This window comes from Abramis brama (assembly GCF_963993115.1).
Source record: "Abramis brama genome assembly, chromosome: 6".
Taxonomy (NCBI): Eukaryota; Metazoa; Chordata; class Actinopteri; order Cypriniformes; family Leuciscidae; genus Abramis; species Abramis brama.
This window is the reverse complement of record NC_139968.1, coordinates 18,484,123-18,628,301: the sequence shown is the minus strand read 5'-3', so window position 1 is coordinate 18,628,301 and position 144,179 is coordinate 18,484,123. Positions and strand designations below refer to the sequence as shown.

Here is a 144,179-nt window from a genome sequence, read left to right as displayed (position 1 = left end):
AAATAACTGGCTCAGTCAAAAATATTATTTTATGTGAAAAAATGAACCACTGAAGGGTCAGATCAAGCCTAACGAGCCTAACGATTACATATTTGCAGTTATTACAATGCAATTTAGATTATTAGCAAGATCTTATGAACAAAAAGAACATTTCAGGCTCAAGAGAAATACAAAAATATGTATTACATTTGTAATTTTGCCAAGTTTCTTACTTCATTGTGGATAGCAAATGTGTTAATATTAGATTATAAAACCACCAGTGAGTTGACGAGAGCTTGATTCATAATATTTATGCTAATTATTCAAAGAAACCATGTTTATTCACATGCTGCTGATGAATTTAGAAATATATTTTTCCATCTCTTTGCATGTTACATTACAAAACCCCTTGCTCACTGTACGTACACAAACACTTCAGATAAATCATTTTTTACTGCCTTGTTTCTGCCTGCAGCATTACAGTTTTTACTATGCATCATGACGCCTGCAAAGACGCGCACTGACTTAGCTTACAATTAGCTCCATTTAAGCTTCCAAAATGGGGCTCATCTCAAAACAGAGGGGGTAGTGCTATCCCCAGCAGCAATAATAGAAATGACTAAAGCAGCATGCAGTATCGAAGTGCAGCTGTCCCGTCTAATGAGATTTTAAAGTGCTCCCATAATGCCTCATAAATGGCCCCTACATGGGGAATTATATGCTGGAAAGGTGGAATCTGATTGGTGTTCCAGGGGGTGGGGGCGTCTGTTATTCCGGCGCTGTGTTATCGCGCAACAATGAGCCATGCAATAGAGCGTCACAGTTATTTGGGACAGTGGCCCTGCCAGGCACACCCATTCACTACACATACAATCATGAATTAGTCCAGCACATGTATCATTTACTGCCGTGATGTCCTGTGAGCCATGCTCAATTGAAAAGGTCTTGTATACAGGCTGTAAGGGCCACAACATAACACAAATGATCTCACTATGGCAAAACACACATCTTTACATCATGCTTGGCCATCTTATGCAATATAATAATTATAATTATTATTATTAATATTTAGTATTATTATTTATAATGAATAACCTTTGAATTGTAACTGATTTATCACATATGATCAGAAAAATGTCCTGAAATATTCCAAAAAAAAAAAAAAAAAAAAATCCAAACATGCGAGAAAATGATGAAAAAGTACACATATGTCCAAAAAATAATGGTATGCCATGTTACCGTGAAAACCAAAACAGATCAGAACAGAACAAATGTGAAATTGATGTTTACATGGCGCTTCACAGTACCACAAAACAAAATATGTCCAAAGAATAATGGTATTTTCATGTTACCATATCAAAAAAAAAAAAAAAAATAAACAATTTGATGGAAATTGATGTTTACATGGCACTCCACAGTACCACAAAACAAAACATGTCCAAAAAATAATGGTATTTACAGGTTACCGTATCCAACTAAACAAAACAAAACAAAATGGCTGTCATTTATGGTAATTTATGTTTACATGGCACTCCACAGTACCACAAAACAAAACATGTACAAAAAATAATGGTATTTACAGGTTACCGTATCCAACTAAACAAAACAAAACAAAATGGCTGTCATTTATGGTAATTTATGTTTACATGGAACTCCACAGTACCAAAAAAACAAAACATGTCCAAAAAAGAATGGTATTTGCATGTTACCATATCAAACAAAACAAAATAAAATAATAATGGAAATTGATGTTTACATGGAACTCCATAGTACCAAAAACTAAAAATAATGGTATTTGCATGTTACCGTATCAAAGAAAACAAAATGGCTGTCATTTTTGGTAATTGATGTTTTCATGGAACTCCACAGTTCCACAAAACAAAACTTCCAAATAATAATGGTATTTGCATGTTACCGTCTCCAACGAAACGAAACAAAACGAAACAAAACAAAACAAAACAAAACAAAACAAAACAAAACAAAACAAAACAAAACGACTATCATTAAGTGATGTTTATATGGTACTCTACAGTACCACAAAACAAACATGTTAAAAAAATAATGGTATTTGCATGTTACCGTTTCCAACAAAACAAAACAAATTTTATGTAAATTAATGTTTACATGGTACCCCACAGTACCACAAAACAAAACATGTCCCAAAAAATGGTATTTGCTTGTTACTGTATCCAACAAAACAAAACGGCTGTCATTTATGGTACGTGATGTTTACATGGCATGTCCAAAATACAATGGTATTTGCATGTTATAGTCCAAAAAACAAAATGGCTGTCATTTATGGTAATTGTTGTGTACATGGTACTCCATATTACCACCAAACAAACTGTCCAAAAATGGCATTTGTGTTACCGTATCCAACAAAACAAAATGGCTTTCATTTATGGTAAATGGTGTTTACGTGGCACACCACAGTACCACAAAACAAACGTCCCCAAAAAAATAAATATAATTTATATGTTACAGTGTCCAACAAAACAAAATGGCAGTCATTTATGGCAATCGATGTGTACATGGTACTCCACAGTACCACAAAACAAAACATTGTCCAAAGAAATGGTATTTGCATGTTACCGTATCCACCCAAACAAAACAAAATGGATGTCATTTATGGTATTTGGTGTTTATAGCACATGACACTCCACAGTACTACAAAACAAACATGCCCCCCAAAAAATTGTATTTGCATTTTACCATGTCCAGCAATTCAAATAAAGTTGCTGTCATTCATAGTAAATGGTGTTCCACAGTACTTCACAGAATACCATAAAGCATGTCCATAAAATTATGCTTTTGCATACATTTCAGTACTATTGTTTACATCAAATTACCATGGTATCACCATCTGATACATCACGGTACCATTTTTATATGTGTTATGTACTATAAAACATAATACTTTTGTACTTTTAACTGAATGTTTGTCATATTCAAGTACCATTGTATTTGTACAGTACTCCATGCTACTTCCCTGCATACCATGGTTTTACCATGATACAAATGTACATTTAAAAAAAAAAAAAATAATGGTACTTTTATACATAGCACTGAATGTCCAAAAACCATGTGAAAACATAGTAATGTTAAATGAATGGAAAATGTTGCATATATGCCTCACTAATAATATTATAACTGTTTGATTTTGGCTTTCAATAAATTCTGTTACTGTGGGATGCATTTACAGGTACGTAAATAATTAATATGATATAAAATTGCTCAAAAATGGACACGACTAAAACGTTGAAAACTTCATCTTGGATTCACACATCATACCATACGTGATCCGAAGAGACTAAAACACCAAGTGTGTTTAAGTGTGTGTTTGTGTGTGAATTCCTCATTGTTCCAGGCCTGTACCACTCAAGACTCACACAGAACGAGAGAGAGAGAGACAAAACATGACTGTATGAGGACATTGGACACTGTGTGGGTTGTGTCCGGGCTCAACACATCTTTTGTATGAGATATGTAGCCTCTTTGTGTGCTGAGAGACCTTGTTTGCATTAGAATACTCAGTCTGGGGCTGGGCCGTCTCAGACGGTCACGTGTACACCTCGCTCAAAAACCTTGAAACACACTCGCTGCAAGCTCCATCATGCCGTCTCTCAATGGAAGCAGAGTTACTGCGTCTTCTCGGGTCACTTCATCCATCTGAATGTAAAATGGGGTATAAGTGCACACCCTCAAAGCCAGACCTGCTCATCATCTCCACAGTAAGATGCTGTTACTGATGTTATGGATCTCCAGCTGTGGAGCAGAGCGTCACCTGAGGCCTGGCCATCTGAATCTGTCTCGGGACGTCTCTGTAGGAGCCACATGTGTGTCAAGACATTTATAGTCATTGATCCATCAATGAATGAATCTTTGATATGTCCAAGGAGTATAATGCAGGCGTGTCTTAAGGCCCATTCACACCAAGGACGATAGCGATAAATATACAGTTCTAAAAATCATTCAGTGGCAGAGTCCACACCACAACTAATGACACAGAGGAACGATAATGTTGAAATCAATTTCAGAACTATTTTTTTTCCAGCTGATTAAGGATGAAAATATTGACAGCCAATCAGGATCCCTCCTGCTCGAGCATTTAAAGCGGCAGACGACAAACCTGCAGCGCTGGTGTGGACGCTATATGTAGTTATATTTATGCTATAGTTATCGTTCTTAGTGTGAACGGGCCTTTAGGTTGGTTTAAATTATTATTATTTTTAGAATAAAGACCTGTTAACACCAATAATGATAATCACACCTTTATTATATAAGTGCCGCCCCAGTCGTCGTCTGTCACTTTAAATGCTCGAGCTATAAAAGCAGAATAGATTCTGATTAGCTATCAACAAAGAGTGTTATTCTATAGTCTTTGCTATCAATGTTTAACCATTCATCATCAGTTGAAAAAAATGTTATGAAAGTGATTCGAACGATATTGTTTCTCTGTGCGTTATCTTTATTGTTGCGGTGTGGACTCTGGTATTCTTTTATATTTAGAACAATTTTTAGATACCTTTATCGTTAAAGTTATCGTCCTTGCTGTGAACGGACCCACATAAAATGTGCGAACATACATAAAATGTCTGACTATTTGACAGATATTAAGAAATACATGCTCTAAGAAACAAACAAACAAATCGCCACGATCGCAGCTCTCTGCCAATAGTGTGAGTTTTGGGCGGGACTACCAGATTTTTCGACCAATAACAGATGGGGGAGTGTTTGCAAAACATGTTTAAATGCAAACATCTTTGAAATTCGGTTTGTTGACACTAGGCTATAGACCTTATATGCGCCAGAGAAACGAGGGCGCCGACATCTTTAGAATATTGTCTTTTAACTTCCGTTTTTGCGGTCACTCTGTATATTTCTATGGCATTTCTGTCCAGGAGTAATTAACTTTTGAAGAGGATTTACTTAATGTAAAGTTAACAAAAGTTATCATGAGGACTGTAATGTTTAAAGCAGATGACTTAACAAATGTAAGTCGACCGGGAAGATTTGAAAACGAGCCGTTCATTAATAAACACGCAGAATCGCTGTGAAAATACAGACCGGAAGCACGAGCGCAGCGCTGAAAAGAGGCGGAGCTACATAAGGTCTATACCATAAAAAAAAAGGTAGTTTATCATTACACTTTATGTTTTTAATTACAATCTAAAGGTGATCTGTTTGTGTTTCTTCCAAGAAGTCTAACAAAAAGAACAAACAAACAAAGACAAATAAATGGCTTACTTGAAAATAAACAAGACATAGCCTAAATATTGTAATAATTTCAGATTAGCCTGTATAACAAATATTGATTGTAGCCCCACATTTAAACCAAAATTTACATTTTATTATTAAAAACAAAAAAAAAACGTTTTTTTTTGTTTTTAAATTTTTGTTTCTAAGTGAATGTGATGAGCTCCAACTAAAGATTTAAAGAAAACTAACAAATATAAAACATCCCACTCCATGTAAACATAAATAGGCCTATTAGGCTAATAATCTCAGATTTTTAGATCATAATTTTGCGTGCATTTAAAACAAAGTTATTTCAAATGCAGTGTTTGTGCCTTAAAGTCCTAAAGGGAAAGAACTTGTAAAGTGGCTGTGAATAAAGCATTAAATATAAAGCCCTGCGCTCATTTTCTGCCCGTTACAAAACATCCAGCGTGGCCAATAGCATGTTAACATGCATAACGAGGAACCGCAGAGAACATTTGAGCATCTCTGAACTTATCTGCTATATTTAGTGTGAGCTGGAAGTGTTCAATTAGAGGCGAAACAGAGAAACACACTAATTACAGAGAGAATAAGGCCAGCTTCACATATATAACCTATAGGCTACTGGAGATACACGAGAGGCTGATTCTGATACTTTTACAGAAATAAACAAACCTACAATAGGCCTATATGTTCAAAGAGGGAAACATCCGTCACAAATGTTGCACGGAAGATGGTATGATAATTGCACGGCTGGGTGGAGTTACACGTGACAGCTGAATGCAAATGTTGCTCCGCAGATTCACTGATGATTTATTTAAAGGGAATTTCCCTCTGTGACCCGTACAGACAGCGAAACCCGCTCGTCTTCACCTCGTGCTGCCCTTTATAATCTTCACAAGCGTTAGCACTTATTTACAGTTAAAGGTCAAAATTAAACCCCATAATTAGATAATATCAAGGAGTGAAAAATGATATTTTGATACGCTATATCAAATAGCATTTTTAATTTTCATCTTTAAAGTGTAAAAGCAAAATTATATATATATATATATATATATATATATATATATATATATATATAATGTGTGTGTGTGTGTGTATATAATCTTTAAATTCTCCTTTCATATAACAATTCACCTACAATTGGCCTCTGGATTTGGGCCTATACTAAAATGATTTTAAGAATGTATATAGGCATGTTTTTTTTGTTTTTTTTATTCCAGTGTGTTATGAGAAGACAATCGTTTCTATCTCCTGAATCACTGCAGGGCCATTGATGCCCTATTTTTATTTTACCGAGTTAAAGGGGAAAATGAAATGAAGAGAGACAAATAGTTTTTCAGAGACCTCAGTCAACAAAACCATACTTTCAGTTAAAAAAAAAAAAAAAAAAAAAAAAAAATTCTCCCCCCTTACACTATATTTTGAGGTTTTTTTTAAACAAGTAAAACTATTTTCTTTATACTCTCATTCACATTTATATTAAAATATTATTAAATGCATACATGTAAATGCATTCACAAATCATATTAAAATATTATGTGACAATAACTCACATATTTACCAGTCTATCATCACAAAGTAATTTGTATTTAAAATGTATAGCCATTATTCATACTAGAAAAAGCGTGATGGAAGTCTGTTGTAGTCGCTTCTTTGTTGGCAAGCGCCATCTTGTGGCTCATGTTTGTATTACAAAGGTTTGTTTTAAGGCATATTACGCTGGTTTTACATTAGCCTATGATTTTTCTAGGCCAATTTTGACAGAAACGGGTGAAATAAACCATAAAGAGGGTGCATCAGCACTGGTGTTGCTCGTGTTATCCCCCCACCTGGCTTATAATGAATTAAAACACAACAGTCGTATTGTTCAAGCTATCTTTTATTGTTTTTGTTAAGTTACATCTGCTTAAAATGAAACGAGTATTGAGCGATTGGGGAAAAAACAGTGAAATGAAAGATAGTTTGATGACAGCCATGTAGTGCAAAGTCATAATTCTTTGCCTTTTTTTTCAACGCTCTCGAACATAATTTAGATGCAATAAGATTGTGCTTTGATATAATTTCCATACTAGAACACTAACATAAAAAATATCGTTTGTAAGGTCTTATTTTACATTACATTCAAAAACGCAATTTGATAGCCTAAAAATCAATTCATAAAGCAAAACTTTTACACGTGAATAAACATTATCGATATGCACACATTTCACACAAAACACCATCATTATACAGAAAGTTTCTAAAATAAAAACAACGAAACTTGAGGCAGAAACGTAAGTTGTAATGGATCCGTCTGATCCGACCTGAATTCTCAATGTACAGTCAAACTTTAATGTAAAACAAGAAATCAAAAGCATAACAACACTAGTTAAAAAATGATCTTTCCGAGACACTTGGTGTCAAATGCAGAGCAAACGTTTGAGCCTCTAAACCTCTGCAGTGGCCGCAGGGCCGTTGGTGGTGCCCTCGGTTGTTGTGGTTTTCTCGCTGTCTCCCTCTGCTGGTGAAGCCGCTGCAGTGCTGCTCTCCGAGGCTTGCTGTTCACTGCTCTCCGGGGCTTTGCTCTCCGGGGCTTTGCTTTCCGGGGCTTTGCTCTCCTCGGCTTTGCTCTCCGGGGCTTTGCTCTCCTCCTCCGCCTTCTTCTGCTCAGCAACATCTTTGCTGTTGGGCTCGGTGAGGAGCGCCGTCGTTTCGTTGATGATCTGCGCGGTGTCGTTTGCAGTTGGTGTCTTTACGGTGCCGTTCTGCACCGGGAAAGCGCCCTCTATAGCCGTGTAGAGGAACTGATACTGCTCCTGTGGAGAGAGAGGTGACAAATACTTGAGCATTTTGAACGAGCAGCAAAAGATACAGTCTGTTCATTGATCGTTGAAGAACTTTTGTGAGATATACGTTTGTAAACTACACTTGAAACCTCTTTAAAGCACTCTTTTAACATTTAGCAACGGTTAGCAAAGATATACAGTTTGAATTAGCCCAGGCTAAAATATGAACGTGATACATAGAACAAGATTACATATGGTAATGAAAGACACCATTATAACAATTTTCAGTGTGAAAACTAAACTTTTATAGTAATTTCTGAAACATATCTGTATTTTAAGGAAGTCCATTCCGGTTGCAGAGTAAAAATAAAAAGGTAGCCTAATTGTGAGATGAATATTAAAATTGAAACAAATTGGACTTCGGTAAAATTCCATTGAGGAAAAATTGCAATTGGTGCAATTGTGAGATAAAGTCATTCTTCTATTGTTTTTATTTACGAAGCAAGAACTTACGAATGTTTCCACCATTCCCTGCCTCTCCTTGCGCAAGTTTTTGATCTCTTGGAAGACGTCCACCAACTTTTCTGTCAATGCGTTGTCCATGAGATTCCATAAGGCACAGAAGATTCCAGTGCGCGACGATCCATTGCTGGGAAAAAAAAAGAGGAAATTTTAAAATGCATTCATCCATCCATCTGGGAAAGAAAAGTCTCTGGGATTGGGACTTACTTGCAGTGCACCACTATAGGGATATTCCGGTTCTTTCTGCTGTTGTCATAATTGCCGTTCTCTCTGATGTTCTTCATCATCTCTATTAACTCCTGAGCGTTCTCTGGAAGTTCACTTCTCCATTTCAGGAACTGGTACTGATCCACCTTCAAGACCTCGTTCTTCTGTTATAGGATCCAAGATGGATCAGTTACTTCATACGTATCAGAAAACATGTCTGCAGTTAATGACGACAGATATTCATGCCGAGGACGAGGACTTTGGTTACCTTTGAGGACTGTATTTCCAGGTGCCGTCTGACGTAGGTTGGGAAGCTTTCTGTCTTTTTCACCTCAATTTCCATCTCTCCGAACACTTTCTTTTCATCCCCCCAGTACTGACTGCAAAAATCCTGGAAAAAATACAGATATGGCCTGAAAAACTGGGCAGATATCTATCTATCTATCTATCTATCTATCTATCTATCTATCTATCTATCTATCTATCTATCTATCTATCTATCTATCTATCTATCTATCTATCTATCATCTATCTATCTATCTATCTATCTATCTATCCATCCATCCATCCATCCATCCATCCATCCTATCTATCATCTATCTATCTGCCTGTCTGTCTGTCTGTCTCTGTGTGTGTGTGTGTGTGTGTGTTTGTCTTTCTGGTATTGTGGGAGGTCGTACCTTGCCGTCCTCTTGGCAGTCGGTGAGCATGACCAGTGTTTTAGCCTGTTGCTGATACAGCATGAGCAGGAACTCTTCTGTTGTGTTCGGTAAAGGCCCCTGTGCAGCGATCAGACTCTTATGACACCAGTAGCCCTGTTGGAAAGCAATAACAAGCATATTTGGTTAAGTTTAACATTATTATCACTTCCTTCGATGTCAACTATTAGGTATTAGGCTGGCATTTCCTTTTCTCATAATTGTATATAACTAAGTCACAAATATAAAATAATGAAATAAAGCTTTTTATTTAAAAAAAAAAAAAAAAATTCATTACAGTTAAGCACATTTTATCTTCCATTCTAATTACTATAATTACAAAAAATGATATATTAGATAATATAAAGTCAAGGGAATCAAGTTTTGTACACTAATGAATGAAGCGTTGATGTATTCATTAGATTCTTCCTCCTCATCTGATGAATACTCATCCTCATCCTCAGGGTCACTGGTCTGGTTGCCATCAATGTCCAGTCTAAACAGGACTCGATTAAAGTCATCTGCAACAGAAATGTTTGCTGGTTACTCAGATTGTTGTTCATTTATAATGAATAAATAATGTGGGTGTATCTGCACTGTAAATGTGATGTATAATGCTGTAACTAGGATCTGCACATCAATAAAGTTGGTGTTGATCACTCACATGGGATAACAGACGAGTAGCGGTTTTTCTTCTTGTTGTCCTCGCTGCTTCCTGTGTTGAATGTTCTCCAGTTTTTAAATTTGGGGAGTCCCTTTAGAAAAACAACAAGAACACATGCTGCGTTAATAATCTAATACACACACAGAACACTTCAGTGTCCATAACCAGGTGACAATCATAGGAGGACAAACCTGGAACTCCATTTCAAGCAAAGTGGGTTCACTTCCATCTTTCTTTCTGAGGGTGCTGAGCTCTGAGTGGAATTCAGACAATGAGAGCTCTGTGTCTCCAAACTGGTTGTGTTCTATCAGAGCGGTGTGGATCAGTATGTACTGGGCCTGAAACAATCAACAACACACACACTTAAATATCAATTAACCAAATGTAAAGCAAAGTGTGCTACAAAAGATTTTTTTTTTGTCAGGTTTTGTCACCAAAACAATCCAATTTTGCCAGACTTAACTGATATGTATGGTTTAATACATATTTTTTTTGAAGTGTAAAATAAATCATGTTTAAAAATACAATTATTAAACATTTGGCCAGACTTAGATTTCTTTATAGATAAAGAAAATTAAATAAGCAAACATGTATGTTATGGCGTAATTAATATTTTTTGTAAAGCAAAAATTTGAAATGCTTAAGGGTTAGTTCACCCAAAAATTTGGGTTATAGTTATAGAAGATCTTTTTGATGAAATCTGAGAGCTTTCTGTCCCCTCATTGACAGCCTACGCATCTACCGCTTTGATGCTTCAAAAAGTTCATAAAGAGATTGTAAAACTAATTCATATGAATTGAGTGGTTTAGTCCAAATTTTCTGAAGAGACTCGATCACTTTTGTATGATTAACAGATTGAATTTTGGCTTTTATTCACATATTAACATTCATCAACTCACAGTTATAGTAAACGGAAGCTCAAGCATGTTCACTTGATGTGTGAGAACCAATGAGGTTCATTCTCGTGTTACGCAGCACGTTTGAGCTTCTGCAAGAACCAATGAGGTTCATTCTCGTGTTACGCAGCACGTTTGAGCTTCAGCAAGAACCAGTGAGGTTCATTCTCATGTTACGCATCACGTTTGAGCTTCTGCAAGAACCAATGAGGTTAATTCTCGTGTTACGCATCACGTTTGAGCTTCTGCAAGAACCAATGAGGTTCATTCTCGTGTTACGCAGCACGTTTGAGCTTCAGCAAGAACCAATGAGGTTCATTCTCGTGTTATGCAGCACGTTTGAGCTTCTGCAAGAACCAATGAGGTTAATTCTCGTGTTACGCATCACGTTTGAGCTTCTGCAAGAACCAATGAGGTTCATTCTCGTGTTACGCAGCACGTTTGAGCTTCAGCAAGAACCAGTGAGGTTCATTCTCATGTTACGCATCACGTTTGAGCTTCTGCAAGAACCAATGAGGTTAATTCTCGTGTTACGCAGCACATTTGAGCTTCTGCAAGAACCAATGAGGTTCATTCTCGTGTTACGCAGCACGTTTGAGCTTCAGCAAGAACCAATGAGGTTCATTCTCGTGTTACGCAGCACGTTTGAGCTTCAGCAAGAACCAATGAGGTTCATTCTCGTGTTACGCAGCACGTTTGAGCTTCTGCGAGAACCAATGAGGTTCATTCTCGTGTTACGCATCACGTTTGAGCTTCTGCAAGAACCAATGAGGTTCATTCTCGTGTTACGCAGCACATTTGAGCTTCTGCAAGAACCAATGAGGTTCATTCTCGTGTTACGCAGCACGTTTGAGCTTCAGCAAGAACCAATGAGGTTCATTCTCGTGTTACGCAGCACGTTTGAGCTTCAGCAAGAACCAATGAGGTTCATTCTCGTGTTACGCAGCACGTTTGAGCTTCTGCGAGAACCAATGAGGTTCATTCTCGTGTTACGCATCACGTTTGAGCTTCTGCAAGAACCAATGAGGTTCATTCTCATGTTACGCAGCACGTTTGAGCTTCTGCAAGAACCAGTGAGGTTCATTCTCATGTTACGCATCACGTTTGAGCTTCTGCAAGAACCAATGAGGTTAATTCTCGTGTTACGCAGCACGTTTGAGCTTCTGCAAGAACCAGTGAGGTTCATTCTCATGTTACGCATCACATTTGAGCTTCTGCAAGAACCAATGAGGTTCATTCTCGTGTTACGCAGCACGTTTGAGCTTCAGCAAGAACCAATGAGGTTCATTCTCGTGTTACGCAGCACGTTTGAGCTTCAGCAAGAACCAATGAGGTTCATTCTCGTGTTACGCAGCACGTTTGAGCTTCTGCGAGAACCAATGAGGTTCATTCTCGTGTTACGCATCACGTTTGAGCTTCTGCAAGAACCAATGAGGTTCATTCTCGTGTTACGCAGCACGTTTGAGCTTCAGCAAGAACCAGTGAGGTTCATTCTCATGTTACGCATCACGTTTGAGCTTCTGCAAGAACCAATGAGGTTAATTCTCGTGTTACGCAGCACATTTGAGCTTCTGCAAGAACCAATGAGGTTCATTCTCGTGTTACGCAGCACGTTTGAGCTTCAGCAAGAACCAATGAGGTTCATTCTCGTGTTACGCAGCACGTTTGAGCTTCAGCAAGAACCAATGAGGTTCATTCTCGTGTTACGCAGCACGTTTGAGCTTCTGCGAGAACCAATGAGGTTCATTCTCGTGTTACGCATCACGTTTGAGCTTCTGCAAGAACCAATGAGGTTCATTCTCGTGTTACGCAGCACGTTTGAGCTTCTGCAAGAACCAATGAGGTTCATTCTTGTGTTACGCAGCACGTTTGAGCTTCTACAAGAACCAATGAGGTTCATTCTTGTGTTACGCAGCACATTTGAGCTTCTGCAAGAACCAGTGAGGTTCATTCTCGTGTTACGCAGCAAGTTCGAGCTTCTGCAAGAACATGAGGTTCATTCTCGTGTTACGTAGCTCATTTAAACTTCTGCAAGAACCAATGAGGTTCATTCTGTTAAACTTCTGCAAGAACCAATCGGCAAAGTGGTAGTTGCGCAGACTGTCAATAAAGGAACAGAAATGACTCAGGTTTGGAACAACATGAGGATGAGTAAATTATGACATTTGTTTTCATTTTTAGTTGAACTAACCCAAATTAATGAATTTAAAATATAAAACTTAGATACTGTATACTGTATATCACTGTAAATCAAAATGCAATTTTTGCATGTTCTCTAAAAATTAAGCCCAAGTTAGGTTTATCATTTAGTTTTAAAGTTAATATGACCAAATTGAGCTTTTTGTTTTTAATATCACTTCCCCCCCCCTGCAGTCTCACTCACCTCCACTTGAACCATGAGGCAACGCTGGCGACGTAGTTTCGCTACATATCCGTAGATGTCCACTCTTCCCTCCGCCTCGAGACTTTCAATCATTGCGTCAATGCCAATATACGTTCCTGTGCGGCCAACACCTGCACTATAGATGATACGCCAACATTCGTCAACTCCAACTGACCCTTTAGACAAATACCTTTTTAATAGGTAGTAATGTCTACGGTCCCGTCTTACCTGCAGTGGACCACGATAGGCCCGCTGAAGAAGTTCTTGAAGGAGTTGACTCTTCTCCTGAGCTTCAGAAGCAGGCTGGGGTCTTGGGGCACTCCGTGGTCAGGCCAGCTGATGAACTGGATATGAGTGACCTCTCTTTCTGGGGCTTTCTCTCGCTTCTGTACACACACACACACACACTTTATTAAATTTAAAACCGTCTGAATAAAGCATGTAAGAATGACCAGACCACACACACTTACATTGGCCAGGACCAGATTGCGAATGATATAATCAGGGCAGTGTTCCTCAGATCGGATTTTCACGACAAAATCTTCGAAAATCTCAGTCTCTCTGTCCAGAGATGGCCAGTACTGAGCGCATTTGATCTGAGAGGACAAACAAGCAGCAGTCAGTGGAAATAATTCACTTTCAGGGTCTCTATGATGAAGATTGATGCTAAAAAACAATGTCAATCAGAAATAAACTGAGACTGAAGCAAAAGCTGAAATAAAATATAAATATTAGATTATTAGAAATGTTGTCTTGGTAACTGAATGAATGAATAAATAAATAAATATTCACTTTAAGTACTAAAATTAAACTAAAACTAAAGTAAAATACGTAAAGTAAAAAAATTTTTTTAAACTAAAATTAAAATAAAAATATTAATAAATACTTTAATAGTAATTAAAAAACACTAGACCAAACGCAAGCACTTACCTTGTTTCCTTCCTCACAACGGGTGACCATGACAATAATGGATGACTTTTGCTCCCAAACCATTCGCCAGAAATCATCAATAGTCTCATCCTTGGGTCCTGGAAAATACGTCCAACAAAAATTAAATGTAGCCATTATTTAAACTTCATATGGCAGTCAATTGTTACATTTAATAATCTAATTTGTGGGCTTAAACAATTTCGCTGCATTTTATGTTTGCCAAGCAAAAGTGATATTGAATGTTGGGTCAAAGTGAGCGTTCATAGGCCGCTTTGAATGGGCCTCAGCAAATCACAATCTAGAATCACTATTTACAATTTTTTTAATAAGAGGATTTATACCTTGGGCTGCAATGTATTTCTTTGGCTCTCGATATCCCTGTATGGGAAGAAGAAAGAATTTTATAAATTATAAACTCAGAAATTGTGAAAGTGATTCTTGAAATATGTGTGTTTATATGACATCACCTCGATAAAGCTGGCATTGATGTAGTCACGTTCACCTCCAGTTACGAGAGGAACGCGATTATAGTCATCTGCAAACCCATGCATAAAACAATAAATTCTCAGACTGAAAACTACTCAAGGAATTGTGGGTAATAGATGTTTTTATGAATATGTGAGTGATATTTACATGGCAGAATGTCAACGTAGCGGTTCTTGGAGTGGTTTTCCTGTTTCTTTGCCTCTTTGATGGTGTAATTGGAGAAAATTCGGGGAATGCTCTGAGGAGAAGCAGAATCTGAATGCATTTCTCATTATATTTAAACAGAAGTAGCAGATACTATAGATTTATCATATAAAGAATCACCTGAAACTCATCCATAAACAGACGACTCTCATCTGCGATCTTGGTCTTGTAAGCCTCGATTAAATGGTCTCTGTAGATGGGCTCAACTGGACGCAGGGGTTCTATGAGAGCAGACGGAAAACCAAAAAGTTATTCTCAAATCAATTCACTTTCAAAATACACTGAATTGACTTTGATAGGAGCTAATAACATACGTGTGAGAAGAATCTCTTCATCTTCAGGACTCCTGTAGTGAGAAATTCCATCGGAAACAGATTCATATTTATGCTAAGGTTGATACTATAATGATTTTATATCAATCAAAAATAATACATTTGATAACTGACCGTTTTCTTTTGAGCAGGAAAATTTTGTACAACACAAAAAGGAGGGCAAGTGACGTCACAACGATGAGGAACGTCAAGAATCCGATGACAGCCTTATCGTCATCTGAGAGGGGAACACACCACTTCAGTTATTCTGCCCATATAACTATATTTATAACATTTTGTTATTGTAAACAAATGAATACTTTTTATGTTTTTTATCAAATTTTATTTGATAACATATCTAAAAAAGCAAATAATATTATAGATATGTAAGAGTAAGAAAAGGTTGTACTTACAGCTAGTGGATTCTTTAATTGTAACAGTGGTCGTGTTATCGTTACCATTTTTGGCTGTAATCTGAATTTAATTGAATGAATAAATGAATTAATAAATGTGAAACACAAATTAAAACATTGTAAATGTCATTCAGGCTGCAGCAAATAATAAATAAATAAATACCTCAAAAGTATATTCTGTGAGGTAGTGAAGTTTGTCAAAATTAAATGAACAGCTGTTTTGGTCTTCTATTTTTCCTTCAGATTTGCCGTTATTCTTAATTTCAGCTGTATATGTTCCTTTAGGTCCATTCCACCAGCCTTTTAGCCAGTTCGTGCAGTCCAGAGTAAAAGAATTGTGAGAAACTTTCTTAAGGTTATGCTTTGGATTTTTCGTTTCAAAAATGGGATCTATTAAAATACAGAAAAAGAACAGTGTATATGTGATGGGAAATTGATAATTTGATAAGATGTCTTTATTTCCGATTAGATTATATTCTCTATGACATTTCTCCAGTTATGGATTTAAAAAATTGCCCGTTATTGGTACTTCCAGGAAATCCAATAATCTGTTGAACTATAAGATAAAAACCCAAAGCAGTCATAAAACCACAAAATAAACAATAATTGGATTCGTAAATATGATTTAAGCATTAATAGCAAAAATACATAGTATGATCTATTTTCTGAAACAACACATAACATTTCTTTCAATCAGGGCAAAATATATCAAGAAAGCACTGTTAGTGACGACTATCACTGGATAATCAAATAAAATATTAATAATTGGGAAAAAAAGGGGTCGCTCACATAACAGGCAGTAATCTGTCATATTTTGTGACGTTTTGGTCTTCTTTTTTGGCATCACACTTTCTAATATAGTTTACATTATGTAGGACATAAACCTGCATATAAACTGTATGTTTCTTTACATATAAATATCCAGAAGTTCAAATTATGAAATAAATATTTAAAAATGTTACACTTACTGTCTGAAAGTGTTGTTATGTGATGAGAGATGTTATATGTCACCAAGTGACCTTGGTACGGTGTTTCGATACTGGGTTTGGCCATAATATTGCATGTGTAGTTATTATATGGATGTAATTCTTTAGTTTTGTAGATTATGAGATTGGATGAATCACGTGTAATGGGCCGTTGGCCTGAAAAGGTAAAAGGAAGACATGTGCACTGTCAACTGATTGATAAATGCATTGAAGTCCTCAGAATATTTAAATGGATAGTGTTCCACAAACAAAACTGCAGCATTCATTTATTTGGATTAACATGAGTGTGAGTAAACAATTATAGGATTTTTATTTGTGAGTGACTATTTCGTTAAACATCATTTCAAAATCTAATTTCAGTGATACTGAATTGGTACTATAGGGGAAAAAAAGGTTTATAACTACCGTTTTTACAAGAGCCTGAAAATTTTAATTTAATGCCAGAGCAATTTTCTCCAAGGGAAAATTCCCAACTGATCTCAGTTGACTTGCTGGTCACTGAAAGTACTTTAGTTTTGTTTGTAACATCTGTAAAAGAGAAAACAGAATTCAGGATCAAAGCAAAACATGAAGCATGAGACCGTGACATATGTAGCTGGATATTTCTTCAACTAAGGGCACTTTATGACCCAGATGTTTACAGATTTTTTTTTTTTTTTTTTAAGTTTATTTGTAAATCACCCAAAAAAATTGACTATTGTTTTTTCATGCCTTCAACATTTATTTTCAAATGTGGTAGAAAATGTATAGATTTTGTTATAAACTTGTGCATTGTTTACCAACTAGACAACAGTTTCAGAGAAGAGCTTAATATGTGATATTATTTAAAAAAATAATAATATCTCTCTTGCAAAGAATATATTTTTATTGTGCATCATTTCCAGTCAAGCTATAATTTCGCCAAATTATGCAAAATAATATTAAATTATTATTTTATTGTGTGTATTTTGGATGCATAAAATGATAGCTGTGAAATTATCCTTTGCAAGACAGTCGGACATTTTATACCAAAAATGTTTAAAACGCCTAAAATGTCACTTCCACCACAGAATGCTATTAAACACACAATTTGACGTGGTGGAAATGATCTTGACTTTAAGAAAACTATACACTGTTTGGAATTGTTAGTGTACACATAAAATAAACTAGTAAACTATTGTTTTATAAATCCACAGGGACCATAGTTGAAGAAACAGCAACATAAATAAAATTAATAAAGCAAATACAGTATGTTTTGTAAGTCATAGCATTATTGTGAAATATTTGCAGGTGTGGGGAGCCATAGTCAGCAACTCACCACAACTGATGTTAATTAGGATTTGATTGCTTTCAATGGGCCTATTGTAATATTTGTATTTTCCAGTGCAGTTGTACATTTTGGAAGGTTCCAAAAACACACTGGTCTTCAAACTATAATTCTTAAGAATCTTAGATTTGCCTGAAAAAGTAGGAAGAGAAAACTCAATCTTTAGTGTTTATGCATCAATGTGAATTTGATTTTCTTTTAAATACATTATTCATTAGCAGCATACATTTTTTATTTTTTTTAAAACACTGTCATTACTTACCAATGCACTGAACCTGCAATCCACTATCTTGACATTTTTCAGGTTTATTACTCCACATAAACTCAGTGGGAATCGTTTTATTGAAGGTTATTTCAGGTTTGACTAAAACAACAACACCACATATTAAGTGAATTAAAATAAGTATCTTGTCCCCCATTCACTAGTGTAAATCATGTAGCCACAAACTTGTATCTTTCTATCTATATCATAATGCATTTTTTTCCATGGAAGAGTTATTATAATGTAAATACATAATGTAAATGTTAAGTAATCATAATTATCAAATACACAAACAAAAATAATACATTTGTATATAAATGTACTCTAACACATACTCTTGAAATCCAAATCAAAATTTATAGTTTGTTTATTTTCTGTTTAATTGATCAAATTCTCACCTGGGGGCATCTGGACGTTCATTGTGTAGCTGCATGTGTCAAGTTCAAAGGAAATGTTCTTATTTTTGCAGGAGTTTTCATTTGTTATATTAAAACATTTTGTCAGATTCCATTTGCCATCCTCAAAACACACTTCCACTTCACCCACAAGTTTTGCAGAATGGTTTCTACTTTCATTGACTAAAAAGAAAAAGAATTTACAAGGAATCAGAGACATTAAAATATATTTTTTGAGGTCAGTGTACAATATGTCCCATCTGAGCTTGCTGTTTGAGTATGTTTTAACTGCCAGTGTAAAACACTTACCACTGGAAGTAAAAGTCAGGTCTCCATTGGGTTTGCAGTCATTTACACTGACAGTGTACTTAGTGCATGGTTTTAACCATCCAAACGGTATTTCAACAGTAGAAATGTTGGATGCTTTTCCGATCTCCCTTGTACTGTTCTTATACATCAAGGTGACTGTGTACGTTTGGTTAGGGGAGCCAAAGATATTCACCACGTGATATCTTTCTCCAGCTCCACTCTTCGTAAGGCTGTATTCACCTGTATGAAAGTGTGTAGGAACATTCACAAATTGATAACTATATGTCCTGAACAACACAATCACAGCTGATTTCATACAACAGGTGCCATAAACAAACACTCACATTTCTTTGGGTCTTCTGTGATACCTGATAAAAGCACATATTTACAAGTTAATCATGGAATTTGATCACAATAAGCAGTAATGATTTGTACAGAGCGCACAGATAGCGTGGTGTTACCCATGGTGGTACGGCTGGTGAGTGGGGGTGAGGTTGAGCTGGATTGAGTGGAGGTGAGAGGTATGGTGCTGTTTGCAGGTGAGGAGGTCACGTTCCCTGAATCTTGTTGAGGTGGTAAGTGACAATAAAAGAGTTAAAACTCGCTGACCAGGATACTGAAGTACTGCAAACTCATTTAGCTCACTCTATTGCTTCACACAAATAAATGCATTAATATACAGCATTGCTAAATTATAGTGAATAAGCACTGATTCTGAATTGTTACCTTGTTGTTTTTGTAATATGATTTGTGTATTACTTTATGTACTTCTCAAACACATGGATATTACATTGACACAGATTCAATAAAATGTTTATCTTATAAATACTCCAGTATGGAATATATGGACGTTGGACATTAGTGGCGACCCAATCTATTTTTTATTTTTTATTATTACTACAAAATGCACAAACTCAACTCAACAATATGGCATTATATTTAAGCATAATAACCTGAAGAAAAACTGATAAATTGGTGAAAAAAGAAATTAAATGTAATGTTAAATACAGTGTTACCTGCAGTGGAACTGGTGTTTTGTTGATGTGTGGAGGTGAGTGAGGGTGAGATTGATGTGCTTTTCTGTTTTTCATCTTTAACAGTAGCCTCTAAATGATTGATAATGGTTATTAGATCAAATATTTATCATATAAATACTTTTACACAGTCCTGTATGAGATGCAAGAATGTTGCACATCATGTGGTGACCCAACATACTCTGCATAAGTTCAACAATATGCTAACTGATTTACATGATATAGACTGAAGAAAAACAGATTCAATGAAATGTTTATCTTATAAATACTCCAGTATGGAATATATGGACGTTGGACATTAGTGGCGACCCAATCTAGTACCAGATTCTTTTATATAATTTTTTATTTATTTTTTATTACTACAAAATGCACAAACTCAACTCAACAATATGGCATAATATTTAAGCATAATAACCTGAAGAAAAACTGATAAATTGGTGAAAAAAGAAAATATAAATGTAATGTTAAATACAGTGTTACCTGCAGTGGAACTGGTGTTTTGTTGTTGCGTGGAGGTGAGTGAGGGTGAGATTGATGTGCTTTTCTGTTTTTCATCTTTAACAGTAGCCTCTAAATTATTGATAATGGATATTACATCAAATGTTTATCATTTAAATACTTTTACAGTCTAGTATGGAATATAAGGAAGGTGGACATCATGCGGTGACCCAACATAGTACCCGATTCTTTTATTTTTAAATGTCTTTAAAGGGACTATGTGTAGCTTTTTAGGTATTTTATTATCTAAAATCAATATTTTTATTAATAAATATGCCCTCAATGGTGTACAAATACTTATGCCAATGATCAGACTAATCCTCGTAAACAAAGAATTTATTATCTTTATATATATGGGACGGGTAAGTCCACGGAGGCTTCCATGTAGTTCCGCCATCTTGAAAAACTATAATAGCAGAGAGGGACAAAAAGTACTAGGCCAACGCGTTTCCACAGCGCGTTTTCGTTCAGAACCAGCGTCACGTGACTGAAGCCAGCAGAAGCGGAGGAGCAGAGCAGTGAGAGGCGCTTGTCACTGCCGCGGCAAGTTTAAAAGGCTGCACTGCACGGTTATTTATACACCGTTCATTCATACATATGCTGAGTCACAGGATGAGTCCTCGTCGTCGAAAAAGTCCAAAATCGACCGTAAAAGGAAACGTCACTGGAGATTACAAAAACAAGAGTTAATGTCGGGACAGCCAATGCAGGAGAAAGCTTTCAAAAGAGACGCTGAAGTTGCCTGCTTTCTTCTCGACAGGTAAGTCAATGTTACGGTCTTAATTACAAGCTTTTTTTTCATTGCTTGGTTGTGTACTTTATTATATAGACAGTAGAACATTTATAGTTAAAAGTTAAACAGGCTCTTTGATGAATAGCAGCTATTGAGTAAAGTAACGTTAGAGAAGGCTCTGATGATGATGATGATGATATCTAACAATGCACGTACTTCAAAAAATATAACGAGTAAAGATGGCATTACTACTAATTACCATAGTTAATGTTTTTCACAGTCAGTAATTCATACTGTAGCATTCTTTTTTTCGTCGTTTCAAGTTTCAGTTTGTTTTAAATAACAAACCTGTTCACCCGAAGAAAAACTGGAAGTGCTATTATAAGACATCCTGTCATAGCTTTTTAGTACATAACGGCTACCGTAGATGCAACGCGCATTTGAAAAAGTGAGGCGCTGGAGAGCATTATTCGTTTGAATGCAAAATACAATTTCACCACTAGATGGGAGAAATTCCTACACACAGTCCCTTTAAATCAAAATGTGAAATGCATGAACTTGGCAATATATTTAAGCAAAATAAGCTGGAGAAAAACTGATTCACTTTGTGAAGAAAAAATAATACTAAAAAAACATGAATTGTAACGTTAAATACAGTGTTACCTGCAGTGGAACTGGTGTTTTGTTGTTGCGTGGAGGTGAGTGAGGGTGAGATTGATGTGCTTTTCTGTTTTTCATCTTTAACAGTAGCCTCTAAATGATTGATAATGGTTATTAGATCAAATATTTATCATTTAAATACTTTTACACAGTCCTGTATGAGATGCAAGAATGTTGCACATCATGTGGTGACCCAACATACTCTGCATAAGTTCAACAATATGCTAACTGATTTACATGATATAGACTGAAGAAAAACAGATTCAATAAAATGTTTATCTTATAAATACTCCAGTATGGAATATATGGACGTTGGACATTAGTGGCGACCCAATCTAGTACCAGATTATTATATATATATATATATATATATATATATATATATATATATATATATATATATATATATATATATTTTTTTTTTTTTACTACAAAATGCACAAACTCAACTCAACAATATGGCATAATATTTAAGCATAATAACCTGAAGAAAAACTGATAAATTGGTGAAAAAAGAAATATAGAAAATAAGAAAATCTAAATGTTATATAAGAAAATATAAATGTAATATTAAATACAGTGTTACCTGCAGTGGAACTGGTGTTTTGTTGATGTGTGGAGGTGAGTGAGGGTGAGATTGATGTGCTTTTCTGTTTTTCATCTTTAACAGTAGCCTCTAAATGATTGATAATGGTTATTAGATCAAATATTTATCATATAAATACTTTTACACAGTCCTGTATGAGATGCAAGAATGTTGCACATCATGTGGTGACCCAACATACTCTGCATAAGTTCAACAATATGCTAACTGATTTACATGATATAGACTGAAGAAAAACAGATTCAATAAAATGTTTATCTTATAAATACTCCAGTATGGAATATATGGACGTTGGACATTAGTGGCGACCCAATCTAGTACCAGATTCTTTTATATATATATATTTTTTTTTTACTACAAAATGCACAAACTCAACTCAACAATATGGCATAATATTTAAGCATAATAACCTGAAGAAAAACTGATAAATTGGTGAAAAAAGAAATATAGAAAATAAGAAAATCTAAATGTTATATAATAAAATATAAATGTAATGTTAAATACAGTGTTACCTGCAGTGGAACTGGTGTTTTGTTGATGTGTGGAGGTGAGTGAGGGTGAGATTGATGTGCTTTTCTGTTTTTCATCTTTAACAGTAGCCTCTAAATTATTGATAATGGATATTACATCAAATGTTTATCATTTAAATACTTTTACAGTCTAGTATGGAATATAAGGAAGGTGGACATCATGCGGTGACCCAACATACAGTGGTGGTCAAAATTGATGGCACCCCTGATAAATATGATAAAAAATGGCTGTAAAAAGTAAATCTGCATTGTTTATCCTTTTGATCTTTCATTCAAAAAATTCACAAAAATCTAACCTTTCATTGAAGTAAAAGAATTGAAAGTGGGGGTAAATCACATTATGAAATAAATGTTTTTCTCCAAAACACGCTGGCCATAATTGTTGGCACCCTGTTATTAAATACTTTTTGCAAATACTCCTTTTGCCAAGATAACTGATCTGAGTTTTCTTCTATAATGCCTCATGAGTTTGGAGAACACCTGACAAGAGATCAGAGAGCATTCCTCCATACAGAATCTCTCCAGATCCTTCAGATTCACAAGTTCATGTTGGTGCTTCTTCTCTTCAGTTCACTCCACTCATCAGGTCAGGGAACTGGGACGCTCATGGCAGAAGCTTCATTTTGTGCTCAGTTACCCATTTTTGTGTTGATTTTGATGTTTGTTTTGGACCGTTGTCCTGATGGAAGATCCAACCACGGCCCATTATAAGATTTCTAGCAGAGGCAGTCAGGTTTTGATTTTTTATCTGTTGGTATTTGCTAGAATCCATAATACCATGTATCTGAACAAGATGTCCAGGACCTCCAGCAAATAAATAGGCCCACAACATATAAGATCCAGCAGTATATTTAACCGTAGGCATGGGGTACTCTTTATCCCTGTTTGCACCGAACACATCTGCTGGGTTTGCTGCCAAAAAGCCCTTTTTTTAGTTTCATCTGACCACAGAATCTGGTCCCTTTTGAAGATCCAGTCATGTCTGACAACTGAATATGCTGGAGTTTATTTTTGGAGGAGCGAGGAGGATTTTTCTTGAAACCCTCCCAAACAACATGTGGTGATGTAGGGGTTGTTTGATTTTTTTTAAGTCTTTTTGACCCAAAGACTCAACTAATCTCTGCAATTCTCCATCTTTGATCCTTGAAGAGTCTTTGGCCACTCAAACTCTCCTCCTCACCGTACATTAAGACAATATAGACACACGTCCTCTTCCTGGCAGATTTGTAACATCTTTAGTTGATTATAACTTCTTAATTATTGCCCTGATGGTCAAAATGGGGATTTTCAATTATTTAGCTATTTTCTTACAGCCACTTTCTATTTTGTGAAGCTCAACAATCTTTTGCTGCACATCAGAACTACATTCTTTGGTTTTACTCATTGTGATGGATGATTAAGGGAATTTGGCCTTTGTGTTTCCTCATATTTAAACTCCTGTGAAACAAGAAGTCATAGCTGGACAATTTCATGTTCCTAGTCCCCCTGGTGTGCTAAAAAAGGTAAATATTAATGGGAATATACTTCAGAGATATTTTTCTCATAAAAAATTCTAGGGGTGCTAACAATTATGGCCAGCGTGTTTTGGAGAAAAACATTTATTTCATAATGTGATTTACCCCCCAATTTCAATTCTTTTACTTCAATGAAAGGTTAGATTTTTGTGAATTTTTTTAAGGAAAGATCAAAAGGATAAACAATGCAGATTTACTTTTTACAGCCATTTTTTATCATATTTATCAGGGGTGCCATCAATTTTGACCACCAGAACCCGATTCTTTTATTTTTAAATGTCCTTAAATCAAAATGTAAAATGCATGAAGTTGGCAATATATTTAAGCAAAATAAGCTGGAGGAAAACTGATTCACTTTGTGAAGAAAAAAAAAGAAAAAAAAGAAAGAAAAGAAATTAAATGTAATGTTAAATACAGTGTTACCTGCAGTGGAACTGGTGTTTTGTTGATGTGTGGAGGTGAGTGAGGGTGAGATTGATGTGCTTTTCTGTTTTTCATCTTTAACAGTAGCCTCTAAATGATTGATAATGGTTATTAGATCAAATATTTATCATATAAATACTTTTACACAGTCCTGTATGAGATGCAAGAATGTTGCACATCATGTGGTGACCCAACATACTCTGCATAAGCTCAACAATATGCTAACTGATTTACATGATATAGACTGAAGAAAAACAGATTCAATAAAATGTTTATCTTATAAATACTCCAGTATGGAATATATGGACGTTGGACATTAGTGGCGACCCAATCTAGTACCAGATTCTTTTATATAATTTCTTTTTTTTTTTTTTTTACTACAAAATGCACAAACTCAACTCAACAATATGGCATAATATTTAAGCATAATAACCTGAAGAAAAACTGATAAATTGGTGAAAAAAGAAATTAAATGTAATGTTAAATACAGTGTTACCTGCAGTGGAACTGGTGTTTTGTTGTTGCGTGGAGGTGAGTGAGGGTGAGATTGATGTGCTTTTCTGTTTTTCATCTTTAACAGTAGCCTCTAAATTATTGATAATGGATATTACATCAAATGTTTATCATTTAAATACTTTTACAGTCTAGTATGGAATATAAGGAAGGTGGACATCATGCGGTGACCCAACATAGTACCAGATTCTTTTATTTTTAAATGTCTTTAAAGGGACTATGTGTAGCTTTTTAGGTATTTTATTATCTAAAATCAATATTTTTATTAATAAATATGCCCTCAATGGTGTACAAATACTTATGCCAATGATCAGACTAATCCTCGTAAACGAAGAATTTATTATCTTTATATATATGGGACGGGTAAGTCCACGGAGGCTTCCATGTAGTTCCGCCATCTTGAAAAACTATAATAGCAGAGAGGGACAAAAAGTACTAGGCCAACGCGTTTTCGTTCAGAACCAGCGTCACGTGACTGAAGCCAGCAGAAGCGGAGGAGCAGAGCAGTGAGAGGCGCTTGTCACTGCCGCGGCAAGTTTAAAAGGCTGCACTGCACGGTTATTTATACACCGTTCATTCATACATATGCTGAGTCACAGGATGAGTCCTCGTCGTCGAAAAAGTCCAAAATAGACCGTAAAAGGAAACGTCACTGGAGATTACAAAAACAAGAGTTAATGTCGGGATAGCTAATGCAGGAGAAAGCTTTCAAAAGAGACGCTGAAGTTGCCTGCTTTCTTCTCGACAGGTAAGTCAATGTTACGGTCTTAATTACAAGCTTTTTTTTCATTGCTTGGTTGTGTACTTTATTATATAGACAGTAGAACATTTATAGTTAAAAGTTAAACAGGCTCTTTGATGAATAGCTGCTATTGAGTAAAGTAACGTTAGAGAAGGCTCTGATGATGATGATGATGATGATATCTAACAATGCACGTACTTCAAAAAATATAACGAGTAAAGATGGCATTACTACTAATTACCATAGTTAATGTTTTTCACAGTCAGTAATTCATACTGTAGCATTCTTTTTTTCGTCGTTTCAAGTTTCAGTTTGTTTTAAATAACAAACCTGTTCACCCGAAGAAAAACTGGAAGTGCTATTATAAGACATCCTGTCATAGCTTTTTAGTACATAACGGCTACCGTAGATGCAACGCGCATTTGAAAAAGTGAGGCGCTGGAGAGCATTATTCGTTTGAATGCAAAATACAATTTCACCACTAGATGGGAAAAATTCCTACACACAGTCCCTTTAAATCAAAATGTGAAATGCATGAACTTGGCAATATATTTAAGCAAAATAAGCTGGAGAAAAACTGATTCACTTTGTGAAGAAAAAATAATACTAAAAAAACATGAAATGTAATGTTAAATACAGTGTTACCTGCAGTGGAACTGGTGTTTTGTTGATGTGTGGAGGTGAGTGAGGGTGAGATTGATGTGCTTTTCTGTTTTTCATCTTTAACAGTAGCCTCTAAATGATTGATAATGGTTATTAGATCAAATATTTATCATATAAATACTTTTACACAGTCCTGTATGAGATGCAAGAATGTTGCACATCATGTGGTGACCCAACATACTCTGCATAAGCTCAACAATATGCTAACTGATTTACATGATATAGACTGAAGAAAAACAGATTCAAAAATAATGTTTATCTTATAAATACTCCACTGCATATATATATATATATATATATATATATATATATAATTTTTTTTTTTTACTACAAAATGCACAAACTCAACTCAACAATATGGCATAATATTTAAGCATAATAACCTGAAGAAAAACTGATAAATTGGTGAAAAAAGAAATATAGAAAATAAGAAAATCTAAATGTTACATAAGAAAATATAAATGTAATGTTAAATACAGTGTTACCTGCAGTGGAACTGGTGTTTTGTTGTTGCGTGGAGGTGAGTGAGGGTGAGATTGATGTGCTTTTCTGTTTTTCATCTTTAACAGTAGCCTCTAAATTAGTGATAATGGATATTACATCAAATGTTTATCATTTAAATACTTTTACAGTCTAGTATGGAATATAAGGAAGGTGGACATCATGCGGTGACCCAACATAGTACCCGATTCTTTCATTTTTAAATGTCTTTAAAGGGACTATGTGTAGCTTTTTAGGTATTTTATTATCTAAAATCAATATTTTTATTAATAAATATGCCCTCAATGGTGTACAAATACTTATGCCATTGATCAGACTAATCCTCATAAACGAAGAATTTATTATCTTTATATATATGGGACGGGTAAGTCCACGGAGGCTTCCATGTAGTTCCGCCATCTTGAAAAACTATAATAGCAGAGAGGGACAAAAAGTACTAGGCCAACGCGTTTTCGTTCAGAACCAGCGTCACGTGACTGAAGCCAGCAGAAGCGGAGGAGCAGAGCAGTGAGAGGCGCTTGTCACTGCCGCGGCAAGTTTAAAAGGCTGCACTGCACGGTTATTTATACACCGTTCATTCATACATATGCTGAGTCACAGGATGAGTCCTCGTCGTCGAAAAAGTCCAAAATCGACCGTAAAAGGAAACGTCACTGGAGATTACAAAAACAAGAGTTAATGTCGGGACAGCTAATGCAGGAGAAAGCTTTCAAAAGAGACGCTGAAGTTGCCTGCTTTCTTCTCGACAGGTAAGTCAATGTTACGGTCTTAATTACAAGCTTTTTTTTCATTGCTTGGTTGTGTACTTTATTATATAGACAGTAGAACATTTATAGTTAAAAGTTAAACAGGCTCTTTGATGAATAGCAGCTATTGAGTAAAGTAACGTTAGAGAAGGCTCTGATGATGATGATGATGATGATGATGATATCTAACAATGCACGTACTTCAAAAAATATAACGAGTAAAGATGGCATTACTACTAATTACCATAGTTAATGTTTTTCACAGTCAGTAATTCATACTGTAGCATTCTTTTTGTCGTCGTTTCAAGTTTCAGTTTGTTTTAAATAACAAACCTGTTCACCCGAAGAAAAACTGGAAGTGCTATTATAAGACATCCTGTCATAGCTTTTTAGTACATAACGGCTACCGTAGATGCAACGCGCATTTGAAAAAGTGAGGCGCTGGATAGCATTATTCGTTTGAATGCAAAATACAATTTCACCACTAGATGGGAGAAATTCCTACACACAGTCCCTTTAAATCAAAATGTGAAATGCATGAACTTGGCAATATATTTAAGCAAAATAAGCTGGAGAAAAACTGATTCACTTTGTGAAGAAAAAATAATACTAAAAAAACATGAAATGTAATGTTAAATACAGTGTTACCTGCAGTGGAACTGGTGTTTTGTTGTTGTGTGGAGGTGAGTGAGGGTGAGATTGATGTGCTTTTCTGTTTTTCATCTTTAACAGTAGCCTCTAAATGATTGATAATGGTTATTAGATCAAATATTTATCATATAAATACTTTTACACAGTCCTGTATGAGATGCAAGAATGTTGCACATCATGTGGTGACCCAACATACTCTGCATAAGCTCAACAATATGCTAACTGATTTACATGATATAGACTGAAGAAAAACAGATTCAATAAAATGTTTATCTTATAAATACTCCAGTATGGAATATATGGACGTTGGACATTAGTGGCGACCCAATCTAGTACCAGATTCTTTTATATATATATATATTTTTTTTACTACAAAATGCACAAACTCAACTCAACAATATGGCATAATATTTAAGCATAATAACCTGAAGAAAAACTGATAAATTGGTGAAAAAAGAAATTAAATGTAATGTTAAATACAGTGTTACCTGCAGTGGAACTGGTGTTTTGTTGTTGCGTGGAGGTGAGTGAGGGTGAGATTGATGTGCTTTTCTGTTTTTCATCTTTAACAGTAGCCTCTAAATTAGTGATAATGGATATTACATCAAATGTTTATCATTTAAATACTTTTACAGTCTAGTATGGAATATAAGGAAGGTGGACATCATGCGGTGACCCAACATAGTACCAGATTCTTTTATTTTTAAATGTCTTTAAAGGGACTATGTGTAGCTTTTTAGGTATTTTATTATCTAAAATCAATATTTTTATTAATAAATATGCCCTCAATGGTGTACAAATACCTATGCCAATGATCAGACTAATCCTCGTAAACGAAGAATTTATTATCTTTATATATATGGGACGGGTAAGTCCACGGAGGCTTCCATGTAGTTCCGCCATCTTGAAAAACTATAATAGCAGAGAGGGACAAAAAGTACTAGGCCAACGCGTTTTCGTTCAGAACCAGCGTCACGTGACTGAAGCCAGCAGAAGCGGAGGAGCAGAGCAGTGAGAGGCGCTTGTCACTGCCGCGGCAAGTTTAAAAGGCTGCACTGCACGGTTATTTATACACCGTTCATTCATACATATGCTGAGTCACAGGATGAGTCCTCGTCGTCGAAAAAGTCCAAAATAGACCGTAAAAGGAAACGTCACTGGAGATTACAAAAACAAGAGTTAATGTCGGGACAGCTAATGCAGGAGAAAGCTTTCAAAAGAGACGCTGAAGTTGCCTGCTTTCTTCTCGACAGGTAAGTCAATGTTACGGTCTTAATTACAAGCTTTTTTTTCATTGCTTGGTTGTGTACTTTATTATATAGACAGTAGAACATTTATAGTTAAAAGTTAAACAGGCTCTTTGATGAATAGCAGCTATTGAGTAAAGTAACGTTAGAGAAGGCTCTGATGATGATGATGATGATGATATCTAACAATGCACGTACTTCAAAAAATATAACGAGTAAAGATGGCATTACTACTAATTACCATAGTTAATGTTTTTCACAGTCAGTAATTCATACTGTAGCATTCTTTTTGTCGTCGTTTCAAGTTTCAGTTTGTTTTAAATAACAAACCTGTTCACCCGAAGAAAAACTGGAAGTGCTATTATAAGACATCCTGTCATAGCTTTTTAGTACATAACGGCTACCGTAGATGCAACGCGCATTTGAAAAAGTGAGGCGCTGGAGAGCATTATTCGTTTGAATGCAAAATACAATTTCACCACTAGATGGGAGAAATTCCTACACACAGTCCCTTTAAATCAAAATGTGAAATGCATGAACTTGGCAATATATTTAAGCAAAATAATCTGGAGAAAAACTGATTCACTTTGTGAAGAAAAAATAATACTAAAAAAACATGAAATGTAATGTTAAATACAGTGTTACCTGCAGTGGAACTGGTGTTTTGTTGTTGCGTGGAGGTGAGTGAGGGTGAGATTGATGTGCTTTTCTGTTTTTCATCTTTAACAGTAGCCTCTAAATGATTGATAATGGTTATTAGATCAAATATTTATCATATAAATACTTTTACACAGTCCTGTATGAGATGCAAGAATGTTGCACATCATGTGGTGACCCAACATACTCTGCATAAGCTCAACAATATGCTAACTGATTTACATGATATAGACTGAAGAAAAACAGATTCAATAAAATGTTTATCTTATAAATACTCCAGTATGGAATATATGGACGTTGGACATTAGTGGCGACCCAATCTAGTACCAGATTCTTTTATATATATTTATTTTTTTTTTTTTTTTACTACAAAATGCACAAACTCAACTCAACAATATGGCATAATATTTAAGCATAATAACCTGAAGAAAAACTGATAAATTGGTGAAAAAAGAAATATAGAAAATAAGAAAATCTAAATGTTACATAAGAAAATATAAATGTAATGTTAAATACAGTGTTACCTGCAGTGGAACTGGTGTTTTGTTGATGTGTGGAGGTGAGTGAGGGTGAGATTGATGTGCTTTTCTCTTTTTCATCTTTAACAGTAGCCTCTAAATTATTGATAATGGATATTAGATCAAATGTTTATCATTTAAATACTTTTACAGTCTAGTATGGAATATAAGGAAGGTGGACATCATGCGGTGACCCAACATACAGTGGTGGTCAAAATTGATGGCACCCCTGATAAATATGATAAAAAATGGCTGTAAAAAATAAATCTGCATTGTTTATCCTTTTGATCTTTCATTCAAAAAATTCACAAAAATCTAACCTTTCATTGAAGTAAAAGAATTGAAAGTGGGGGGTAAATCACATTATGAAATAAATGTTTTTCTCCAAAACACGCTGGCCATAATTGTTGGCACCCTGTTATTAAATACTTTTTGCAAATACTCCTTTTGCCAAGATAACTGATCTGAGTTTTCTTCTATAATGCCTCATGAGTTTGGAGAACACCTGACAAGAGATCAGAGAGCATTCCTCCATACAGAATCTCTCCAGATCCTTCAGATTCACAAGTTCATGTTGGTGCTTCTTCTCTTCAGTTCACTCCACTCATCAGGTCAGGGAACTGGGACGCTCATGGCAGAAGCTTCATTTTGTGCTCAGTTACCCATTTTTGTGTTGATTTTGATGTTTGTTTTGGACCGTTGTCCTGATGGAAGATCCAACCACGGCCCATTATAAGATTTCTAGCAGAGGCAGTCAGGTTTTGATTTTTTATCTGTTGGCATTTGCTAGAATCCATAATACCATGTATCTGAACAAGATGTCCAGGACCTCCAGCAAATAAATAGGCCCACAACATATAAGATCCAGCAGTATATTTAACCGTAGGCATGGGGTACTCTTTATCCCTGTTTGCACCGAACACATCTGCTGGGTTTGCTGCCAAAAAGCCCTTTTTTTAGTTTCATCTGACCACAGAATCTGGTCCCTTTTGAAGATCCAGTCATGTCTGACAACTGAATATGCTGGAGTTTATTTTTGGAGGAGCGAGGAGGATTTTTCTTGAAACCCTCCCAAACAACATGTGGTGATGTAGGGGTTGTTTGATTTTTTTTAAGTCTTTTTGACCCAAAGACTCAACTAATCTCTGCAATTCTCCATCTTTGATCCTTGAAGAGTCTTTGGCCACTCAAACTCTCCTCCTCACCGTACATTAAGACAATATAGACACACGTCCTCTTCCTGGCAGATTTGTAACATCTTTAGTTGATTATAACTTCTTAATTATTGCCCTGATGGTCAAAATGGGGATTTTCAATTATTTAGCTATTTTCTTACAGCCACTTTCTATTTTGTGAAGCTCAACAATCTTTTGCTGCACATCAGAACTACATTCTTTGGTTTTACTCATTGTGATGGATGATTAAGGGAATTTGGCCTTTGTGTTTCCTCATATTTAAACTCCTGTGAAACAAGAAGTCATAGCTGGACAATTTCATGTTCCTAGTCCCCCTGGTGTGCTAAAAAAGGTAAATATTAATGGGAATATACTTCAGAGATATTTTTCTCATAAAAATTCTAGGGGTGCTAACAATTATGGCCAGCGTGTTTTGGAGAAAAACATTTATTTCATAATGTGATTTACCCCCCAATTTCAGTTCTTTTACTTCAATGAAAGGTTAGATTTTTGTGATTTTTTTTAAGGAAAGATCAAAAGGATAAACAATGCAGATTTACTTTTTACAGCCATTTTTTATCATATTTATCAAGGGTGCCATCAATTTTGACCACCAGAACCCGATTCTTTTATTTTTAAATGTCCTTAAATCAAAATGTAAAATGCATGAACTTGGCAATATATTTAAGCAAAATAAGCTGGAGGAAAACTGATTCACTTTGTGAAGAAAAAATAATACTAAAAAAACATGAAATGTAACGTTAAATACAGTGTTACCTGCAGTGGAACTGGTGTTTTGTTGATGTGTGGAGGTGAGTGAGGGTGAGATTGATGTGCTTTTCTGTTTTTCATCTTTAACAGTAGCCTCTAAATGATTGATAATGGTTATTAGATCAAATATTTATCATATAAATACTTTTACACAGTCCTGTATGAGATGCAAGAATGTTGCACATCATGTGGTGACCCAACATACTCTGCATAAGTTCAACAATATGCTAACTGATTTACATGATATAGACTGAAGAAAAACAGATTCAATAAAATGTTTATCTTATAAATACTCCAGTATGGAATATATGGACGTTGGACATTAGTGGCGACCCAATCTAGTACCAGATTCTTTTATATAATTTCTTTTTTTTTTTTTTTACTACAAAATGCACAAACTCAACTCAACAATATGGCATAATATTTAAGCATAATAACCTGAAGAAAAACTGATAAATTGGTGAAAAAAGAAAATATAAATGTAATGTTAAATACAGTGTTACCTGCAGTGGAACTGGTGTTTTGTTGTTGCGTGGAGGTGAGTGAGGGTGAGATTGATGTGCTTTTCTGTTTTTCATCTTTAACAGTAGCCTCTAAATTAGTGATAATGGATATTAGATCAAATGTTTATCATTTAAATACTTTTACAGTCTAGTATGGAATATAAGGAAGGTGGACATCATGCGGTGACCCAACATAGTACCCGATTCTTTTATTTTTAAATGTCTTTAAAGGGACTATGTGTAGCTTTTTAGGTATTTTATTATCTAAAATCAATATTTTTATTAATAAATATGCCCTCAATGGTGTACAAATACCTATGCCAATGATCAGACTAATCCTCGTAAACGAAGAATTTATTATCTTTATATATATGGGACGGGTAAGTCCACGGAGGCTTCCATGTAGTTCCGCCATCTTGAAAAACTATAATAGCAGAGAGGGACAAAAAGTACTAGGCCAACGCGTTTTCGTTCAGAACCAGCGTCACGTGACTGAAGCCAGCAGAAGCGGAGGAGCAGAGCAGAGAGACGCGCTTGTCACTGCCGCGGCAAGTTTAAAAGGCTGCACTGCACGGTTATTTATACACCGTTCATTCATACATATGCTGAGTCACAGGATGAGTCCTCGTCGTCGAAAAAGTCCAAAATAGACCGTAAAAGGAAACGTCACCGGAGATTACAAAAACAAGGGTTAATGTCGGGACAGCTAATGCAGGAGAAAGCTTTCAAAAGAGACGCTGAAGTTGCCTGCTTTCTTCTCGACAGGTAAGTCAATGTTACGGTCTTAATTACAAGCTTTTTTTTCATTGCTTGGTTGTGTACTTTATTATATAGACAGTAAAACATTTATAGTTAAAAGTTAAACAGGCTCTTTGATGAATAGCTGCTATTGAGTAAAGTAACGTTAGAGAAGGCTCTGATGATGATGATGATGATGATGATGATATCTAACAATGCACGTACTTCAAAAAATATAACGAGTAAAGATGGCATTACTACTAATTACCATAGTTAATGTTTTTCACAGTCAGTAATTCATACTGTAGCATTCTTTTTGTCGTCGTTTCAAGTTTCAGTTTGTTTTAAATAACAAACCTGTTCACCCGAAGAAAAACTGTAAGTGCTATTATAAGACATCCTGTCATAGCTTTTTAGTACATAACGGCTACCGTAGATGCAACGCGCATTTGAAAAAGTGAGGCGCTGGAGAGCATTATTCGTTTGAATGCAAAATACAATTTCACCACTAGATGGGAGAAATTCCTACACACAGTCCCTTTAAATCAAAATGTGAAATGCATGAACTTGGCAATATATTTAAGCAAAATAATCTGGAGAAAAACTGATTCACTTTGTGAAGAAAAAATAATACTAAAAAAACATGAAATGTAATGTTAAATACAGTGTTACCTGCAGTGGAACTGGTGTTTTGTTGATGTGTGGAGGTGAGTGAGGGTGAGATTGATGTGCTTTTCTGTTTTTCATCTTTAACAGTAGCCTCTAAATGATTGATAATGGTTATTAGATCAAATATTTATCATTTAAATACTTTTACACAGTCCTGTATGAGATGCAAGAATGTTGCACATCATGTGGTGACCCAACATACTCTGCATAAGCTCAACAATATGCTAACTGATTTACATGATATAGACTGAAGAAAAACAGATTCAATAAAATGTTTATCTTATAAATACTCCAGTATGGAATATATGGACGTTGGACATTAGTGGCGACCCAATCTAGTACCGGATTCTTATATATATATATATATATATATATTTTTTTTTTTTTTTTTTTTTACTACAAAATGCACAAACTCAACTCAACAATATGGCATAATATTTAAGCATAATAACCTGAAGAAAAACTGATAAATTGGTGAAAAAAGAAATATAGAAAAAAAGAAAATCTAAATGTTATATAAGAAAATATAAATGTAATATTAAATACAGTGTTACCTGCAGTGGAACTGGTGTTTTGTTGATGTGTGGAGGTGAGTGAGGGTGAGATTGATGTGCTTTTCTCTTTTTCATCTTTAACAGTAGCCTCTAAATTATTGATAATGGATATTAGATCAAATGTTTATCATTTAAATACTTTTACAGTCTAGTATGGAATATAAGGAAGGTGGACATCATGCGGTGACCCAACATACAGTGGTGGTCAAAATTGATGGCACCCCTGATAAATATGATAAAAAATGGCTGTAAAAAATAAATCTGCATTGTTTATCCTTTTGATCTTTCATTCAAAAAATTCACAAAAATCTAACCTTTCATTGAAGTAAAAGAATTGAAAGTGGGGGGTAAATCACATTATGAAATAAATGTTTTTCTCCAAAACACGCTGGCCATAATTGTTGGCACCCTGTTATTAAATACTTTTTGCAAATACTCCTTTTGCCAAGATAACTGATCTGAGTTTTCTTCTATAATGCCTGATGAGTTTGGAGAACACCTGACAAGAGATCAGAGAGCATTCCTCCATACAGAATCTCTCCAGATCCTTCAGATTCACAAGTTCATGTTGGTGCTTCTTCTCTTCAGTTCACTCCACTCATCAGGTCAGGGAACTGGGACGCTCATGGCAGAAGCTTCATTTTGTGCTCAGTTACCCATTTTTGTGTTGATTTTGATGTTTGTTTTGGACCGTTGTCCTGATGGAAGATCCAACCACGGCCCATTATAAGATTTCTAGCAGAGGCAGTCAGGTTTTGATTTTTTATCTGTTGGTATTTGCTAGAATCCATAATACCATGTATCTGAACAAGATGTCCAGGACCTCCAGCAAATAAATAGGCCCACAACATATAAGATCCAGCAGTATATTTAACCGTAGGCATGGGGTACTCTTTATCCCTGTTTGCACCGAACACATCTGCTGGGTTTGCTGCCAAAAAGCCCTTTTTTTAGTTTCATCTGACCACAGAATCTGGTCCCTTTTGAAGATCCAGTCATGTCTGACAACTGAATATGCTGGAGTTTATTTTTGGAGGAGCGAGGAGGATTTTTCTTGAAACCCTCCCAAACAACATGTGGTGATGTAGGGGTTGTTTGATTTTTTTTAAAGTCTTTTTGACCCAAAGACTCAACTAATCTCTGCAATTCTCCATCTTTGATCCTTGAAGAGTCTTTGGCCACTCAAACTCTCCTCCTCACCGTACATTAAGACAATATAGACACACGTCCTCTTCCTGGCAGATTTGTAACATCTTTAGTTGATTATAACTTCTTAATTATTGCCCTGATGGTCAAAATGGGGATTTTCAATTATTTAGCTATTTTCTTACAGCCACTTTCTATTTTGTGAAGCTCAACAATCTTTTGCTGCACATCAGAACTACATTCTTTGGTTTTACTCATTGTGATGGATGATTAAGGGAATTTGGCCTTTGTGTTTCCTCATATTTAAACTCCTGTGAAACAAGAAGTCATAGCTGGACAATTTCATGTTCCTAGTCCCCCTGGTGTGCTAAAAAAGGTAAATATTAATGGGAATATACTTCAGAGATATTTTTCTCATAAAAATTCTAGGGGTGCTAACAATTATGGCCAGCGTGTTTTGGAGAAAAACATTTATTTCATAATGTGATTTACCCCCCAATTTCAATTCTTTTACTTCAATGAAAGGGTAGATTTTTGTGATTTTTTTTAAGGAAAGATCAAAAGGATAAACAATGCAGATTTACTTTTTACAGCCATTTTTTATCATATTTATCAGGGGTGCCATCAATTTTGACCACCAGAACCCGATTCTTTTATTTTTAAATGTCCTTAAATCAAAATGTAAAATGCATGAACTTGGCAATATATTTAAGCAAAATAAGCTGGAGGAAAACTGATTCACTTTGTGAAGAAAAAATAATACTAAAAAAACATGAAATGTAACGTTAAATACAGTGTTACCTGCAGTGGAACTGGTGTTTTGTTGTTGTGTGGAGGTGAGTGAGGGTGAGATTGATGTGCTTTTCTGTTTTTCATCTTTAACAGTAGCCTCTAAATGATTGATAATGGTTATTAGATCAAATATTTATCATATAAATACTTTTACACAGTCCTGTATGAGATGCAAGAATGTTGCACATCATGTGGTGACCCAACATACTCTGCATAAGCTCAACAATATGCTAACTGATTTACATGATATAGACTGAAGAAAAACAGATTCAATAAAATGTTTATCTTATAAATACTCCAGTATGGAATATATGGACGTTGGACATTAGTGGCGACCCAATCTAGTACCAGATTCTTTTATATATATATATATATATATATATTTTTTTTTTTTTACTACAAAATGCACAAACTCAACTCAACAATATGGCATAATATTTAAGCATAATAACCTGAAGAAAAACTGATAAATTGGTGAAAAAAGAAATATAGAAAATAAGAAAATCTAAATGTTATATAAGAAAATATAAATGTAATGTTAAATACAGTGTTACCTGCAGTGGAACTGGTGTTTTGTTGATGTGTGGAGGTGAGTGAGGGTGAGATTGATGTGCTTTTCTGTTTTTCATCTTTAACAGTAGCCTCTAAATTAGTGATAATGGATATTAGATCAAATGTTTATCATTTAAATACTTTTACTGTCTAGTATGTAATATAAGGAAGTTGGACATCATGCGGTGACCCAACATAGTACCAGATTCTTTAATTTTTAAATGTCCTTAAATCAAAATGTAAAATGCATGAAGTTGGCAATATATTTAAGCAAAATAAGCGGGAGGAAAACTGATTCACTTTGTGAAGAAAAAAAAAAAAAAAAAAGAAAAGAAAAGAAATGAAATGTAATGTTAAATACAGTGTTACCTGCAGTGGAACTGGTGTTTTGTTGTTGTGTGGAGGTGAGTGAGGGTGAGATTGATGTGCTTTTCTGTTTTTCATCTTTAACAGTAGCCTCTAAATGATTGATAATGGATATTAGATCAAATGTTTATCATTTAAATACTTTTACAGTCTAGTATGGAATATAAGGAAGTTGGACATCATGCGGTGACCCAACATAGTACCAGATTCTTTAATTTTTAAATGTCCTTAAATCAAAATGTAAAATGCATGAAGTTGGCAATATATTTAAGCAAAATAAGCTGGAGGAAAACTGATTCACTTTGTGAAGAAAAAAAAAGAAAAAAAAAGAAAGAAAAGAAATTAAATGTAATGTTAAATACAGTGTTACCTGCAGTGGAACTGGTGTTTTGTTGATGTGTGGAGGTGAGTGAGGGTGAGATTGATGTGCTTTTCTGTTTTTCATCTTTAACAGTAGCCTCTAAATGATTGATAATGGTTATTAGATCAAATATTCATCATATAAATACTTTTACACAGTCCTGTATGAGATGCAAGAATGTTGCACATCATGTGGTGACCCAACATAGTATACCAGATTTCTATTGTAAAAATATGTCCTAAAAATTTAAATGTAATAATATTGTCACAATGCAAAAAAAGAATGCTTAAAAAAATCAATGCAACCTGATGCATTCATATGTTTAGGTTCTCTAAATGATGTTTTAAAAACTTGGCAAAAGTCTAGTTTGTTCTATCACTTTGAATGTGTTAATTCATTAAATCCAAAATGCCTCATTCAACCAATAAATTCAAGGCATCCACAGATGTTTTTTCAACAAATTTTCAGTTAATAACAGAATACAGATATGAATAAAAACCTGAAATATGATGTTAAATGCACTGTTACCTGTGTTTTGTTGTTTCGTGGAGTTGAGTGAGGGTGAGATTGATGTGAGAGTCGTGTTCAGTGTAGCACCGGTCCCTTCATGATTATGATATTTTGATCAAATGAAATCTTATAACTACTTTACAGATATGAATAAAAACATGAAATACAACATTAAACGCACTGTTACCTGTGTCTGGTTGTGAGGAGGTGCGTGAGGGTGAGATTGGTGTGGAAGAACCGGTCCCTACACGATAATGATCATTTGATAAAATGTTACATTTATGTACAGATATGGATAAAAAAAGATGAAATGAAATATGAAATAATTAAATACAAACATTAATGAAATATTCAAATATTACTTAGAACTGAATTTTATTTAACTGATATTTAACATTAAATATTGCACTGGACTTAGCCATATTAAATTATATGAATTGGCACAAAAATACCATAACTTTATTGGTTGCATGTCAACAATAATAGGTACTATAATAGATATTTGTGATTAATTTTTTTTAATATTATTTTTCAATGTGTATTTTTACCTTCCAAATAAGATTTTAAAAAGATTTCTGCTTTTATCACCTTGAAAATTCTTACTTGTGAATGACTATAAAACACTTACTACAAGAGAGTAATTCAAAAAAGAAGATAATCATCACCTTTATCAAGTGAAGTTGTGGGTTCTGGAGTCATGAGTGCGAATGAGGGGCTTATGGCTAAAGGGAAAAGCAAGATCATTTGGGATCAGTATGGGATCTACGATTACTGGAAGACCAGACCACCTACATTCACCTTCATGTAACCATAGGTCACTTGTGGATGCCGACTGTGTTGCTGCGGGATGAGTGCGAGAATGTTCCCAGGACAGATTTTGGCATTACCAAATACATATTATATAATGGTAATGAATGAATGAATGAAAGATTGAAACAAATGCTTATTTTAGCATAGGAACTGGATTACCAAAAATAAATGATTAATATTAATATTACCAAAAAATAAAATAATATTATTTTAAATATGAAGCCTGCGTAGCCTAAATGGGTTTGCTTGGGTCTCAGATAATAAAATAATAATAATAATAAAAAACTCTTTCTCAGTGATGGTGTGCTTGTAGCAAGGCATGATGGGAAGATGGAGTGTGAGAGATTGTGCATGAGAGAATAATAATAATGCAGGATGAGGTGCATGTCAGCGTTACCTTTTGTGGTGGGTGCAGATGGGTTTGATGAATTGGTGGGAGTGACTGTATTGATGGATTGACACCATGAAAGAATATGCAAGAATATCATATATATTTCTGACCCATAAGTTCAAATCAGGCATCAGTATCAGCATAAAATGACACTTACCGTTACTGTCCTGTTTTGGGTCTGTTGAAAGTGCAAGATAAACCCTTATTAATTAACATCATCAGAATTATATTATGCTCTGCTGGACTTTTAGTCATTTAATCACTTCAGAGAATCAACAGAGTAAACAGCTTTTGTGCCTTTTTAAAACTATGAACGATTATGTGGCTAGTTTCATTTTATTATTTGCATTTAGCAATGTTTTTTATCTGCTGTCAGATTTATCATTTGAAAACCAGTATTACAGAGGAATGTATAGATATAAGAGAAATTATGTTTAAGAATTTCTAGAAATGGGTATAATTTGAAAATATACATTTCTATAATACAACTTTTCTGTGATGAAAATAATTTCAGATACTAATTAATAACACCCTATTATGCTCGTTTAAAGGATCCTGATTTCTGTAATGAATGATGGATTGACACTATGAAAATATATCTCAGCATATCAAGTTCTCATATATCTATTTTCTACAGAGCCCCTAAAGGGACCTTTGCAAAAATAACAATATACAGACTTTCACATGCTCAAAAGAAACACACACACACACACACACACACACACACACACACACACACACACACAATCGACAGGAAGCATCACTAGCATAACATAAATAGCATGGGTAAAAAGTGACACATACCGTTTGCTGAACCTGTGGAAAGTGCGAGATGAAACTTTATTAATTAACTGAATCAGAATCGCATTATGCAACTTAACTTTTAATTACTTTAATTATTTCAAGGAATCAAAGCGTGATTGCACTGAAACTACTGCATGATGTGCAGCTACTTACCCACATTACCTCACCAAACACGAAACATCTGTTACTGTACTATATACATATAATTCAATTTCAAAAATCCAATTTATTTAGATTAGCAATGTTATAAAAAATATAACATTGCCCATTACAGTAATCCATGACTGCAGTTACTGTAAACCAGAATGATGATGCAAGTGGTGATGAGATTGCAATGCAGAATGATAGAAGGATGGAGGTCAGAGGTCATGAGTGAAACTGATTGATAGAAAGGTGTAATGCTGAAGTGTGTGTCTGCTGTGATGATGGGTGTTGTCATGGTTACCTGCAGGTGTGGGTTGAGAAGTGGGTTGCATTTGATTGCTGGTGGTGGAGTCAGTGGAACCTATTTGACATAATCATATGCTTAAACTAAATCCAAAACAGTCCTTATGCATGAAGTTGACAGATTTTCCACAAGATTAATAAACTCAATATTAACCACAACACGCTAAATTACAGAAATAAGTAGGCTACATTACTTTTTATTTTATTGCATTTTTATTAATTGAACCAGTGAACTAAAAAAAAAAAAAATTTATTTAGCAAGTATGCCATAATTTGGTCCCAAACTTTTGAATGATAGTGTATATTTACTAAAGGGCTTGGCTGCCTATTCATTAGAAAGGTGAAAAAAAAAAAGAAAAAAAAAAAGGCTGTTGTCTTCCCTTTTGCACTGTTGGCATTCAAGACCATTCCTACCAGTCTGCTATGGATGCGCTTACCAGAGTCAAATACCACCTTGCTTTAGTAGGAAATACTTCCTAGTAAACTTTAAGTCATAATGGTGTCGATTGTATTGTTCCCAGGTGCATGAACTCAAAGACTAAACATTTAGCGGGAGTTACCGGTTTCCAGTGAAGGATCTAGAGCGTTCTAGGCAGTGGCTAAAGGCTGCAAAGACTCGCAAATACTCAAAGAACCAATGACAATCTGAAAAACCTCTGTGTTTGTAGTCAACATTTTAAACTGGATGATTTTAGGCCAAACGGAGATGAAAAACTGAATGAATCTGCCGTTCTGACCAACCCCCCAAAGCAAAACACTGCCGCATACAGGTAAGAAAACCGCTGCCACAGTGTTACATTTTTACCATAATGCTGCAAGTAGATCGTTTTCACGAAAGCCCTGAAGCATTTTGCGTTATCCGGTCAACTTGCTGACAAATAAACGTGAGTTTTTCGGACCAAACATCGGAGTAAACATCGCTCAAGTTACACTTTAAATATTGTATTGGTAGCCTAATAGATTTAGCTATATTAAATTACAGATGAATCTGCACCAAAACAAAATGTTTGATTGGCCACACAACCTTCAATGTCAACAAAAAGATATGGAAAGTAAAAGTAGAAAAATAGTTTCATAATGATATTTGTTAAATATGTAATATTTACATATGAATGTATAATTTTTTATTATTAAAATATATAAAACACATTTTTAAGTGGTGTAGTTGATGGTTACACCACTTTACATTTCTAAAGTTATTACTTTTTTCTGTAGAAATTGTCTAAATTTCAAGACAAATTTGCCACGTGTGTTAAAGTAGATTTTAATTTTGTATTTTCCTTTTTATCATGTTGTACATCACTGTCACTGACTGCAAGAGAGTCTGTCAAAAGAGAATGAACATTACCTTTTTCTGAGGTTTTGCCTTCAGTGTGTGGGGGTGAGATGTTTGTGGCTAAAGGGAAAAGCAAGTTCATTTTAGATAATCCACTACAGGAAAGAACTACAAACTTACACAAAATGTTAAAGAAGCTTCTAACAAGCCGTACACTTTCAAATTAAATCTCTGTTGATGAATATCTTGCTTGATAATAGGTTCTCAAATTCATTAACTATGGAATTAGCTTTAGCATTAGCTATTTTAAATGAGACAAGAATTTGCACCTCAATACTATAAAGTTTGATTTGGTGCACGACCGTCAAGGTCAACTATAAAAGATATGGGATGTCACATAATTTCAAAAGAGGACAATCATTACCATCATCAGTCGTTTGTGAGAGTGAGGGGCTTGTGGCTAAAGGAAAAAGCAAGTTTATTTTAGATAGTCAACTACAGGACATAAATACAAACACTACAAACCTATAAAAAAGACAATTTTCTCTAGCAAGCCGTACACTTTCAAAATAAAAGCCAATATCTTAAAAGGTAGAAGTACCAAAGCCAATCTGTTTTCACTACAACAGTACTACATTTGAAACATACGCTAAAACTTATTTTAGAAAAGAATTCTAGATGTAGAAATCTGTCCTTTAAAACAAGCAATATTTTCAATTATTTACCAAGCTAAGCAGTATTTGACATCTTAGTACAAATCATTTAGCAAAACGAATGGTTACACTTTATTGTGATGCTCCCAATTTTACTGACTGAAAGAAAGTTTGCAACATGTCAACTTATTCAACTAACATGAACACCTAACAGTCTACAACGTTACTTACAGTCAACAGAATGTCTAAAGGGGACCATCAAAATAAAGTGTAACCAAAAAGCTGTTTAATTCAGAAACAAGTCAACTATCGCACACCGAAACACTCGCACATTATATTCAAGCAGTTTAATTCTTTGAAACCGAGTGAAAGACTGGCACCGTGTAAAACCATTGGCTTCGGCCAGAAAAAAGGGAAGGGAGTTACTAGCATTGGTCTGTATGTGGCGCGACCTGGTTGCCATGGATACGCAGAGCGCACACAAACTATTTCAGTTTCTCAACCACAGCTTCCTGTAAGCTTGACAAAACCCTTCCCCCTTCTCAAGGCTCAGGCACTGTGCTTTCTTTTTTATTCTGTTCGCCAATGTACGGTCGTGTCACTCGCACACAGAACGTATGCGGAAGGGGGAGGGCTCAAATGTGCTAATAAGATAGCTATAGATATGCTAATTATTTCTGTGCAACTCGCCATCTTTTACACAAGTCTACTAAATGGGTATTGCCATTCATCAATGCATTCATCTAATGCAAGGCCAAGATATACTATTGATTTGGTGATTTGCAACCCTAAGATAACCAAGATATATCACTTTTAGCATTCTGAAAAGCTTCCTAATATCTTTCCTTAACTCTTAACTGGCGTTTATACTCGCTGAAGCGTCAGAGCGTCAGTCATTTTCACTTATTTTCTTTGCCGGATGTGGTTTTGCTCGACTTGGTTCACAACTCGAGGTGCGTGCATTTTAAGCGTGGCTGTTTTAGCAGGTCCACCCATTACATGGAACATGACAGCATGAGAATAATGACTTTAAGTGCGCTGCTTTATCTATCTCGTTTTCAGAGCATTCCTTTTAAAAACGTTGTATTTTTATTTTGACTGCCTTGTCAAACAGATAACGGTGATCGTAGGGAAGTCGGCATGAACCTAAATCTCCTGCAAGATGATATATATCATCAGGTTCCCATTTAACCTGTTTTTAAAGAGTTATGGAAACCTCCAAACTGCACTACATCCACAAACATGCACTTTTAAAACAATGTATATCAAGTAGATTTTAAAACAATTATTAAAGGCCCAATAATCCACACGCTTAGACTATAAATGTTCAAATAATTCCTTTTAAAACTTTCAAATTCTTTCACCGACATTGTAAAAGATGTTTCTCAGTTATATATATACACGTTTCATCGTTTTAGGCTTGTTACGATAAATAATGCAGTTTCAAGTGTGTATTTAACACTGCAGGCACCACTAGTTAAATTTTTTTTTTAAAATTATAAGGCAGCAAGTGTATTTTTATTAATTTTACTTAAGTTTATCATTTTTGTGTGTTGATATTTTGGTAGAATTGGTAAAAACTAAAGGCCAAGCTACAGGGACATACCATGAAAGTCCTTACTAGTTTTCTCCAGACATATCAGACTTAAGTTGTATGCTAGTTAAAACCAACTATTTTAACTTTAACACCAAAGATGCGACATGTATCTCCCATCTTATAAGACTTCAAAGTTTGAGTGAGCTAAAGAAACATGGTTAAAAAAACATGCATGTTTTCACCTATTATAATATATTTACAATTGCATTCAAGAAAAAAACTCTTGTTTTCTGAATAATTGTTGGTTTGTTATTAAAAAAAAACCTCTCCCATTTTTTTTTTCTCTTCTGACAAATGAATCCAAGCCATCGCCACAACCAAAAATAATGCAGGTGGCACATTTGGTCAATGCATTGTGACAAATTTACCGCAGAGTTTAAGCATGCACAGTCTATATGGCTTTAAACGGAAGCCTTTAACGGCCTCATTCATAGGATATGAAAAGATATGAAGTCAACACTAATTCAATGACAAGAAAATCTAACAAATGTAAGAAAATCGGGTTTTGACGATACCGTGCACTTAATGTCTGACAAGTTAGTTTAATGTAATTTAAGTTGAAATTACTTGAACATTCAAGTTGATTGTACTTAAGGCAGCAACTTTTTATTTTTTTATTTTTTTACAGTGTGTAAACAGGCATGTTAAGAAGCTATACGAGTAATTCTAATGCGAGACGCTGAGAAGGAGATGCTGGAAAAATTATTTAATTGTTACCTCCGTGGTTTCACACGCAATGTACAGTTGATACCTGAAGGAGTTAATTTGATTTGCATTTTTTTTGGTGTAACAAAAGGAGAAAGGTTGATTTGGTCATATTAATTAAACAGGTTCAATTAGATGCTACCATATTTTTATTGTGTCTCACAAAAAATTGGACCGTATACAGTAACATCCATGATTTAAAAAAGAAAAATCCATAAAATTCCATAAATCAGTTTTGCATCATTCATATTACTATTGATTAAAGACATATTTCGCACACAAAGAAAGATAATTCTGTCATCATTTACTCACATGCATGTCATTCTAAATCTGTATTGTTATTTTGTTTGTTTGCAGACCGCAAATATGATATGTTGGATGTTTACAGTATGATGCAAATTACAAACAAAGCATCATACGGTAAAAGTCCATTTAACATAGTCAATGGGACACACATAGTATAATTCAAGTCTTGAGAGATTTGTATGTGGATTTAATTCTATTAAGACTTAAATTTTGGTCTGTTCCTCACACAAAACTAATGTATGAATATAGCAGTATGAGCTACTTTTATGATGCATTTAGTAATCTTGATGCTTAAAGGGATAGTTCAGACAAAAATTCTGTCCATCAACTGTTTGGTTACCAACATTCTTTAAAATATTTTCCTTTGTGTTCAGCAGAAGAAAGAAATTCATACAGGTTTGGAACAACATAAGAGTTGGTAAATGATGACAGAATTTTCATTTTTTTTGGGTGAACTATCCCTTTAACAGCCTTTGGTCACACTATGGAAAAGTGCAGCATGAACATTCCGCTAAATATCTTCTTTTGCTTTGCACAGAAGAAAGAAAGTCATACATGTTTGGAACGACATGAGGATGAGTAAATAATGAGAGAATTTTCATTTTTTTAGATGAGCTAACCCTTTAAATAAAAGTACAGACAAATAAAGACATCCAAACAAGCCTGAAAAGCAATATCAAATACTAATATCATGAATATTCCCTTGAGCATTGACTCTTAGGCCTCAATCTCACACATAGGCCCATCTTTCTATCTCTGGCTTCCTTTTCTATGGGATTTGCATGTACAGTGCAGTCACAAGTATTCTTATCCGGTCTCAACCCACAACACTTTTATATTTAGTCAAAAGTCATTTTAGATGCAGCACGGTAAGACTTAAGTAAGTCTCGCGAGCACCATTTTAGCCGGCAAATTTACGAGGCATAGAAACCGGCTCAAAATGGAACAAGGAAGTGGTCAGAGGCCTGTGCAGCAAGGCATCATGCTCAAGCAACGCAACGTGACACCCAAAAGAGAGTCCAATGAAAAATAATATTTTCAATAAAATGTAATTTACTGAGGAACATTACTATATACTATATATATATATATACATATTACATATTACACATTATATTATAAGGCTAGGAACTGCATACAAATATGAACTTCCTTAGTGAATTACATTTTAATGAAAATATTATAAACAAATATATTATCAAATTATAAAATGTAAATTATTTTTAAATGAATATTTTCAATAAAGTGTCATTTATTAAGAAATATATTGTTAGGAACTTCATATGAATTTACATGAATGAAAATATTATTAAAAATCTCTTATTTACAATTACAAAATGTACATGTATTATATTGTATTATTACATTATTTTACTAAATGTGCAAAAATAAGTTACACTTTATTTTAAGGTGTCATTGTGTCACAGTGTAATTATACATTTAAGTACTGAGTAATATTAATTAACTACATGTACTTACTTTATTAAGTTATGATTATGATTAGGTTATGATTAGGATTAGGGTTTGGTTTAGGGTTAGTTGTATGTAATTATGCTTAATTTATAGTTATTACAATAGTAACTACATGTAACATGTGTAACAAGGTCACTGTAAAATAGTTTTACCCAAAAAAACGCAAGTTTCCATTGGAACCAAAAAGGGTTTTACAGCCTGATGCAATATTCCCACAAAGAATTCCAAAGAACTCAACTCAAGAACGTCAAAAATGGTTCTTCACAAGAACAACCCAAGAACCTTTACTTTTAAGACAGCAAAGCAGAACTCTATAAAATAACAAATAGATTATCAACAACACTCATCAAAATGTGGCATATGAAAGCAGGGCTGATTGACTGACAGCTCGGCCTCTGCATCGTTCAAATCTAGCAGAACCTCAAGCAAGCTCGAGGGGACACACCCAAAGCAACCTGATGTTTGACAGCTCCTTTACCAGGTAACACAAACTAGAACCCAACACACCTCACAAGTGTCCCGCCACAGACCCCTTTGAAATATCACGTTAAACATTTTGCAAAGCGCTCTTTTGCAATATTTCACCTTCACTCTGACGTTTTACAAAGTAACAACTTCTCTCTTTGGCAGTCTAAAGAGAATTCCACTTCTTCTTGGTCAACGACGACAGCGTTTCTCAGTAAAAAAGAAACACTGCTAATAATTACAGATAAAAATGCTTTAAATAAATAGAGGGCTCAGAAAGTAAAACTGTTTGTCCTGCATGTACACACTACGATTTAAATCATCACTGACATCCGTCAAGATTCGAGGACACACTCATTCACCAGTTCATTTTAAATTTAGTACTTAAACTGATGACTAGAGATGGTGAGTAAGATTCAGTAAACTATATTTACTATCCAGCGAGATGTAATATTACACAACACAGAAACTGGACCAAACTATGAATGAATCTACACCATTAATTCACAAAATTAGTCACAAAATGGCAAATATAAAATACAGCTGTAAAAATAATTTAAAAAGAATTATAAAAATATATATCAGTTATATATACATATATATATATATATAGTACACACACACTCACACACCATATAAACACAAATTTCACCAGTAAAAAAAAAAAATCTATATGTCTATATATAAAAAACCTATATAATTTTGTACTTACATAGGGCCAAGCATAGGACCAAAACCAAGGGTCCTAGTGCAAAATATTTCGCCATATCCAAGGGTTCAAACGCCTCTTCTAAGACACCATATGTCCTATTTGAAAAAGACAAAGATCTGGGTTAACCATTAGAATGCGTAATGGCTTTCTGGTCTCTCTTGCTCTGTTTTCATGTAATCTTACGTGTTCTTATGCGTCTAATCAGTCGGTCCTGTTGCCGGTGAGTGTTCACCTTCCAAAAAAATCCTTTTTTTGGGTCTTGAGACAGCAGAGCAGTGCCAGAGACACTCTCCACTTCAGCTTTGTGTTAAGGCCCTTTCTTAACAGGAAGCTGCATTTTCATCTACGCCACACATCTCTCGCCTTGTACCGTGTCATGTCCTTCAAATGGGAAATGAGAGAATTATCTCATTTTTGCCTTTTCTTTTGACGACCTGCACCCATAGTGAGCAGCATCTTCAAAAAATGTGGATTTTGAATTAAAATCACATTCACTTGAATGTATGAACAATTCAAGTAAATGTCATCAATGAAGCAGTAATTGTTACATAAGAGATGAAAAAAAAAGTTCTATAAGTAAAGATACTAAATTAAATTAGTCAGACAGACATAGTATTAGTGACTTTTTATAAATAATTTATTTTACTCTATGTATTTATGTAGGATGAAGACAATAACTAAAGCCCAACATAAGCTAGGAAAGAGAAATCAGCAACATTTCAACAAAGTTTCGACATTTGAAGGTCATGATGCCTAAATGTTGCTGAATAAATTGACCATTTTTGCAAGTTGGAATGTGTGCAGGGTTTCTCTTTACTAGTTTATATATAAAATATTTTTAGAAAATAATAATAATAATAATAATAATAATATTATATCTATCTCTCTCTCTCTCTCTCTATATATATATATATATATCTATATCTATCTATATCTATATATCTATCTATATCTATATCTATATATATATATATATATATATATATATATATATCTATATCTATATCTATCTATCTATCTATCTATCTATATATATATATATATATATATATATATATATACAGTGAGGAAAATAAGTTTTTGAACACCCTGCTATTTTGCAAGTTCTCCCACTTGGAAATCATGGAGGGGTCTGAAATTGTCATCGTAGGTGCATGTCCACTGTGAGAGACATAATCTAAAAAAAAAAATCCAGAAATCACAATATATGATTTTTTAACAATTTATTTGTATGATACAGCTGCAAATAAGTATTTGAACACCTGTCTATCAGCTAGAATTCTGACCCTCAAAGACCTGTTAGTCTGCCTTTAAAATGTCCACCTCCACTCCATTTATTATCCTAAATTAGATGCACCTGTTTGAGGTCGTTAGCTGCATAAAGACACCTGTCCACCCCATGCAATCAGTAAGAATCCAACTACTAACATGGCCAAGACCAAAGAGCTGTCCAAAGACACTAGAGACAAAATTGTACACCTCCACAAGGCTGGAAAGGGCTACGGGGAAATTGCCAAGCAGCTTGGTGAAAAAAGGTCCACTGTTGGAGCAATCATTAGAAAATGGAAGAAGCTAAACATGACTGGGGCTCCATGCAAGATCTCACCTCGTGGGGTCTCAATGATCCTAAGAAAGGTGAGAAATCAGCCCAGAACTACACGGGAGGAGCTGGTCAATGACCTGAAAAGAGCTGGGACCATCGTTTCCAAGGTTACTGTTGGTAATACACTAAGACGTCATGGTTTGAAATCATGCATGGCACGGAAGGTTCCCCTGCTTAAACCAGCACATGTCAAGGCCCGTCTTAAGTTTGCCAATGACCATTTGGATGATTCAGAGGAGTCATGGGAGAAAGTCATGTGGTCAGATGAGACCAAAATAGAACTTTTTGGTCATAATTCCACTAAACGTGTTTGGAGGAAGAAGAATGATGAGTACCATCCCAAGAACACCATCCCTACTGTGACCTCCTTCCAGTAGGAAGGTGACCTATATTTATATTAACCTCCTTCCCTCAGTTAGAGCATTGAAGATGGGTCGAGGCTGGGTCTTCCAACATGACAATGACCCGAAGCACACAGCCAGGATAACCAAGGAGTGGCTCTGTAAGAAGCATATCAAGGTTCTGGCGTGGCCTAGCCAGTCTCCAGACCTAAACCCAATAGAGAATCTTTGGAGGGAGCTCAAACTCCGTGTTTCTCAGCGACAGCCCAGAAACCTGACTGATCTAGAGAAGATCTGTGTGGAGGAGTGGGCCAAAATCTAGGCCTGTCGCGATAATTAAATAACCGTCTGATCGCGATTATTTGATCTAACCGCGATTGTTTCAGACAACCACAATTATTGCGCTCTTTTATAGGCCTACGGCACAAGGGGGAGTCGTGGACCAAAATAAATAGACAAGCACTAATTACGTTTTCCAGCAAGTCATCTGAAGCCATTCCATAGCTTAATGTGAGGGACAGTAGTATATTTACATTGTTAAATTAAAGTTCACAAACTCGTCTGCAGCTGTCAATCATTCCGTTCAGCATTCAAACAGCGCGCGTCGTCCGGTTACGACAGGATACACGGTAAAACTTTCTCCAATGTGACATTGACGTTATAATGCTTGATCTGTAGATAAAGGGCTGTGGATTTGCATAAAATGACTTTATTTTGCTGGAGTTTTTTGCCGTTTCTAAATGACTCGCTCGCTACCGTGTGCAGCACAAGGACTATGAATTGGCATCAGACGCACAATAACTGGAGTTTAAAACTGTGAAGAAACAAATGATCAATAAACTGTTGGACTGATATACACTAGGATTTGTGCCCTCGACATTTCTTCGCTTTGTGCCGTGAACTTTTAAATGCGCACTTGTGCAGCGCTGCGCACTGTGACTCCATGTTGCATTAAGCACATCATTCTGCACCCGCGATGCGCATACGCGCTTTGTTCCGCTCTGTTTTGAAGCGTATCATATTATCATGGTTTGTGCACATTTGTTTTTATTAACATGTTTAGATTTTATTAAATTACTGTGCAGATGTTTTTCAAAAATTACTTTTTGCTGCCGATTTATACACTTACTAAGTTTAATAAACAAATTGTCATAGCTATTGAATATATTTATTTAATATTTAAAGGTGTTAACTGTAATCTTACACTGCAAAATGATAACTTACAAAGGATTAAATTCATCACAATTATTTAATGAATGAAGCACAAAGCCCTAAAACAGACGATTAATCGACATGATCGCCAAAGCCCTAACACAGACAATTAATCGTCAAAGCCCTAAAACTGACAATTAATCGGCATAACCGCAATTATTTTTTAGACAATTAATCGTCAGCCAAATTTCATAATCGTGACAGGCCTACCAAAATCCCTCCTGCAGTGTGTGCAAACCTGGTGAAAAACTACAGGAAACGTTTGACCTCTGTAATTGCAAACAAAGGCTACTGTACCAAATATTAACATTGATTTTCTCAGGTGTTCAAATACTTATTTGCAGCTGTATCATATAAATAATTAGTTAAAAACTCATACATTGTGATTTCTAGATTTTTTAGATTATGTCTCTCACAGTGGACATGCACCTACGATGACAATTTCAGACCCCTCCATGATTTCTAAGTGGGAGAACTTGCAAAATAGCAGGGTGTTCAAATACTTATTTTCCTCACTGTATATATATATGTATATATATACAGTACCAGTCAAAAGTTTGGAAACACTACTATTTTTAATGCTTTTGAAAGAATGCTCATCAAGCCTGCAGTTAAAAAAAAAAAAAAAAAAAAAAAAAAACAGTAATATTATGAAATATTATTACAATTTAAAATAATGGTTCTCTTTTTTAATATACTTTAAAATGTAATTTATTTTTGTGATGCAAAGCTGAATTTTCATCAGCAAGTACTCCAGTCTTTGGTGTCTTATGATCCTTCAGAAATCATTCTAATATGCTGATTTATGATCAATGTTGGAAACAGTTGTGCTGCTTAATATTTTTTTATAACCTGAGATACTTTTTTCAGGATTATTTGATGAATAAAAAGTTAAAAAGAACTGTATTTATTTAGAATAGAAATCTTTTGTAACAATATACACTACCGTTCAAAAGTTTGGGAACAATAACTATTTTTTTTTAAAGAAATTAGTACTTTAATTCAACAAGAATGCGTTAAATTGATAAAAGGTGATGGTAACGATTTATATTGTTAGAAATGTTTTTATTTTGAATAAATGCTGTTTTTATGAATAAATGCTGTTAACGTTTTACTCATCAATGAATCCTGAAAAAAGTATTCCAAAAAAATATATGAAACAGCACAACTGTTTCCATCATTGATAATAACTGAGTATCAAATTATCATATTAGAATGATTTCTGAAGGATCATAAGACACCAAAGACTGGAGTACTTGCTGATGAAAATTCAGCTTTGCATCACAAAAATAAATTACATTTTAAAGTATATTAAAAAAGAGAACCATTATTTTAAATTGTAATAATATTTCATAATATTACTGTTTTTTTTGTGTTTTTTTTGTTTTTAACTGCAGGCTTGATGAGCATAAGAGACTTCTTGCAAAAGCATTAAAAATAGTAGTGTTTCCAAACTTTTGACTGGTACTGTATATATTATTATATAACATATATATTACAAGTACAATTACACACCAACATATACAAGATACAGCAATATGTATTTGGTATTATTTTTAAATGATAAAAACTTAATAAAATGTGGAAAAAAAGATGTAAATACAAATAACATAAAAACAAATCCAGGCTTCTGATTGGTCATCAACTGTGGGGCTGTTTACACTAGGGGTGCAACAGTTCAAATTGCTCACCATTTGGTTTGTATTGCGGTTTTAGGTTCACGGTTTCAGTACTGTTCGGTATGTGCTATGTTCAGGGAAAAAGGGCTACTGTCAAATAATAAGAACAAATAATCTAACTACAAGCAACAACAACAACAAAAAAATACAATAGAGTAAAGATACAAATAAAAAAGTGCTTTTCAGGTTTTTCAGGTAGGTCTAATATTAGTTTTCAGGTACAACAACTGAATAAAGTAATCAAATGTAAAATAACATTGCATATTTGATCAGTTAAAGATTAATCCTTATTAAAGTTACAAAAGCTATTTAATCAAGAGCAGTGAGTGATTTCCTTGTATTGTGTTGTTTGATTAACATTAAAAACACAGACAGCAGGAATATTAGGTTGCTGTCACTTTAAAGGGGTCATATAATGGTACATGCACTTTTACAAGTTGATTGTACTGAAATGTGTGTTGGCAGTGCCTGTACACAACCATCATAAAATGATAAAAATCCATCCAGTGGTTTTTTAAAATCTTCTTATATGTTTTCCCCCATCTCAAATCAAGCCGTTCGATTTTGTGACATCACAAAATCGACGCCCCTCCCATGATTGTTGATTGACAGCAGCGTTTCAACACAGACCCTCGCTTGTGAGCGAGCTGTCAATCATAGTCTGCGCGGACCAAGTATAGGTCTCTGCAGGACAGTAATAGGAGTTACCAGATCAGTGGGTGAGGCCATAAACAGAGGGGCGTTTTTCACCGTGTTCTCTGATTTGCCCACGTCACAGTGTGGGTAGGGTTTAGGGTTGGGGTTGGGTGAAGGCCATCATTTTCATTGCATGATTTATATACACCCACCAGTTTGAAAACACCCACAAATTTAAAAACGCCCACTTTTGTTCCGCAGAGACCCCATACTCGCGTGGACCGGCGCGGTCATTGTTGATACGCTGGAGCACTGTCTATGAGCAGAATGGCGTCTAAGCGATTGTGGTGTTCTGTTCTTGGGTGTAATAAGGAACACAGCAGTCATTTTGATGTTCCTAAATCCGAACCGCTGAAGACGCAGTGGCTGAGTTTGTTTTCGAAGGGAATATTCCCCATGATCAATGTCAATGCTTTCATGTTTGCGCGAATCATTTCACCAGACTGCTTTATAAACGAGGGTCAATAACGTTATAAAGCTGGTTTTGCTAAGAAGCTGCTCCTGAAAAAAGGATCGGTACCAACTATTCGTGTTCCTGCTGCACCTCCAGAATAACTGAAGTGAGTGTAACGTTTTATTTACCTGTATATTAATATTAATATTTATATTAATCTTTGCAAATCGCTTGCTGCATGCTTCACGATGAATGCGGCTGTTTACACTCAGGGTACATTACGGCATGTTTTTTATGTACAACGTTCTCAATATAATTCATAATCCCACGTTTATAATGAACAATGCCTTATGGTTATTGTGTTACGGTGTATGCACAGAACAGAGGGGCGGGGTGAGCAAAGCTCATTATCATTTAAAGACACATGCTGAAAACAGAGCTGTTTTTGACCAGGTAAAATGAGTGTTTTCTTACAATACTAATGAGAATTTTTAATTAAAGTATATTACAAACTTTTAATTTAGACCCTAAAGAATCATATTAGCTTGTACAAAAATGGCATTATATGACCCCTTTAAGACATAATGTACTTCTTATCCAAAATACTGATAGCCTACTGTTACATATGTGTTGTCTTTCTCAGCCGTATAAGTTCACTTATGGCATAACAGACTGCTAGGATAGTCATCAAGACGGACATATTGACATCATTTTTGTGTGAATTTGTCCATTCAAGCACAAGACTTGAAAGAGGATTACTATTTGCATGCTATCTGAGACGCGGGTTTGCGCTTCCAATGTGCGCGCACACACACACACACAAATCTTATCGCAGCGCGTGCAAGTTCTCTTTCAAGTCTTGCTCTTGAATGTTTAAATTGGAAAGGCTTAAATGAGTTTAGTTTAAACACAACGTGTGCAGCTCGCGCGCTATCAACACCCGAATGATGATGACGCAAATGACTGGTCATGTTCGAGCAATGGCACTTGCATTGAACAAAGTTTACAAAGAGTGACAGTTTTGTTCACGTTTTTTTGATTATCGCTGTTGTAATGTATTACTGGGAAGCCAGCATGCGCATCCATCGACAGAAACATTAGAGAAACTGTCTGCTTTACGCTTTATTTTCAACGAACCATATTATAGATGCATCATCAGATTTGAGATGAACCGCGGTGCAAGTGCGTGCCGAACCGTGGGTGGAGAACGGTACGGTTCGATGTTTTACAGAGAACAGTTACCCCAGTTTACACCACACTGTTTTCAAATAAAAATGATAAACTTTATATGCGTTTTGCCCGTTTACATGACAACAGTGTTTTAGGGGCCTGAAAATGGGTTTTAAAGTTCTAGTTGTTGAAAATGATACCATTATCATCTCCATGTAAACTAGAAAAACATCAATATGTAAAAATAATGACGTTATGTTCATGTGTAACCTATTACGTGTTCAGTCTATAGGTGCATCGTGTTTCTTTACAAAGTGACAACTACTGGCCTGGCATGAATAATACAGCGTTTTTAGTTTTTACGGATCCGTGTGAATGAGGATTGTTTTCATCTGTATGCGGAATTTTCAAAAACACAAAGGAAAACTGTTTCCATTTTTAGTACAACTTTGTCATGTGAACGTACCATAGGTATATTGGGATGTATACTAAGGCCAACTAATAACCTTAGTGAACATACTGTACCAAAAAAAAGGGCATTTTCTCTAGGGGCAGTGCCTTGTACATTTTTGGGGGATTTTTGAAAGACAAATTATACCAAGGAACATTACAGAATATGGGATAAAGTAGTGATTAAATAACAGATTTTGGGATCAGTGAGATCCTAAAGTGTGGCATGAACGTGAAGGGGACGAAATAAAAGCAAATATACACAAAAGTCATGATCTATCAGGTCCACAAATAGTCTGCAAATCAACCTGAATGGGTTGAAATTAGATCAGATTAGTTACAAACTAATGATCTGTGAGCGAGGTGTGAATTAGGGAACACTCTGGTCTTTTTTTAATGTGCCTGCGACCTTTATGATAACTGAGGTAGGCTATACTGAGAATCTGACTTAGGGTCCGAAAAGGTAACTTAAACTCCAAACCCAGTTATGCGACTTAGCCTCCTCGTTTCGTAATACCAAGTATATTCCACCATTGTTTCCTTAAATAACATTTTGCTGTCACTTTGTGTCTTTAATGGTTTTATCACGCTGTAACTATTTTATAAAAAAGATACGGTACTGTAAGCCATATTGTGAATACAGTCATGGCTAAAGCTGTGGTTCCTTTAGCCATTTGTACCCTATAACTTAAGTATGATAGCATAAATGCAATGCATATATTGTATTTTAAGATCTCTTTGTATGACGAACATCATTTATGCACTGACTGGATGCTTAAAATACCAAACTAATCTGATTGTTTTGTGAAAAGTGACACTTTCAAACAAAACATGCCTCATGTACTCAAAAAAAGTTTCATTAAACATTGTGATATTGATATTTTATCCTCAGTAAACATTAATGACTCAATGGTGACATCCAACTCGAACATTTTCTTCTCTCACATGGCTTACAAAACGTAAGCAGTGTTGCTTCTTGACTATTTCTCACTTTCCAAGCCCTCTGCATGTAGGCAGTGCTGCAAGATACCACTTCCTTGCCTGTTCTTTTTTTCTCTCCTCTTTTTTTTTTTGGTTTCCCGCCTGTTTGAGGAAGTAGCACAGAGACAAAGAGACTTGCAAAGATGAAAACTCAAAATGACAACCTACTGACTGTACGAACAGATACCAGAGTAAAACAGTAATGAACTTCAAATATCTTAGGGGCTGATTATCAAAGAGATTGATTATTCAAGATCAGGATTCAAGAGATTTCAGACCAAATCTAATACAATGCATCTAAAGTACAGCGAGAATTACATGTGTGTGTAAATTCCTCTTTTCTTTACTTCTCTATAGTACTTAAGAGAAACCATAGGCAAAATGAATAATTTCTTCCACTTTTTTTGTCGCTCACATCACTTAATGCTCAGAAGATGGGTGCCGGAGACTGTAAAATCAACTTCCTGCTAAAACTTGTGACATTGATACCAAGTATAGTGTGAACGTTCATGGGCTAAATATATCTGCTTTGATGAGGGAGAGTTTTTTAAACGGTTTCATCACTTGAAAGGAGCTTTTTAAAAACTAAAACACACATTGCATCTGGCCAAATAGAAGCAAATATATGTTATGAAAGTGTAAAACAAGGAATAAAACCTGAATCAGACATGGTCTACAATCAAATAGTAGGCGGTGGGTAGTTGGCTGCCTCAAAGGGTGATCAACCACTTCCGGAAGTCTGTATTTTCTCTCTCTCAAAAGCACGTTTGCAATTTTGCACAAGCAAATACAGAATCAGACACGTAAACTACACCCTCATTTATGAAAACTTCTATAGCCGATGAGTAATTCTGTACTGTGGTGTGAAGCAAGAAAACTTTACCTATCGACCCGCTATAAGTGTACTTGCTAAAAACAATGTAATAGTGACGCATTACAGCAACATATTCTAGCACCTGGAAGGTCAATGTTGTTGACTGTGGTTGTGATTGTGTGTTTAACAATAAAACAAATGTATTTTTACATTTCTGAAGAAAATATGTATAAAATATGTATTAATATGGATAAAAACATAACACTGAACATCATTACAAGAATTAATTTATTAATAAAAAATAAGCTATTTGGGTGGGGCTTAAGTTAAACTAGCAGGCTAGCAGTATGCTAAGCTAGTACAAGTGCTGTTAGTTTGCCAAACTCAAGCGATCTAAATAAATAAAGAACAGGTAATGTTTCATTTCAGTCAAATTAACAAACTAAATGACGAATTAGAATAACATATCAGACGTAAAGACATTTTGTGGGATTTTAAATCAGGCAATGAGTAAGTACAAGTCTATGGGATTTTTCTAAGGGGGTAATCTTTCAGCCGGAAACTGAAGCTTCCCTGGGGGCCGCCATTGATTAGCAGACCATCACCTGCTGTTAGCATTCCATTGAATCCCATTCATTTTGGTGTAATTTTTACAGTAAATAACTTTACATCTGAGGCGTTTAAAGACTCCATTTGTCCATTATTTATTTCTAAAGAAACACGAAAATGTATAAAAGGCTCCATTACCTTGCATCTTACGTTATGGCCCCGTAGAAGCAGTTTTTGTAAAAATTGTAAAAAACGATTGCGTCATAACCACGCGACTCTTTGTCGCACAGTAGAGACATTACCGTATGGACAGGAGGAGAACCTCGCGGGCAATCGGGGGGACGTAGAGGCAAAATTACAAAATAATGAATCAGAATACTTAGCAAAAGTTGCTCCTGCTCCTAGCTCATGGACACCTCCTACTCACGCTCTCGGTCTCTGCAAGTTTCGGAAGGGAATGATTCAGATTTCTCTTGGCACAGCTACTAGAAGACAGGTTTCTCACGTCACATTTACGTCGTCAAGCTCAGTTTGAGTCTGCGCAGTACGCTCAGCCATCAGGAAGAGAGTGCTTCTAATTGACCTCACTTTTCTCCGTTGAATGCAATGGGGTCGCTGTGTCTATTTCTTTTACTGTCTATGGATTTTTCAGGTATTTTATCATTTGCTAATCTGATCGCTAAGATAAGTATTAGCATTTCTACTCAAGCGGTGTGATTTGAGGTGTCATTCATGTCTGTTGCTCAAACAATGTGGGATTAGTTACACAACAAAGTTTAATTCAAATCTTTATAACCTTGGGTTGCAACAGAAATACTGATATAGCTTTAGCAGAGATTTTAGTAAAGCTTTTTTTTGTACAACAAACTATATTTTATTCTTTAGATTGTTTAGCTTTCAGTGTGAGCGCCTTGCTGACAGAAATAATCTTAATATTCAGCTGTAAAATGCATGAGAATAACACTGCAATTCTAGGCTACTTTTAGCACACATGCTAAGCTAAGTGTCATTTGATCAAAATTGGTCTAACCTGGGCTGAAGGCTGTTGTGTGGACAGATAAATAATTACACATGTACCAATTAATTCTGCTGGTTGCCATTCCCTGTTTTTCTCAGACCTTTCGACCTTTGGAGGGACTGCTTCAGGACAGAACCAGCCCTCTGACCTGAAAGAAATCTTTGTTGCACTTGCAACCATATTTATCATGTTTCATGGCTGTCTGGCACTGGTCCACACAATGGTGTACCGCCTGCTTGCATAAACATCTCAGGGGCATGGCGTTGTGTGCATACGATGGCAGACTCCCAATTCTGGTCTCACAGACGATGCTTAAGCTAGTCCCAGACTACAATGTATGCTTGAACTGTTTTAACTGAAAGCAACTTGTACTGAAATATCTTCAAATATGTCAGTGCCATTGTTTTGTCTCAAGATTCACACCAGTAATGTTTTTTTTTTCTTTCTAAGGCACGTTTATGAAAGCTACTTAAATGTCCTAATTGAACTAAGGCCTAATCCTGGTTTAGTCTAAGCCCTGTGTGTGAAACCCGGCCTTAGTGTGTGGTGTAGATATATTAAATGAATTCATATGAATATGAAAATATAAATGTAATTATATTAAAAAACACTATTGTAATATATAATGTATATCTATTTCCCCATTGTATGTTCAGCTGATGATCTATGCCAGCTTGGTTATTCTTATTTAAAGAATCACAGATTCCTGATCACTGACGTGTCGGCAGCTGATGAAATCTGCTATTTTTAAACTACGAAGCATTTAAGTATGTGAAAATAAAGAGGCGTGACCTGAGTGTGCTGCAGCTGCAGTATGAGCATGAGGGGCAGGCCTGAGAAACACACCACAAAATTACACAAACCATGCACTCTTCCTCTTTGCTCTGCTTCTCCATGGTGAAATCTCTGGATTTCCACTGTAGAAAGTGAAAGTGTTCAGTTGTTATTTAAAACAGCTATTTGATCCCACAGACAATGACCCTCTTATGTGGACATCTTTATGTTGTCAGATGGGGTTTTTTTGGAGGGAGGGGGGGAGCTTTTATTTTGTACTTCATTTCTTACCTACCAAAGACATCTGGAGGTTCTTGGCAATGCAGCTGGCATCCTTATGAGGTCAGGTGGAGAATGGAGGTCATGACGAGGGGTGAAGCGCATGCTGGGACGCCCACAAAACCTGAGCGCCATAAAGACATAACAGCAAATAACGATACAGATTACTTCTGTCAAAAGAAGAAATATGGCAGTCATGAAAAAAAAAAAAAAAAAAAAAATATATATATATATATTTATCAAATATAAAATATTGTATCATATGAAAACTAATGGAGAAACGGAGCAAAATGACTGTTGCATAAAGACATTAATCTACTGTATTAATACACTTTATTATACATTGCCATAACACAGCCATAAAAGTGTCATTAATGCAGTCATGTATTTTACTTTGACTTGCTTTTAATAACATATTTCAATGTAGGAGAAAGTCAATGACAGTGTTGGGGAAAGTTACTTTCAAAAGTAATGCATTACAATATTATGTTACTCCCTAAAAAAAATAACTAATTGTGTTAGTTACTTTTTTATGGAGAGTAATGCGTTATGTTATTTTTGCGTTACTTTTTCTCACCTGGGCTGGACTAGCTTGTTTGTTTTTTGATAGCAATAAAAAAAGTTATAATTTTGGCAAATGTAAAGGCCCTTTCATGCCAAAAGTGAAATGAATAAGCCTCAGACTGAAGGAAATGCAAATTCATACCTGTACAGTAGAGGGCGCAGCTCACACGAACCTTCAGCTGCCATTCTGAATTGCAGGATAATAGGACGCAGGAGAAGAAAGTTAAAAAATGAAACACAAATGTGATGTTTATCTAAAGTAAATTTTGCTTATTGGTATGGTTAATTCATCAAAGGTCAGCAGCAAAGACATTGGTTAATAAAGTGAGATTAAACACAAAGTATATTTGCGTTAACATTTAATTATTAAAAGTTTGCATAATATACAGTTAGCATTTAACCATTTTTATCCATTTTGAGAAACAAAGTAACCTGACTTATTTGAAAAAATAACTCAGATATTTTGTTGAAAATTTAAAAGTAATGCGTTACTTTACTAGTTACTTGACAAAAGTAATCTGATTACATAGCTTGCGTTGCTTGTAATGCGTTACCGCAACACTGGTCAATGAAACATTTAGCAAGTAGCTGAACTTTAGCTTCCTAAATTAGCATTGGTCGAACTGTCGAGGTGAATTTAATGTCACACTTCTAAGGGGCGGCAGTGGCTCAGTGGTTCATGTAGATTGTCTACAAACCGAAAGGTTGGTGGTTCAATCCCCGGTTCCACTTGACCAAGTGTCGAGGTGTCCATGAGCAAGACACCTAACCCCAGCTGTTCCCGACGAGCTGGATGGCGCCTTGCATGGCTGACACCGCCGTCGGTGTATGAATGAGTGAGTGAATGGGTGAATGGGTGAATGTGAGGCAATGTAAAGCGCTTTGGTGGCTATAGGTCTGTGAAAGCGCTATATAAATGCAGTCCATTTACTTTTGTTTTTAAGCATATAGTAGTTTTTCAAACAATTATAAAAACAACAGAAGACCCCTTTCCCTAAGTATGAGCAAAAGTAATAGTGATGCGAGTCTTAGCAAACACTGCTAATACCCGTTTTATACACATTGTATCTTTACCATATCATCAAGTATATATTTCACTATTTGGACCATCGCTGTATCAAATCCAGAACATTTCATATTTCCTTTCATATTAAAAGCAACAAAACATCTCCATCTTCAAAACACAATCCAGATTAACCGAAAGCATCGCATTACTGGTTGAGATTCTCCCCTTATGTGAAGCGCTTTGAGGACCCAGAAAAGTGCTATATAAATGTAACAAATTATTATAATTATTACTACTGTAAATATCATGTGAAAATAAATTTTTTTTTCTTGTTGTGGTAGATAATGTGTTATTAACAGGGCCTAGTCAAAAATAATTTAAGAAGTACATAGAAATGAGGAAATAGATGTGAGAGTGTGAGATATCATACTATGTGTGAAATTTCATTCGTTTTATAGGCCTACCACATTATCTGTTAAAAATGTCTGGACACCCATTTGCATGCAGGGTTTTTTTTTCTGTTCATTTACAAGAACATGGGCGGTGACGTAAGAACAGGAGTTGTTTCACTTCCTCACTCAATAAAATGTATGACAGGAACAAAGGTTCCTGCATGTGGACATCTGTTTCTAACTATACTGATGACATTTTCTATACTGAGTGTTTTTTTATATTTTTTCAATCCAAGCATGTAGGTAAATCCCATAATACAACTGTTCAACACCTATTTTTAATTCGGCAATCTGCGATTGCACGTGACAGCGTCAGCTGATGGATAACACTACCTCACAGTTATCATTTACTTTTTGATAGAAGAAAAAAAGATTAAAAATAAACAAAAACATCAACCATCTCATATCCTATCAGAAAAAAAGTCAATTTGATGCCTCTAGGAGAATTTTATGAAATATTAATAATATATAGGCCTATGATGCATTAAAAAATGCAGGTGACTACTTTGGATTAATGTAGACCTTAATTTGTCCTCATATGTCTCATGCAACATAACTTGTCAATAAACCAACCACTGACTTGCATGCATCTTTAAAAGAAATGTATATAGTCCAATAGAAAATTGCAAGTTCATAAATATACATGCACAATATGTCTTCAGTACTGTTTGCCTTTTATAAACTACAATAAAACAAGCAAACTAAATATTAGACCCTTCACTTCAAATCTTGATACCAGATAGGCTATATAAAGGCCTAAATTATTTAATGAAGCTCCATCCTCCACCACTGGATGGCAGTGTGCATCCACGACTGTGTCTATTCACTTACCTTGACTAATTTTGCCTGTTTGCCACTAAGGAGAAAAGGGTGACCTGTGCTTTTTACATGTCGGCATGAACCCCGTCATTCGCCCTTTAAAGGGTCATCAGCCAGGTTTTCCCGTCTTGAGGCCTGTGCTTATTAAGTAGGACTGTGCTTAAATCGGCTTCCTCAGGAAATATATATTATGTACGTTCCTCAGTCTCTCTCTCTTCCAGAAGGTTACAACATGCTGAGGCAAGTTCGCCAGGTCTTCTTTTTGATTGACAGCTTCCTAACAAGGACAGCCTAAAGCGACGGAGGTGCACCCTGAAGCCCCTCTCCTCTCCCATGATGCACCAGAGGGCAGAGGGCTGTGTGTGATGTGTTTGTCTTTATCTTGTTCCACCTGCACACACAGCCAGAGTGGTATAAATGTGACATTACATATATGAACTTTCACCGTTTCTCATCAGGGTGGATATGATGATAAAGAGCCATTAAAACACCTTCCTCTGTCCTCTGAATGGCTACATGCTATGAAACGGACAAGAAAAAAAGAAAAGAAAAAACTACTGACCTGTCAAAGTGTCATTATGTATCTAGACCTGCTTGCACATTTTAACATGGGTAAATTACACTTAATATACACAAATAAGCAGGTGTTAAATGCCAACAGATGGAAAATATGTTGACTGATGACAAGATGGCGAAAACACTCTAACCTCTAATATTGTGTATTGCATAGATGCTATTCATATTTGCATCAAAAGTTATATTTAATGATCAAATAGAGAAAATAGATCTTATATAAACAAAAGAGCTTCCTAAAAGACATGTTGCAATAACCTAAGCATTTGTAGCATATACCCGTTACCACACATAAAAATAAATTCATTACAAAAAAAGCTAAATCATGATTACAGTAATGCTCAACACACTCACATTGCGTAAATATTGGTTCCCAAGGCAATTGGAATCTAATCAGCAGACTGTCGAGGCTTGTGTATCTCTAAAATGAGTTGAATTTTCAAAGGAGGTAGCCAAGGCACAGTTTCGAGGGCCAAGAAATGTCCAATCAGCTGGAGAGTTCCTCGGTCCAGCATTAACACAGCTGTAGTGCATTGAGACAAGCAACAGGCACCACAGATAAATAGGACGAACATACCTGACCAGTTGGACATGGAAACCAAGAGTACCTCATTGTCGGCATACCTTGATAAACCATTCAACAAAAACTCGAGGCAGTCATTAAAATTCCAGATCAAAGGATACATTCATGTAAGCTCCATCATTCCCTGCACAACGACAAACCTTATTCATGTGTGGCGCTAATCAAGATGTGCAATCCAACAAAGCATTCAAACGTCAACTTCTAGATCTTCTAGGACCAAAGAAATGGAGAAAGAGCAATTGAATGTGAAAGAAAGAATGAGAGGCAAAAGAATACACCACAAGGGATTCCAAACATCTTGAATGCACTTTGATGTATACATCTATTTTTAAATATATACATACTATTGCGCTCTCCTGGGCTGCACTATAATATTCCTGACCAAACAGCAAACAGCAGGTAGGCTAGCGAACTCTCCAGAGGTATTCATCTTCTATATCGTCTGACAAGGCAGCTCTACTCATTCAGTTCTTCCCCATTTCTCTCTCTAGTAAAGGTGGAATCTGTCTGTTAAAAGCAAGCATACAGTATAACATACACACATTATTCTTTCTTAGCTATTGCAAGTAATTCACACTTTCTATTTATCATTAGAAATGCCATGTGTCAGATATGGATTCATGAACCTTGAAATTTTCAACAACCATTCAGAATCAAGAATTCAATCATAGCGTATTACTGCTAATAATTTATGTATTTACTTTTACACAAAAGAACTGCAATACTACAGCCGTTTACACTTAAGAAGTGTACTCGTTGATCGGATCACAAGTGCACAACGCTAAATACAGGAGTAACCGGGGTCTAAAACGCTTTGAGCTTGTCCACTTTCGACCACAGGTAGTCGAAAGCGCATTCGACCGGATTGCTTTCGTAGTGTAAACGCTCATGTGGTTGAACAGCCACAAAAGACAGTCTACTCTCCACCTACTGACCTAATGCCTAAACATTATTGGAAGCGCGCTAGCCAGACGAGATTTAAACTTTGTCGACTGAAGACCCAAGTTTGGTTTTCTAACATGCACTCACAGCATTCTTGCAGCTTTCAGAGCAGAAACAAAAGTTGCTGCTCTCTGCATGTTCTCCGTCATTTCCGGTCACATTCATATGTAAATTTTGTTCATTAGATCAAAGATTGGAAAAAGTCCATACATTTACCCACCCATAGACCCTCCTCTTGAAGAAATCAGGACAGAAGTGGTTAAAAGAGATGGATTAAAACACCAGGTGTAAACGGTTATGTGTCTCCCTCGTCTACTTGTGATCCAATAATACAAAATGCATCAATACCAGCTGTAAAAAGGGCCACAGATGAAAATACTTCAAAAACACTTTGTGGTAACATTTCCAAGTCCATCAAATTTAATCATACATGCTTGTTATAATTTTTTTTTTAGCATACTAATCGGTAGAATAAGACATTAGTGGCAACAAAATAAGTGAGGTACTGGGGGACCATTCCTTGGCTGCCCGAAGGAATTGGTAATAAAAAGCTCCTGGTGGATGACCTATCAGCGATGAAACAGAGACACCGATCTAATGAGGTATTGCTAATGAGTAGTGTAAACGAATGTGTTTGTTCTTTATCATGGCTAAAGCTAATAAACATCAGCTTATGGTATCACCTTGATTAGCATGTGAAGCATTCTGAATTCTTATGTTTTTACTCTGAAAATGTAAACTGCATTACATTGAATTTAACTTTCAAATCTCAAAATAAGAACAAGAAAAATCACAGTATGCAGTGTTTATTGTCTGGCCTAGTGTATTTCCCAATTATTATATCCCAATTTGATACACTAGGAAATAAGTTCACATATTAAAACACTTATTTAACAACATCATTGCAATAAAGACAATAATAATGAGCAAGGCCTACATCAGGAACTTGGAATGGCAAAGCATTCCCCAGAGAAATACCTTTTTTTGGAAAGATACATTGGCTGCACCCCAGAGACTTGGCTCTCAAAAGCTAGCCACACACAGTATGCAGCCTTTGTTCCACTGAAAGCATTTGTCTTCAGTGCAGCGCAAAGAAGAGGGGTTAAAATCCAATTCAATCGATATCACTGGAGACGTACAGATACAAACAGAGGCTAAGGACCCCTCCCATCACCAGCTGAAAGTTAAAATAGAATAAAATGTTGAAATGCCTTTGAAGTTTCAATACCAAACCCTGAGCAAGTCAATACTCACCGTATTGTTACAGATACCCAGAAAAATTCTACAGAAATCCACAGAAAAACAATGACAGTTCTATCTAAATATTCACATTGAGATGTTAATTATTGTCTGCTTGCACAAGGTCATGCATTTCTGAACAATAAATGGTATTTTAAACATTTGGTGGAGCTTATCAAGGACTTAATATTCAGCGAGAGTAAGGGTAGGTGGTCCATGTGAGGGTGTTGCATTGCAATCCCAGGCCAAGGTAGTGTATAAATAAGATGACTGTCCCACCACCATGACCAAAACCCCTCCCATTCACTCTCCATTCTCTTACCTTTACCACCTCCCCTCCAGGTTAACTCTGTGTCCTAGCTAATGAGGAGTTTCCGTGGCCTACTGAGCTCCCGGGATGGGATGGAGCTTACCCCCGGTGTGGGACTGGGGGAGCGGGACGGTAGAGCACCGGTGTCAGCCTCCGCTTCACTGCACATACATCATGCCGGTCATTAGTGGAGGATCAGGCTGGACCTTTGGCCAGCGCGCAACTGGCGGCAGGGAGGGGATGGCCATAAAAAACCCCAGGCTCTGTCACTCATTGTCACTTAAAGTGAGAATTTATCAGGGCCTCTGTCTGCGCACCGATGAATAATGAATGAGGTTCTGGAGCTTTGCCTTGACGCTCGGGTGCTAATGGGGCCGGAAAGCTTCGGCAGGACCATCCTTTGTGCCAGGAGGTTGCACTGTCGGGGTACGGACTGGCCTCTATTGGTGGCCGAGCCTGGCCATAATATCACACATTCACTGTGAGGTATACTCCTTCTCTTGATGTACATGCCTGGAGCACCTTCTAGACCCTGGGTAGTCCATTTTGTAACACCAAAAGTGTTAGGAAGTTTAACACCAGTGCCTATTTAAGAAGCATAAGCGCCCTCAGTGTTGGAAGTGTCCGAATTCTTGTACAAGTAGTGCATGTTGACATTCCCTTGTGTTATTTGGCACAAGACTGGATGAATATTGTTATTTTGACAAAGCTGCTTAGGGTGGTCTTAGAAGAGTTAAAACTTACTTGACTATAAATATAGAAGCCCTTTTGCTGTCAAAATCTGGATTCAGGGAAGAGAAGTTTATCCCTCACTGGGGCTTTAGCATAGACTCATGAAGACCAGCATATTGCATCAGTTGTAAGTATCCAAAGAGAAATGATAGAAAAGGTCCGTTTATTTTTCTCGTTAATTCAGAACAAGCTTGAGATAAGATGAACACATCTGACATCTCAGGACCTCTGTATAACCGAAGAAGCAGATAAAAAAGAGATGCAGGCTCTTCAGAATCTATAAATTATTGCCCTATGCAATACTATCAACCTTGTTCTGCATGTAAACCGCGTGAAATACGATCCAGCGTAGTGCAGGAAATACTGTCACAATCAAAACGTTTGGCGTTAACTTCTTGTGAGGAAAGTTTGTGTTTTCTGGACCGAAAAGGACTGTTCAGTTTACACACTTTTTGATACTGTAACTTACTATAAAACTCTACGCTCCTGATGAAATAAAGAGTTCAAAATCAGTCTTAAAGTCTGGGAGCAAAAGAGTTTTTGATTTATTCAGAGAACGATTTTGGGGCGAATAAAAAAGAAAAGAAACAATAAACAAGCGCACATTCTGAGCTTCTGCCACACTTTCTTCCTGTCAAGTCTGAGAACTTTCAGCTAATTACGAGCAAAGCCCCACACCACAGAGAACTTGCATCCGTCGCTGTCTGAGGATGACAAAAGGCTTAGAGGGGGCAAGAAACAAACAAGCCCCAGAATACGAAGAAGGCTTTCCAGCTAGCTGCATGGGCGACAGCAACATCTAATCAGTTGGGTTTTTTTTTTTTCAGCGCTGCCTTCAGCGTCGCATCGAAGGCACAGTTCCTCTGATCATTGTGCGAAGGGGCTCTCCCTCTGCGCCAGTCTCCTCTCCTCTGAACCACGGGTCAGTCCTTGGTGAGTAGCCTTGCTCCTCCGTCTACTTCATGGTGGTGCATCTCAACTTCATTACCATGCAGAGACGCATACCGGGGGTAACTGCACCCCAGGACTGCCTGGAGGGGCTACGCTCTATCCGGCCTCCATCGGGATCTCCCTCGCTGCTGGTTGCCGCCGAAACGGGAGCGCAGAATGGAAACGCAGTGCATTAAGTGACTCCGTGCCTCAGGGTCAGAGAGGAGGCGACGTGGCATCTCCGCCGAGCAATCGTAAACAAGCAGAGGATGTTAGATCTCTTCATCCTATTCAAATGCTTTATTATGCTGATTTTTGAGCAAACTGTAAGCTAATCAGGGCAACTTTTTCCCGTTCTCGCATGCACACAGGGGAAATTGTCAGAAAGGTTAGGTGCTGAGAGTCAATTCTGGTGCCTCGCCTCCAAACTTTGCACTCTCTGGATCATTTCAAACAAACACAGAGAGTCCGAGGCTCTGTCGCAGTGGAAGAGATTTCATGCAGCATACTTAATTGGAAGGGGGCTTGGTGGACCATTGCGCGAAATATTCACATTCAGTATGCTCGTTGGGACCGAAGTTGTAAATAGTTAATTATGACTCTGTATGCAAATGTTGGCCTTTAAATGAATTCAAGGAATAATTTCCATGTTCATGTATTTGCATAAATGCATATTACATGCATTTCACACTCAACACCTCAAAATGTCATAAAGAGTGATACAATTTTAAGTTGATATCTAATGTTTTAACTTGCCGTACCTCATGCAGGTTACAGAAAGAACCTTGAGAATTTCACAGAACACAAAAAAAATGAGAACACTACAGGTCTCAGTCCTATTCTTCCTTAGAAAACTTTTTTTTTTTTTTTATAAAAATACATTTATATACATTTACAATTATATTACATTTACATTACAATAAAATCAAAAAATACTGGGGTGATTAAACTGCCCATACATCAAATTCCTCCTAATTAAAAAACAAAATTCTGAAGTAGTTTATAGTATATTGTTTGTCAAATCAAACTCATGTGTTGCAACCAACATGCAGGATAAAACAATTATCTACATTAACATAAATATAAAACAGAAAATCAAAAAGAAATAACCAAATAAAACAGGAACTGATCACTATACACTATAATTTACATAGTAATTTCATATATTCTTGATAATAGTATAAATGTTTTATAACCATTTGAAATCAACATGGTTCATATGTTTTAATCAAGATGTTTATAAAAGATGTTTGGACACTCATACTGGTCGTAACAGAAGGCCACCAGAACATCATTTTAGCAAATAAAGTAAATCCTACAAGAAACTACAACCGCAACAAACGATTGATGCAAAGAAATTGTCTGTCGACAGATTTTCAATGACATTTTACCCGACAAATATCCTTCACTAATCACCACCTGCATTGAAGATCCAACACATTATTGTTATCCTTATTCCAGGTGGGCTGGTCTTAAGACAAAGCCTGAGCTCTGGCTGACAAGAACAGGTAGAGAAGAAGCAGGGGAGGGAAGGAGGGCGGCTAGGACGACTGTGTTAATTGGACTTTACAGTAACAGCGTGACAGGTGTTGTTTGGAAAAAAAAAAAGAAAAAAAAAACTGAGAATAGGAAAAAGAACACACCGAGCAGTTTGTCAGGAAAAGGCAGCTCCATCCTCACGCAACCGTTTCCCTTGCCGTTTTCCCTCAAAATGAATGCTGTCTACTTGTTTATCGCAGAGAGAACTCCAGGCCGGCATCCTCACACTTTTTTTGGCCCTGCCACATGGAGGTGGGGCTAAGCCTCATCCTGATAGAAGCCCGCGTCAAGAGTAATCCGACAGGATGCCCCCCACCTTCATGATAGATATGCAATACTTGTCATTTAGAAGAGAGAAATTAGGTGTTTTCACAGATGCGGCAGGTCATGCCACTTTGTTGCCTCGTTGCTGTCAGAGCAAACCACTTTTTGAAACACAGGAAGTCTTCTCTTGCGTTAAAAGCTGTCAACAAATAGAGCCGACAACAGCTCGCTCTATTCTCCCCGGGCAAAGGAATTTGTCTAAAACAGATGTTTCACCTCTAAATATATATATATAGTCTATTGCTGTTGCTTGTGATGGCGTACAAAGTAATTTTGTTCTGGAAAACGTTGTTGTACAAACTTCAGCTATCTCCAGCTGCATTGACGTCAACTCTAAACCACGTTGAATGTGATGTAGATGCGATTTCAAAGCGGTTTTCTTCTAAACGAAGGACACACAAGGTCATCAGAAAATGAAAAGCATCTCGGCAGCGACTTCCCTGCGTGTCTTTCTTCTCGTAATGACCGGAGACCAGCGGTACAGCCTCCGCTGGCATGCAGTACAGAGGAAAGCGTGGGAACGCACAGGCAGACGCGGGCTTTTGCTTCAGTGTGCAGCGAGGCCACAGGTTTATGCAGGAATGCCTGTGGTCGCACGCTCGCCGCGTAAATCAAGGCTCCAAAACAGAGCATTTCATTCAGTGAGGTTGGGGAGGCAAAAGCTCAGAGGACGCCTGCATCTGGTAGCGTTTTTGATTTACTAGGGACCTGCACAACATTACAGCACTGGAAAACGGTGGGAGCCCGAGTCCAAAGGGCTCTAATGTGTAGGCGAACGCAGTCTAAAGGATTCGGTCGTAGTGGTTGGCATCCAGGAGCGATCTGCCATTCCACAGGATATGAGGCAACGAGCAAATGCGCTGGATTAAATGAGTTTTCCTGTACGAATCTGCGAGAAAAAAACCCCAAACCTTTCAAAAGGAGCAGGACTCATGTCATAGCAGTTAGGGTAATAACACTTGAAAGAGAATATCACATTATCACATCTGACATGTTTATGACATGGCAGCACAATAAGTTTTCCATAATCATTCTGCATAACATCTTGTTTGTTACACCAAGCTCATTTATCATAAAGTTTGAACCTATCCAGACAAGATTGTCCTTAATTCAAAATCAACATAAATGCAAATTATTTAAATCCCTTAAAGAATGCAAACAAAACAATGAGGAAAAAAAAAGTCAGTTCCTTGAAACACAAAATGTTTTTGACCCAGGTTGAATTAAATTTTGAGGATACCTTCATCAAGACAAAAACTAGAACTAAAACAAAATTAACATTAATTGCTTTCAAATTTTCTTGTATTTTCCAGCTAGAGCATAAGCACAGTCTGATAAAACGGCGAGAATGACTACAGTGATTTAAAAAAGTAATATAAGCCTGAATGAAACTGATAAAATCCAAATAACCAAACATGTATGCTAAGTTAAATGTATTGCAGACTTATTTTGCATAAAAAAAAAAAAAAAAAAAACACATCAACGATGCACCATTACCATTTACGTACTTACAGGATGAACCCTGTTTCTCTTGCGAATTATTGTTTTTTAGACTCCGAATGATTTTAATTACTTTACACTCCAGATTGGAGTCCAAAAGAAAATAATGGCAAACATTCTCTCTTTTCATGCTTACTCAAGCAAGTCTATTTACTTTTTTTTTCTCATTCGCAGCTTGATGGAGGGAGGCAACAGGATGGGATGTGACATTTTGGTTGGAAAGGCTTCAGAATTTAAAGCAGCTGTGGGTAAAAACCACCTGTAAAGACACTCTCTGGATCAGATTTCTCTTGAAACCTCAACCTAGCATTTGTTTCCAATAGTTAGCTTGTGAAAAACCCCAAAAATTTCTAGAGATGCTTCCTTGGCCGGGCAACAAGATCTAAAAATACCAGGAGATGGTATTCAAATGTTTATAGGTCCCGCTCAGAGGGTAGCCTTTTTTTTTTTACTTTGTTAAGGTTCACCACAGATGACCATGTATTTCCCCATGCTTCCTCTGGAAAAAAAACCCATAATACATGGAGTACATGGACAACAGTATTGTATGTGCTTATGTGTGCATGGTATGCATAAAACACAGTTCATTGTCAGATTACTGTCATCTGTAAATGGAAGTAATGAAAACAACAGGCCTATTTGTTTTGGCATGATTTTAAACATTAAGTTAACGCATTGCGTCTTGTTAGAGTCACCATGAAATCAAAATGGACAATTCTTATGTTTTTACAGAATGTTGTGTTGTGTTAATTATAAATGATTTACCCATATATAGACATCATTTTTTTTAATATTTTTTTTTATTAATATGCCAAGTCTTGATATTTTCATGTTAATTTCCAGGGTGAAGAAGTATTATTAAAACAGCCTGCATAATGATTACCTGAGAGCTCACCTGTTACATTAATGTTACATAAGGTAGGTGACACTGGTTATATACTCTACTGAAAAAAGAAAACTGTTTTTGTGTAGGCTATTTCACATGAAAATAACTACATAGCACCATCTTGCGCCCAAGTTATATGCTGTTAATGGCAAACTGATGTATTTTCCTATGACAACAGTATAAATATGATTCAGCACATAATTACATTTCATAACTGAACACTGTCACCTTTGACTTGTTAGGGTGTTTTTTTGTAAAACTGCTTAAAACTATATTTACTGTAAAAACAAATTTTTATTTGACAACTTTAATTTCTATTACAAAATATTGAACAAGAAAGGGAAGGAGGAGATGGATATATAGATGTGAAATGACCAGAGTGAGAACTTTATCTTTATCTACTAAATATATATGGAGAAAGTTTTCCTTTGGGGACATTTGCAGTTGAAAAAAGGTAATAAATCGCAATGTATCACAATACTCAGCATAATCGCAAAATGTTTAAAATTGCAATATAGACCTTATTTACAGCGGCGCCATCTTTGATTTTTAACAGGAATGAAAGTGAGGCTATAGGGATAGACATGCATCTCTTTAGTGGGATGTACTGTAATTTAATGCGAGTTTCAGTAGACAAAATAACTCCAGACAACATGAGCTGTGGAAAATTATAAGTGATCTGTGAGCTTTACACAGCTATTTACAGCAAATGCCACTGAAAACACGTCAAATCTATCTCTCACAGACTCGCTTTCATACCTGTCATGGCACTGCTCTGAATAAGGTCTATTGTATCGGGGCTTAAGTATCGTAATAATATCGTATTGTAGAGCCTCTGGCGACTCCCACCCCTAGTTGACATGTTAAGATTATCCCCAAAGCACAAACAAAACAGCATAACATAAAATTACCAAAAAAGCAGAAAAGTTTTTAAGGATGACGATTTGACAAAAAAAAAAAAAAAAAAAAAAAAAAAAAATGTTAACAGGGTAGACGAATAACTTCCTTTAAATAATACATTTTGTCAATCAAAATGTTAAAATTATGTAATAAAAAAGACAAAAATGTTAGCTTTTATAAACATCTTTATTTTTCATAAATGTGTGCATATTTATGGAAGGCATTTTCTGCCAAATTTAAATAAATAAATGAAATGATTAAAATGAAAATTAAAACCAGATTAACGATTTCATTACAGAAAACTATGCAAAAAATTTGACAAAATTGAGAACGAAATTAAATGATTTCGTTTTCACAGCATTATCCCTGTCAAATTGAAAAATAAAATGCAATGGGTGATTTCACCGCATTACTGCAGAAGCTGCACCGATCCGCCTGTCAATCTCCCGTTCCATCCTTCCCTCACTCGTGAACAAGACCCCAAGATACTTAAACTCCTCCACTTGAGGCAGGAACTCTCCACCAACCTGAAGCGGGCAAACCACCCTTTTCCGACTGAGAACCATGGCCTCGGATTTGGAGGTGCTGATTCTCATCCCAGCCGCTTCACACTCTGCAAACCGTCTCAGTGCATGCTGGAGGTCCTGGTTTGATGAAGCCAGCAAGACAACATCATCCGCAAAGAGCAGAGATGAAATCGTGTGGTCCCCAAACCTGACCCCCTCCGGCCCCTGGCTGCGCCTAGAAATTCTGTCCATAAAAATTATGAACAGAACCGGCGACAAAGGGCAGCCCTGATTCGAGTATATCTAACAGACTTCGCCATATCTCGTCGTCTCGATTACAATATAATCACATTTAAATAATTTCAATTCACACATTCAACTCATGCACACGGGATGTCGACGACTTCGCTTTACAGAAGGCGTGTCTCAGCGCCGTTACTAGAATAAGCCACACCCACTCATTAACATAGAATTTGCATGCAGGTTGTCTTTGAAAATGAAAACGAAAATGAAAACTGTGAAATAAAAGAGGAATTAAAATGAAAACGAAAATTTACATTTGTATTTGAATTGTCTCACTATTATTGCGTGAGTGTTACTAAAGAGCATTGTAAAAACTGCATTTGTAGTTTCTTTTTCACGTTTGGCTTTTCATTTTAATATTGGCCGTCTTGCCTCGAGACTGTAGTGAAAATGAAATGTGAAATCACCAATTGCATTTTATTTTTCAATTTGACAGGGATAATGCTGTGAAAATGAAATCATTTAATTTCATTCTCAATTTTGTCACATATTTTGCGTAGTTTTCTGTAATGAAATCGTTAATCTGGTTTTAATTTTAATTTTAATCATTTAATTTATTTATTTAAATTTGACAGAAAATGCCTTCCATACATATTTGCCAAAATAGCAAAGTGAAGTTAAAAACAAACGGGTGGGAAGAGACCCCAAAAAATATATTTTTGTTAATGCATGTTGAAAACTGTTTATGGTAACACAATAAAAGCTGGAATCAGATATTCATTGTTAAAGTCATTTTACCACGCATGTATGAGGGAACGCGTTTTGTAGAATGACCCAATAAAGAACAAAAGGAAAGTAAAAACAGAATCATTAACAATACATAAGGCAGAGTTTACTCGCTGTTGTTCTTTTTTTCCTTAGAAACCGCAGTTCTAAGATATTGCCAGACATAGCATTTTGGAGAAAACTTTTCAAATAATAATAATACATTTAAAAAAAAAAAAACAAAAAAAAAACCAGCAACGGTTTGAATGGTTGATGTTTGGAGATCATCCCTTGATAATTCTCTTCCTCTCACAAACTAATTGGTTTAAAGTTGCCAAGCATGCGCCACAAGCTATTTCAAACCTGCATGCTATTGACATTTCATGTTTCAAAGCACAAATCCTTTCAAAAAAGAAAAAAATCCTGAGATGCGCAAGCTATTTTCCTCCATACGTGTCCACTGGGGGAAACGAACATTGTCTACTTGGTTTTTTTTCGCCCCGATTAGGACTTGTTTGTTGTCCCTGCTGCACTCACAGCTCCAAACTTGGACAAAGTTTGGCTCAAAAGCTGACACTCTCTGCTGACCACACAATCGGCCAATAAAGCGTCAGCTTCCCGGCCACTTCAAACGGCGTGAAAGAGGCGAAACTCGCCTCAAGAACCAGACCTAAAGAGAAACGGCACGTTTCTCTTGCCGAAATACAGAAAAAAAAAAAAAGAAAAAAAAATCTATGAAAATGCTGCCAGCAGCTGAATCTGCTGCCAATGCAGAAGGGACACGTTACAAGTGCTGGTCCCTCTGGCAACAGACAGATACAGAGAGCTGAACCAAGCACCTGGATCTTAAGGAAAGAGAATATATTTGGCCTTGGTGCAAAAGGTAAAAACATCTGAGTCAGTTCGGCTTCTGTAGTGACATCTCTCAGTGTCTGTGCAGTCTGCCGACAAAGTGTAAAACGGATCAGTGGGTAACAACTAGCATACTGTTCAATAACAGGTCTACACTACTTTGGAACATGTTTTGCGAACAGCGAAAAAAAAAAAAAAAAAAAATCATCTCAATTTCTTCAGACTGACTGATGCAATTGTTGGACGTTAGGAAATACATCATGCTACCACTAAATTAGCAGAACTTTTTAATGATCTTTCCAGTTACTTTTGAATGATTTTGCTAACATAGATTTGAGAACCTAATCGACAAATTCATTGAAGAAGAAAAAAACCCATTGACTCAAAAGAATGATTCTTCAATGATTCAGTCATAAATTGGCTTCCGAGCAAATTAAACTCTAAAAAAAGACTAATATTTAGCCATTTAAATATGGTTAAATAGTAAATAGAGTGTTACTAAAAAAAATTACAGTACTATTTAAAAGTTTGGATTCGGTAAGATTGTGAAAGAAGTCTCTTATGCTCAAAAAAGCTGCATTTATTTAATCAAAAATACAGTAATATTGTGAAATATTATTCCAATCTAAAACAGCTGTTGTCTATGTGAATATATAGTAAAACGTAATTTATTCCTGTGATCAAAGCTGTATTTTCAGCATCATTACTCCAGTCTTCAGTGTCACATGATCCTTCAGAAATCACACTAAAATGCTGATTTGATGATCAAGAAACATTTCTGATTATCAATGTCTTTACTCTCACTACTCACACAATTTTAATGAATCCTTGCTGAATAAAACTATTAATTTCTATTAAATAAAGAAAATTGGACCCTAAACGTTTGTTCAGCAGTGTACAATCATAATCATGTTTGCTATTTGATTCCACTGCTCATAATGAGCTAAAAGCAGTATAGACATGCCTCTCATCTAACAATGTGAGCTGTACAACAGACGGTTCCATGCAGGTTAGTGTCAGTCTGTGTTATGCAGTTAGACTGTATCACCACTAGATGGATACCTGCATCTGTTTTCCAATATCAAAATGTACACTAAGTGCACAGACAACAAATAAAAAAAGCCCTTTTTCATAACTAATGTCGACATTGGACCAGTCTGGGTAAAGGTAGCACCTTGCACGAGGTTGGAAACAACAATCCAGATATCAATTGTGGTGTTTACTGAAGTTTGTTTTCGTTGTTCTGGCAGTTTCAAGGGAGCAATTTCCAGTGATAAAATTGAACCGCTTTCCTTGAGGAATTCATTAGAATGAGAGGAAATAGTCCCCTTGTCGATGTCTTTCCTGGAGGGAATAAGCCGGACGTGGACCCTGGGGCACGGGCGCGACACGCTGCCAGCTAATAAAGCTCGGGGCTAAGCGGAGACAGTCGCTAAAACAATACAAATAAACACAAGCAAATACGAGTGGGCGACGCTTTGGGGGATTGATTGGCATGTGCAATTAAGAACACTCTGAAAAGCAGCACAAATAAGAGTTTTATAGTTAAAAAGTGAAACGGTTTCAATGTTATGCTAATTTTGAGAATGCTAAACGGATATCAAACTTTCATAAATAATCAAAAACACCAGAGTAAATGGTTTATGTCATTTCATTTTATTTATTTTTTTCCATTTCAATTAGCATACAAAGAATTAATGTGCATCTTGAATGTTAAACGTTCAAATAAACAGTCCAAAAAAGACAAATAAATAAAAAGTTGCCTGTCGCTCCCAAACGATTTGGGTGAAAGTAGAGTAGAGTACAGACCGTGAGCGTCCGATTCATGTGTGCTTTACCGTGGTAAAGGATCCAGATCTCGCTGGAGAAGGCTTTGAGTGCTTTGTTGAGATAAATACATACTATTATCTATAAGGCAACAAGCATAATCTGTTATCGTGTTAACGTAAGGCGAAAGAAAAAGGTGATTATTGCAAAATACATAAAAAAAAAAAAAGAAAAAGAAAAGGGTAAACACTAAAAATGCTCTCGATTAAAGTTACAAAAAACATACCATTTTATACTTGGTACTATCACAGCAAATCATACTGTCTGCAAAAGGTGCTGCATAATAGCTGCTGTCTGTATATTATAACTTCATACGCTTGTGTAACTCATATTAGACCGAGTTTGCAAAGATCACAAGCCACATTCTGGAAAGCAGCACATGAGCACATAGATTATAGTCTGGAAGAGGTCAAAAGTTTGCGTGGAATTGTACAAGGCCAAACAGACTCATTGTAAAAAGTCATTTGTAAACGTACCTCTTTCAGGATGTGTCGCATGTAAACCAATTGAATGACGTAATTAGAGCCAATCGCTTAAAAAAAACAAAAAAAAAAACTTTTGGTTTACAAGAAGAAAGGCACTGTTTTCTTTTTCTTTTCAGAGCAAGGCACTATGAAGGCATAGAGAATGTGTGAATATTTATAAGTAACTGCATTGCAAGTGAGGCCTTTGCATTAAACATTTATTAAAGTTCAAGTATCAGCCGTAAAGGTGCGGATACTGGGAATAATTTCCTCATGCTGAATGCGTTATACGATAACGCAAATGCACCGTATTGTTATGATCAATGATTTATTTAATGCATTTTAAAACCGCAAATGGTCCAAGACCTAAAATCCCAAGAAGAATCGCAATAAACATGTTTTAGGTGCGGTAGGGACGGCGAGGAAATAAAAATTACTTGGGACTGAGAGCATGTTTTTCTGGCATCACAGCAAGATGCAAGTACAAACTGCTGAGGTTTAGATATGGACTAGTAATTTAGCCCATAAAAATTGCGACAAATACCACTATGATATCACTCTCTTTTAATAGAACGACAAACCTCCTAAATGTTTTAATGCAAGAAAGTTGCTTTTTAAGGGGAATTTTCATTCTCTTTTTATAGGGATGTTTTTCTCATAAAAAAAAAAAGTTCTTGGAAGGGTGTTATGGGATTGTGAAAAGCATCTCAGATTTCATGCTAATGCGGTAACAGAAAAAAATTAAGGTATATACACAATCATCGCACTGTACCAGCATCGAAACGAGCAAAAATCAAGTCAAACCAGTTTTTAGAACACTGCTTAATTTTCTATTTTCTTCTTAGGAGAGCTATATTAAAAGGTCATTTTTTGTCTTTTTTATGTTGTTTTGGTATACCAAAGGCCTTGCTTTGTGCCTTACATTGTATGTTTTGTACTGAAAGATGCCAGGTTTCATTACGATGGAGCAAAACAAGCTTTAAATGACACTGGTGGGCCAGATGAAGGTCTTCAGAGTAGAAGCAAGAGGAATCGGGTAAGCAAACTCAGTTTGCGATCGTCAAGGCTTGCATGTGCTTGGCGATGCTGTATACGTAGGTGATGTCAGGTCTTTTCTCTGGGTCGGGGTTGATGCACATATCTACCAGTTTTCTCAGCTTGTGAAAAAAAAAAGAAAAAAAAAGATGAAAATATAAGATGTTATTTCATAATACAGATCAATAATACAAAGCACCAGACAAACCCCACTTAGACCCCAAACTTTTGAATGGGGAAAAAATAAACATATATACACACATACATACACATATAAACATTTTTTTTTTTTTTTTTGACTCACTAAAGCATACTTTTTTAATAATAATAATAATAATAAAAAATATATTTGCAACAGTTTTAGTTGGAGTCTGGATCCCTGTATTAGTCATTGGTTTAAGACAAACAAGATGATTGACAAAAATGGCAAGTGTTTCAGAGAACAGAGCTCAGAGAACAGGAAAGCCGAGGGAAAGGCTCCAAGCAATGTATCTTCCAGCAAGAAGCCCTCTGGCCCTGCGAATGTTTGTTAATTCTCTGCTACAAACATTCTACACATAAAAGAAGTACACAAACATACAGTCCCCGCCAGTGAGGGACGGGAATGATAGTCGTGGTGCTGCACTGAGAAGTAAACTAAGCCCAGGCAAGCAGCAGCGGCATCATTAAAAGTGGGGGAAAGGGGGGAAAAAAAGCGGAAGGAAAGAAGATGCCCCTGTGTCAGATCGCCATGGCAACCGCCTCTCTTGCCGGGGCCTGGCTGCTGTTGCATGGCGCGGCGTCTCCTAATCAGCCCGGCATGTGAAATGCAAATGCAGACAGTCTGAGAATTAGTGGAGAAGAAATAGGAGGCGGCGGCTGTGGGGGCGAGTAAGGATGCAGATATGTAAAATATTCATGCTTTTGCACGAGAGAAACGCGGGGGGTTCGATGGTCGCGGTCCCCCCCCCCCCACCCGTTTTAAGGGGGGCTGTCAGTCAGGTGAGATACAAGAGACGGTAAATGACACACCAAAGATGAGCGGCTGACACTTTTTTGCCTTTCGCCTTCAGGAGCATTGTTTACATGTAGACAGGGAGGGAGGCAGACCTTCCTGCAGCACTGGAAAGCTGAAGGAAGTGCTGAATGGAGGAAGAGTCGTGCCAGGCTTGTAAATAATAATAATGGCAGCTTTGGTCGGACGTGCCGGATCTATCGGAGGATTTTGTGGGTTCTCCAATGGTTGACATCAGAGAGTGCCGGCATGTTACGTGGAAAGACCGGCTTTCCATGCTGGAAATGCACATGTTGTTTTGGTGATGGACTGCTTGATGGACCAGTATTGAACATGCTGTTCACAAGTATGGGGAGTAACTAAAAGAGATCGTTCTGATTATTTGGTCATCATTTACTCACCCTAATGTTGTTCCAAACCCATTTGACTTTTGAAAAATGTATTTTGTACATGCAATGAAAGTCAATGGGGTCCAATGTGTGGTCCACAACATTGGACCCCACTGGCTTTCAATGTAGGGACAAAAACAGTTGAATCATTATTCAAAATATCTTCTCTTGTAAATAAGCTCTTAAGGCCCTGATATACTCACGACAAAGTTATTTTTCGTTCTTTCTTTAGGAGTAAAACGAAGTTCGAAATGTGTGATCAGCGATATACTGGTAGCGAATATCCGACCACGCCCACACTGCTGAGAGCGACGTTTAGATGGATATGTAAATACAGTGCTATGCATAAGTTTAGACACCCATGCTAAAGTTGACTAAAAAGAGGAATAAAAAAATCATCTTTTGGAAATTGAACTTAATGCCTTAATTAAAAAAATTAGGAAAAATCCAACCTTTAAGGACACCAATTTTCTTTGTGAATGAATAATGTATCGTAAATAAATAAATGTTCTTCCTTAAAATACAGGGTGCATAAGTCTGGACACCCCTATGTTAAATTCCCATAGAGGCAGGCAGATTTTTATTTTTAAAGGCCAGTTACTTCATGGATCCAGGATACTATGCATCCTGATAAAGTTCCCTTGGCCTTTGGAATTAAAATAGCCCCACATCATCACATAGCCTTCACCATACCTAGAGATTGGCATGGTTTTATTTCAGTTAGCCTAATAGATGGTTTGATTTGCATTGAGAGATGATCTTATGGAAAGTACTCCATGCCAGCATAAGAAAAGCATCCGATTATAGAAACATGGATTTGTTTGCACGAGCTCTGCAATTCGGCACTCCAGTAAAGTCACGTCATGTTTATTTATATAGCACTTTATACAATAGATTAATTAAAATCAAGCAGCTTTACTGTATTAAACATGAAAAACAGTGTCAGTGTCTCGTTTCATCAGAAGTACAACATTTTCTACTATAAAGTAGCTCTCCAGTGTGTTCATGTTCTCACTCAGAGACGTCTAAAGCCGCGTTTCCACCGAAATTACCCGGAACAATTTGTCCCAGGAACTTTTTTCCCAGGAACATTTTTTGCCCCAGACCAGTGGCTTTCTGCGTTTACACCGCGGTCTAAAGTACCGGGAAGGTAAACTGCGCGCAACTGCTCCTCCCAGTCTGCGACGGACAGTAATCAGTTTTGAGCGCCACATTTATAATAAGTATGGAGGAGATTCAAACTGTGCTGCAGTTATGTATTGGTTTACTAACGAGGTAATTAACAAAACAAAATAGACGAGCACTGATACTAAAGCGTGTTCAGAAAACTCGTATGCGTATAAAATTAGACAACGTATGTTATCAGTTATTGTGAGATGCCTGGGACGAACGCGCAAAAATTCCCTCTTTCGCAAATACGCTTAAAAAAAGCCTGAACCCCGTCTATCAATCATAAATAGTGACAGTCTTGTAAATAGTTGTTTGTTACTAACCTCAAAGCGCTATTTCAATCCTGTTATAGTAAATTTGTAACATGGTTTGGAGTGCCTTGCAATGTGTAAACATAATGACTTAATAATAAAAGCTGTGGCAGAAAAGAGACGAGCACTGATAAAGCGTGTTCAGTAAGCTCGTAATGCTAACGTTAGATATAAAATTTGTATGTTATCAGCTATTGCTGACATTGACCGTGAGATGGCTGGGACGAACGTGCAGAAAGTTTCCTCTTCCACAAAATAAAGCCTGAAACTCGTCGCCAGTCCACCAGTTTTTTTAAATTAAATTCCATATTTGCAGACAGACAACTCTTACTGCATGAAGCCACGACACGAACCGCAATAGATTTTTTAAAAAGGGAGGTTAAAAATAAATAAAATGCTGCGTGGAGTCATCCAACCAAAATGAAGCGTGAACACAACCAATCAGCTTGTGCAGCGCACAAGTCCCACCCCTGAAACTTCCCCGGAACTTCATTTAGACCCTGGTTCCTGCGGTGTAAACACATCGAGTACCAGCCCAAAGTTCCTAGTTCCTGGGGAAAGTTCCTGCGGTGGAAACGTGGCTTAACCTTGACTGACTAATAAGGGCACACCTATCTATTACATAATCGCCATGAACCAATGGTAGTACAAAGGTAGGAAAATTTGCTTTAGCAAGCTTTTCTGAACTGCCAAAACAAACTCCAAACGAAGTTCGTTTTGGCCTGATTTTGTTCGAAATGGCATCACAGCAGTTCGTTCTTCGATTTCGCTTGAAGTATATCAGGGCCATTAGTGAGATTGACACAACTATTAAGGTTCGGCCACATTAGCAAAATTTCGACAAAATTTCCTAGGCCAAAAAGGTAATTGCCTATTGTCAATAGTGTAGCGATGTATGAAGCACAGCTCACAGTCACGGAAGTCACTTTCAGACAAAGCAACTTGGTCAATGTGGCGAAATCTGCATGTGCAATTCTTTGAGCTTGAAACATACCTCTTCAGAGTAATGGTCAGACGGTAGTGGGGGGTAGTCACACTGCTCGATCTTTTTACACAGAGAGTACAGGTTCATTTTGTCCCCGTAGAATGGACTCTGCAAGGCAGCCATCTAAGTGAGAAGAAAAGAAATGTAACATTTAGAGAGAAGATTTCAGACGTCCTGCTAGCTTAAAAAAAATGGGTGACAAGTTCTTATGAAGCAATTTGGCAAGGTTCATATCATGATCATTTTAATTCAATTCATTAAAACAAAGGTACAAGTAGTGAAAATGCATTCCTATGAATAAAAAAACCCCAAACATTTACTTATATTTTAAGTTCACACCTGGAGGTTGAGTAATTCATTTACTCCAATGCAGGTACCCATATCTCTCATGCCTGCAATGCACACTAAATCTTCATCAAGCAGGGGCTGACTGTCTGAGGAAGAGACTATGGTGTCCCACGTCACAGATGGCAGCAGACAACTGCCATCTGTTTGCTCAAGATGTCAAAAAGCTATGAGTCAAGTCTATAGAGCATGTATCATGTCACTCTCGAGATGTTGTGCGTTGTATTAACGATATTAAGCACATTAAACATTCTTACACTCTTAAAAGTAAATGTTCTTAATGGGCATTGATGGTTCCATGAAGAACATTTAACATCCATAGATCCTTTCCACTGCACAAGAGGTTCTTTATTGTGGAAAAAGTTTCTTTAAGATTAATAAAATGTTCTTCACAATATGGTTCTTCTATCAGTTCTATGGCATCGCTGAAAATCTTTATTTTAGAGAGTGTGGAACCTTTCCATTGCAGAATAGGTTCTTAAGATCATTAAAAACATGGTTCTTTCAAGAACTGTTCACTGGAAGGTTCTTCAAGGAACCAAAATGGTTCTTCTGTGGCATCACTGCAAAAACATCCTTTTGGAAACTTTATTTTTAAGAGTGCACTTAGAACAATATAGTTCATAACTTTAATATATATAATAATATAGTTAAGCTGTAGGATGTTTAGCTTATTGCTACATTAATATCAAATTCAACTGGTGTGTGGAGACAAATGTGCTTACTCTGAGCATTTTACTGGCTCATTTAACTTTAACTTTTCATTTAATTTCATCAAAAGTTGTATTTCAGACTTGTTAACGAAGTAGTTCACCAAAAAAAATAAACAGTTTACTTGCCCTTGTGTCATTCTAAACCTTAATGACTTTGTTCTGTTGAACACAAACAACGATATTTTAAAGACTGAAAACCGAAACAGATAAATTTGGGCAATAGAGTAAAAACAATAAAAACAATCACGCCACAGGTGGCATGTATCTTCAAAAGAACAAAAAACTAAACGCATCCATTTACTCAACACTTCCAAACCACATTCGCCAACTCATGGCTAATTAGCTTTCAGTATCTGGCCTGATACACTTAGCAAGGAAAATGATGGATGTCCTGTCCCAAGAAACCATAACAACACGAAAAAATAAAATGCAAAAACAAAGCTTTTAAAAAGGATGATAGCATTTCAGTAGATTTTTTGTGAAATGAATGTAGAAGATGAAAAACAATGTTGATGTCACAGTTTTTGGGACATCAATCCTAGTGGTATGGAAGAGATGGATGCAGTGCATCCTGTTAGCCTGGAGCTGTGCAATCCCGCTCAGCCAGGAATGTGATGCTTTGATGACGTTATGAGATTATGATACTGCAAAAGCAGACTGGCAAAAACAGCCCCATGCAAAACAACTAAAAAAAAAAAAAAAGAAGCTTTCCAGATGCCAAGCATGCAAGCCACACAGTGCTCGCACGAAACCACTACACCGCAAAGCACACTGGACGAGAACTCAATTAAATTGACATAGAAGGACAGAGAGGAAACGGCGAGCGAGTTAACGGAGGTGGGGGTGTTGGGGGGTGTGATCGAGCGAGGCGAAACGGTGGTTTGGGCTGTCAGAGGAGGAGCGGAGGAGAGGAGCGCGGAGGGGCAGAACTCATGGAGCAGAGCCGGTTTCATCACCGCTCCACACAAAACGGGAAAGGGAGGGCCAGAGGAAGGGGGTGTCCCTTCTCTAATCACTGGCAGTGCAGGAACTGGGAGGACTGGGATGACATGAACCATTCTTACACAACCAGTACTTCATACAGTACTTCAAACTTAATGTGTCAGAGCAAAAGTCACCAAAAAAATGCTCAGGTGTTGTTTGAACAAATCCAAAGAAACCACCCCCAAGTCTCCATACCTGCATTTACACAGGAGCAAAATGATGATTAAGTGACATATAAACAACAGTGACAATTGAATTCTATAACTAAAGTGATTCTTACATTTTTAGGATTCACACTTGTATTCAAGAGTGAGTGTGGTTAACCTGTGAGTTGTTGCATTTATTTATTTTTTTCCATGTGGGGTTCCAGTAACTCAAATAAACAACATGAAGAACTAAAAAATAATAATAATTAATGTAACAACGAAGTTTAAAAAAAAAGAAAAAAAAAGAAGCATTTTGGTATATGCACAACTTTGCTAAAGCAGAAAGAGATGAACAAACAAAAATGTCATGTCATCTGAAAGTTTTACATCCAGTTTTACATCCAGGCATTGCCTTCCATCAAGACTCGACAGATTAACTTCTATTTTTACAAGTTATTTATTTATTTATTTGTAAATGGACACATTTGTTTGTGTGTGTATATTCACTGTCTAGAAAAAAAAGGTTGCTGTAAAGTTGCTGGATTTAAATGTCAAAATGCTTAAGGGTCTATGACTGGATAATTATTGCATTGATTATTGTGTTTCTAGCATGTTACACACTGAACAAAGATGCTATGTACTGCCAAATTCTCTGAAATGCCTTTGGAGACGGCTTATGGTAGAGAAATGAACATTCAATTCACGGGCAACAGCTCTGGTGGACATTCCTGCAGTCAGCATGCCAATTGCACGCTCCCTCAAAACTTGCGACATCTGTGGCATTGTGCTGTGTGATAAAACTGCACATTTTAGAGCGGCCTTTTATTGTGGCCAGCCTAAGGCACACCTGTGCAATAATCATGCTGTCTAATCAGCATCTTGATATGCCACACCTGTGTGGTGGATGGATTATCTCAGCACAGGAGAAGTGCTCACTAACACAGATTTAGACAGATTTTTGAACAATATTTGAGAGAAATAGGCCTTTTGTGTACATAGAAAAAGTCTTAGATCTTTGAGTTCAGCTCATGAAAAATGGGGGCAAAAACAAAAGTGTTGCGTTTATAATTTTGTTCAGTGTATGTTTGGCAACAGTTCTTCTAACCCTAATTGATGGAGTGTGAAGCTTTTCATTTCTTAAACAACCATGTAGGAAGAAACATCATGGCCATATTCCAGGATGACAATGTCAAGATTCATCAGGCTCAAATTGTGAAAGAATGGTTGGGAAGGAGCATGAATAATCATTTTCACAAATGAAATGGCACCTCTGAGTCCAGATCTTATACTCATTGAAAGTCTTTGGGATGTGCTGGAGGAGACTTTACAGAGTGCTGGACTCTTGCATTGACAATACAAGATCTTGAACAAAAATGCATGCACCTCTTAATGGAAATAAATTTTGTGATGTTATTTCCATCAAGAGGTGCATCGATTTTTGGTTGCAAGTGGATACAAAATATTACAAGCTTTCATGTTTGCGGTTGCCAGATGTCAAGGTTTTAAATCCCCCAATCAGAGCTTTTCTCTTAAAAAGAAGCATTTTCTGTCCAGTGTTTTACTTAATCTTTGCAATATGGCAACCACAAACATGAAAGCTCGTAGAGGCTTGTTAAAAACAGTCTGTAATATTTTGTATCCTCTTTTTTGTACAAAATGTACACGTACTCTCTCCACACTGTGAAGAAGTGCCAATGATCTGAAAACACTGACATTTAGGAATCTCCATTTGAGATATTATGCTTAAATAAAAGTATCACCCAGTCAGTCTGTGTTATGAGCCGCTTGCGCTGTTTGCTGTGACTAAATCTGCCATCAAACCCCCTCAGTGATGAATTGTAATAAATCCAAACATGGATCTCGACTATAATGTTTGAGATTGTGGTTGCTGAATAAATGCACTTCTATGTGTGGCAGTACAAAGCCTTTTTTGCTGTTGTTTAATAGAAAAACATTAATGTAATTTGGAATAATTGGAATTACTATTAGGAATTTCACTGTTTAAATTTTGGAGAGAAGTTTCTTGTTTTACCAGTAATGTAGAAAGTGTGTTAATTTATATGATAAATAGCCTATAATAAATAAAAGAAAACTAGATGATGTAAAATAAACCATGCATATGAGCTGACATTCTCTTGATTTGTGCTTGTATGTGAAAGTGCAATAATTCTGATGAAATGCAAATATATATATTTTTATTTAACCATTATGCAGCATGATTAAATTGTGACTAAAAAATTGACTAAACTACCCAGACATTTATGCCTAGTTTCAAAGACAAGCCTTAAGCCTAGTTCCAGACTAAAATGCATGTTTTAACTGAAAGCAACTTGCACTGATGCACACCAGAGAGGATTTTTTTTAAGGCATGTTTATAAAAGTTACTAAAATGTCCTAATTGAAATAAGGCCTAATCCTGGCTTAATCCAAGCCTCGTCTTCGATTAAATTAAAAATGGATAACGAAGTAAATGGATAAAGTAGTCAGGTAACCTCAGACATACTTTTTTCCCAGATAGGTAGGATGAAAATAATGGGGCCAAAACTAGATTTTTGTAGAAAAATGTTTTTGTAGAAAAATGCATGTCCTTCTTGTTCCTCCATCAGTTATGGGAATGGAAATGTGTGTATGTGAGTGTGACACTAATGGGCTCTGTGAATGAGTGTGCTTTGACCAGACTGCATTTGGTGTGTTTTTCCAGTGAAAAAAATTCTTCACAGCAAAAGGGTAGGTGTTTTTTTTTCTTATACAGACTCAAGATGATATACCTATAGTGTCATTTCATAGCAACATCTGTTTTGCCAGTGTGCCGCCACTCTTGCGAAGAGTTCCTCAAGATAATTGCGATGTGCAGGACCGCAGAACGGCATTTAGCGAGATGAAAACGCAGCCGCGGCTTAGACTGTTTACATGCGGTGTGCCTACCTGTGGAAGTGTGGCCGCAGAGGGGGGTCAGGGGCAAGTAGCAGCTGTAGCCAGCAAAGGGTTAAACAAGGACCACCATATTTTCATGCATCTTCCGCTTCTGACAGATGAAAAATGTCAACTGTCCTGTTTTTATTTTGGAGTTTTTGCACTATTCATCTGGTTCATTAGTGCCTGGGCGCTCTTGGCCCTGACAGCTGCTCGCCCTGTGCTCCCGGCCCCTGAATTTTTCAGGCTAATTTGATTCGGGGCGCCCAGGCGATGGGCAAGATGATTGACTTGCTCCCTGACCCCCAGAGCCCAGCAGCTCCCCTCATTGGTATTCCAGAGGAGTCCACCCCGCACCACGCTGGCCTGCTGTCTGTCTGCGGGGCTTCGGCTACCGGTGCACGGTGGCGAAAGACACACACGTTTACACACTCACATGCACACACAAAAGAGGGGGAAAAACTTGCACACACAGACACCAAAGCTTAGAGGAACATACTTAAACAGAATCTCAACCACCAACATGGTGGTTGCGCTGACACGAATACACACTCAACACATACAAAAAAAAAAAAAGAGCCATGCCTGCTCAGAAACACACACACACATAGATAGATGCTCAAAACATCACAACAGCAGGAACCGAAAACAACTAAGACAGACATAACCACATATGGCCACCCAGACAGGAAGACAAAAACAGACTCTTTCCTAATTCCTACCTTAATACAACCTGACCACCCTGGCTTGCGGCGATAGTTCCTTTATTTAGTGAAACTCAATACACTACTGAGTTAACCTCAAATATCTCACCCATTGTTGTAGCGTGGAGACTGCAAAGTGAACTTGCGTTAAGAATTTCCATCCTGAAATTCCCAATGGCGCATCAAATCAAGCTGACAAAGCAAATGCAATCAATCAAAATATAAACAACTCTGATTACGGCTGCTACCATTTCAACAAGTGTTGATTACAGCATCGCATTTAGGTCTACTGTGATTGCATAAAATGTTTCTATATACTTTTATTTAATAGCTTGGAGCATTTTACCTAAGCACACATACATACTAGTACCATCTATATATATATATATATATTTTTTTTTTTATCATATTGGTCAAAAATTGATTTTTAATTGTGTATGCTCATTTAAACGTTTTTCATTTATATTCAGATTAAGTGAAAGTGAAGTGTAAATAAATGTAACTTTAGCAAATTAACGCAAATATCCATTTTTCAAACCATACATCATGTCCTGATGCCTAAATTCACTTGTAACATTTTAAATGATCGATTTCAAGTTTGTACGGTTTTATTTTTTCATATTTATTTTGACAAAATAGTATCCAATTTTAATGTCAGCCTTTGATCGCATATCAGCCATAACATGAAAATAAATACTAGCTTATCGTATCAGAATTCAGAGAGAATGTCTCAGTCAAGGAGACCATTGTTTTATTATTGATCTCTGTACCTTGTTGAATTCTTTGCATGCCAATTAAACTCCTAGAGAAGGTCCTGGCTCAAAGGAGCCATGGAGGAGGGCGTAGCATATGAAAAGACTCGTGTTCAAGTGTGAGAAAACCATCATTATTTCATGTTGCTCATCCTTCTCGCACTCTTTTTAATGATATATTAATCAAATGGAAGTGCAGGCATAAGGAAGGAACACAATTAAATATGAATCCATATTCTGCTACTTGAAAAGTCCCCGTCTGACGCCACAAACTGACTTGTACAAACGCCTAACCTACACACAACATTGATGTTTAAGTTCTCTGGGTTTTGAACAAATGAGAAGTGAAAAATCACCTCTCCTTTTAGTAGCGCGATCACTCCGAGAAGAAAAGTTTTAGACACGTTTTGTTTGTAAATTTGCTGAATGAGTGTGCAACGCTTCTTGGTTTTATGCATCATTAGCAAAACATGGGTGCGGCTGCTCATCAGAATGTCAAGAGTTCTTCTGAGATGCTGGCGTTCACGTACGCTGCTCTCTCAAAGCGCCTTTAAAGAACATGAGTATTCTGCAGCTGTACACAGTTGGGGCAAATTAATTCACTAAGCTATCAAATTAAAATCTGAGATATGTGGTGAGAAGACACCAAGGTATACTGGGTAATCTATATTTGAATAGGATTCGGGGAGGGTTTAATTAGCTCAAACGTCTTGATGGATGTTTACTATTCAGGTGTGGGATAACACTATCCAAAAAAAATCTGCAAAAATACTTGAATATATAAACTTCCCGAGCTCTGAAAACGAAGTGCTATGCTGCATCCCGCCAACTACAGACTAAGCATTCTTATTTAATGAAAGAATATCATTAGCATTACATATCAAAAATTCAACACTCCTCTTGCACCGTGTGCATGCTAATCTGCTTACTTTTAACGCTCAACGTCACTTAGCAGATTCGGTTCTCATCTCCGATGTTCTACTCAAAACACATGGTCGTAAATGAAGATGTGACTTCACAGTTTTAATTGTAAAACCTGGAGCAGGAAAACTGGCCTTGTGTTTTTGCGATGAAGGGAGATGCAATGGTCTCTGCCTCTTATTTATGCCAACATAAATCTGAAACACCTTCGAGAACGGCTATTAAGAAGAGTTTTAAGAGGACTTCAAAAGGCCGAGCCAGACCGTAAGTGCAGAGATCTACCAATATGAACTCGGTCTGTCTTTAATAGAGAGTGGAGATGGTGCAGGTCGGAAACGGCAAGGACACAGAGAGGGCCATCGGGGTAGCTTGAGACGATCCTTTCATTTTCAGTATCATAAAACCCAACACCAAAACCAATTGCACGAGTGCTCCAAGGATGGGTTAGGAGATCATAGGCTAATATAGCCACAGGAAATGGTCTTGATGGTGGGGGGAGGAATATGTAGAAAATTTGTGGTCTGATTCAAGGTTAAATTGGAGTCAACTGAAAGGTGAAATCACTGAATGGTAGTGGTGAGGATTATGGTTAATCTCAGCTAATAAAATCATTAGAATCTTTTCACCAAAAGATTTGGTCACTGATTGATTCATCCAAATGATTCATTAAAAGAAACAAGTCTTATTTTATTACAATTTGCATATACAAATCTAGAAAGGGACGCCAGAAAAAATGAAACTAAAACTAAAATTAAACAGTTTTAAGATTAAAGCTAATTCAAAATATCCATAAATATTAAATACTTAAGTGAAAGAGAACAATTTGTTTACTTAAAAAATGTATTCAAAAACAATGATTCATTCAAGAATTTCCACCAAACTGTAGCAAAATGGTATCTTAGCTCAAAGCTGCAGTCCGTAACTTTTTTTGTGTTCAAAATTTACAAAAATTATATAAGCGAGTACATCATGAATCCATTTTCCAAACCGTGTTTTTGTCTTATTCTGAATCATTACGGTCCACCTATAATAAGTGTTTATATTCAGACTATTTTAGACTGGTTCGAGTCAGCACAGTACCTGTGTGACTCGTCATAGACATAAACAGAGAGAAGTAGCTCCGGCTACAATGTTCTTCCACAAGACGCATGCAGTTCTGTTTATTAAAAAGTTACGGACAGCAGCTTTAATAACCTGTCTTTAACCAGTTACAATAAAGTTTAACTAGCTGCGTTACCTCTTTGCATATGTATATATTTGTATTGTAAATGCTATTAATTGCAAAACATGATGCTAAAAATACAAAATATTCGTTCTTATCGGCAACAGAGCCAGCTAACTGTTGACCTATTCAGGAAGTAATTGAAGAGAAGGACTGCAAAAACTTGGTATAAAGTTTAATAGTAGCTAGCGTCCAGTCTACTAAAAACCTTTATTGGCTACTTTTTTGAATAGCCAAAATATTACCCAACTAACACCCAAACAGATCAAATGACCCTCAATTCTTCCACCTACCACAAAACCACACATTTTCTCCATATTGCAGAGCTGTCAATAATGCAGATGGACCGTGGTGTACAGTGCAGTGCTATTGACTGATGCGCCATGGGGAGAACGTGTCCTGTCTGCCGTGAAGGCCATTTGGGAGTCAACCCCAACTCTGGCCTCGTCCTGAACCCCTCCTATTCATCACAGGATGGCCGGCAAGCAACATCAGCTGACCAAATGAGCTCCAACCAAGTGCGTCGGCATCAAACAGAATAGCAGATGCATATGGAGGAATACAATGCACAGATATTGATGATTTTCAATCGAGGTCTCGCAACCTCAACGGCTTCCACCACCCCTCACCCCCCTCGTATCCTCCATAACAGATCGACTAAAAGATTCATGCTCTCAGAATAAAGGAATTACATGCACACATATAGGCCTTTCACACAAAATAGATCAATGAGGATCAATGGAAGATGGCACAAGTCTGCAAATTAACAATTCAGCAGTTCAGCACTGCAATGGAACACAGCAGATAGCTTTCAATTGTCTACTAAGACAATGTTTACACACACACACCCCAAAATAAATTATAAAACTGGACACACAATAAATGGGCCTATATGTAGAGTACCTGGGTCAATGATATGATGCAATATCTTTTTGTCTCATCTTTATGAAATTATTCAAAAACTACCAGGCTTGCCCCCTAATAGTCCACTAAACATTAGTCGACAAGAAGAGACTTAGTCGAACAAATTTTAATTAGTCAGTTAGCTGCAGAAAAAAAAAAATCCACAGGAAGTGGCGAAGTCACGCAGTCCGTAACGGACAGATCGTTAACAAGGCTGGTCCATGTCGTATGTCGGGCAGGAAATCCAAATGTTCGCCTGTCATTCATCAACCTCAAATGTGGCTTATTATTTGAAACATGCAAGTAGTAGCCTAACGTTAGTGAGTTTACATGGCAGCTCACTCTAATATTAACCTAGATAAAGGCATTATTTGGTGCATATCCAAGGGTGCGGAGATCACTTGCATTTTTTCCTGATAACCGCAAAAAGAACTTAAAATGCTCCATAATTTCTGATCATATAGATAAGAGTAATATTTCAAATTCCAAACTGTAAAGAGTCTACTTTTATTTGAGCAAACTCACAATAATAACAGAAGTTGCGCTGTTGAAAAATAAAGAAAAAACAGATGCGCTTTCTGCCGTCTCAGACTCCGGGAACTGCTTTCTGGAGTAAGTCACAAAAATGAACCGAAACTTAGCGTATACTTGCCTCACAGACATAACAAATAATGTCTATCGAAAGCTTGAAATTTCTACTTTAAAATGAACAATTCAAATCGAAAACAACCTTATGAAATGTTACTGTGTAAAACCACTATGCTGCAGAGATGACGAGTCAGCATCATCAACTTTTGCAGCTGACACTGACTCAGAAAACACTAGTTTCATAAATTATAAAAATGTTCAGAAAGTCTCCTTGCTGTACGTAAAGGCAAAAAAAAAGAGATACAGCTATCCTGACATCACAAAAAAACCTGCTTCATAGCTTAAGATTTAACAAACTTGTTAGATTAGTTCAGGTTGTAAAATGTTGTGATTCAACTCCTCAAAAATTTGAATAATCAATTACAAAAATTGAAATGTTGTAAGAAATGTAAAAAATATTTTTTTTTAAATCAGTAGAAAATTAAAGAAATGTAATTTGATTATAAAATATTTCTTAAATTGTTCTTTTTTATTATTCAAATGCAATGTATATAAAATGCAATATATACAGTTGAAGAAGATATAAAAGTAAATAACATTTTTCTCCAATTAGTAAATAATAAAAAGATGATCAAATGAAAACTTCATGATAACGAAAAAAGACTCCAAAGTCATTGTTCTAAAAAAAAAAACTGCTTTAAAGTAACATCACAGCAACTGCCGACGGGATTGCCGATCATCAGATCTGTCACTCAAACAGATGTCAATTCATCACCTCCCAGCTCCCCGCCCCCTCCAGGTCACGTGAACTGCTGGAAGTGGGACAAGATGAAAGTCTTCGTATACCATGGGGCAACAGCCCCGATCTGTTCGAGGCGGAGCCTGGACCTGGCTTTAACAGAAGCTTAAGAGATCACAACTGTAACCCGTTTGCTTTCTCCCTGCACTTGGCTGACCCTTGGCCACTGCGAAGCAGGACGGACTGATCACACTGATGGGCCTGGTGCATTATGGGAGACTAATTAGTGCCAAGAAACACTGTCTCCAAGCAGCGGTGAACTCAGATGGTTGTTATTCAGCCCCAGGCACTTTGGGAGGTGTAGCTACTGGTTAGCCCCCCCCCCAAAAAAAAGAGGCAAAAAGACGAAGTGGAGAAAAAACACACTCAGGGGATTGAAGGGATAGAACGGGTACCGGACTAACAATGTATCTATTTCCACACTGTGCGAGTGTGAATTTGCGCCTGCTTGCGTGTTTATACACCAGTTTTTGGTAGCCAGTGCATCCCACGGGATCGAGCATCGTGTCATTTATGGATTGCTGCTATCCATTCCAGGTGGCCCCAGTCACCTGGTTACAATGAAACCAGAGCCAAAAAAACAAAAAATGCCCACTTTTGAACAGGGATCGGAATTTCGCAAGATCTGATGTTTAAAAGGATAGTTCCCCTGCAAATGTTAATTATTTCTTATTTACTCACCTTCAAGTCATTTCAAAGACATACTTTCTTTCATTGAGCACAAAAGGAGAATTTCTGAAGAATATACAGGCTGCTTTTTTGGAAATAATGAAACCAGTTACAGTCTGAAATTGTTTGCCTAAGATACATTACAGGACAAGTAATTTAAGAATCCTATAAAATAGTTTTATATATTTTTTAGTTTATATATTTTTATTACTAAAGAAGTACCAGAGGTACACATCAACCTAGACAGGAGGGCCTTGGAATATTGTCTCGTCAAAACGTTTCGAGAACCACTGCTATCAAGGCATTTAAAAAAATAATCAATTAATTGTTTACCTAAATGAATTGTAATGTAAATCAAAGTATCACACACATGACCAGCGTCGGTCAATAGTGAGCCTACGTTCTGACGTACAACCCAGAAGCGCTGCGCTGTTACACTACATGAACTCACTCAGAGGCCCACACAGAAGAAAATTAATAGTTGAATAAAGTCGTTATTTTTGTTTGTTTGTTTTTCGCACAAAAAGTATTCTCGTCGCTTGATAAACTTATGGTTGAGCCACTGTAGTCACTTGGACTATTTAAAACATTGTCTTTACTAACTTTTCTGGGCCAGCAAGTTTCAGTAACATAGAAGCCTATGGAGAACTGATCCAGCTCTCAGATTTCATCAAAAATATCTTAATTTGTGTTCCGAAGATGAACGAAAGTCTTACGGGGTTGGAACAACCTGAGGGTGAGTAATTACTGACAAAATGTTCATTTTTGGGTGAACTAAGCCTTTAAAAATTCAAAATGACATAAAAGCACATTAAAGTATCATGGAAATGGTTCACACAATTCCAAAGCTTTGCAATCTTCTGAACAGACCAAAATCTGTAGTTATACACTGTAAATCTTAATAACCATTGTAGCTCTTCTTGGTTCATTTATGAAAGCAAGAAGTAGTGATGTCTAATTCACAAATGAATCATTCTTGTGAGTCAAATCTTTTTTTTATAAATCCATTGGTCCAATTCACAAAATACATGAATGATTCATTCATAAATAGGCTGATTTGGTTCTCAACTTCAACTGTGAATCATTGATCAAATCATTGCTAAACCTGACTGGAGACCAAGATTATTGACGAATAACTTAAATTTAAGTTTATCATATGACTTAAGAAGCCTTAGAATAGATGAAATGGATGACTTGTATTATACTTTTATGTTGTTGAGTATACATTCACTTCTATTATATTGATAAGAAAGGCAAGGATGTTCTTCAAAAATGTACCCTTCATGTTTTTTCAGAAAAAGAATGCTATACGGATTTGGGGCAAAATGAGGGCGAGTTAATAATGACAGGACTTTTATTTTTGGGTGAAGTGTCTTTTTAAGGTCCAAACACACTGTTGACCCCCTTGCAACTTCATCTTCAATTTAGACTAAGTGCTGAAGAGAAAACTGCTGCTCCGAGTCTAATGGATCCTGGTCCGCTGTGTCTTCGAGAAGCGTATGCTATTAAAGCATAATCAAAGCAGGCAGTATCATTTCATAGCAAGAGCACTGCATGTTATTTAAAACGTAAATGTCATTCAAATTTCCTCATCAGCTTGGGAACATACTCCAGGTATCCTACGCAGAGGCCAGTTACCTCAGAGTACAAAACCATATTGTTATTTTCATGACAGACCGCGAGGTGTAGGATTGCGTCTCACAAAAGGAGACGAACAGTGCTGGCAGAAGCTTGAGAAGAGAAAGGGAGAGTTAGGGAGGGCCGGGAAGTATAAACGGAGGAAGGGGGAGTGATGGGATGGGTTTCTATACCTTACCTCATAGAGCAGGCAGCCTAGCGACCAGATGTCAGATTTGAAGTTATATCCGTTTTCGTGTATTCGCTCGGGAGACATGTAATATGGGGTGCCCACTGGAACAGAAAAAGAGACAGATAGAGAGAGAGAGAGAGAGAGAGAGAGAGAGAGAGAGAGAGAGAGAGAGAGAGAGAGAGAGAGTGTTAGGGCTGTCTGGTTTGCTATGCGAGGAGTTCATCCATGGATGCTTCATTGACAAAGGTTTAAGACTGAGGAGTTTTAGATGACTAAAGAGAGGTTACTAACAACAAACTCAGCGATGCGTGTGTACAGTGTGGAGGAAAACACATTTTAACAGTTTGTACACTACAGGCGGGTCAATTTTGAAAGAAATTAACACTTTTATTTGGCAATGAGACATTTATAATGTTACGAAATAAAAATAAAAGCTGTTCTTTTGGACATTCAATTATTTGTCAAATAATCATGAAAAAAAATTAAGCAGCACAACTGTTTGTTTAACATTGATAATAGTAAGAAACGTTTCTTGAGCAGTAAATCAGCACTTACAGTTCTAAATGGCAATGAAATAAAACAGCATTCAGTGTATGATGTTACATTAACATGAACAAAACCTGTATAATTTGGGAACAGTAGAAGTTTGATGTTCATATTAGAAGTAGAACAACTTTTACAGATGGAGCCAAGTGCTGTAAATGTTCATGAACGTATGTAGGTGGTTTAGAGATCTGGGGGGACTGCTTTCAGATTGCAAGTGTGTTCTGGGGAATGAAAATCTCAGCTTACATTCGAGCAGATTTAAAATGTTTCATTCACCTCTCATTATAAAAGAACCTCAATGATTTACAACAGAATCCATTCAACACGGCCAAATGAAATTTTAATCAGTTCACTCGTGTTTTTTTCTTTCTCCACTCTTGTACGTTGGATTGTCTTTGAAATTCGATAAACCCCAAACAGCCACTGCACCAAAACCGTGTTCGATGGTTTTACCAGTTCTGCCACAAGAAAATCTAGGTCCTATCTGATGATTTCACACTGTAGCGCGGGGCTCATGCATGACTGCTAACCACCAACACATACTGGTTTGTTCTTACCATTTGAATATTGGTCTTGGTCATGTGTATTTTTTTTTTAAATATCACCAATAGAGTGAGTAGGGGGTGGAACTATCTGTTTGCTCAACCAATGGCAGACAGTGGAAATGTTTGGGAAACCTGCCAGAGGTAAACACAAATTACGTGCCATGATGTCGAACATGTTGGAAGGCATTGCGAATTGCACCGTGACAGACGTGAGACTGAGCAGAGCGTCAGGTCGCTTAGTCTGTGGCCCTGCAAAGAATTGTGGGTAATTGTCAGTGACTAATAGCCATCAGGCAGAAGAGCGGGACCCAAGAGGCCAGTCAAACTCCCTGCGCTGTACTCCCTGAAGCCGTGACAAGCTCTTTACTGCTCAGTGACTGTGGCCAACCAGCCATCCACCGTGAAAGATTGATGATAGAAAGGGGGGAGGGGTAAATAAGAAAAAAAAGAATAGAGTAAAAAAAACATTCTGACAAATGCTCGCAGTTACGAAAGTTTAGCCTTGGCACAAACAGCTCAGATGTGACAAAGCGCTAAGAAGTCTCAGGTGGCGAGAACAAGAGCCAAAGCAAAACGTCTCGACATCGAACAACGTCAGAATGGTTGAAACACTTGCTGAGAAAAACAAAGTGAAAACGTGGCCCTTCCCTCCTACTGTTTCGCCCCATGATGCAATCAGTGTCAAATAGACCTACGTTAAAAGCATTTTCTTTTATAAAAGTAGAGGAAAGTCAAACAGATGGTGAGAGTTGGCCTGTGAGAAATTCCAAATGGCATCGGTGGGATCTGATTGGTCAATATTATTGATTTCAATTGTCATAAATTTGCGATTATAGCTAGGGATGACTTATGTATTTAAAGGATTAACCAAGAAAATGTTACCAAGATGTTATCAAGCTAATCGAAGTGTAAAAATAGGCAAAATGAGCATGTACAATTAAAGAAGAAAAATCCAACAAACCTCTAATATTGTTCGAAAACCAATATGGTAGAAATATATTGTGTTGTGTATTCCTAAATATATCTGTGAAGCTGAAGTGAATTTAGAAAAATAGAATACAAATGTTTTAAAACCGGTTTCCAAACACTCCACTCATCTGCCACTGGTCAAACAAACAGATAGTTCCGCCCCCAAACGTATGCTATTGGTCGAGCCAGTGTTGCTATACTGGGTTGCTTGGGATTCTAAAAAAACAGAGCAATATTTTGAAAAAAAATCAACTTGTGTTGACACTTTTTGCGAGAATGAACTTACGATTGGTCTATTTGAAAAGTTGCCCCTATTAAACTACTTAAACATTTCTGGAGGTGTGAGAAAAAAAGAAAAGAAGTATAACCTTGAAACACAATATAGAAACTGGCCTCTTCGTCACATGCGTAACTAGCAAATTTTTTTTAATTGGTTATCAAATTTGTGCTGTTTCAAAGGAGTGCATCGACATCCATCATTAGAGACTTGAACATGATCTTCTTTCGTGCTAATAGTTTTATAATAGCCAAGAGCTACAGAGCAACTATTCCGACAACACGTCAAATTATGAGTGCATTACTTAGTCATGCAAATAAATCGTAAGTTGCGTTGGGATTCATTCCCATTATTATGAATTATGACATTACAATGCATTCTTTGAGAAATGGGCCAAGATCCTTTTTTGTACAGCAAAACAGAGAGAGAAGAGATTACCACAGACTCTCAACGGTACGCTAATTACACAGGAATCCACAAACATGCTTAATTACAAAAGAAGAAGAAGTGTAAACGGTGCAAAGTGAGGGATTAACAGAAAAATCCGCTCGGTCCCGTTAACTCCTCAGACCTCTGAGTCAGAACAGATCACCCCATCACCTCAAAACCCTCGGATGAGACGCTAGCATGTAATTAACATGCTCTCTGCGCTAACTGCAGAATACGAGGGTTCAGGATTAGCTTGCTTTTCCTTATTTTAATTATCCATTATATTCTTATTTCTCTCCCCGACTTTCTTTTGTTCCGATTTCCTCTTTAAAAGCCTCCCTTTCAGCTCATTACCCTGCTTAATTTAAAGGCTAGGAAGCCTCTGGCAGGAAAAGTAAAGATGAGCTATCTTCCTTTCTTTCAGTCTTCCGCTTTGTTTGTATCTGTGGGCTGCAGAGCCACTCGGAGACGGAGTTAAAAGGCTAGGGATCGGCTTCTTAAGAGAAGAATTGACAGCCGTGGAACGGCACTTCCCGGACCTCCATCCAACGTGCATCCCAGAGTTCTACCGTGGTGGTTTGTCTCATTACAGGCTGAACTGTCAACCCCCAAACCGTACCGAAGCAACCCTGCACCCTCCACCCTAAACCACCCCCATGCAGGGAGAGAAGCGAAAGAGGGGGAGAGGTGGAGCGATATTGCGAGGAGCGAGAGAGAACGGGAGTGGGAGCGGGAAGCTTTGGTCTGCTCGCCCCTGAGGGACACACAGATCGAAGGTCTCTTTGCCCATGGGTGAATTTAACCTGCCATGTAGACACTCATGAATTTCATACCCTGCTACGGTTCAACCTTCAGCCTTCGTATGGAGAGCCTGAGCCTACGGGACAGGTGACAGAACCGCAGGAGTCTCTCTCTTTCTCGCGCACACACACACACACACACGTGTGCTGTATCTACCTGGGTGTCTTTATGCTCGTTTGTACATTCATACTGTCAATACTAAAACATCCCGAGAGAAGAATTTCAGGCGCTCGGATAAATAAATAAGTAGGTAGGGAAGTAGCTAGGTAGATAACTCTACAAAAGACAAGTGCAACTGCGGTGGTATGATACACCAATGCATTAACGGTTATAAATCATGTCGGGGTCCTAAAAAAGCCTTGTTAGGGATCCCTAACATGGCAGTCTGTAAATGATACGGTGTGGCACCGGCCCCAGGAGCAGGTGCGAATGGATGATGTGGTCGGTTCCCAGGTGACGCAGGCGCCATTAAGACATGATTAAGGACAGCCCTGATTAAGCCCTCGCCGAGATTGTAGCTCGTTCTGAGATGAGGAAGAGAAGAATCCTGTAGAGGGCGCTGTGAGTTCAGGTTTTCAGATGCATGCGTTTCCTGACTCACAGTGTTGTTTTCAGTAAAGGTGAATTCTGAAAGTATGCAATGCATGTAAGTATGCTGCGAACTTGAGGTTATTTCTCATACATCACGTTGACATAAAACATAATTTTATACTCCTACACAGATGCATAGTTTACCTATACATAATGTATTTATATGCCATTTATATTCTTTTTCATATCGTAGTTTGTGAATACAAGACAATAGTTAAATCTATTCTGGTGTGCTAATTGTGTTGTTTACTGTAACCTGTCAGCAACAGCCTAATAATTGTAAATGCAGAAATAGAAGTCCAATAAGCTTAATTAGATACAAATTCTGATAATATTAATTCTAAGTACATTTGTACATTTTATAAATAAAATATGAGTTTGACATGACCAACCAAAACTTACTAGCATAATGCTAAAGCGTCTCTATGATATTTGGATCCCTAGATATGGTTTGTGTTCTTTATTATTTTTTATTATTTTGTCTAAAATAAAAACAAAAAGAACTAAAACCAATTGTTTAAGTGTTACAAATTAATTTAAGCATTACAGCATTATAAATGTACAGTATGAAAAAATATAAATTTATTTTGAGATATTTTTTAAAGATTATATTTAACAGTAGGGGTGTAATGATATTCAAACCGAACCGGAAAAACGCGATACACCAACCCACGGTACATATCGCGATACTCTCGTGGCGTACCGAACACACCCCGCCCCCTTCTGCCCCGCCCATCCCTAGCCCATAGTTGAGGTTGACCTCACTTATGTCACAAAACTCATTTTTCTTCCTTGACATTTGATTAAATAGTCATTAGGTGTGTAACGGTACACATATTCGTCCCGCAAATTTTTGTCGTTGTAGCCTAACCACCACCTTTAACCACCAATAATCTCAATAAGCTCCGCGTTTTGTTACCTTCTATATAAGAAACAAAGTGTAATTTTTCAAATTATGCCCATTTTATCACGAAATTGAAACAATAAATGACGCTCTTTAGCGTGGTGTGACAGATCACTGTATAGGCACCTCAGTTTAAGAGTGAACGCGATCATCTCATCCTAATAAACATGAATGAACATCTGAAGGTATGTTGAAAGATACAGTACAGACAACTTACTGAAACGTATTATATCTCGTGTAATCGCTCAGCGTTTCAACGGTGGAAAAACAGCTTGTAAACAATATCCCACTTAGCATTACATTTACCTCAGGCAAGTCATTCAGTATCCACAGCTTGTTTTTTTCTCTTTTGCTAAATATATGCACTATATTAGCCTGTATTAATTATATTTTACTTAACCTGTTAGTGATGTCTTGATTATTTAATGTATGTTTAAAATATCTGTCATGAAAATGACAGCCAGTGTGTAAATTATATTTCAACAACGAATTGGAGTAAAAACAAATAATTAAATTTAGAAGTTAATGCAGAAACTGCCTTATGTGCAGTCTACATGTTTGCATACAATTCATTATTTGAGTGTTGATTATTATAAAAAATGAAAATAAATAGCAACTGAATTTAGGCTAATAGTTTGGGCCCTGTTGTTAACCTTTAATATTATAGTAATGTGCAAGTAAGGGCTCCCTAAATATTTTACTGCATACAAGAAACTTTTAATTATGACTGAATTCATTTTAAGACAGAGTTTGTTCAGTAAACAACTGTGTATTATAAAAAAAAGCAATTTTATGTTTAGTTTTCTCTGCCCTGCTGTACTGAACCGAACCGTCAAAACCAAGGTACGTACCGAACCATTAGTTTTGTGTACCGTTACAGCCCTATTTAACAGTGTCATTAAAATCAATAAATAAATAAATAATTGACTCTCAATGTCTCCTAAAGCCAAGTGAATCAAAGTGGATTAGACGAGAAAAATGATTTAAGATATTTTATACTAAATGTAGCAAAAACTCTGACCTTGAGGGTGAAAAAAAGTCTTTTTTAGCAATGCCACTGTCTATAAAGCAGAAGACAAGCTGTTAACAAATTTGTATACTCTTGAAATGAGATTTTAAACAACAGGTCATCTCAAATATACGGCGTGTTAAAACTGCACCTCCTCGGGCAACTTCGCCAAAAGTTGCTGTGTCACCATAGGGTGCCCTAGCCTAGCATCGTTAGGGATTGAAGATCCTGTGCTCATCCAGACATCATATGTGTGGAGCGCGGACGTGGGGTCAAGGCAACAGGAAAGGCCAAACTGCTCAATGAAATGGATACAGCCACTGGCACGCTTTGCTCTCAACTGGCCCCAGGGGCCGTCGGAAAGGCACTTTTTTATAAGACACATGGTTCTGCTCGCAGCCAGCCCTAATGAAACGCATCCGGGCCCTACTGAGTAATTAAAGGTCCTTTCCGATGCATTCAATCCTCGTTTTTCCATTTTCCACAAAGGACATAATGAAACAGACAAGGTGGTTGTAGGGAGGAGCACTTACCTAGAGAATGAGCTGCGGTTGTTTTGGAACTGAAGAAGCGTCCCAAGCCCAGATCGCCCAGTTTCACCACCCCAGTGGCTGTGATGAAGACATTAGCGGGTTTAATGTCTGTGGAGGGAGTAAATGTGAGTTTTAGTGACTGACCATCATTAAAATACATGGCCTTTTTAAAAGTTTCTGCACTTTTTTTGAAGGGGTGGGCAGATATAAATATGGTAAAATGTATAATAAATATAAATATACTTGTAAATATATATTTTTCTCTTTTTCTCTTCCATTTTTTGTTCAATTCCACTTCTTTTTTTTCTCCAGAATTTGCAACAAGCTAGAAGTGCTACAAATTTAAAGTAAATCAATAAATAAAATTGGATTACATTCTAACGGTTTCAATAATCTCACAGCTAGATAACATGATCTCTTCAAATCAGCAAATCAATGTGCAACGACAAAGTAGAACATTACAGATGAGCAAACATTTAGGTTTTCAAGGCATAAAAATGGATGATCAATAATAATAAAACTTTCAGTGGCAACACAGCACTTTTTCCACCAACTCCTTATTTATGAGTCCTAAACTACAAGTATGAAAACTTTGTGAATGACAAGCATTCAAATTCTGCTAAAAATCTGTGCAACATCAGCAGGAACCTGTTGATCCTGTTAATGTTAAACAGAATCACAGCAGTCGGACAGAAGAAACATTTCATTCAGATCCACACAGCAAACAAAAACGGCCTACATAAATGTTAGGAAACATTTAAGAAAGGTTAACGGAAAGGTTACCATTAGCAAGGTATTACGCATCACCTTGGCTCAAATGACTTTCAAAGAGACCAGCCGGGACATGACGGTGCAGGAAGCATGTGCTCGTGTTTGATGTCAGACACCTCTGGATATGAACTTTTCCAACAGTAACATATACATATAGGCCAGGTGCTTAAGAAGAACAAGATCTGAACTGACTGCCAGCGCTGTGAAAAATCCCACCGCAGGAGTTTACAATCAACAAGGGAAAGGGTCTGAATGTAAACCCATGGCCTGCTGTAACCTTTATCGAAAACATACACTCACACGAGTCTCGTATGTTACAATACTTCGACAAGTGTTGCATAAATACATGGGAACTGGGGAAGACAGTCTCAGGTCGCTATGGACAGTTGCGTCATCTTGCTTGTTTTCAAATGGCAAAAGGATGATGCAATGCGCTCGGCAGTGTGTCTGGTCAAGCTTGTGAATAGCAAAGACCTTAGAGTCTCGTCTCAGAGCTGATGAGAAGCAGATGAGAAGTTTTTTCTTCATAATATGCAATAAAACACAAGGATGATGTAGTGTGGTGTCAATAATGTCCCAATTAGTGATACGTCATTATGTTCGACTAGTCATCCGACAACTGAACATTTGATTAGTAGTTTACATGTATTTTATGTAGTTTTAACAGCGTCACTCTGTCTAGCTGTGTCTAACAACACAAGGATGCATCTTATGGGAATTCAACCTTAAGAAATCTGTACGATAGGGGTCAGATTAACCTAAAAAAAGTCAAATTAAAGAGAGTTCCTTAAAGTAACCATGAAACCGGTCACTCACAAGATCACAGCAATAGCATCCAGCCATCTACTCAATTCCTGATGGACAAAATTAAGTCCCGTCCTACATTTTTTCTTGTTTGAAAAGCTATTTCACTCGGATATACGTCATAATGGGGAAGGCAAGAGTATCGCAACATCCGTTTTATGCAGACTTTAATTTGATAAGTCAACTAGTTATTCACACAACCCATTTTGCTCCTCCACAAGAGCATTAACATATCAAAATCTATCAAGTTTTTCGCAACTTTATCAAATCAGTCCTTCCTGATTAACATCAGTGTGAGTTTGCGGCAGTCAGCCAATTATAACGCATTCATTTACATAGATAGTTCTTAAAGGTACAGAAGCAGTTATTTTAACTCTAAAGGTAGGGTCACATTTACCGTTGTTCATACCATTTTTGTGGGCAAAAATCAAAAAGTAATTTTAATAGGAATCCACGCAATCAAGAATTTTGCATGAGATCTAAAAGATTTTCCTATGCATATTTCGCAATGGGTTTAAGTTGGTTAGTCAAATTTGTGTGCTTCATACGTAGCTACACTTTTGATCGAAAAATCAACCTTTTTGGTAGGTGATATTTCATTAACGTCTTTAAAATGATGACACAAAAAAAGTACAGAATGCAGTAAAATGTCACAGAAATGTAGAATATGTGCCCTTAAAAGTCTGCTTCTTTGTGTTCATGTCACTGGATTTGTGTGTACCTCTGTGCATGACGCGGCGGGAGTGCATGTGCTCCAGTGCACTACACAGCTGAACAAAGTACTTCCATACTGTCTTCTCGGGAATCAGCCGTCTTTGTTTCTTGAAATGCTGCAGGCAATAAACAAATAAACAAATAAATAAATAAATATGTTGGCGGCACAGACTTTTCATAGACGCGTGCAATCTTCGTTAACCCAGAACATCAACATTTTACTCAAACAGCTCAACTGACTATTTGGAACGTACAGTTTTTAAGGATATTAAGAGGTCTTAAGATGAAAATGCTCCAAAAGCTCAGCATGGACTCCTGGTAGGTTTAAAGCAGTGACCATGGATGTGAAGGGCTCTGGGTTTGCCTATAATCTGATGCAGGCTCTAGATTGAAACCCCTCAATAAACTTTCCTTCCCTTTTCATTTGAAGTAACGGCAATGGAAAACATCTGAAGTTTGTGAGTACAGCAGGAGGCTCATGGGGAAACAAACATTTGGGGAGACTTTCAAGATGCACACATGCTTAGGATGATTACGGCATACAAGCACTGAAAAACATCTCAATGAATCTGACAGAGGACAACTAGATAATGTCAGCATAATCTTTACATTATGGATGCACAATATATTTTGAACATTTGTTTGCTGATATTTCTGAATATTAATTAGTCAATTTAGTATGTTTAACTAAAGATGCTCAAGACGAGTTTGCTGTAGTCCAGCACTACCTTAAAGAGACAGTGATAGTTTATGGAATAAGCTTTTAAGAGGACTATTTCTTGAAGTATCACTATTTTCCCTTTAAGAGCATGTCACTTGTTTTCATTTTACTTCGAAATAAATGGTAAAGATGTTATTTATCCATCTATCATCCATCTTTTGTCAAGCTTCAACTTTCTGCACAGTTCAAACGCTTGGGGTCATTAGATTTTTAATGGTTTTGAAAGGAGTCTTTTACTCTCACCAAGGCTGCATTTATTTGATCGAAAATACAGTAAAAACAGTAATATTGTGAAATATATTATTACAATTTAAAATAACTTTTTCTGTTTTAATATTGTTTTTAAATGTTATTTATTTCTGTGATGGCATAGCTGTATTTTCAACATCATTCCGTGTCACATGATCCTTCAGAAATCATTCTAATATGATGCTTTGATGGTCAAGAAACATTTATTATTATTATCAATGTTGAAAACAGTTGAGCTGCTTAATATTAAAAAAACAGTGACACATTTTTTCAGGATTATTTGATGAATAGAAAGTTCAAAAGAACAGCATTTCTTTTATATAAAAATCGTTTGTAACATGTCTACAGTTTTTGTAACAATGCCTTTACATTTTGTAACCATGTCGTTACGGTCACAGATACATCACCGCATACGGTCATCATACGTACTGCAAATGAATCATGAACTGAACATGTAATATAAATTAAATTATATTTAAAAAAAACATTTTATTCTAGCTTCATGCATTCTATTTTTATCAACACTTGAATGTGGGTAAGTTTCATAGAAAAGCAACATTTTAAACAAAAAGCTGAGAAAACCGTGTTTTTGTCGATTTAGTAGATAGATTTAGTAGATCGAGTCCATCAACACCCCCAAAGTTTGGACAGTCCTAGACTTCTTCATGGGTTCGACATTTTATTCGGTAATGTAAGGCAGTTTTGATTTATGTTCCGTTTAATGTTTGATGATCACATTAGCTTACATGTGCATAAGCAATGCTTCCAATCACTTGTTTCTGCATCATCTTTGCCTGTGTTTTGATCCAGAGATTCTGTACTCTTTTAGTAGATGCGTAATAGCGCCCCCTACCGTATAAAAGTGAAAACATGGATTGCCAGAAAATTGTGTCAATGGCGTAGTTAAATTCACTAAAGCCATATGAAACTATTCGTTTTAGTTTCAGCACTGATAATTTGACTTGATTTTCAATCTAGTTTTATATTTTTAGAGCAACTCTAATGAATTGTGAACCGAAGCAACCGATTCATTTAAAAGTACAAACTCAAACAAACTATTTGGTCATAGATTGGATGCAATATCCAATGCAAGGGTTTTAAAATGTTGTAATTCCCTGATGATTTTAAATGACTGCTTAAAAGTAACAAAATAAGATTTTACAAAAGAATCAATCTAGGGCTGCACAATTAATTGAATTTCTAAACGCAATTACTATTACGGATGCCATGATTACGTAATGGTTCAAAGCCGCGATTACAAAACAAAAATTCCACTTACATTATTCTGCGTGCTTAAGAGGTGCGTTTAGAGCATGTTACGTTGTGAGAGGCGAATCACGAATACTTCAGAGAAACCAGCACGTAAGTGTACGCTGATTGGTCGAAAACACGCGAAACACCAGCACACGCCATTTTTAAAAAGCCGTGTAAACACACAGATTAGAACCTATATATTTACTCCACAAACTAACTCTTCGAACATGCAAAACAGTGATAGATGGAGCTCTCAGCATTTACACTAAGGAGAAAATCCAACATCACTTTGAAGGGACCAAGCGAAACATTATTATGGTATTTCTGCTCAGCTAGCGACATTGGGCATCAACCACACGGCAAAGGCTGATATTTCCTCATATATGGTCTACTTTGTATCTCTATCTAATAACATATTAGATAAGACTGTTAACAGATCATCAACCAATGAAGATGGAGAATCGGAGCACTGTGGACTTGGGCCATATAAAAATATGTCATGCAGTTGCTTAAATCAATGGTATAAAGCTATTCAAAACATCATTCAATGCAAATAGTGATAATCGTAATGAATAAATCGCAATTACAATTTCAAGGGAATAATCGACAATAATGATTTTTGCCATAATCGTGCAGCCCTAAATCAATCCGACTCCAACTCTGTACTTTTTTAAATCAGACTGAATATTTAATCTCTTAAACACAGATTTCAAGGATGTTTGGTATTGGTTTTACCAATTCCACCTCAAAGTGCAACGTTTGTTTTAATAAGAAAAGTTTAAGCCTCGTCGTCAATTCTGAATAGTACTACTAAAACCAATAGCTATTAATCCTCCTAAAACGGTGTGATACAGCATCAAATGATATGTCTTTAGAATTCTGCAAAGATTCAAAGCTTTTAGTACGGTGTCATCCAGTGCGGTCGATTTAGTCTGGATGAGGTCTGCGAGTGCATGACCTTGCTTCAAAGCAGAAACCAATATGACTTTATGCTATTAATTAAGACAGAATGAAGCTTGCTTAGGCAAAATGGCTCGGTAATTATGACCTTTTCACATGCAGTCTCAATAATTGAGACACCGGCAATGAAGTAAACCTGCTTGTCAAGGCAGTTAAAAGGGGTCGGGAATTGATTAACGAAACAAAACAGGGGTTATTTTAGCGCGACATATTACTTCATTGTGCGAATGCTCACTCCGCCTATTTTGAGCATCGTCCGCACTTGTACCGCTTCACAGAAATGATCAGAACAGCGGGCTCGAGCCCCAGAAAACCTTGGCCCACATCCAAACAAAGCCGGTGGATCTATTCTTCCCCTGCCTTTCTATTTGCATATCAGAGGGCTGTTTGATGTCAATGAGGGAGAGCGGCAGCCCCCTCTGTGCCTTTAAAAAGCAAACACGGCACATGCAATATTCTGTAAGTGCATGCAAATGAAGGGGCCATTTGATTTCATTTGAATTCCGAGATGGACAGAGAGCATTGAGGAGGGGGCTGAGATGGAAAAAAAAAATCAAAAAGAATAAAAAACAAGTAAAATTTATGCATTCGGACCCTCTGTTTTACATATGGCTCAATGTTCGGTCGTACAATGCTGGGGGGATTAGCCCTGCTATACACCTTTGGAGTGACATTGTTTAATAAAAAAATAAAACTAATTAAAGCGCTGCTGAGCAGAAGGGCTGAGAAATCCAGCGGCGCAGTGGAGCAGACCGAAGTAGCTGACGGTCAGGATATTTGCACAAGCGTGCGTTATGATGCATATGTCGAAGGCGTCTTCATACTAATCCGTCCTGTTCCTCATTTACAGACGCAATCCTTCTGCAAACGCTTTGTTTGCGCCGGGAATGATTTATGCGGGTGGAGATTTGGCAGCGAAGGGTTTTACATGCAGACCATTAAATGTGGAGCATCAGGTTGTAGATGTGAGTTGCAGGGGTTGTCAGGAGGAAACGGGAAGGCTGAGCGTATCGAACGTGCGGAAGCTACATGATTCTAATAAACAATACGATTCTTGTAACAGAGCCAAAGGGATCCCAAAAACGTGGTCGTAGTGCAGATCATTTTACCTTCTTTCAGCCGTCTAGCAGCCGGGGTGGTGGGAATACTCTAAGAAAAAAAAGAAAAGAAACTGCTGACAAATCGGCATGTGTCCTTACCTTTATCATTTGTGAGAGGTCCCCAGCGTCTGCGAGTTCCAGTACTATATTTAGCTCGTTCTCTTCAATGAATGACGCGTGGTATTTAATTACATTGGGGTGGTTCAATTGCTGTGGAGAGAAGGGGACAGAGGAAAAAGACAGAGTGTCAGTGACTGTTTAAATATTAACAAGACTCTGTGGGTCAGGAAAGCCTGCAAACATGAAGGCGGCAGAAACCACAGCAGATGCTTGTATGAAGGTAAACGTGACATTATCGTCTAGTGTTTTAGGTACACTGGTGTCTTCAAAACCAAACGACTTGAATGGAACACAAATAACAACAGTGGCACAAACAGAAATATAAAAAAATGATATCAGTCCAATAATGTGCGCATGTATATTTATGAACAAATATTTGTGAGTGAGATGTGTACATAAAATGTATACACTTTAATATAATTATACATACACAATATTATTAAGATTATGTGTGTGTGTGTGTGTGTGTATGTATATGCATATGTGTATATTATATATATATATATATATATATATATATATATATATACACACACACACTTTGTTACTGTATTTAACGATGTTGGCTTTAATCACTGTAAACGCAGTAATACAATTTAAATAAATGCATGCAAGTATAAATAATGTACACATATATATATATATTTATTTATTTATTTATATATACAATTATTTAGGTATTATTAGATTAAATATTAAAATGATTAAAAGATTAAAATCTACATCCATACATATTATTATTATTGATTGTATTATTAATGTGCATAAACTTTGCAACTAGACATGTACATCGTTTTAAGATTTTCTGTAGTCTTCTGGGTGGTCCAAAGTAAAAAAGCCCACCCTCAAGCCTTAATGCGAGTCTAAGGGATTTTTCCAGCATTTTATCATCAACCAGGTGAAAATCTATATCAGACATAATAGCACACCTCAAGCCACATGCTTTAAGCTATCATTCACTTCCAAAGTTTAATACTAAGGGCGATTGGTTTGTTCACATCCTTCAAGTATGAGCTATAGTAAAACTGACGCTTGCCTTAGCAAACAAGGCAAATAAACAGAAGAAAACAAAGTATTGAATACTACGGCTGATGTTAACATTAGAGGCCAGAAAGCAGCAGTGCATGGCAGAACGGCATGATCCCCCAGCCCAAGCCTTCAGCTTTTCCTTGTTTCCTGTTGGTTGGTCAATGAGTAGAAGAGTTGCGATCGGTTCGTAGCGCTGAAGATGACTGGGGGTGGAAAATAAAGGGAAACAAGTGTATCAATGAGAAGCGAGACAGGCAAAGGCCCTCGCGAATGGGAGGGTGTCGGGCCCCCGCAACGCGCTGTGACACAGCAGAGGGGGTTATTAAAGAAATGTTCATGCCCCGCGCTGATATAGGGGAGGACGTGTGCGCCTCTGTCGCCATCCTGTGACTTTCGTTAGATGTATTTTTGGATCACACAGCTGCAGCGAGTGCAGCCGGCGGTGTCATCCCCATTCTTGCTTCCCCTTAGCTGGCACATCCAATGTGGCGGACATGAAACGCAGCACGATGTTGACTTTAATCAGGTTAAACGCTGTAATTTCACTCTCGTTTACCATTGGGAACAATATTAAGCCAACCCTCTGTTTACGACGAGGCAGATTACAGTGACAATTATATTATGCCAACTCACACTTGTGGGTTCTGCGAGCGGTTTCGCAATCCCAGTGATTCCTCATGAGTCAGAATGTTAATATAATTAAGGGTTTGTGCTTCAAACTGATTACCGTATTGATCCATTACAGGAAACCAAGTGAGGGTGGTTCAGAATGGGAAACGGTACAAGTATGTCAGAATCGTTTGCGATTTCTGTCGGGGGGAAAAAAAATGTAGAAAGCAAAACAATTTCCGCATAACAGCGTAATTTTGTTTACAATGTGAAACGGGAGGGTCTAAAAAGTGACAGAAAAACAAATAGACAGATACAACTGGGAGGGGCTGCTCACGCCGGTCTCCCTCATTATTTTGATTTGCGACTCTTTCGTATTTTCCCCCAGCTTTGTCCACTGAGGTAGAAGGCATGAGTCTGTGTTCCACGCAAATGGCTTATTAGCGGCTTGAGGTGAGCTGGTTATAACGACTGAATTCATTAGCAGTGGAGTAGAAATGATTGTGTAAAGGAGACAAAAAAAGGGGCGAATGAGAGACAGGAAGAGGAGGAGGAACATGATAGGAAGACCAGGAACGAGGCCAGTGTTGCGGCAGCCTCTGACCCCAGCGCATTCGGTTGGCAAAGTGTTGTTAAGGAGCGTAACGGTGACCTCCGTCACCTTCGCCAGCTACATGACCTCTTCACCCGCCACCTCCCGTGGGGGATGGAGGCATCTCAGGGGGCCTGAAAGTGCCAACTTGCTTCTTTCTTCCCTGTTTTTTCATATTGATTTTATCGCTGGAGGTTGCCAGGTCACTGTACTTTCAAGTTGCGACAAAAATCTTTCAAAAATCAATGATATTCCAAGTATGTGGGTAAAGACAAACCCTTTATGTTCATTTGAGGCATAGAATATTTTCAGCTTTGTAGTTGGGCTCCCACATCAGTCAACACAATTCGTCATCTCTCGTAGAAAAGTAATGACTTCGGGTCACTTTGTGCGAACGGCCCTTTTGTCTGATTATTACTGTATATACAAAAGAGCAAGAATATAAAAAAGCATCAGGGCGAAAAAGGAAGCTATTATGGTGTCTCAAGGAAGATGCGTACAGACGGAGATGGAACGAGAACTGGCAATGGACGGCAATCGGAGCTGAAGCAATTAACATGACAACACAGAGAATTGTGTGTGTGTGTGTGTTAAGGGAAGGCTTATCCGACAACTGCTACAAAAAACAAAAAACACAACAGAGAAGAGAAGAGAGAAGCCAGACACCTCAGATCAGCTAGACATCAGCTTTTATTGGTGTTGTCATTAACTTTCGTTAGTGCTTATGCTACCGTGAGCTGTAGCCTGTTTAAGGTGGTTTGATGAACGACAAACGATTTACAAAGAAAAAAGAGATTAAGAAACATCAAAAGATTCATGGGAGAATGTGCTAAATTTCCTTTATGTTGCAGTGTTACCGTCATCCTCAATGTAACTAGTTATTGATAAATAAATACACTTTTCTTTTTTTTTCTTTTTATATTTTGGTAATTAAAATATAATATAATGTAAAATAATTTAAATTAAATACCATTTAATTGTGTCATATGTCAAAATCTTAAATAAATAAATAAATAAAATAGATAAAAGTGAAAAATTGCTAGCCAAAAAAATAAAAAATAAATGCCCGCAGAACGAGATAAAACCTGTATTTTGTGGCACTGCAAAGAAAAAGTGTCAATCTTGGCCTGGAGGAACGACACAAAGAGGACTGTGTTTTGCACTTGCCTAAACAGAAAGAGAGAGGAGAACAAGGAAGAGGGAGAGACGGATAGAAAGAGCTGAAGGTCTAATCCAGATCAATTGTTTTCTGTCTCTGAATCTCTCTCTCTCTCCCCGTGTTTCTCTGGTATCGGGTCTCGGCAGAGGCACCTTTAGAGATCCTAATAGCGGCACATGGTGTCGGTCTCTCTTTTCTCTGGTTTCTTACCTTCAGGAGATCTATTTCTTTGATGCAATCTTGCCGAGCTTTGGCATCCATCAAGTCGAATATCTATCAAAAGATCAAACGGGAGAGAGAAAGAGGAAGGAAAAAGAGTGTTATGGCATAAAGATGGAAAAAGAAAAAAACAAGTAAAAATAAAATGTTACTGATACAGGGTGGTAGGGCAAGGAGGAGGGGGTACGTCACCCTGAAACCCAGGACCCCCAAACCTCTGCCCCACCACATCTACACCCCTCCTGCCTCAAGCATACCCGTTTTCATGTATTCACCTGTGTTTATGGTCTGGAGAACTGTCAAGAAGATGGGAGTTCATTTTTAGTTCATCCAATTTCTATTACATGTTTCTTTAAAATACTTGATTTTGATTGGTCAGTTACAGCACTTGGCAGTCAAATATTTTTGTATAATAACCGCTATAGAGTTTATTTGTGATTGTTTCATGGCTGTCATATCACTTCACATTTTCTTTATTCCTGAAACTCACATTAAAAGATAAATCAGTATTGATTGATTTATTTAACTTTTAATTCATTAGTATTAATGAATTTTTTTATCTTTTAAGCGAATGTATTCATTAGTATTAATTACTATATTTGTTGATGTATGTATTTACCCATATTCATTTATTTATCTTTTAATTTTTCCTTATTTTCTTACCATTAAAATAATGCATCTATTTATCTTTTATTTATTGATTTGTATTAACTAATTTATTTATTAGTATTAATTAATATATATTTTTATTCGTATTTAATTCTCATAATTTATTTTTATTTAATTACCTACTAATGTATTTATCTTTAAATATTTGTATTAAATAATTTATTAGCATTGACTTTACTTTTAATTAATATATTAAATATTTTGTTTATTATGTAAAATACAAATACATACATTTTTTAAAACACCATCCTAATAACACAATTTATTTTGCGATAATATAATCAGCTGACTGTACATTATCTCTTATAATTTCTGTTCACTCAGAAAGCATTTTTCCATTCCAATGCTCTACTTTTCCGTTGTTTTTCTATGTAAAGTGTGACCGTTGAGCTCGCGTCTTTTGCAGCATCTCGCACGCCGCTCATCAATGTCAGTTCCAAAACAGTGGACCAATCAGAAGACCCCGGAGGCAGGGCAAGCGTTTGTTTACAGTAGCAAGTTGGCATGGCAACTGTTTTATTTTTGTTATTTCCGTTATTGCATCACGTCTCAAAAAGACATCTTGATACCCTCACGGTCTGCGCTTTTTTTTTTTTTTAACCATTCCTGAGCGGTTTTAGACGCAAAGATGCGTTCTATGCGAACGGCCCCTAACTTATTCTAAAACAGCACAAACAATCTTGTTTTACAAAAGCTGATAATCCTGACAGCATGTTAGATGTATCTGTTAAAACACTGTTTTGATCATGTCTGTCCTGATTATGATAAAGCACACAGTGTAAACAGCAAACAGAAATGTTAACATCGCAAGGCCAAAAGTCTAAAATCAAACCAAAACTTTCTAGCCTAAAGAGCATAAAACTAGCCGTGAAGCAAATATAACATTCTTCATTCATGCAATCAGGGTTGCACAATATTTGCATCAGGAAACATCATGTATATTCATTATCCTAATCACAAAAGGTGGAAATGTTGCCCATAGTGGACTTCCACCCTGACAAGCTCTGAACCACATGCAAAAAATCATAGTGAAGTTCGTTGAAGTTTGCAATGCAATATGCAAGTAATATTACATTTCTGCAGCTCTAAATGTGTTTTAAAGAAAGCTTGAATTTTTAAGTCAATATTTATCTACTATAAGAATATAACAAGTGGCAGTATTGCATGGATGAACTGCATTATGGGATATATTCACCGAGTTAAGAGTGTTACTACCTGTCATTTTATAATGGCATATACAAAAATACCAATTCTTTCTCAGCTCATCATTAGTGTTAATAAAGTCAGTGGTAGTGAGGGAGACGACCACTGTGGTGGAGGAGCTGTGTGTGTGTGTGTGTTGGGAAAGCAGAAGCGATGGCATCCGGGTATCGCTCTTTTTAATCTAGAGCTTGCCAATTATTTCTTCCAGCACGTCTGCTTTGCACATCCACAGGAAACTGTATTTTGAGCTGGCTGTGTCTGTGAATATGTTTATGGCAAGAAAAGAAACACATTCAATCGCGATTATCAGTGTAACAGCCAATCAGATGCCTGCTTCTGTTCAAATGAAGGCTGTTTTTTTGCAAGGGGTGTTTTGGTGCTTTCCAATCGTTCAACCCAATACTGTTTTTATCTCATTTGTTTTTGTTGTGCAAAATTCACGACTCGATATAAAAAATAAAATAAAAAAATAAATACTTCGCTAAGCCAATGGCTTTGGATTAAAGTGGTTTCATTTGGAATTACGCATTGTAAAAAAAGTACATTTACAGTATTTGTATTTCCCTTCAGATGAACAAATCTTGTTCATCAAGATACATGGACTACAATCAACTCTGGAAGGTTTAGATTCACGCTTCATCATTTACTATGACTGGACGGCATACCTATTATTTTAATAGATTTATTTGCAATGATTTTATTGCATACACTTAACACAATAAGTGTTGTTCGGTCATATTTGACCTAAATATTTTGGGATGGTATGAAACTTGGTAAAGGTTTTGGAACTTGCTTTGTGAAAAAAAAAAAAAAATGATTCAAAAAGGTTAAATGTACCTAAAAAAAGTCACACTTGTACTGTTGGCGGTCAAAAATGACAGCATTATAAATGAATGGGAGACGAAATTGATCTAGTGGAAACGTTTGGTACTGCGCCCTAACAAATTCTTAGTGAAACCTAATTTGGAACACAGCTTGTTTAGATTTATGGCTTTGATTTTCTCAGTTTTAGAGTAAAACGTGTTTTGGAAAATATATATATCCTATAAAAGTTAAAAATGGTATTCAAGTTCGTTTTTTAAAACTTCACTTCATCAATAAACTGCCAATTATAGTTTTTAAGAAGAGATCAAACTTAAGTTTATGCTCCAAAGCATTCGAGATTTGTGGCCGCTAAAGCAGGACATTTTATTTAAGTCTATGCTCAAAAAGTGAATAAATGGATTATAACTACTACATAAATATAATTTAGTACCATAAAATCTAAAAATACAAAAAATTAAAAAACATTATTGAACTAAAATATAATATAATCATTTCATTGAAAAATAAATAAAAATAAATAAAATACATAAATCAGTCATTTTTGACCAACATGTGAACAGTACCGGAGGGTTAAACAAGTGTTGCAACAGAAAATTGACAATATAGCTATGTGCAAGACTTATTCACACTTAACATTATTAATTTGTAATATTAACAATGTTATGTGTATGTAATTAACAAAATTGGTACAAGTCAATATAATGTAAATATTTAACCCCAATATTCATATTTAACAATGTAAACTTAAATAAAATAGAACATTTCACAATGTTAAATGTCTTAAGGGACATTTTAAGGTTATTTCAAGCCATTTCAGAGCAAATATTTAGCTATAATGCCAGGCCTATAATTTACCAACTTAAAACATACACTAAAAACCTAATTGCAAACATTAAGGGATGTAGAATATGGTCATACAGAATAAGGCATTAATATGTGCTTTATGAGTACTATTAAACAGCCAATATCCTAGTAATAATATGCATGTTAATAAGCAACTAGGGGCACCTTTGAGGGCATAAAGACATTACATGACAAAAGGAAGTTCTTACCTGCACTTTTTTCAAAGCTACTGGAGTATGGTCTAGTATGTACGTAGCTCGATAAACCTCGCTGAACTGTCCCCTCCCGATCTTCTTTATAATGGCAAAATTGGCTAAATTGTTATAGCCCATATCCTGTTGGATTTTCTGAAAATGAAGAACGAGATAATAAGTACATTTCAAGAAAGAGAAATGAACATCAAATGAACATCAGACAGCTTTTGTTTTGCGCTTTTCCAATCGTCTTGACAAAACAAACATGTCCCCACAGATCGGCCATTGCTAGCCAAACCCCGTGATTGTTTTTGTTTATATGCCAAGAGATGTAAGAAAACTCTCGAGGGCATCGGGGATAGGTGTCATTAGGGCGATATGTCAGGGCAAGAGAGTGTGGGAACGAATCAACATTAACCATCCACGTTGAATCCAAAACGCCGTATGAATCTTTGCCGTATACTGTCTGGACAAATCAGGCGAGTGGTGACATCCCTACTTCTGAAGTGACTTATGCTGGACCAGTTAGTGACAAACTGCCCCGAGTGTTCTTCCCAAGAATTCGTGCGGCGCCTTGACACTTGTGCTCTAAAATTAAAAATCTAAACAAAACCCAGAATTAGCCCCTCGGAGATGGCGTGAGCAAATAAATAAATAAATAAATTAACACTCTGACCTTTAGAGGCTTTTGGAGTGTAAACTTTAATCCCGCAAACGTTCTGGCTACTGGAGGTGACAGATAGTGGAACGCAATGTCATGTCATGGCGAACTACCCAAAGTTGGCCATAAGATGGCCTTGAAGGCAAATTATATTGTGAAGATGGCAACGGTAGGGGAAGGATGACACAATTGTAGTCTTGTCAACAAATGAAATCTCTTTTATTTATAGTCTTGGCATGCATTTTCATATTATGGTTCCAAGTTAAGCTTAAGCTTCACACAACTCTCTGAAATGTTCATCCATTAAGATATTCAGTCATGGCAACAAATGACAGCTCAGTGTGAACGGCATCAGTGTCTTTCTTACAATACAAGAATACTTGGACGATCTGTCAAATCCATCAACATTATTGTGTAAAACTGTCTGATATATATAACAGGTTGAACTGAAATAAATGAGTTGGAGGAAGCACTGCAACTTGACTAGATGCCGGAGGGGTGGATGTAGATCAAGGGGCGACCAATTTAAGAATTTCATTGTTTTTTAACTTGACAGCTTTAAGGGGAAAAAAAAGGTGTGAGGCAAAGAATTGCCCCATCCAATTAACACACTGAGGTAGCTTGTTTTTCCATGTGACAACACGCTCTCAGCCCCTTTGTCCAGGGACACATCTGGTGCAGCAGAAGCAGCGCTCTCTTTTCTGCCACCACAGCGAAGAGAGAAAGCTGGATCTGACTAAATGTAACAATATCAAGCTAATATAAAAATACACCAGGTTCCTTGGCAACATTTAGTTATTTTGTGTCAAATCCAGAGAGGTTAATAAAAAAAATAAAAAAAATAATTTAAACAATAGCAAGTTGGAAAGTTCATGTTTTTCTAGGGGGGAAAAAACAGGGTGATCTGACTGAAATAAAATAAGTTAAAGTACTAAAAATAAAATGAAAATGGAAATAATTGAAGCTAAATAGAAATGTAAAAAAAACAACTGAAAATGAAAAAAGCTAAATGATAAACAAACTGAAAAAAATTAAATAAATGGTCATTCAAAATAATAAATAAGATATTATATAAACAATGCTAAAATAACACTGATTAGTTAAATTAGTTTAATTAAATTAAAATAAATGAATTCATTCATATTAAAATCTGCTTGACTGCTTTTATTTCACACTTTTTCAGCCAAATAAAAACCATGTGGTGCAATCAGGTGTGGTCCAACTTTTTTTTTTTACTTAATAGTTACACCACATGAACTTTTCATGAAAACAGTATAATTTTCAAAACCATATGAATCCAACATGAATACACAGAGCACACAACTTGACATTTTTTTTATGTAGATTTTCCTATTCTTTATTCTAGACACTCTTATACGTCATTGCCCCATAGATGATGCATACATTTCGTGTTGATTTGGTCAGCAGCGGATGGTCCGCAGAGGGGCAAGGCATTGCTTTCACTCCCCACATGGTCACTTGACAAATGTTAGCATGAGCCTCTAAAGCGGCATGACAAGCGCATGCTGAGAGCAAAGTCGAGCTAATGTGTTCTGGCATGCGGCTCGCTAATCACACATTTACATATGCAATGACCTACATTTGCATGTCAGCTCGCGCACTGTCCGGCCTGATTAACGATGGGCACCTCCCAGCGCCGGGGAGGCCGGCATAGCGGCGGGAGGAGGCCAGAGGGTGGCGGCTTTTTTGGCAGCCGAAGGGACGCACTGCCAGCCAGGATTAGGCCTGACGCGGCCTGAGCTCCAGACACTTCATTAGAGGTAATCTGTTTAGCAGTGGGCAGTGTATGTAAACTTCACAGGCCATTTGCGGCACCTTTCTGCCCCCTGGCCTCGCCTTCAAAGGGCAGCAGGGGCGCCCTGACTGACAGCTTGTCTCATCCGTGGCTCTAAGCTGTCACACAATTTAGAGCACTGAGCTGACACGAGATGAACCGCAGCAGCCGAGGATCTCCACGACCGCCGGGGTCACTCGACAGCGGCGTGACGCAGTTTGTACAGATTGCAGCTTGCAGGAGGGGCGAGAGCTCAAAGGGCTTGTTGCCGCTCTGCAGGAAGTGGAGAAAACAAAAATAACACACGGAGGTGGGAGGAAAGGGGCCAAGGATGCCTTGAATTGGGATGCTGAACAACTTTTATGCAATGCTTTCCATTAGGATAGTCACATTAGATGGAAATGAAATGTCAGCGAAATTTTGCAGAAAAAAAAAAAAAAGGCCAGTCTATTGTCAATAGCGTAGCAATATATAAAGCATAACTCACACTGAAGTCACTGTCAAACCAAACTGCTTTTTCTCTCAGCACGGAAAATTCATGAGATCAACTTGAACATGAGTGAAATCTGCGAGGGGAACTTTTCCATCCTCACACAAAACTCCCAAAATCGCACCGATTCCTATTGAAATGACTGGATTACGCTCACAAAATTTAGCTAAACAACAGTAAACAGTATCGCACCTTTCACTTCAAGGATGATGACTATACCGATAACAATAACTTTAAAGTTTTGACGAATCGTTCTAATTTTATGAGAATAGAATTATCTGACAAAAGAATTTGAATTCTATGAGAATAGGGAAGATCAGGAAAGTCCTATAGTTGTGTATACCACAACTGTAACGATAACGGCACAGAGAAATGATAGTTGGTATGACTTTCAGAATGATTTTTTCCGGATGATGAACGATAAAACAGTAGCACAGAGCTCAAGCATTTAAAAACAACAAAACTATAACACATTGATGATAAATATAATGTTATCGTGCATTGGTGTGGATACTAAAATAGTTATCATTCTTGGTGTGAATGGGCCTTTAGATCCATCGTTTCGGTTAAATAAATAAAAAAGGTCAGAGGAGACGGAAGATGAAGCAAAGCATGCTGGGTAAATGACTCAAAGGGACAACACATCACAGGAGCAACAGCAAACGATGGAGGGTTGGCCACTGGTGACACGAATGTAAAAAGAGAAATGCAGACATGCAGCCGTATGACAGGGGATGCGAGATAGGAGGAGGAGGAGAATGACGGAGGACGGGACGGCAGCAGCGTGGAGACTAGGTGTGAGCTGACAGCACAACACTGCCAGCGGCTGCCAAGGAAAGGACAACCGAAGCGCTGAAGAGGTGGTGGAGTAGCAGTGGTGGTGGTAGTGTTGGTTGGTGCTGGGGGGGGGGGGTCTTCGTGGTGGGGGGAACAAGGCAGGAGATCCTGTTCGCATCCTTTTCATCAACGTCTCTCTCCAGGCCCAGCCCATGCAATATTTATACCTCCTTCGCCACGCTCCTCTTCAATCTGCTCCAGTATTTAAAGCCCTTGCTTTGCAAGGGGATTTTGCTTCGTCGAAAAATCCGCCGTGACGATTAAAATCGGATCTGAAGATCTCGCCCTCCCACTCGCTCTGAGAGCAAATGAGCCATCAAATATGCACGCCTTACCGACTCATCCGGCATCTCCTATGCATATCCATCAAACCTTGGGGACTTTAAGATATATCATATGCGTGATTGCATTCACAATTCAGCATTTTCGCTTGCTTTTTTTCCAAGGAAATACGAGCTGAACTTGAATGCTTGTTGCGAGTCTTGTAAAAGTCATTCTCTTAAGCTGTCACGGTGTAATCCGTAGCCAGACTTACCTTGAGTGTTGCCTTCAAATTAATGTCAAATGTTTATTAATGACAGCGGGCCTTAAGTTTTCACCCTCAGCTGTACTCGACAATATTTTGTAAAATAAGACCAATCATTATGACCGGTCAAGGAAGTTTGAGCGATATTGGATTTTGTGCAAAAACTAAGGTTAAAAAAAGCATATTGGATTTTGTGCAAAAACTAAGGGTAAAAAAAAAAAAGCCACATTCCAATTTATCGGCCAATGTGTTTTTAAATAAGTATGTTTGAGAGAGTATAGGAGCCTAGAATGTATGAAATCCCAGAAGCAGCTTGCAACCAAAAATCCCCAAAATAACCAAGAAATAGTTTTTATAAACTGATTTAATACATTTCGGACTTTTGTAGTTGTCTGGGCTGAACCATCCCAAAAAATTAATTTATACACATTCAACATTTATTTTAAAACCTTCTGGATTCAGCTTTTCCCTTACCTTACCTATTGGTATCCATAAAATTCAATATATGTCGACTGGTAGACTTCTAATTCAAATATAAATCAAAGTATACAAGATATAATGTTAGTTTGAATGCAACGCTCATGGTAAGTCTAGCAATTGATTATTCAATGAAAGGTTAAAAAGAAGAATTTTTTAATTAAGAGGGACTTTTAACAATAAAAAGCTTGGAAAAACTCAGGACTTCTTTTTTGGAATTCTCTCCAGATAAGGGACACCCAAAATACATTTTGTCAATCATCTACAACTTACTACAGTATAAACAAGAATGAGCAGTAACTTACCAACAGTAATATTTCAATACGGTTTTGTTTTCCTTTAATAACATCCGATATTAATAATTACACAAAAATATTAGTCAGTAAACAATAATGATGTAAGAATTCACAAGATGAAGATGTTTTTACATTGACCAAATGACCAAAAACGGAATGTCTGTGACAAGGCACATTTCACTTTTAAAACTTCTAATCTAATCTAATCTAAATCTTCTAAATATTCATTTAGTGAGGATAAAAAAAGTTTAATGACTGATTTACATGCACAAGAAAGATACTGCCCATGTAAAAATGAATAAATAAATGAGGAGTGATATCTGATGTTCAGAAAGCTTGTATTGGCAGTCATTAATAAGCGAACAAACATTAAGACAACAATAATGGTGTCAGATGATTGGAGGAAATTAGTCTGGGCGTGTGAAAAGGAAGTACGACAAAAGAGAGATTAAGAGAGAGAACGATGAAAAGAGAGAGACCAAAAGACTGCTAAAAGCAGCAGATTGCCAACACCTCTGTCTCTGGCACTGGAAACACATGATGGCTCCTGTGTGCAGGAAACATTGCTTGTGCAGAGAGCAGAATCTCATTATCACCTCTCACCCGGCACAGCAGAGAGACAGCCGGAGCAGACCGCCGCCTGTCTCTCTGCGGGTGGATTGACAGACACGGGGAGATTTGAAGGGGGCAGATGTGGATGTGGAAGAGGGCGACAGGCTCGTGCTACATGCTGCTAAGCAAGCAGGTGTTGAGTCAGGATGGTAGACGCCAAAAAAAAAAAAAACCTCAAGTGTCTTTGTAGAACTGCTATATAATGAGATTACAAAAGAAAGTTTGGCTAGACCGTATGTGTGTTTGTGTTTATGTGTGAGAGAACACAAACCTGTGGCTGAAACACTGGCACCGGCGGCTGCTGGCCTTGTGATTGGGCGTCCATCGTGACAGCAGCAGTCCCTTACACCCCTGTGAAAGAAACAAACAAACTAAATAAGATGCATCAACCATTCCCGGCACGGCTACAGGAACAAACCCTCCCTCCGTGTAATAATCTCCAGTGAAGGTGGACGTGTGAATCTGGTAATAGAATTAGGGTCAGGAGAAGCGCTCCTGACAATCACGAGCTTCAGCGGGAACGGCTGGCCTGCGTCACCTCGCACGAGGAACCCGATCCGACGAGAACACAACACCCATTGTGTTAATGAGACCTGTCAAAGAGCCACGCCACTGGAGACCCTTCAAACTGAATTGCAAATATCAATTGTTAAATCAAATGTAAAAACTTTAAGCCCATTCGTCGAATGCCAGAGGAAATTATTGCAAAAAAAAAAAGATGCAAAAATATTCTTTGAATGGGTGTAACCAAATACAGTGGTCACAATACTATAGACCCACAATTACAGTTTAAAACGAGAATATGTACTAGGTACAGGACCAGGTCCACTTCTGAAACTCAATATTATTATCAGTTACATGATCTATAAATCCTTCAATTAGTATACCGATAAATAATAATGTGACTTATTCTGTATTCTTCTGAAATCATCATTTCCAGTAGATTAAGTGGAGCTTGGTGTTTTTGCACAGGGAACACACGAATAATCAAATAACCACATTAAAACAGATCTAAATTATTAATCACAGACTAAATGTTGTAATTATTAGAAATTTAAACTAAATTATCCAATTAAGTCAACTTTTCTTAAAAGCAAGTAAAAGACGCAATATACGTTTGCCCATGCCATTGGATTCCATCGTTGGGACATTTTTAAAATTGTTTTACATTACAAAACCAAAATATATTTGGTTTTAAATTCTTCTTTTTAACATTTTGTTTAGAGTTAAAACCCCAAGTCTTTATTTTGGTGTGAAAACTGAAGATAGACCTTTAAATTCAGTGTGTAGGCTGGCAATAGTTTTAACCCTGCCCATTAAAATGTTTGAAATGTGAGCGTAAAAATGTAGTTAACCTTGTCCTCTTATCTTTTTCAACTCACATTATAAGTGTGCAACACACACTTGATGCACATTCAGAGATTAATTGTTTAACCTTTATTATCGACATTTACCGATAAATGTTTCCATGTAGTTAAAATCAGCCCGCTTTGTTGAAGACATTTTCCTGTTATCAACTGTAAAGCTGCAACAATCTGTATTGTGTAAAGCGCTATATAAATAAAGGTTGACTTAACTAAGTTAGCTAATTAACAGCAATTTGTTTTCAAATATTTTGGTGGTCTAAGTATTGAGCAAAATGTGTTACTTAAATTTTTGAATAAATTCAATTTTAATTCAGAAACCGTGTACATGTTATTTGGAATCATTAAATAATATCTGTAATCCTGATCTCAAGATATCCGTTTTAGGACATTATAAAAAATAAAAAAAACATACAGGTTAACCACAAATGTCAACCCAAAGATTGCTTCATTATTTTTACACACAAAATCCAAACCTTCAATAACGACCTCCCATTAAGAACCTAATATCTGCTTGTTGAGTCTACAGCTCCTCGAAAGCCTTAACATTAATGTGGGCACAATAAAGCGTATGTGCAAGTAAGAAACAGTGAAGACAAGTTGTCTTCGCAGAGTCGACGATGAGAAGGAATAAATTAGGCCTGAGCTCTCGTCGGTGACAGAGAGCAAATACAAAAGATGGCTGCGTGCTTTTCTTTACATCAAGCCGGGAGATGGGCCTGTGCGTGCAGCAGCCATCAAAATTTTTAATGATTGCTCGGTTGTCACTTCACTGCGGCGTGCAGCTCGGGTGAGCTCGCCGTGTCCTCACTGTACTGAAGGAATATGAGCGAGGGGTTACAAAAAAAAAAGAAAAGAAACACTCCTTTCATAGAAAGGCCATTTACATGTCGCTCACCGCAGTGAACGTCCGTCTCCGCGCGTTGTCAGGGCTGAGTGGATCGAGGAGCTCGAGCCAATTAAAATACCTCATACCGGTGAACGGAGAAATGGAGCTGAAGCTGTCACCATGGCAAAATAAAATCAGCCCGGTTTGTTGAAGGTTAATAACACTAATTAAGCACCAACCCCGCGTCTGAGATTTGAGTGGCAGTGCGAGCAGGACAGGGTTTGTTGCCACCGAAAAATTTGTTTCTGTTAGCCATTTTTGCAGTTTAGCTAAATTTGTCTCCACATTAAGGATTGTAGAAACTGCTTGCGTGACGCATTTTCTCTGGGGAAGAAACTAGTCATTAAAGCCACACATTTAAACAGCCTCTCTACGAGTATGTAATTAGTATTGGAAGAGTACGTTTTTAAATTAATGAAACACCCGAGCTCCCAAAAAAAGGGTACTTATGTAACACACTCTGACTAAGTTCTTCCTTTACAAAACTTCAGAATGTGATTAAAGTGAATAATTCTGGGCACCAATTAGCAGTTTGAAACAGTCGTCAATGGACGCTCCTGTTGGCAATGTAGCCTATCATCTCCCTTTTATTATGATTTTTTTGTTTAACTACACTGAACAAAATAACAAACTGCACATTTTAGAGTTGCCTTTTATTGTGGCCAGCCTAAGGCACACCTGTGCAATAATCATGCTGTCTAATCAGCATCTTGTTATGCCTCACCTGTGAGGTGAATGGATTATCTCGGCAAAGGAGAAGTGCTCACTAACACAGATTTAGACAGATTTGTGAACAATATTTCAGAGAAATAGGCCTTTTGTGTACATAGAAAATGATCTTCAAAATGAGTTCAGCTCATGAAAAATGGGGGCAAAAACAAAAGTGTTGCGTTTATAAATTGTTCAGTGTATTTTACGCAATTCCATAGATCAGAATGACAAATCAAATGCAATCACACAGGCACAGTTGAGTTTTAAAGTGAACATTAAATGCTGTTTATAAATGTGACATTTCAGGGGAGGATAAAGAAATGTATTGTACGATAAAATGAAAATAATTATATTATAATGCTTTTACAACAAAATTATTTTAAAACAAAAGGACTTAATGTTTTAATTGTTGTATTGATATCACTAAAAATGTTAAAATAATCAATATTAAAATAAAACACTAAAAACTATAAAAAGAAAGGATGGATGGATGGATGGATGGATGGATGGATGGATGGATGGATGGATGGATGGATGGATGGATGGATGGATGGATGGATGGATGGATGGATGGATGGATGGATGGATGGATGGATGGATGGAGTTTCATGGCCGATAACCCCCTCTGCAGGTGACAGGTGTATATAATTTCGCCCCTTTGGTACAGAGTCTGTCTGGCATTTGCCAGTGTCAGCACGGGATGGGTTGCTCTCATTGTTGGTTAGCTCTACTTCAGTTTCAAGCAGTACAGATTGAGGCTGGCAGCAAAGCTTCTCTGATTGACCTATCCCGTGTCAAAATGACTTAAGGGCATCAGCGGTTTCCATCCGCAGCCCTTTGCCAACACCCTCATTAACAGAATCAATTAAAAATGCCACATGATATCAGCACAAAAGCACCCAAACAAGAATGATTACAGGAGTCGCATGCTCTGGAGATGACTGTATAAACACGCACGCAACACATTTCGACAACACCCAACTGCCTAGAGAAACATTCATCTGTGCTTTTTCCACTGGCTATTTACGGTGTCCACGTGGTTTACACAGCTGCATTGCTTGTAAAATTAACATACTGAAAAGAGGCCAACAACTAAGAAGCTATACATAGCTTAGCATGACAAAAAGGGCCATTACATGCTATGATGACAGTAGGCAACCTACTTGAAATAGAGGCCTGGGAGCTGACTAAGAACGTAAGCGGCAGTTTTGCTGCATAGTTGCATAGAAAGACTTCACACTTTGATCTGTTTCTTCACTCACTCCGTTAAACTTATTGAATGCAAAAAATGTCTTATAACTAACATAACAAAGATAGTTAGAGCTGTGGCTTGGTGGTTAGAGGTATGGAGACATGGTGCCAGAAAATTAAGCTTGAATCCAACATTGACTACGTTTGCATGAGCAACGATAATGACTTAATCTCAGTAAGATGTTTACATGACACGAGCAAACCTCTTCACTCCAGTTTAAATGCAATTTTCATTATTCTGATTATTCGCTAAGAAGAGAGGTTACTTTTACCACCATTATACAAATGAACAAGTCAGATACAGTAGGCATGTTACCAGCCACTGTTTTAATCTACTTACATCAAATGCAAAACACATTTATGGTCGTATTGGAAGGTTATCCGGCACTGTGATGAACATCGCAATGCTGCTGTAACTGGGTTAGCCAACGCTGCATCTCTTTCTTTGCGTCTCTGGGTGAAGATATGGACTACGTAGCGAGTTGTGTTGACAGAGTTTAGCGATTCGGAGTAGAGGGAAAACTCCAGAATAATGTCACGGAGTTCATTCATGAAGTTGTGTGAACAACACACAGCATACTTTCGTCTACTGCACACACTCAGGCACAGGAGAAAGTTTAGTTGAACTTGAAGTTGTGACAGAAATGTATTACAATTTTACAACAAATTTTGAATAAACAGAAATAGGAAAAAAATGGGCCATAAAAATCCAATCCCTTTCATAATTTTCCATATTGTTCAATGAAAATAATTCACCAAAAAGGACAAAAATTAAATTAGAGTTATCTTGCTGGCATTGCAAGTCTAGAAATTATTATAGATTTAATCTAGGCTATACATTTTGCACATTAACATTATTCATTATTACATTTATGAGCAAGCAACATTAAAATATGTTGCTTTATATCAGTTAACTTTTCTAACACTCCTAACCCTGTCCTTAAATGCTAAAAGAGAACAAGCTAGAAGTCTTTATTGTGCGTGGGTGTCCATCATGAATCAATGCAGCCTTCAGTTATGTGGAAATTATGAGTAATTGGCAATTTTACAAGGCATCAACTCCTGGAGGCTGAAGTGATTTTATATCACATTTCCAACAAGTGTGCATGGACTGCATACTTCTTTCTTCGAAGCAGGAAAAGTTAATCAAAGAATAGATTCATCCATTGTTCCCATGTCCAGAATAATAATAGTGGACATAACTGAACCCATCGGTAGCCTAGCAAGCACAACAGGGCAACTTAAGTGATCATGTGATGGCAGGCTGCCCTGTATGTCCTTTATTCCCCGTTTCTTGGCTACTTTTTCATGCACGAAAAAGAAAGAAGTAAGAAGAAAGGGTTGGAGGGTTGGATCAAGGAGTCTGGATGTTAACTGGTTCTGGACCTAAATTAGCCTTTCCTCACAGGTGTTCACGCAGACCAGATCATACGCAGATGAATTCAAAAGTGCATGAAGGGAAGGAAAGCCAACAGTAGAAGAGCATGGTATGAAGAGCACATGAAAGGCCGCTTTGAGCCTGTGAATATAGTAAAAGCAGTGGCTATGATTATAAGAATCCTTTTTATGACAGTGAGGCTGATCATTAATGATGGAATAGTTGGAAATTAAAAAGGACCGACATTTGCACATTTATTTTAATCAGTGCCGAAAAGAAACATGAGCATAGAAGTACAAGTCGCCATGGAGAAGCTCAAGACATGTTTGAAGTTTCAGGATATGGTCCTGTTGATTTTGCAGCTATTTAACGATGCCATTTATGAATTTTAACTTGTCAAAGAGCACTTTTGATCTACTATCTGACTAACTGGACAATTAAGATATTTAACACTGTTCAATTAAAGAATAATGTGTTATATAATATATATATATATATATTTTTTTTTTTTACACACATACACTATATACACTGCTATTGACTAAAGAACTTTTGTATCTTTCATAAGGATTAATCTATATTTAATTTATAATTCATGGAGCCTGGCACAGGTAAATGACATTTATTATGGGTTTATGAGAGGATTGTTTGAAGTTCCCTTAAATTAAGTATTGTTATATTTTTTAAGCCAAATAAAATGTAAAAAAATTTTTTATAGCTTTCAATTACACTGCAATGTTGAATGGCTATAATTAGTGTTTATAATTGGGGGGGGGGGGGGGGGGGGTGGGATCATTTTCACGAGACATCAGTAGCTGTATTAGTATCGGTGATACTGGCCTTCATTCATAAAAGATGCCATTAAAGTATTTAAAATATATTGTCTTTAAGTTGTCTCTACATTAATTTGGAGATAAACAGTGAAATTATTATATAGTAAAATGTATTAAAAACGTATAAAAATGTAAGTCATTTTAATTGTGATTAATCACAGAAAGAAAAAAGAAAAAAATATATATATTTATTTATTAATTATGCAGGATTTAATCAGTGTCAGTATTAATTGACCCTTAAACAAATGCATATGTTGCACCATATGCTCAACACACTGCTGTATTAATGTTCAAATATTACAAAGAATTTCATTAATCTCAATAAACATTCAAGAAGCTTTATGTAAAGCAACAAATGCAGCCTAACTGTATAATATCCTGCAAATCTACAAATGCCGCACCCCACTAGTTCATCTAATGGGCTGTTTTCTTGTACCCTACAACGATTGCATTTCCATAAGGAACCAAGTCTTGTGGTCTTGAGGGAGTCTGGCCCGGCCATCCATATTCCTGCTCGTCGCCTATTTATAGGCCTCCTTTACATTTTTCACTTTCACATTTTATAGGGTAATGATTATTTCTCAGCGGAAGTAAATAGCACAGCACAAATGGCCTCTGCATGTGAGGGCCGGCTTTGATTTATACCCACACACAAAGTAGTGCGCAGGCCTTTGCCTTTAACGCCCGACTCTATTTTACGGCAAGTCTCGGAGGAGCGCGCTTTTGAGAGCGCTACCACTCTGCTTTGGGGTCAGAAACCCGCTACAGTAACGGCGTGCGAGCGTTTGTATCTCTTCCAAGTCGGCCTCCTTCAATCACCGCACACACAAACGCTGGATGCGGCGTAGGAGGCTGGAGTGCGTGCAGGTGTAATGATCCACTTCACGTACGCTTGAGTCAAAAGGACGTGGCTCGGAGGAGCTGGCAGGGCAGGAATAGACACGGGCCACCTCGGCCTGCTGCCTTTTGTGTGCGTCTTCTCGAGGGCCAGTTTGATGAATCAGTTCTGGGCTCGGGCTTTTGTGAGTGTGCCGTCAAGCCTGCAGGTGTTTTATAGTGGAGGGTCTGAGAGGGAACAGTTAATTACCCTGCAGGAGCGCGCAGCTCCCCAAACGCTGTTTGATGTGCAGAGCTTGAGCGTGCTGAAGGGAGTCCTAAAGTGATGCAAATAATCCATTAGAGGTAACTTGACTAGCCTGTTGTCTGCGCAAAGATGACCGATTTGAATAACACAAGATGAGGAATAAACATTTTATCCAAATGCACTGAAAACATTCAGACCTCTTATAGTTAATGAGAGGATTTGAATGTTTATTTTATTTTTTTATATCTGTTGTCTACAATGATTTTAGGGCAACATTTTCATTTACATGTAAATTAAAAACAGGTAAACAGTTATATATTCGGTAGGGCTGGGGGAGAAAAATCGATTCAACTTTTTTTACGATTCTAAAATAAATTTTTTTCTTCCAGAATCGATATTCAATTGCTTGAGATGAGGTTGACAGAAGTTAGCCACTTTCGTTCTAACAGATGATGAAATGTGTGAGTGTTGAGCGACGTAATATTCCAAGTGGACGCGTGGAAGAGACGTGAGACTGAACGCACTGAAAAGCCCTCGTGCTACTCATATGCTGAGGGAGAGATAAGACAATAGAGCTGCACGATTCATCTTTAAAAGACTGTGATCTCGATTCAAACACCCACGCAATCTTTCAATTCATCTGTCTATTTAGGCTAAACTTTGACAAAATCATATCGCTGTGTTGGTGCTGGCGCTGCCGCTGACCCGCAGAGAGTTTTCATGAAACAGCTTCACAAACAGTCTTTTCAAACTCATAGTATCATTATTTCTGTTATGCAATGGTTACAATTATCATAGAAGTACTTGGATAAAAGTTTAAAGTTCAAATTATGAACACTGATGTCTACGATAGCAATCAAAATCAGCTTCTGATAGAAACTTGGTACTTAAAATAACACATTTATCAATTACATTGTTTCGCCACTAGGTGGCAACAAGTGATTTAAAAAATATATTTGTTATTGAATCGTTTATTCAAGAGAATGTATTATTGTATGATGCTTCTGAAATAAAAGTCAGAAAGATGTGATGATTTGTTTTTGTAAATATGACTCATCTTATACATAATGTACAGTCTGTATAAGTGTATGATTTAACTTTTCCCGATGGTCTAGTGTTAAAATAAAAATTGCAATATCGAATCGCAATGCTTGTAGAATCACAATTCTTAAAAAAAAACAAAAAAAACACACACACAATACATATCATAATCGGCACCCAAGTATCGTGATAGTATCGAATCGGGAGATAGGTGTATCGTCCCAGCCCTAATATTAGGGATGCACTGAAATGAAAAATTCTGGGTCGAAACCGAAAATTCTGGATGTACTTGGCCGAAAACCGAAAACGATAATTACTAATTTTCTATTTTTTGTATATAATTGTATTAAAGGCACACTGTGTAGAAATTGCACTGTCGTAAATACCCCTCCACCTCCCACCCTGTACACCGGTACCTGCGTCGGGCATGGAACAGGCACAGATAGACTCCGAAGACATGATTATTGCAATTTATCATAATAGTTTGCAAATTGTGCTCGTTTACACTATTTACAACCTCTACGTTAGGCTTATTTATGTCCTGATAATTATGTGAGATATTGAAAACTGTTCTCATGATAATCGCAAGAATCAACGTCAACAGCGTCGTCTGATATCCCTCAGGACTAACTTACGTGATAAATACACCTCACTACACCTGAGTTCAGCTGGCAAACTAGTTCGTGAGGCAAGCTAGGCAATAAAACATAACGCAAAAAACACGTAAGAGAAACGAGTGTTTGTTAGTAAGTCTGTTAACAGCTCTGATAAACGAAAGCTAGCTAGACATATGTGTAAATTATTGGACTGGTCTAATTATCAGCAATGGATGAATGAACAGCATGTAAAAAAATGACATACTACAAGCAAGCGCAACAACATACAACATAGAACGCAAACAAGTTTACAAATAAGAGATTTATTTACTGGCCACTTCATGCGTTTTCTCAGATCGGATAGCTATCTGATTTATCAAAACGATTCCATTTACACCTGGTCACATAAATGTGTTTTTGCGAAACGGATTTAAATCCGATCTTCAATTCCCGTGCTGTATGCAGATTTAATGGAGTACACGTCACCGAAAGCAACAGATATGAACTGCATTTTATTGATCATCAGCTAAAATTTCAAAATCAAAGAACGCAATAAGAGAGAGCGGCAACAGCCCTGGTAAGATCACTTCTTTACTTTTAATGATGATGATTGTGTGTTAAGCATCTGCGACTTACTTTCACTTTGATTTGTGATAGTTTGCACGTTGTCTTGATGAATATGCTCAGTTGCTCATCTGCGGTGATGTGTGTTCCAGTAGCGTCGTCATATATGTCTATTACATATAGCCTATAACACGCTCTCACACATTTTTTTATTTTATTTTTTTTAGCATTTTTGGGAGGAGTACAATTTACATATGTGGTTTCAACAACCAGATGCATTTAGACTTGTCCAGTTTCGTCTGGAATGCGGCACAGACCTCCTCCTGAAGTGGTTTGAGCGATCGGATTCAAATCCGTCTTGAATGCGTTTCGGAGGGCATTTACACCTGGTCTTTTCACGATCGGATAGCTATCCGATCTGAGAAAACTCATGAAGTGGCCAGGTGTAAACAGCCCATGACAAAAACATACGCACGAAAGCCGAAAACAAACGCTGGTTGGCCTCTCGCGTCCAAATTTGACAAAGTGGTGGGGGAAGTGACGTATGCCGTAAAGCAGTCGAATTTTGTAGTTCTTTTTGTGCTCGGGTTACTACCCAAACCCCGAAGTTACGTAGTGCCAGTAAAAGCAATACAGACCCCGTCAGGCTATGGCAGACGTGTCATTCAACCTATTGTAAGTCGATGTACCATCACAAGGGTCTTGGAAATATATTATGAAGGTTGAAAAGCTACATAGTGTTCCTTTAATAATAGACTTTTTAATTAAATTCAATGATTTTATTGAATCGGAATTTATTGAATTGGAATCTATCTATCTATCTATCTATCTATCTATCTATACTGCTAATATAAATAAAATATAATTTCATATGTAATATTTCTTGTGTATAACCAACAAACAGCCTGACGTGAAGTGTTAAATTCTGAAGTGTTTCTGAAATAGTCACTCAACATTAATAAACCACCTAAATATGAGGTTTATCTTGGAGGGAAAGAAAACAACTGCCACATTTACCACAGAAAATGCCACATTTTTTTTACCAGTTGTCATAGCAATGTTCAATGAACTCTTAAATACACTACATTAAATTACCATTCAGTGACACAAACATTAATAAAGTCATTCGACCGAGAAACATAAAATAGATGATATACAGCACTTCTTAACACAAAGACGTTTCACTCTACAATAAACAATGATTATGTATTTTACATGACAACCTTATATCTGGTCAAACAGGTTGATCTGAATGTGCCAAAGTCAAGAACAGCCCATAGACAAACTCTTCAAACTCACATTACAAAAAAATCATTTGATAGAAGATCTTTCTTTAAAGATTCAACGAGTTGTCAAGTGAATCAATGTTACTTCCTGATTGACTTCTAAAGAAAGCAGAGCATAAGAGATATTAATCTGATAGATCTCAGCAAGATCGCATGCACCTGCAGGCACTTGTTTTTTGGTTTTTTAAGTGTAGTGAAAAACAGAATAAAAAAAAAAAAAAAAAAAGCTATTTTCAAAGAAACACAAAAGCTCTGATCTAAAAGGTGATACCAAATGAGATACCTCATTTAGCCCCAGTTCTAAGGAAGCACTGCATGTATTCTCTTCCCAGAATACACTGCAATTCAGTGGAAATAAGTTCAGTGGAAAACAAATGCTGATAAGCATACTTATATTTCATTTAACCCTAAGTATCAATGAAAAATAAGCAAATAAGAAATTACTATTTCACGAAATATTTGTGTGATATTTCATTAAATACTACAAAATAACAATTACATCAGTTTCAATCAAACGATAATTAATTATTTTAAACAAAATGTGTGCAAAACAAAATGTTCAATAAATATGTACTGTTTTATCTAATATTTGTGTGCAATATTTCATACATGTGTGTGTGTCATATTTCATTTAATAAAAAGTTGATTTAAATTGAGTTAAGTCTATACAAAATAACTATTTTAACTAAGACATGAAAAAGTATCAAATTCAATCCAAATAATAATTTACTATTTTACCCAATAAACTGTGTGAAATACATGATTTCAATACAAAAAAAATTCAATCTACATCAAAACTAAATATTTTCCCAATACATGCTATATTTTAATCATAAAAATGTCAATTAAAAAAAGCTTAGTCTAAATAAAAATGTGTTACAGTTATAAGGATTTATTTGAGTGTGGCTATGTATTCAGAAGACATCAAGGCTAATGTTTCACAGCCAACAAATGTTTTCTTGCATGATACAACTGCTTGTTATTTGTGGCCTGAAGACCCCTGGCTATACCCGTGACCCTACGTGCGGCGGATCCCATGTCACGTGGTCTAATGAGGACTAAGCCATGTCACTGACCACAAAGTTCTCCAGCTAACCTCTGACCGCGACGGGATGTGACAACTTCCACTTCGGGCCTAAATTCCTTTTATTTGCCGCAGCCAGAGGTCAAGGCCACCAGCTGCAATCATGCTAACAGAAGCCTACAGTGAATATCCCTCCATCTCTCGCTCCTGGGCCCTTTCTTCTCAGCTAAAAGTTTGACAACGATTTCAGCGGCGTCCCAGCAATCACTGAACGCACGATACATTATTACCGTTATGCTCTGTATCATGCAGAACCAAAACAACAGATGTTGATCATGCTTCATTTCTCTGGAATATTCATGATGCAATAATCGGACGCATATCATAACACGTTTTCTTCTGCGGCCTTTGACAGTTCGTCAACATCACAATTCAGTCGAGGAAAGAAACATTTTGTGTTTTTCTGCAAGGCGTAATGATACATGCCAATTAACTATTTCAACACCTTGGCCATGCAAAGAGATGTGACATCTAAAATGTATTATAAAAACCGTGTCAAAATTAGGGATGTGCAAAAAAAAACATTTAACAATATTTTTGTGTAATAGTTCATTCTATATATATATATAAAAAAATCAATCTACATAAAAAGTTTACTATTTTAATAAATATTTGAGCAACATTTCATTCAATACTACAAAGTATTAATTAAAAAGTTCAGTCCACATAAAAATGTACTGTTCAACACAAGGAATTAGCAAAATTACATGTTTTCAAAATCAACTGCTTGGTAGGTCGATTGAACAACTAGTCTACTAATTTGTTTTAAAGCTGCTCTAAGCGATGTTGGGTGAAGTCACTTCTTGTTGACGTTCAAAGTATTGTCAAACAAAACGGAGGCTAGCTCTACCCTCCCTCCTCCTCATCTCGTCCCCTCCCCCTCCCTTCTGTGCTTCCTGAAACAGTCATGAACCATTTAGAAAACCAAACTGGATTTACCCACCTGTCCAGACTCCAGCAAAAACAGAGTAACTGAATGTCGGATTGGAAGCCCTTCTGCTGGCGGAGTTCTCGCCACCTTTTGAACGCTTTTCCGATGTAAATTCGGGACTTTGTGCGTTCCTTCTCCCTATTCTTTGTTATTTGGTTATCGGAACGTCGTCTCTTTGGTCGTGTGTCGTCCATATCAAAAGAATATACATTTTTAACATTAGTCGTTTTCGTTGTCTAGGACATCTCTCCTCTAGCTAACTTCCCTCTTCATGCTTCTCTCTCCTCCACTCCCCTTCATGTGCACCCCCAAATCATTCTTGTCAGTTATTGGCTGGAACACTGTTTGTTATGTTTTGTGGTCCAGGCTGGGCCAGTTTGTTTTTCTTGCCATTTGTGGAGCCTGGGCTGTCTGCAGAGACCAGTGTGTTCAGGGGACAGGCAGCTAGCAGATAGTGAGGAGATGTTTGCTGTATGTGTCAAAAAAAGTTTTGGCCTAAAAAAACGTGTGACATCGCTTAGAGCACCGAAGGAAGTCATGTTACAATATATGCCAAATAATATAGATAAAAAAAGTCAACCATACTAATCAACTGGTGGCAATTAAAAGCGCAAACAGAGAAAAAAAAACAAGGTTCAGACATAGTGCAGGAAGGTTGAACGGAAGTTACCAAGGGGCGCTCAGTGGGGCCGTTTATTGATGCTGGCCGTTCATGCAGTGAGGAGCTCACAGAAACCCTGAGAGGTCTCTTCTCCACCCCATCTACCATAGGGACTTCCCTTTCTATGAATCCCTTCTATGCTTATTCATCAATTGCCCTTCACCCCTTTCATGAAAAAACATCTGTAAAACTCAAACCATCTCATACCACTATCTACTAGCAGTGCTTCTTTCTCAGAACACAGAGCAGAACTTAAAGAGAATGTCTTTGGTGAATCTTTAATGGGGCGCAAAGGATCTGCCCTTTTCATGAGAGATAAGGGTGCCGGGGAAAAACGCTGTAGTTGTACAAAGATTGTAGGGCTTGCATTGCTCAGTACTGAAGTCTTATGCCCCTTCTCAGTGATTTTTACCAACCCTCTATGCACAGAATTGTAGTAAATTGGCTAGTACATTTTTTTGTTTACTCGCCAGACTGATATACTGTTTATATATATATATAAAAAGATGAGCGATGAGCCAGCCAATGAGATTGACGTTTGCGCATTAGTTCCGCCCACTACCGGAGAAACCAGCATGTCTTCTGCTTGTTCTTAAGCTGAATAATTCCAAATGAACTTTATTTTGACAGGAAAACAACAAAGAATGTTGTTTATATGTAGGCTCTCTCTCTCTTTGCACGTGTGAGAAACAGCGCCCTCAGCAAAGCGAAGGCGAGTCGGCAGTTAGCATCACACTGAATCCCTCGACAAAAACCCAATAGGATTTTCCCATTGGCGTTTGGATTATCGCAAAAAAAAACAAGCTCTGTGATCAACAAAAGTTTATGATACTTGCACGTTTTGTCCAAGATGATTTTCACAGATGACTACAATTTTGAAGCCTAAATGCAGTCACAAGTAGAAAGCTAAAGGTAGGCTATAAAGTTTAAACGAACTACACCACGGTTGCCTTTTTCAAGACACATAACAGCTTTAAAAAAAAAACCACACAAGCGGGGTAATACTGATATGTTTTATGCCGTAGAATAAAACGTGAAAGTGTCTTGAGCTTGTGTTCACCACAGACTTTATTTAATCAAAAACCCATTGACTTTGGGACGATGGAATCGGAAGTGCTAAAATGCTAATTTGCTTCCGCATTTTGGCCTACAAAGGGATGTCATACCTGCACCACTCTATAGACCTTATGTAGCCCCGCCCCTTTTCAGCGCTGCGCTCGTTGTCTTTTGACTTCCGGTCTGTATTTTCACAGCGATCTGGCGTATTTATGAATGAACGGCTCGTTTTAAAATCTTCCCGGTCTACTGACATTTGTTAAGACATCTGCTTTAAACATTACAATCCTCATGATAACTTTCGTTAACTTTACATTAAGTAAATCCACTTCAAAAACTAATTACTCCTGGACAGCAATGCCATAGAAATATACAGAGCGACCGCAAAAACGGAAGTTCAAAGACAATATTCTAAAGATGGCGGCGCCCTTGTTTCTCTGGCGCATAAGGTCTATACTCCAAAACTGAACCTGAATCAAACCTAAAACAAACTGGAGCTTGAGAATCTGAATCAAATTGGAAAAATCTGTTTTCACATACACAGCCCTACTGACTACAAATAAATCATATAAATATATGGAGGTTTATTAGCTAATAACTGCATTTTAAAAAGCACAAGACAGCACAGCAAACCCGTTGACTTTACTGATCAAGTTGGAAATGATTGCTGAATAAATGCTAACTTTTCTTCATAAATCACAATCCAAATTGGTTGCTTAAAAGGAGCCACAGTTCTGCCAAAATGCCAGTCCTTAAAGCTGATCTTGGATCAATAATGTTCATGTTTTAGAAAATAAAATAATTAAGGTCTACCCAAATCCACCAGTAATAGTCTTGTGTTCCTACTGCTGTTGTACTTTTAATGGTCGACGAATGCTCATGACAAATGACAGTTAAAAAAACACTTTGAATATCATAAGCGTGCATTTAAAAACGCGCTTGGCCTGTTAACAACCAGAGAAAATGCTTGCAACATCAAAACATCAATATCAATGAGATTCCCTGGGATATTTTTGGCCGAAGCCAGAGTGAAAAAAGCATGGCTCAGCGCACGGTTTGACCCAGAGACCTGGAGATAGTAACGTGACAGACTCCTTGTTCAAAGAAACTGGCCTGCTTTCATCTCCGGCTTTTTCCCGAGCCGCACTGGCCCAAGCCATCTGCTTTATTCTAATACGGGGCTTAAAGATGCTGTTTTTTTCAAGGCTTCCCAAGTACGATAAACAGCCTTTATGTAGCTCACCCCTGTTTACAGCATGCAGTATGCTGTGCTGTAAAATATTCACTGTTAAACTGTCAACGATGCTGGCCACTCGCCCGGATTCGCAGTATGGTGGCACTTGCCCTCAGTTTACGCCCCCTCGGCCCCCCACCAATGCCTGCTCGCGTAGAGGCCCGGGAACCGGCCCACTTCTCAAGACCTTCCAGAGCAGTTCAAACGCCCCACGAGCTTCCAGGCTTGGCTTCAGGCACGCGTAAAGTTTTTTTTGTTATTCAATGCCCTGCAAAGGCACCGCCAAAAGTTTCCGAGTTCCAACTTGGCATGACTTCTGAAAAACAAAAAAAAGCGACCACAGCTTCCTCCTGCAGCCTTCGAGCCGACTGTTTGTTTCCCTGACTGATTGAATGCAGAGAGCAGGGTCCTGTCGCGGAAGATCCCAGAACGAGGGGGTGTTACGTCTCACTCCAGCCACAGACCTCGACAGCCCTTGGGCCGAACAAACTCAGCGGAAAGCTGATGAGTGTTAGTATGCCAGGCTGGCGTGCCCGGCTATTTGCAACACTCGGGTATTGCGTATTAAGAGAGACAGGCTTTCAAAACACACGGCCTCTTGCCTTCTCTCCATGTCATCCTGTGTGAAACATTAAATGTCGTTTGCGGTGAGAAATGCCGATAGCGACCCGTACGAAAAGACAGAGGATGTTATTTTGGATCACAGTGCATATTTATTACGGCTTTTCTCGTATTTTGTGACAAACGCATGCTGTCAGCGTCTCCATTACTGTGTTTACAGTGGCATATGCATCGTGTAATTATGCTATGAAGAGTTCATTTCCTGAGGAAATCTAAAGCAACGAGAGAGGCGAAAAAGAATTTCACAAACATTCCTGTCTTGCGAAAAGAACTCAAATTGTGCCAGATCAGCCTAAAATACAAGTCATGATTACTTGCTGGTAATGACAATAAAAAAAATGTATACAAGGACAAATATGAGGGTCAACTAAATGATATAGTACTCTAAAATAAATTCAAATCTCCTCAACTTCAATGGTGATTCAAATCTTAAAATACTTTTAAAAAAGTCTGTAAATGTCCCATTTAGCATTTGACCAAAATGTGTTTTTCAGTGGCCAATACAATATCTAGAGTGTTGAGTGAATGATTTAATGATACATTTAAAAAAAATGTACTTAAAGAAGTCAAATGAGACAGACATAAAATTGATTAGATTGAATTAAATTAATAAATATTTTACACAATTACACCAATTTTTTTTAATACAGAAATTAAATTGAAGATATTTTAATACACATTTTTAAAGGAAGTTAAGACCAATTGAGTTACAATGCAAAACTGACACAAGAAATAGGTCACATTTCTGTAAATCGGCTCACTCTGATGTTTGAGGTTGATGCTAATATCAGCCAAATATCATACGATTTACTGCCTGGCATAAAATAATTCCCCTACTTATACCTACGCCCCAAAAGTACTCTTTTACTTTTTTTTTTTTTACTTTAAAAGTACACTTTTGAGTGTATAGCAGAAGATGTCATAACTGCGTCTTTAACAAACCCCATTGTTGGATATCTTCCTGTCACCATAAACTGGCCTGTCAATCATCTTGTAACTCGTCACAATGGCCTCATTTACACACTCCACATTTCAGTTAATTACATTTATAAAACAATTCTATTCACCTCATTTTCCCATCATATGTGACCCTGGACCACAAAACCAGTCACATGGGTCATTTATTTGAAATTGAGATTTATACATCATCTGAAAGCTGAATAAATAAGTTTTCCATTGATGTATGTTTTTTTTTTAGGATATGACAATATTTGGCAGAGATATAACTATTTGAAAATCTGGAATCTGAGGGTGCAAAAAAAACGAAACATTGAGAAAATCGCCTTTAAAGTTTTTCATTTATGTTCACGATTGTACAGCATTCACTCACAAAAATAAATGTTTTATATATTTACGGTAGGAAATTTACTAAATATCTTATCACGATCTTTACTTAATATCCTAATGATTTTTGGCATAAAAGAAAAATCGATCATTTTGCCCCATACAATGTATTGTTGGCTATTGCCACAAATATACCCGTGCGACTTATGACTGGTTTTGTGATCCAGGGTCACATATTAGATAATAGCCTACATTTCTCTCAAAATTTCACTTCTATCACAAAATAGAAATAGAAGTGTCACTTCTCTCTGTGCCAAATATGGAACCTTGAGTCTCAGACCACTGCAACAATATAAATTTTGTCAATATTTTAAAAAAGATGAGATTATAAAATAGTGTAGTAAATTTTGTACAAATTTGAAACATGACGCCGCCCACTTGGGGGAGGAACCCACTAAAAAGTTATTAAGTACCATTTCTTTCTAAACGATTTTCACATGATGACTTTTGAGTGTTTAAGCTTTCGACAGATCAGATGCCTAATATATGACGATTATTTATATATTAAATATTTGATAAGGGGAAAAAACTAGAGGGACACTGACAGTTAACAGGTTAAAATTATTTAATGTTCACTTCATATTTTGCAAAACTGAAAATTGTCATTATTTACATTCATATTGCTAGCTACATCCAGTATGAAATCCTTTCTTCTGTGAAACTCACTTTCATTGCATCATCTATCATACAATGCAAGTTGAAAGGTGCCTCAATCTGTCATTCTAATATCAGATGTTGTTTTCCACAGAAACATAACATGGGTTTGGAAAGACATGAGGGTGAGTGAATGAATATTTGATATTTGATATAACAAGCCAAGAAGCACTATATTTCAAAGTTTGCATAAACACTATTTAACATTTTGTGCTGATTCATTGTTCAGCGTCATTCTGACAAACCCTGACTCCACAGTAATTTCACTGGATTTATGAGGTAATACACTGCATGAACTTCTAATATCTTCTAACAGAGGCCTACTAAAAATATTAGTGACCAAAAGACGTGATAATAAACTTATCCCCTGATTCACTCGTATCATTGTGAACATTATGAAGGAGGTTCATCATGAACACAAAACAAGTAACAACGCTTTGCTGTCAACAGCTGGAAAGTGTTGCCAAAGTAAGAAATCCCTCACACTCACATAAAACGCTTAGTTATGACTTCTCAAGAGGCACAGAGCATTAAATACCTTTGCTATTTGGTTTTAAGGTTATTTGGTCAATGTTAGAGAAATTAGGAGTGAATTTCTCTCAACATTTCTACTGCATGTGTCACGTTGACAGACGTTAGCTTAGCCACAATGCTCTAACTAACCGTGCCATGTCACTGCTAGAAACACAACCAACACTCTTAAAAACAGCTCCAAACTAACTTTCAAAACAGGGTGAGTGAATGTCTGAGTGGATAAAAAACGTTTTAGTGTTAATTCAAATCATCTGAAAGTTTGTCTCGGGTAAATTACTGCCACAGCAGCGTTAGCCTAGCGCGCTAACTCAAACTAGCCCAAAGTTCGGTCAACTTTTCCTCAGCCTTTTCTGTTATAACCTCGTATAACATTTAACGCATACACATTGCCTCACCGAATCAAAATGTAATTGTTGAGTGACAATAAACACGGAAAAGTGACTATCAGTTTTTGAAGTTGACAGGAGGGAATGATGTTAAACTCTTACCAGGAAGTGCCAGCTGAGTTTCACGCGCGATGAACTGGAACTCGCGCCGATGAGGATGAGGAGGATGAGGATGGTGTCCCAGACTGTCAAGGTCGGGCTCCTGTTGAGTTCCTGCGCGACGCCGCAACACCAACGCGAGCTGTTCGCGCGCGACTATAGAGAGTGATGTGTGTTGTGTTCGCGTCAGTGTGTGCGTGTGCGCGCTCCTTAACACGCCATTCCAGACCTGTGAAAGTTACACACGCATCCCAGCATGATCGAAAGAGAGGGCGGGGAACTTCACACAGGCCAATAACTTTAACATTCACAGAGACAAGAGTAAAGTAAGGCTATGCAGAAAGATGCGTTTCTAAGTCTATTCTGCTCTATTCTTCACTGAAGGTTCACATCACTTCTATGTTGTTCTGTTGTACTTCACAATTGTTCTATCTTTTATTTTCTGAAGGTTTCAGTATTCTGTTTCACGTCACCTCATCTATTCTCTACAATGTAAATTTCACTACACTCCTCTATGCTTAATCTGATTTGTTTCAGTTCACTAATATTCTGTTCTGTTTCACTTAAGTTCTATTCTGTAGCCTATGTTCCACTTCAATTTTATTCTATATTGCAGTTTTCACCTCACTTCTATTGCAATGTATTCTCTTGTATTTCACCACTTTTTTTTGTTCAGTTCACCATTCTACTGTTTCACTTTAGTTCTATTCTGTAAGTTTCACTTCAATTTGATTCTATAGTGCAAGTTTCACCTCACTTCTATTATAATGTATTCTCTTATATACATTTCACCAAACTTCTATTTTCTTGGAGTTTTTTTCAGTTCACTAATATTCTATTCTGTTTCTCTGCATTTCACCACACTTCTATTTTCAGTGTTATTCAATGTTATAAGTTTTACCTGCACTTATGCTATTGTGATCCATTCTCATAGAAAGGTTAACGCCACTTCTATTTTATTGTTGCACTTTACCACTGATCTATTATATATTTTTAAGTTTTAATATTCAGTTTTACATTACCT

General features: G+C 36.9%; 2 protein-coding genes across 11 annotated transcripts; both read right to left on the bottom strand.

Moving 5' to 3' along the window:
- Window positions 1–7,066: 7,066 nt before the first annotated feature.
- On the bottom strand, window positions 7,067–49,279 carry ptprc (protein tyrosine phosphatase receptor type C). Of its 9 annotated transcripts, XM_084116350.1 has the most exons (39): window positions 49,136–49,279; window positions 48,953–49,047; window positions 43,466–43,501; window positions 43,114–43,161; window positions 41,764–41,823; window positions 41,319–41,330; window positions 40,672–40,692; window positions 40,521–40,565; window positions 39,979–40,035; window positions 39,501–39,557; window positions 39,332–39,406; window positions 19,404–19,505; window positions 19,287–19,310; window positions 18,943–19,182; window positions 18,637–18,816; window positions 18,239–18,340; window positions 17,968–18,108; window positions 17,076–17,198; window positions 16,653–16,826; window positions 15,848–16,074; window positions 15,685–15,745; window positions 15,407–15,509; window positions 15,275–15,306; window positions 15,081–15,181; window positions 14,904–14,994; window positions 14,738–14,805; window positions 14,612–14,648; window positions 14,271–14,368; window positions 13,811–13,936; window positions 13,569–13,726; window positions 13,341–13,476; window positions 10,253–10,399; window positions 10,062–10,152; window positions 9,788–9,918; window positions 9,380–9,514; window positions 8,968–9,090; window positions 8,700–8,863; window positions 8,484–8,619; window positions 7,067–8,000 (listed from the first exon to the last, which is right to left on the bottom strand). In XM_084116350.1, the coding sequence occupies exons 2-39, from the start codon at window positions 49,005–49,007 to the stop codon at window positions 7,632–7,634; spliced, it is 4,086 nt and encodes a 1,361-aa protein (XP_083972476.1). In that variant the 5' UTR covers window positions 49,008–49,047; window positions 49,136–49,279; the 3' UTR covers window positions 7,067–7,631. The 9 variants fall into 9 exon arrangements, with proteins under 9 accessions (XP_083972476.1, XP_083972478.1, XP_083972477.1 ...); XM_084116352.1 differs by lacking the exon at window positions 39,332–39,406; XM_084116351.1 differs by lacking the exon at window positions 39,979–40,035.
- Window positions 49,280–78,214: 28,935 nt separating this feature from the next.
- nek7 (NIMA-related kinase 7) lies at window positions 78,215–143,426 on the bottom strand. 2 transcript variants are annotated; one of them, XM_084117702.1, is made up of 10 exons: window positions 143,159–143,426; window positions 123,826–123,905; window positions 117,876–118,013; window positions 114,118–114,180; window positions 110,498–110,608; window positions 106,122–106,230; window positions 103,826–103,933; window positions 97,228–97,322; window positions 83,762–83,875; window positions 78,215–80,025 (listed from the first exon to the last, which is right to left on the bottom strand). In XM_084117702.1, the coding sequence occupies exons 2-10, from the start codon at window positions 123,877–123,879 to the stop codon at window positions 79,915–79,917; spliced, it is 903 nt and encodes a 300-aa protein (XP_083973828.1). In that variant the 5' UTR covers window positions 123,880–123,905; window positions 143,159–143,426; the 3' UTR covers window positions 78,215–79,914. The 2 variants fall into 2 exon arrangements, with proteins under 2 accessions (XP_083973828.1, XP_083973829.1); XM_084117703.1 differs by lacking the exon at window positions 143,159–143,426 and adding an exon at window positions 139,527–139,664.
- Window positions 143,427–144,179: the final 753 nt, after the last annotated feature.

Coding starts and splice junctions, on each gene's coding strand:
- ptprc (XM_084116350.1), bottom strand. CDS start 49,007: ATGGCGAAATATTTTGCACTAGGACCCTTGGTTTTGGTCCTATGCTTG. Junction 39,558..39,978: donor CACAACTTCACTTGATAAAG/GTGATGATTATC, acceptor ATTATCGTGTAG/GGACCGGTTCTTCCACACCA. Junction 15,510..15,684: donor AATTAAAGAATCCACTAGCT/GTAAGTACAACC, acceptor TTCCCCTCTCAG/ATGACGATAAGGCTGTCATC.
- nek7 (XM_084117702.1), bottom strand. CDS start 123,879: ATGGACGCCCAATCACAAGGCCAGCAGCCGCCGGTGCCAGTGTTTCAG. Junction 118,014..123,825: donor TGCCAGTGTTTCAGCCACAG/GTTTGTGTTCTC, acceptor CTTCATTTTCAG/AAAATCCAACAGGATATGGG. Junction 80,026..83,761: donor CTGACCATTACTCTGAAGAG/GTATGTTTCAAG, acceptor TTTTTTCACAAG/CTGAGAAAACTGGTAGATAT.